This window comes from Pelodiscus sinensis, chromosome 29, assembly GCF_052426305.1.
Source record: "Pelodiscus sinensis isolate ZL-2025 chromosome 29, ASM5242630v1, whole genome shotgun sequence".
NCBI lineage: Eukaryota > Metazoa > Chordata > Testudines > Trionychidae > Pelodiscus > Pelodiscus sinensis.
This window is the reverse complement of record NC_143080.1, coordinates 1598990-1739787: the sequence shown is the minus strand read 5'-3', so window position 1 is coordinate 1739787 and position 140798 is coordinate 1598990. Positions and strand designations below refer to the sequence as shown.

General features: G+C 46.9%; 6 protein-coding genes across 11 annotated transcripts; 2 read left to right on the top strand and 4 right to left on the bottom strand.

Annotated features, from left to right (window-relative positions):
• Positions 1 to 22037: 22037 nt before the first annotated feature.
• TTLL6 (tubulin tyrosine ligase like 6) lies at positions 22038 to 49794 on the bottom strand. Of its 4 annotated transcripts, none has more exons than XM_089773946.1 (16): positions 49723 to 49794; positions 46937 to 47164; positions 42184 to 42224; positions 41141 to 41259; positions 40889 to 41019; positions 39990 to 40146; positions 38031 to 38174; positions 37407 to 37492; positions 35488 to 35713; positions 33444 to 33625; positions 31944 to 32132; positions 31369 to 31525; positions 30494 to 30793; positions 26642 to 27008; positions 26124 to 26333; positions 22038 to 24446 (listed from the first exon to the last, which is right to left on the bottom strand). In XM_089773946.1, the coding sequence occupies exons 4-16, from the start codon at positions 41159 to 41161 to the stop codon at positions 24388 to 24390; spliced, it is 2229 nt and encodes a 742-aa protein (XP_089630072.1). In that variant the 5' UTR covers positions 41162 to 41259; positions 42184 to 42224; positions 46937 to 47164; positions 49723 to 49794; the 3' UTR covers positions 22038 to 24387. The 4 variants fall into 4 exon arrangements, with proteins under 4 accessions (XP_089630072.1, XP_089630071.1, XP_025039061.2 ...); XM_089773945.1 differs by lacking the exon at positions 49723 to 49794 and adding an exon at positions 47432 to 47669 and having other exon boundaries at positions 42184 to 42222; positions 46938 to 47164; XM_025183276.3 differs by lacking the exons at positions 46937 to 47164; positions 49723 to 49794 and having other exon boundaries at positions 26120 to 26333.
• Positions 49795 to 58200: 8406 nt separating this feature from the next.
• On the bottom strand, positions 58201 to 78412 carry CALCOCO2 (calcium binding and coiled-coil domain 2). The gene is made up of 12 exons (XM_006120455.5): positions 78296 to 78412; positions 69437 to 69625; positions 67997 to 68099; positions 66776 to 66909; positions 66243 to 66368; positions 66002 to 66160; positions 64534 to 64661; positions 63909 to 63999; positions 62578 to 62673; positions 61406 to 61547; positions 60497 to 60525; positions 58201 to 59881 (listed from the first exon to the last, which is right to left on the bottom strand). Exons 2-12 carry the CDS (start codon positions 69614 to 69616, stop codon positions 59705 to 59707), a joined length of 1365 nt encoding a protein of 454 aa, XP_006120517.3. The 5' UTR covers positions 69617 to 69625; positions 78296 to 78412; the 3' UTR covers positions 58201 to 59704.
• A 2888-nt stretch (positions 78413 to 81300) lies between these two features.
• Positions 81301 to 84748, top strand: ATP5MC1 (ATP synthase membrane subunit c locus 1). Of its 3 annotated transcripts, none has more exons than XM_075911365.2 (5): positions 81301 to 81391; positions 82467 to 82515; positions 83088 to 83165; positions 83579 to 83754; positions 84526 to 84748. In XM_075911365.2, exons 2-5 carry the CDS (start codon positions 82477 to 82479, stop codon positions 84638 to 84640), a joined length of 408 nt encoding a protein of 135 aa, XP_075767480.2. In that variant the 5' UTR covers positions 81301 to 81391; positions 82467 to 82476; the 3' UTR covers positions 84641 to 84748. The 3 variants fall into 3 exon arrangements, with proteins under 3 accessions (XP_075767480.2, XP_089630128.1, XP_089630129.1); XM_089774002.1 differs by having other exon boundaries at positions 81362 to 81478; XM_089774003.1 differs by lacking the exon at positions 81301 to 81391 and adding an exon at positions 81573 to 81597.
• Positions 84749 to 90812: 6064 nt separating this feature from the next.
• UBE2Z (ubiquitin conjugating enzyme E2 Z) lies at positions 90813 to 111751 on the top strand. The gene is made up of 7 exons (XM_075911635.2): positions 90813 to 91237; positions 95172 to 95244; positions 98720 to 98907; positions 100805 to 100916; positions 102254 to 102366; positions 104014 to 104104; positions 109423 to 111751. The coding sequence occupies exons 1-7, from the start codon at positions 90957 to 90959 to the stop codon at positions 109591 to 109593; spliced, it is 1029 nt and encodes a 342-aa protein (XP_075767750.1). The 5' UTR covers positions 90813 to 90956; the 3' UTR covers positions 109594 to 111751.
• A 279-nt stretch (positions 111752 to 112030) lies between these two features.
• On the bottom strand, positions 112031 to 120579 carry SNF8 (SNF8 subunit of ESCRT-II). Its single transcript, XM_075911636.2, has 8 exons — positions 120445 to 120579; positions 119378 to 119428; positions 116706 to 116844; positions 116157 to 116261; positions 115355 to 115427; positions 113705 to 113846; positions 113381 to 113455; positions 112031 to 112252 (listed from the first exon to the last, which is right to left on the bottom strand). The coding sequence occupies exons 1-8, from the start codon at positions 120496 to 120498 to the stop codon at positions 112115 to 112117; spliced, it is 777 nt and encodes a 258-aa protein (XP_075767751.1). The 5' UTR covers positions 120499 to 120579; the 3' UTR covers positions 112031 to 112114.
• Positions 120580 to 125813: 5234 nt separating this feature from the next.
• On the bottom strand, positions 125814 to 138803 carry GIP (gastric inhibitory polypeptide). The gene is made up of 6 exons (XM_075911506.2): positions 138700 to 138803; positions 131250 to 131338; positions 130440 to 130586; positions 129735 to 129866; positions 128261 to 128353; positions 125814 to 125958 (listed from the first exon to the last, which is right to left on the bottom strand). The coding sequence occupies exons 2-6, from the start codon at positions 131321 to 131323 to the stop codon at positions 125949 to 125951; spliced, it is 456 nt and encodes a 151-aa protein (XP_075767621.2). The 5' UTR covers positions 131324 to 131338; positions 138700 to 138803; the 3' UTR covers positions 125814 to 125948.
• Positions 138804 to 140798: the final 1995 nt, after the last annotated feature.

The following is a 140798-nucleotide window of genomic DNA, read 5'->3' as shown; positions in this document are numbered from 1 at the left end:
AGTGTCACTAGTGATGGTCATTTCAATAGCACCGCCGTGAGATCCGTGCAAAGGAAACACGAGCGAACGCGGCCTGACATGAATACAATGAAGACAGCAATGGCACGAATATGACAAACCGTTGGTGACTATAATATACAAACACACATCCCTGCCCCATCCCTGTCTGTCAGAGGTCTCAGATGGAACGAGCCAGATTAAAACCATGTGGCTGCCCGTGGGAACCTTTGGAAGAAGTTATTGATTATGGGGCTGGAATGATTTGATCGCTCGATCGATGCGTGTCTTGTGCACCCCCTGCAAAGCAGCGAATGGGCAGACACTGCACGGATTAAAATAAAGATATTTCCTTCTCATCCACGCGGCGTTCTGAGACGCTTATCAAATCGAATGTGGTTTCAAAACGGATTCTGCTCCGGTAAGAACCCCCCCCCCCCCAGTTCACACCGGTTGTTGGTTTGTAGCGCGAGCGGAGAGAACTCGCCGGTGCTCTTTCCCTTCCCCCTTGTCGTTGTATTTTAAAACACAGAAATGAACCTGCGAAAGGGAGGGGGCTAGTCACGCGGGGGAAAGAGGCTGTGAGCGGGAATTTGGTTTTCGGCAGACACGCCGCTTCCATTGTGTCCGGGGGGCCATTGTTTAGCATACGCCTTGGTTAGACAGCAGTTCGGCGCAGTTACAGTCGGCGCTTGGGGCTAGGAGGGATCCGAAAGCGACTCGCCTCTCACAACTCATCCCAAACTGCCTCTGTGTGGACCTAGCTGCCCTGCAGCGCTAGTAAACGCCAGACACGCCAGAAAGTCCATCGCGAATCCATTCGTGCAATCGCGCGACCCACAGCAGGTGGATGGATTCTCTAGCCCTGCCTGGGGGGTGGAAGTCAGACCCCAGGGACTTGACCAGACCCACTGACGCCCATGGCGTGGGGAGGGGGAGGGGGTTCTTGCCACTGGCTAAAAGGGGACTTTGATCAGCTTCAGGGTTTGAAAACAAGCTGTTTACTTTGGCTCCTTTTAAAGGGAAACACGCCCCGTTCTGGAGCCAGCCTGTGGTGAAATAAATATTGAAGAACAGTGTGTGGAGAAACAAATCTATATCCCAGATGTATTGATTGATTCTTTCTTTCTTTCCCTCCCGATTCTGCTCTCAGTTATTCCGAGTGCAAATTCGGAGCGGCTCCCTTTACATCTGTGTAACCACCGACCCAATCTGGCCGGTCATCGATTAATTTCAGCCGACGAGCAGCTTCAGCGGCAAAAATGAAACGTGATGCAGGCGGAAGAACTGAAGGCCTCTTCCCTGCACGCGCGTTAACCTACAATTCGAGTCTTTCCTGGCGCACGATTCCATCCAGCTGGTAGCTTTCCCCGCCGCCACGTGTTACGGAGTCCTGTAGCACAGGCCGCTTGACAGACGACTCGTGGGTTCTTTTTAATGGCTTTACCTTACTGTGTTGTGCTGTACTCTGGTCATTCTGGGGGCTCTGTTACCTCGTGTTTTGGGGCGAGGGAGGACTGAGAATAGCGACTCCTGTGTCCAATTCATAAATCGGCCACAGTTCTCTTTGTGATTTTGGGCTGGTCACTTTCTGTCCCTCGTGCCTCAGTGTCTCCATTTGGATACCTTACCGAGGCAGGTAGAGGCGCATTTCATTCACATCTGTTGCGACGTATTTTCAATTAAAAAAATAAGAAAATGTTTATTGTCTGGTTCATTCTGAAGGAAAAGCTTAGCTCTTGATACCCGGCGAGCGAACCAGCACCTGCTGGGCTTCCCTTTCTCACAACTGTGACTAGATAATTTCCCTTCTCCAACGCAGGAATCTCTGATCGAACACGAAATATTAAAGCTGTTTTATTTCAAACGCGCCGATCCCCGCCCAAGTCTCCGGATATCAATGGGATTTACGTTCCTACAAGACACTTCAGCACCTAAAAAAAACCAAAACAGAATAACACCCGACTGGATTTTTAATTCACCCGAATGTATAGGAATATATTTATGGAGGGAGAAATATCCATCCCCCAACGTGTTTGGATGCATTTATGTACGTGACTGTGTCCAGCCAATGCTCAACGAATTGTATTTATTTATTTCTATGCTACAAAGGAGTAGCCGGGTGAAATGCGTGTCTACACTAAAGAGTTATTTCACAAGGAGCAAGCTTATTATTTTAAAATAAGAACTCTTGCTCGGAATAGAGCTATTTCGAAATTGTTATTTCGGGAGATGTTATTTCAAAATAAGTTATTTTGAAATAATTTCTTAGTGTAGACATGCCCTAGCAAAAAAAAAATAGTATCGTGAGCTTTCCTGGGAAAACACCTTTGCCACTCAAATCTCACCTCAGCCCCCCTCAGCAGAGCCGGGCAACACTTGCAATAGATTAGAAAGAGGGGAGCAAAAGAAACGTTGCAATTGGTTACACCTACAAGCCGCCTGTTCTTTTGAAATATTTGTCGAAATAATGGGCATGCTATTTCGCTTTCCCAGTAAACCCCGTTGCACAAGGGATAAGGGATGGCTTGAAATGGTGCATTATTTCAAAATTTGGTGCTGTGTAGATGTGCCAACTTTCAAAATAAGCTATATTGAATCTAAATAGATTCAAAATAAGACCCTCAATTTGCATACTGCAAATTGCATACCTTATTTCGAGTTTAGGGTGCTGTGTAGACACCCCCTAAGGCACATGAAAGTTAACACTATGGAGAAAGACCAGCCCAAACCACAGAGAAAGAATGGATCTGTTGTGATGCAGTATCTATTCTTGGATCAATTTACCAGTGGGCATGCTGGGAGATTTGTAGTTGCCCCGCCCCTGTCTAGGATTCAAAATAGCTCTGGGTAGCCATGAACTAGCACCATCCCCCTTTAACTCCCTTGCCCTGCAAGAGACCTGAAGAATGTTGTTCTGGAAATGCTTCCCATTGGGAAATAGACTGGAAGCACATCCGGGCTCAAAGGATTTACAGGCTCTTTCCAAAGGGGGACCTGGCCTGTGCAAACAACGGGGGGGGGGGGGGGGGGGGGGGTGCTGCGACCCGGAAAGAATTTTTAAAGGGGCAAAGGTAGACTCTGCTTAGCATGCTTGAACTTAACCTCCCTGTTCCCCATGCCTGGGCCTGTTGGGGAAGGGGTGTCATGTGGCGACCAATCACTCTGTCTAAGGAATCAGCGGGGAGGGGCCTTCATTCCCTAGCAGCGCCCCATTTCTTGGCTGCAGAATACAGGTGGCAGCTTACATCTGAAATCCAGGGAATGGCCCAGGAATGGAGTTGAAAATGGGAAGGGTTAACCTTGGAAATAAGCTATTTTGAAATGAGATCGAAATAGGATATGCAATTTGCATAACTCAAATTGTATATCTTATTTCGACCTACGGTGCAATATAGAGGTACCTTAGCGCTTATGCAGGGGAGCTGATTTATCCTGTTTTAACATGTCGCAAGTGTCCTGGGGTGATTAGTTTTCTTTTCTCCTCTCCTGAACAGACCAACTATTCATTCCATCCTTTTTCTTAAAGGCCAGTTTTTTGGGGGGGGTTATGATGTTTCTAAAATCCCATTTTCCTGCATTTTCAAAAGCTGCAATAAATAGTCCCTCCCCCAATATAGGTGCATCTACACAGCACCCTTACCTCAAAATAATCTACACAAATTGTGCTATGCAAATTGCATAGATTATTTCAAAATAGCTTATTTCAGAATTTGGCACCGTCTACCTAGTGCCAAATTTTGAAATAAAGCGCTATTTTGACAAATCCCTTAACCCTCGTGGAACAAGGGGACAGGAATGCCAGAATAGCGCACCTGTTATATTTTGAAATAACGGGAGTGTTTATAGATGCAGAATAGTTATTTTGGGATATCGGAGGTATCCTGAAATAGCTCCGCTGTGTAGACATGGCCTACATCTACACAGCAGGGCTAAACTCCAGTAAGCTACGCAACTTTAGCTATGCTAATTGGCAGCAAAGGGCACGTCTACACAGCACTTATTTCAAAATAGAGCACTCTTCCTCCGACTTCCCTTACTCCTCATACAATGAGGTTTACAGACGTTGGAGTAAGAAGCACGTTATTTTGAATGCATTTTGAAAGAACAGGCTTGCTGCGTAGACGCTCAATACATTATTACAGAATAACATCCATTATTCCAAAACAACACTGCTGTGTAGATGTACAAGGTAAAATTCTCCAGTCATCCTTCAAGGAACAGGCCTGCTTACACTGGATTTTATTTCGGAGTTTGCTGACATTGTGGCTTTGACTTCAGGGGCAAGTTTCAGGAGAGTTTCCATATTCCGCCAGCCTATTTCTCCATTTAGTGTCGATCGCAGCGGCAATTAACAAGGCCACTTCCAACCTCTGGGCCATTTTAAATCGCTGACAAGAATCTCCTTTTATAGGAGGAAATAGACCAGGAAATTATTCTGACGCCCTCATAAAGAAACAAGAGCCGTAAGGAGAGATGAGGCTGCATTTAATTGTTATCTGGGAAACGCTGCTTGGAAATATTGTTTTTAATTAAGAAGTCAAAACACTTACAATCTATATGCAAAACCAAAGGCTCTAATTATGTTATGAAGGCTCATTAACTCCTCATAGAGCCCTGCAATACCCTCTTACATTAATTACTTTAATTCTACAGCCTGTGCAGCTCCCGAGGCAACTAATTTAGGAATGTTGTGGTTTGTAGAGAAAGACTCCGCATCAGTGCAGGGTGGAAACGTGCCCAGTATATTACAGCATAGCTTTATGAAGATTGGGATTCATTGCAAAGTTGTGTCCTACTGTAGAATGGGCAACATGCAGGCTAAATAAGGACACGCTGCTTGTCTGGATTTCGGTGGGAGTTTTATTCCCCACGTCCCCATTTTGCATTTGCTTAGCTAGTGCTCGCTTCCATGGCATCCTTAACGGGTGCACCATCTGCAAAAAGATTCACAAGCATAACAAGGGTCTGGCCTAACTGGCACATTGCAACAGTCACACTTTCCCAGTTCATACGTTGTTAATAAATGCTACAACTTCCAGTCTGCCCCAGACAGTCGGAGGGTTGCGTGAAAGAAATCAGGGATGACATCCTGGATGAATGGATTTTAATGGGAAGAATCTCATTGATTTAAATAGGGGTTTTATTCCATAGTCCTGGTTCCATTAAAGTCAAGGGGAGCTTTGCCATTCATTTCACTGGAAGCAGCAGGCCTGAGCTGCCCTCTAAAGGGAACTCCACTGCTGGAGAGGGGATTTGTTTACCAACTTTCAGAAACTGGAAGGGAGGGGGAAAGAGGCAATTGTGAGCAATGGAATACCTGCATCTGATTAGATGCTATGTCTTCACTACAGATAAGATCCAAGCAGCCACAGTCGATCTTCCAGAGTTCGAATTAGGTTATGTCTAGACTGCTAGAGGTATCCCAATACTAGCAGTATCCCAAAATAGCTATTCCATGTCTTTTGAGCATGCCCATTATTTCGAAATATAACAGGCTCACTATTCCAATGTTCCTGTAAACCTCATTTCACGAGAAGGAAGGGATGTTGTGGAATAGCAATTAATTTCAAAATAAGTGTTGTGTTGACAAAATAAGCTATTTTGAAATTATCTCAAAATATGCTACACAATTTTGCTAGTCTATACTGCAAGGTTTTCGCGCAAAAACCTGTGGAGCGTCCACCCCTCCAATGCACTTTTGCACTAGGAAATCAAGAGTAAAATGGCAGAAGAGAGGGCTTTTTCCACCATAGGTAAATCTCCTTTTATGAGGCATAACTCCCTTTTGTACAAGAGTTCTTGCACAAAAAGGCAAGTGTGGATGCTCCAGAGGAAAAAGCACAGAGCACAGAGAATGGCCATCAGAGCTTTCTTGTGCAAGAGTGTCCAGCAGTGTGGATGTGCTCTTTGAGGTGTGGATGTGCTCTTGTGCAAGAAGTTTTTGCACAAAAACTCTTGTGCAAAAGGCTTCTTGTGCAAGAAGCATGTAGGATAGACATAGTCTTTGATTAGTTCAAATTGCGCAGCTTATTTTGAGCTATGGGTGCACTGTAGACACACCCTTAGGCTATGTCTACACTGCAACGCTATTTCAGGACATCGGAGTATCCCAAAATAGATATCCTCTGTCTTAACAGCAAGCCCGTTATTTCGGGCTCACTATTCCAACATCTCTGTAAACCTCATTCCACAAGGAGTAAGAGACATTTCGGAATAGCAGATTATTTCAAAATTTGGTACTGTGTAGGTAGCACCAAATGATGAAATAAGCTATTTTGAAATGAGCTTGGAACAGGATACGCAATTTGCATAGCTCAAATTGCATATCTTATTTCAAACTACAGTGCAATGTAGATGTAGCTTTAGGGTCTAGTGAAGACACACTAATTTGAACTGAGAGGGACGCTCGGGTCAATGCCAGTAGTCCTGCTTCTATGAGGAGTAAGGGAAGTCAAAGGGAGAATACTCTCCCTTCCACTTTCTGCAGTGTGTATCGTGCCAAAGTTCGAGTTAAGATACTTCCATTTAAGCTATGCAATTAACATAGCTGAAGTTGCATTTCTTAATTTGAATTTATCTCCTAGTGTAGACCAGGGCATGGAACAGGCCAAATAGGGTTTCCAACCCAATATAATTAGTGTCAAAAATATAAATGATCCGATCCTGCTTTTCTCCTGCACAAATAACCAATTAATTAAATAAATCAATTTAATTTACTCTAAATCCACACACATCCAGTTAATTAAGTTAATCAATCCCTTCTTGGTATTATTTGATCCAGTCTTTTATTGGACTCGTTTCTTGTGGTGAGAAAGACAAGCCATGCGGAAGCATTTAATGCCGTTTCCAGATCAATCCTTCTTCTTACAAAGACAAAAACCAGATACTATTACATTTGATTTTTTAAAAAATCAAACCACTTGTCATGATTAAAAAAGATCCTGTCAAATTACTTCCCCGCCAATTCATTTGGGGGGAAAAGACTCGGGGATAGATTTCTGTCTTCTGTTTGTAACACAGCTAGCATTTCCTGAACCCTGCCGGCAGAATGAATCCGCACTGAATCCCGATTAAAGGAATCTCGGCGAAATCCGATTAATAAACGGATCCCTACCTCTTCATGTGCTAAGAGACGCTTCTTCTAGGTTCTCTCTCCGGGAACTTTAGATTTATCCTAAAGACTGGTCCTTTCATTTTGGTCTATTGAAGTTCTGGAGGTTAATGGATTCTTTGTCCGGGCCTGATCCCCAAAACTTTTCAAGTCGATGGGATACTTTTGAGGAGGTTTTGGATCAGTACATGATCGTCGGAAAACATGTGCTTCCTTTTACTAAACAGAATAGCTTCCCGAGATTGAAAGCTGATACTTTCCGATCTGAGAATCTACAGAAAACTTTGCAATTCGAAACGAGAGCAAAACAGAAGGAAATTCTAGTCGGGAGCATCTGTTCTTCCGCACCGGACTAGTTTGGTCATTTACAGGTATTTTATTTCTAACGTCATTTTTTTCCTCTATAAATGTGGGAGGAGGAGCGGACATTACTGACTCCAGTTTTTTACCCGTCTATGGAGACACAATTATTCCAACCATGGTCTTTAAGGGGGGCGCTGTATTTCCTGACCGAGAACTGGCTGTAAGTTTTCTGTCCTCGGACCCACGCGGAGAATGGATCCTGCCACCCCCCGCCCCCATTCGCTTTATTTCCATTGTGCAATCCGGCCCATTCACGGGTTGATTTTCAAGAAACAGGGGGAAAGCCCGGAAGCTTTCCGACTGCCCAGACAACTGTCCTTTGGCTGCTTTTAGTTCATTGTCACCGCCCCGTGTCAATTAACAACGGACCCTGCCTGGCCCAGGGCCAGCTAATACCGGAAAGGGTTAACCGCCCGGGCAGCTGGAGGGGAAACCCAGCGCGTTAAACTCCAGGTACAGAACCGGGCAGCTCTCCAAACGCGAAGGCGAAAACCGCTCCAGTGATCGGGCCGGGTATCTTCCGTCCACCTCTAGCGCTAGAGCTACCCCAGGCAAAATCCCCTGCTCGTTTGAAAGGGAAATTGTCGCTATGAATTGATAGAACAATAGGGTCTACTTCATTAGATGGATGGATGGATAGATTTTGGGGGGGTGTACCGGGATAGAGGAGTGTGCATGAGGATAGATATTGGCGAGTGTATGGAGATGGATAGATATTGGCGAGTGTATAGATGAGTAGATGGATGAACTGGGGGGATAGGTAGATATTCGGGTGCATGCGATGAAGACCATTCAAATTTTGAGTGCCAATTATATTGGGCTACTCTACACTGCAACGCTATTTTGGTATCCCGAAATAGCTATCCTGCCTCTTCACAGCAAGCCCCTTATTCTGACGACCCTGTAAACCTCATTCCACGGGGAGTAAGGGACAAATTATGAAATAAGATATTTTGAAATAAGATCGAAGTAAGCTACAAAATTTGAGCTACGCACTATTGTGTATATCTTATTTCTAGCTTCGTGGGTACACAAATGTAAGTACACATATGAATGAGTGTCTGAGGGTCTGCAGGGAACCAAACCACACTAAGGTGTGTCTACACAGCACCCCAATCTCGAAATAAGATACTCAATTTGTGTAGCACAAATTGCATATCTTATTTCAAATCAATTTTGAAATAGCATGTTATTTCAAAATCTGGAGCTGTGTAGACATGCCAAATTTCAAAATAAGCTATTTCAGGTGATCCCTTATCCTTTGTGCAACGAGGTTTACCCGGCTGGTGAAATATCATGCCCATTATTTCAAAAAATATTTCAAAATAACAGGTGGCTTGTGTAGACATGGGGTAGCTATTTGGGGATACCTCTGGTATCCCCAAATAGTTGTACAATGTAGACATACCCCAAGGGTGCATCTCCACTACACTGTAACTCTAAATAAGATATGCAATTTGAGCTACACAAATTGTGTATCTTATTTTAATCTAATTTCAAATTATCTTATTTCTTAATTTGTCCCTTACTCCTTGTGGAATGAGGATTATGGGGACATCGGAATACCGAGCCTGAAATGACGAGCTTGCCGTGGAGATGCGGGATAGCTATTTTGGGATATTCCAGTATCCCAAAATAGCATTGCATTGTAGATGCACGCTAAATATGCACTTGCTTGTGTGTCTAGGTCGGGAGGTCTGTGCCAGGGAGGCTGAGGGTACCTTAGGGTAACCAAGTACTGAATTCACCATGTTACAATCACATCCGTGCTGAGCTCTGTTTGCTGGCTCTTGGCAAGCGGCTCTTTTCTTCCCTTCCAAGTTTTGCTTGGGAGGGTTTCCAAGCTTTACAGGAAATGCCTGGGCACGTGTCACATCAGGCTGCAAAGCCGTTTGGAACCCGCCTCATGGCTGCTTGCAGGGGTGAGCACATGGCATTATTTCTCCCGGAAAGCTCTGTAGAGTCGCTACTTCTAATAAAAAAAGCTCATTAAAATTAAGGCGCACTGGAAGAAGCCCCCGGCTTTGGCTCTGCCTGGATCCAGTCATGCTTCCCTTGCTCACGGGAGTAAGTCAGAGAGACAATTAATGGACTTTTGATTTCAAGGGCCTTTGAATGACTGACTCTCACTCAACCCTGGCATCCCAAACACTCCCTGTAGGACCTCTCTCCCTTTCCCCGGCTGCTGCTTCCTTGCAAATCCTGGAACATTTCCCCTTCTTAGTGAGGGAGGGGAGAGAGCATGGATGCACCTTTCTGCCCAACGGGAGAAACCTGCTAGCAGTGAGAGGGGGTAGAAACAGCACTTTAGAGCCCTGAGCACTGTCCCTAAAATAACACTCGATTAAGCAAGGCCCACTGAGCGATCGGCAGGGGGAAAGGGACAGCCCGAGGTATCCCAAGCGAATGCAGAGCTGGGGAGCACAAGCAGGCACGGTCTCACCAGGGGCGTATTTCTGATCCCGTGCCGGTTCCAAACCGGTTGCAGGGTGTACAAGTCATGAGGGGCGCAGCTCGGGGGTAGCACCGGCTGTCATAGTCCAAAGACACTAGCTGGGCAGAGCAAGTTGGAAATAAATACATTTTTAAAAAGAGCCAAGAAGACACCAGTGCCCGGATTCAGGCATGGGAGTCAAGACAAACTGCCAAGCCGTTGTCACCTGGCATTGGAAATCCAGCAGTGGGCGTTTTCACGGCTATTTATCATTCGGTTCCTTGGGCTCCCGTCTCCCAAGGGGAGCATGAAAGCACATGACACTCCATTTGTGATGGTCCCTTTGCAGCGTCTGCTGATCACAAATGCTTCCCTGTCCCCACCCCTGCTATGTGACTGCTGGCCCTTTCCTCCTCCTGAGCTGGAAGGATCAAAATGCTCAGCTGTATTCCCACGAACCGGGGCTCATTTACAGAGTTGCTCAACACCCAAAACCCAGCACTTTGCAAAAGCTGGCCCTGGCAGTAGAAGATTTTGGTCTTTTGAAAATGCCCGATCCAATGTCCATTAGAATCCATGGAATGATTCCCGCTGACTTAGAAGGGGCTTGAGACCAGACCTTTTAGACTGAGCCTTGGCTTGGCTAAAGCTACTAGCTACAGGCACCTACGAAACCCAAAATGTGTGGCGGGTTGTGGGCCCTCAGACCCTCCTCTGGTGCCCAGGTCTCTACTGCACTGTTCTGTGCATGCACAGGATGGCACTATACTCAAAACCATAAGAAGACCAAGGAATTTGAGTCCCCGCCCGCTAAACAAAGTGCACAAATGCAGGGGAATAAGTGGGTTGCTAAAGAGGATCAGTAGCAGAAACCATGTAAAACATGTTACAAGTGTACAGGGAGCTAATTTTTGAAAATCAAAGATCAAACCACTGACTTTCTGGGGTAGGCAGGGTCTCAGGAGGCCAGAGGACCAATCACGAGTTTAACTTTGACACACACACCCCTCCCCAGCCTTTGGTGAGCAGCAGGTATGTAAAATCCCTTTTAATTGGCTAACCCCACATTTCTCAAACTGTGGGTCCCGACCCCCCAGGGGGTTGCAAGCAATTGGGGGGGGGGTCACAGTATCACAAAGTTTGAGAACCCCTGGGCTAACCGGTTAACCAATTAAAGAGGGTTGGGGGGAGAGAGCTGGAACCTTAATCATTTAACTGGTAGGCCTCACCCATTAACCAGTTAAATGTCCACATCCTTAGTGAGCGGCATACCCTGGAATGTGCAGAAACATGCTGCATGCTCCAGTCACACCGAGGTCTTGGAGGGGGCATGTGTCCAGATCCTGATGAAGGGGCCAGCTACTCACCTCGCATGCAGAGACTCCCATGTTCTCAGTCAGGTGCTGCTGGCATAGTCACATCAGGGACACGGTTACACTAAATGAGACAACTCAAGCCAGGCATTGGCTGCTCTGCACTTATGCACCCAGGACAGTCACAAATACCTGTGGTCTTTCTTTGGTGTTGTGATAGAAGCCAGGTGCTATGACAGAACCTTACTTTTACCGATCACTTCTCCTCCCCAGAGCACCAAGCACTAACCTGTAAGTTCAATATCCTCATCCCCATTTTACAGATGGGACAACTGAGGCACGAAGACTTGCCAACGTCACTCAACAAGGTCAGAGGCAGAGCTGAGACCATGAGACTCGATGTCCTGAGTCCCTGACCCAGCCATCTCTCTAGGAGGGCACACTGCCTTGCTATGCTTGGTCTCTGGTTAACAAAGCTGTCCTTCATTGGCATAATGGGTGGAGGAGGGGGTGTCTTCATGTGAGCTGATTTGCATGTAACCAGTTTGAGTGCCTTGTTCCTCTGGAGTCCCTTCCCTCGCTGGCCTCTGCTGTCCACCACAAACGCAGAGAACAGATTTCTAAATGCTGCAAACTTGGCTGACAATGGCGCTAATTGCGTTTTTTTTTCTGAATGAGCAATAGAACTGCATCCTCAGTATGGACCCTCTACTCCTGGTTGGTCGGTCTGTCCACCCCAAGCTGTAATGCATTGGTGGGTGGTAATGCCTGACCCGGGGAAATGACCTGGCTGATTGCCATGGACCATCATCTCAACTCCCAATTTTCTCTCTGAAGGATTCAGTCCTTCCTGCGATGCTTCTGGGATGGCGAGGTGGCTAATCTGTTTTCCGATAACCTCTAGATCACCTGCTCCTGCTGATGCCAGGACCGTGGGCTGGAACCATCCTTTTAAAAAACTCCCGGGCGGCTGGGGCTGGTGTCGAATTGCACATGGTGCACCGTTGATTTAAGACCAGTGGTTCTCAACCTGTGGTCCACAGGCAGCTAGTGGCCTAATCAGCAAAACGCTGAGGCCCATGGGACCTCCCCGGGGCCATATAAAAGCATAAATGTTGCATGGACGTGACCCACAAGCTGCATATGCGGCTCACCATGGTAAATAAGGTGAGGACCACTGGTTTAGATTTAAAGCCAGAAGGGATCTTCGTGACCCTCTAATCCAGCAGGTCTCAAACCTTGTTGGTATCCAGGGCTAAAATCTGAGCCCCACTGCCCTGTGTCAAAGCCCAAGCTCTTCAGGTGTGGGTAGAGGAGCTCAACCTGCAGACCCCTTATCTAGGGCTGAAAACCATTTACACTAGTTTTTACCTGCAAGTGACCCATTTCCCGTGCTGCAGAGAAAGGCAAATCACCGCACCCAACCACATGCAGAGGGTCTCTGCCAATCTGATCCTGAGGGAAAGTTCTTTCCCAATCCCAAATAGGAGGGTGGGGTTGGGTGCTGAGCAGTGTTCCCCGTAAGCTCAGCACCTGGGCGGCCACCCAAGAGCGATTCTAATGTCACCCAGTGGATTAGCAGAGCACCCACATCTGACAGCAGGTGTTTCTACTGGTGGTGCACATCTGCGCATGCCTTGGTGCACATAACAAAATTTATTCTGCACACGGATGTAAAAAAAAATGAGAGGGAACATTGATGCTGAGTAGAGTTCTCTGCAGGGGTTGTCCCTGGATGCTGTTGTTCCTGTGTCTGTGTCTCCACAACAAGGGGAGAGTGTACTGGATCCCTGCCCCAAACACCAGGAACTGTAGTCACTCCCTATCCCTTAGGCTCATGGGCAGACCCATAGTTACTTGCCACAATGTGAGTGTGACGTTGAATGCACCAGGAGGCTGCCAGCTCTCTATGTGCCTTAAGGTAGTCATGGATCAAAATGTATCCGTTTGGGCTGAAAGCCCCGTAGCTGATGCATATTCCTTTTCTGCAGTGTTTCTCTAGCAGCTCCGCTGAGCAGGAACAACGTGACTGATGTGCTGAAATGCTCATACTTGTCCAAGCGTTGCCTGCATTTCTGATAGCTTGCATTTTTCCCAGGGCTGGGTATGTGCTTTGTGTGACCCAGCAGTCACCCAAGAGTGGCAGGCTCCAAGAGCAATGCACAAAAACTTTTATATTTTGAAACAGGCAGATGCAGCAGTAGCTGGGTACTGTAACCTAATGTGATGGCTCCCTTTGGAAAAATTGAACAAACACTCAGGCTGTGTCTACATCAGGAAGGTTTGGCGACAAAAGTGCCATCAACATGCAAAAATCACCAACAGTGAAAACAGGTCAAACCAGTTTTTCTGCCCCCCATTGTCAACATTACATGACCACAGGGCTAGCACCCTGTCAGCAGACAGAGCAAAGCATTGTGGGGAAGCATCCCACAGTGCTGTGTTGTGGGAAGACAGAGCTGATCCCCACACTTCTTGGGATTCCCTGGTAGCTCTGTGAGCTCTCTGTGCTGAGGAATGGCAAAGCAACACAGCCGTCTCTCCAGCCCTCCCCCTGCAGCAGCAGCCAGCCAGCCGCTGTGTTCCTGGCAGGGCAGAACAGGAACACTCCAATGATTTGTTCTTTGTTCCCCAAATGGAACAGCTCACTCAGCTGTCAGATACTTCCCAGAGCTTTGAAAGAGAGGAAGTGCATGCCTGCATGGCAGCAGAGATCAAAGAACACTGAGCACAGCCACCAGGGCAGGCACTGTGGTGTACTGGGAAAGTCAGTTCTGTTGACAAAACAAGCAGCAGAGACCACACTGACTCTTTGACAACAATAAAAGACAAACATCTTTCAAAGGGACAGACGGTTTTTGTCATCACAACTGGTTGTTTTTCTCCAACAAAAGTTGCATTGTAGTGTAAGCGCCCTCAAAACATGCCAGTGTAGACAAGGCCTCAGTTTCAGAGTGTGGAAGTAACTGAGATGAACAAAGAGTGGGACAAAAATATCCAGAACCTCTGAATATCCACTTCCAAAATTTCCCCAGTTTTGAGAGCATCCAAAACAGTGTGCCTCTGTAATCTCTTTTGAAACTAGCCCCTGCACATGTTTTTGTAGCTAGCCAGTTGCATCCCTGCAGTCTTGGGAGACTAATTAATGTCTGTAAAATGCTTTGACATTCTTAGGTGAACGTTGCCATGAATATGAACCTTGCTTCCAGAAAAAATAAAACCACCATCAAGATCTCTGCATTCAGAGACAAATCCAAACCTCACTATTTCACTTAGGCTTTCCCACAACAGTATGTTCCCACAGCTCCATTCAGAAACAAAGCCATAACCCTGCTTTTTTGTAGGTGGGGGAGGGGTGGGAGCACTGACTTTTTTTAAGTAGTCTCAGAGGGGTAGCCATCTTAGTCATCTGAAGAAGTGGGGTTGTACCCACAAAAGCTCATGATATTATTTATATATTTTTATTAGTCTCTAAGGGTATGTCTACACTACCACCCTACTTCGAACTAGGGTGGTTAATGTAGTCAATCGAAGTTGCAAATGAAGCCCAGGATTTAAATATCCCGGGCTTCATTTGCATCTTGCCGGGTGCCGCCATTTTTAAATCCCCGGTAGTTCGGACTCCGTGCTCGCGGCTACACGCGGCACGGAGTAGGTAGTTCGAATTAGGCTTTCTAATTCTCCTCATGGAACGAGGTGTAACGGTAGTTCGAATTAAAAAGCCTAATTCGAACTACCTACTCCGTGCCGCGTGTAGCCGTGGGCACGGAGTCCAAACTACCGGGGATTTAAAAATGGTGGTGCCCGGCAAGATGCAAATGAAGCCCGGGATATTTAAATCCTGGGCTTCATTTGCAACTTCGGGTGACTACATTAACCACCCTAGTTCGAACTAGGGTGGCAGTGTAGACATACCCCAAGGTACTGAAGGACCATTGTTGTTTAAGGTTCTTCTAAGTAATGAGAGGAGCTCAGATATAAGATGTGATGGGAGTCATTAGGTGGACAGGTATTGGGGAGTGTAAGCTAAATAGCTAGATTAGGATGTTTGTACACTATGCCAATAAATAGCAATAGGAATAAATACTTCACAATTCACAAGATTGAGAGGGGACAGCTGAATGGAAACTATGTAAAACGTGAGCAAGATGCAAGCTGCAGTTTCACTGCTATCTATTTGTGTAATATCTGTAATGCGCCAGTCAGCAAATGGGCTAAGCACAATGGATAGGCAGATGGTTCGGGATAAACAAAGCCCTTCCCAGGTTGCCACACGGCACATTTCATGTTGACCAGTTACCTCCCACAAAAAGGCCAACTAATGGCTGTTGTCATTTATGAAACCCATAACCCAGTGCCAAGACATACTGATCGATGGACTGTAAGTCGTTGCTGAGTAAGGCTGCCCCCCAGATGACTTCAACTGGTCATGTATTTCTGAATCCAGCGTTAAAAGCTTAGGTGCTCTATCAAATCCATCAATGGCTTGGATCTTCCATTTATAACTTAGCCATGGTTTTATCACCCCAGAAGCACTGGTGAGATCGTTGCCCTCTTGTGCAAGAGCCCTGTGCAAGAGGGCTTACACCTGTTAAAAAAGAGTGTAGCTCTTGTGCAAGAAGCCCTCTCTTGCCACGACGTACTGTAAATTTACTTGCGCAAGAGCGGGGGGGCAGTGTGGACGCTCTGCAGATTCCTGCACAAGAACGGCCGTACTTGCGCAAGAAGCCACGAGTGTAGACAGAGCCTCAGTGTCTATGTAATGACACCAATGCCTAGTTGAGACAAGTCCTCAGAGTTCCCAGCTGAAAGCATTGCTCAGGATCACTTCTATGTCGCCCAGCTCACTTACTGGTAAAATTCATCAGCTAGAAGTTGTTGTAAGAACATGTCAGCCAAGACATGTCACTAACACTCCCACACACACACAGAAAACAAAAGCCACAGAACTGCACCATGAATGGCCAGAACAAGGCAACAGCCATACGGGGCAAGACTTAAAAGCCTGAAAGGCGGAGAAGTTTATAGGAACTTGCTTCCAAAACACACACATCAAAGGAAGCAACACAATGGAGGTTTGGTTTATCGGCGTGAGGAACCGCTTTATACCAGAGAAATCTAGGAGGAGGTGATGTCTAATTTTCAATACCATGCTGGGAGAACTGGGCCATTGCAGCAGACACAGTTTGCACCTCTTTAGCCCAGAGCCCAAGAAGCGTTGAAGGAGGGATGGGGATAGGGAAATTGCTCTCTGGGCCTTAAAAGAGCTGGAGCTGCCTCAGCAGCACCCCTACCCTCTGTTGTAAATCCTTTTTCCTGGGAAACGCACTCTGCAGCACCAGCTTCTGCAGCTCTTCCATGACCCCAACTTTACTTACTCAAACCTGGCAGGAGATTCACACTGGAAGTAGCACCCGCATTAAGGGGAATCACTGGGAAGAGAAGACTCGTTTTTACTCCATTCTGGATTCCACCACTGGGAAACTGACCAGGACAGACTCTGACACGCGAGAGTACAATGATTCTAAACCCCCTTTTCTGTCGCCAGTTGCAGCTGATCTGTTCGCCCTTAGCTGAAGGGCAGCTTCAAAACTTCATTTCCTTTCTGATTGCCCCCACTCTATCAAGTAATTTAAAGGGCAAGGATTCTGCCCGGTGACACTAATTTCACTCTGATTCTTTTCCCAGCGTTGCAAAACACAATTATGTCTCTCCGCCCCTCCAGGACATTAAACATTGTTCACTAACCATCAGATCTAGTGAGATGAAACTGATGCAGCTTGTTAGAGCAGAAACTGATAGAAAATGTGCTCTGAAGCCTGTCGAGTGGACGCTGTTTCTCCCCATCCCCTCGCACACACTTTTCTTTTCAATATGAGTTTGGCTGATTCTCCTCAAGTTAAATAAAAGGGGCAGTTAACAGTCTCTTCTTGTCATGCTTCGAAAGAGACCAGTTCTCATTCAGGCCCCTAAGTACTCAGAACCCACCATGGGGGTCTGTTTTAGTGATTCTCATGGAAAAAGTGCTCAGGGCAGAGTTTGAAGCATCCACCTCTGGAGGCAGGTTTTCAAAAATGCTCCATTTAGAAGCCTCAGTAAAAGCCAAGGTGCTTAGCTCCCACCATCTCCCCTGCCCCAAATGTGGTCTGATTTTTTTAAATGACACAGCGGGCTGAATTCTCCTGAAAATCTGGCCCACCAGCAACAGCAGGAGCTGCTGTTTGGCAGACATTTTACAACATCTGATCATTTTATTCAGGTGCCTAACTGGGAGATGAGTTGAGCTCTTTTAAAAGACAAGCGGTTAGAGGACAGAGCGTTAATTAAAGTCATTCTAATTTCTCAACAGCGAGCCAAGACAACAAATACCTAGCCACTGACTGATGCTGAACCAACAGAGAAAGGTTTGGCTTGGAAGCTGTCTCCCAGTTGGGAAGCTGACGAGGACACAGGACTGCTTTTAGTCTGGGAAAACTGGTGATTCTGGAGCAGGAATATGCCAAAAACAGCTCTTTCCAGGGCCAGGATGTACAAATTGGCTGGTGCTTTGAATCTACCTGAATGCACCACCAAGGTAAACTGTTGTCTCTGGTTTGTTCTGAGACAAGAATAGTCTGGTAAGACCCTGGCAAGGAGATAACATGTCTTGAGTCAGTTCTAAGCAGAGGCAAAAGTAACAAATTTCTCACAGGTACTGTTCAAGGGGGGTTGTGATAAGACAGCACCTGTAAGAAATTTAAGTATGGGATGGACGTTGTGGGGGATAGCTATGAGGGCACTGAGGACAGGGAGCTGGAGGCATGGGGGAGCTGAGGGCAATGGGTGGGAGAACAGGAGTCAGAGTTGGGGGTGGGTTGTGTGGGAGAGCTTGGAGCTGGGAGTGCAGCCACCATGCTGTGCAACTGCCAGATCCCTGGGGTGGCGGGGACCACCCTGCCTGGCTACCCAAGCACTGGGGGCTGGCCAGGGCGGCGGGGGCTGTGGCCTCTAGTCTCTTACTGGTGCACCACATCAGGGCACACCAGCTTATTTTCACCGGATCGTTAACTAAATCCCATGACATGGGCATTTCAGAACAGGGCCCAAATCAAAATGCAAGCTGATGCAAGGGGATTAGATTGATACTGGAAGAATCCAGAGGTCCACATTCTATTTCTCACTCCATTCATGACTGGTGTGAGACCATGCAAGTCACTTAGGCCCATATCCTCAAAGGCATATGGGTACCTAACTTGTACGGTTTTAGTGGTAGTTAGGTGCCTAAATACCTTTGAGGATCTGGTCCCCTGCTCCATCTGTCATAAGGTTCATTTTATTGAAGTTCCCTTCCTCTTTGACAGCTATTTTCTGCTGCATGCTTCAGAAATCCCCCACTTGTAAAACTGATAGCAATTCTTGGTTACTTCCTTAGTGGCTGAGTTATAAATGTTTATAAAGTGCTTTGCATGGAAAGTGCTTCAGAAGCGCAAAACATGATCATTTCCTTCACGCAGGTTTGGTTCCAGCACTGAAGGATGAGGGATAAAAGGAAGAGAGTCTGTCTGCCTCTTTGGCCTCTGTTCTTGGGCTCAGTTTTATACAGCAACATGAATCAGAGCTCCCCTATCCCATACTCTCTACTGTCTCCAATTCCTCTTCCTTTGTACTCAAGTATCTTCCCAACATTTTTAAAGCTCTTGGATAACCTCAGATTTTTTCCTCCACCATTTCAGAGGCCTGATGTCCTCTCCAATCTCAGATATCCCCCTCTTTTGCAGACTACCCTACCATCTATTACTGCACTGAGAGTCAAGATATTGGAATGGAGCAAGAAAACAAAACAGTGGCCTCCTCAAAGACTGCAGTGATCTTTCTGTTCTTGCAATAGGACGGTAAACTCCATGGCTCTGTTTAGACTGGCAAGTTTTTCCGCAAAAGCAGGTGCTTTTGCGGAAAAACTTGCCAGCTGTCTACACTGGCCGCTTGAATTTCTACAAGAACACTGACTTCCTACTGTCTGAAATCAGTGCTTCTTGCGGAAATACTATGCTGCTCCTGTTCGGGCAAAAGTCCTTTTGCGCAAAGCTTTTGCACAAAAGGGCCAGTGTAGACAGCTCAGATTTGTTTTGCGCAAAAAAGCCCCCATCGCGAAAATGGCGATCGAGGTTTTTTTTGTGGAAAAGTGCGTCTAGATTGGCACGGACGCTTTTCCGCAAAAAGTGATTTTGTGGAAAAGCGTCCGTGCCAATCTAGACGCTCTTTTCCGCAAATGCTTTTAACGGAAAACTTTTCTGTTAAAAGCATTTGCAGAAAATCATGCCAGTCTAGACATAGCCCATGTGTAGGGCAGGAGGAGAAGGGGTCAAAAGGCAGTTCCAGGCACAAGTATTATACTAGAAATTTTTTCATATAGGAACTAGGAAAGGCTCAGGACAGCAAAATTACACTGAATCAGTCAGTATTAAAACTTGGGTTTGTGTTTTAAGTGGGGTCTCTATTGGAGTTTTTTCTTTGCAATTCAGACCCTGTTATCCGTCTCCCAGCCAGGCTGAACAGCTGTAACTCCACTTGCTCAAACAATTGATCGATGGTTTAGACCAGATTCATTCTTGGTGCAATGCTGCTGAGGTCTGTGGAATTACAGCAGCAGGGATAAATGTGTCTGTCTGACAGAACCAGAGTAGACAATTACTTTTAAAAATACACCAGAAAAATGGTGTGTGGGGTGTCTGATTTTTTCAGTCCTTAAAAGTCACCCTTCCTCATTGCACAGGAAAACATATTGGTTCAGAAGGGATTCCAGACTGAAACAGAAATTAGATCTAAGTCAGAAAACTAGGAATGTCAGAGGAGGCTTTCAAAGGCATAAAAGTGAAGTCTGAACGTAAATCCAGATTCTCAACTGTATTTACATGCCTAAACTCCCAATCTGATTTAATCCCCATTGATGTTCAGTGTAGGTTTTGATCTTTTGTAAAGCAGTGGTTTGAGAGATGTATGTTTTATATTGCAAAATCATAGGGCATAGTTGGTGCAATAAGAGAATAGTGAACTTGGTATGGATATTATATAGCGTGGCAGGGTGACCCCACTCCTGGGTCCCAGTACCTTGCTCAGTCCTTCACTGGGAAGTCTCAGTACTGTGCTATTAGCCCTTGGAAGGGTATTAGCTCTGGTCCCTCAGCCACAAAGGGCATTGGAGCCAGTGCCCCAGAGCCAGCCAAGCCTGCCAAAACAGTGCTTTCCAGCTCTCAGCTGGGCTCTCAGGCTACCAGGTAAAGGAGAGGGGGCCTAAACCCCCTGCTTTTTTTCTGTCTCAGGCCAGGGGCAGGTGGGCTCACCCGCCTGCACTTTCTCTCCACCCTCCCCAAAAGGAGGACTTCCTTTTAAAACAAAATACTGGACTATGTAGCACTTATTTTGTTTCAGCTACCCTAGACTAACATGGCTACATTGCTATCACTTTCCTTTTTAAAGGCTCCATGGCAGCCTCAGGTGAGATCAGCTGACTCTGATTGATTTACAGCAGCCCTATCTCCTTTGCTCCTGATTGACCAAAGCTGTTGATGCTTTAGAGCTGCCTTTCTCTCTATCTATTGTAGTCCCCCAGCTTGACCCTGTTACAGTAGACAATAGGTTCAGAAGGATAGCTGAGTTAGTCTGTAACAAGAAAAACTTAAAAAACAACCTATAGTCTAGTAGCACCTTAAAGACTAACAAAACATGTAGACGATAGACAATAGACAATGTAATTACAGTAGACAATGTAATTCTCCTGGTTTGCTGGTAGTAAATAAGTGATACACAAATTTGAAATGCATGGGAATTCATTCATTCGTGAACGAATTTGACATCAGTGAGTTTCTCTCCTGCACGTAATTTGCTGATTTGGAGAGTATAAGAGGAATTAATGCTAAAGGTGGAGAACACCCTCCTTTTGTAAAGACAGCTTCCTTATTTGGGCAGCTGAAGATCATTCACTGTTGAAACCCCCCCCCCCCCTCCGCTCAGCTGCTGATGAGCCTGCCTGTTTCAAGAGCAAAGTTTTAAGGACAAGGCAGACTTAAAATACAAATGCTGTATTTTATGTACATTTTTGTTGTGTAATCCTTTGTCACCAAATGCATCTCCCTGTACTCATTTTTTCAACTGCAAATATTCTCTTCTTGGTCTCCATTGACTAGTTAACTGAAGAAATGCTGTATTTTTGTAACCCTCATTTCCCACATTAATTTTAGTTAGGTGATGGAGTAAATGCTTTTGAGATGATGCTTTAAGAGCACCTTAGTATCCAATAATTACAAAAAGGCATTTGTAAAATTCATTTATTTCCTAGATCCAGCACTACATTTTTCCACTGTTTCCAAAAGCTAATCAAATCTAATTAGTTGCAAGGTAGTTAAAAATGTGGCAGCCCTAAATCTATGCCTCTAATATGACCCTATTAATAGTTTTTAGATCTTAACATCTATCTGTTGCTAATGATCAGAGTTGTTAAATCACTGAGAAAAAAATTCACAGGTTGATTGATTGGGTAAAATCACTAATTACCTGAGAAATATTATACAACAGCTCCATTTAAAATGGTTGAACATCTTGGATCATATATTCTTGGGATATTACGCTCATAATTTACTGGTGAATTCTACACTGTTCTAAAAACTATTTAATATCCCAAATACAGGAGGCAAATCCCTGCTAAAATTGTGACAATTGTCACAAAAACTCATGTGTTTGCTGAATGGGGACACTAAGTGCGCTGCAGAAATCCTCAGCTGGCATAAAACTGATGGGGTTGGGGATTGCCTTAGGGTGAAGCACCCCTTAGCTATTCTAAAGCTAGAATAGCTGCTTCTATGCCAGGGCCTGCATGTCTCCCATGCATGGGGCAAGATCTGAATGCCTGTGCTTCAGGGAACCTTACAAGTGCATAGGCCCCTTGGAGACTATTACAGGCTGGAGCAACTTAGAGCAGCACATAGATTCTTTTTAACTTGTGCTGGGGGTCACTGCAAGCCCCTGTAGCTCCCAGGGTTGAATGGGATGAAAGGTGCATCACAGACCCCATATGGTCCCTAGGAGGGACAGCTCTTCTTGGGGGTTCGCGCTCTCTCAGGAGTTAAGCCCCTCTGCTTCTTGAAACCACACCTCTCTGAATCTTCAGCACACCTGTCGCTTGCCATGGGCCCCCGCAAGGAGTCCACTCGCTCTGGACACATGGGTCCTCCACGCCTAGAGGGAATAACGCAACCCTGTTCTCTAGATCTGAGCAACTCTCAGCTAGCACAAAACAGGAGGATTTATTGAGCATCTGAACACAGCATAGGAACTCTCAGGGCTCATACGCCTGGCCTCCCACAGCACAGCATGTCTAAGCCTTTCCTACATCCAGGTGGCTCTGCCTGTTCTCCCTTCCCAATACAGAACCCTTCCCCCCCCCCCGCCTTTTCAGCTGAGCCTTTGATATCCCTCCCCAGCAGATACTCTCCTGTCCTTTGCCTTCTGGCCAGGTAAACAGTGTTGCCTGGCCCTTTTCTTCTTCACCTCCCCTCTCATCTATCCTTTGTTCCCCCTGGCTGGAACCAGCTGGTCATGTCACCAGGGTCCTTTCTCTGCAGCCCATTGTCCTTCCACTGACCAGAACCAGCTATGCTATGGGAGCTGGGTCTCCTGGTCACCAACCATGGGGTCTCCTTTGGCCAGGGTCCCCAGTTCTGTGCTGGTTCCTGCAACAAGCTTCCCCCACCCTCTTAAACCAGTAGCTCCCAGAGACAATGAGTCCACCCCCTGCATGCAAATCCCCTGGAAAACTAACTAATCCCTCACTTCATCACTTCGGGCCTAAATCTGCATTCCTTACTTGGATAAACTTCTCAGTGAAATCACTGCTTGAATTGTAAGCCCACTGGGAAAGACCAGTGCCTTCTTGTAGAGAGATACTGGCACTATATAATTAATAATGAACTAGTGGGATTTCCTTGTTCACAAATGCAAACATTATGACAAGGTCCATCAAGCCATGATTCTCCCACCACTATTGTATGGGTCTGAAACTTGGACAACCTACAGACGTCACTTGAAAGACCTTGAGAGGTGGCAATGAGTGATCACCCATCATGACAAGGTGATGGATCTTACCACCTCTCCAACTGACCAGTGCATTTTCTAACTAGCAGTACTTGCATTACCTAGCCTTCTGCCCCTAGCTACATCCATGTATCCCGTCAGTCATCCAGCTACCCTGTATTGTGGCTTTCAGCATGAGCTAAGTAGCCATTGCTATTACTAATTTTAGAATCAAACACGCAGGTTCAGAAATTCAGCTTGAAAAAGATGCAGCTCCGTTCAATGAATTAACTTCTCACAGTGATTTTAGATCTTGTCTCCACTAATCAGATTGAGACCGGAACAACAAAAGGCATTTTTGAGTGATGAGTACTCTGAGAATGTTAAATGCAAAATACTGACTCCCAATGGAAGAGTCTAAACTACAAACACTGCTGAATCTAAAAACCTGCAGCATCATGTTTGGGGAAGCCTACGCTTGCTTAAATGTTTAGATTGACCTAATTATATCACTCAGGGTTATGAAAGGTTTAGTGCCTTATGCAATGTAGTTAGGTCAGCTTAACCTCCAATAAAAGATGCAGATAAGTCAATGAAAGAATACTTCTATAGACCCACATACTGCCTCTCAGAGAGGTGAATTAAATACTCTGTCAATGTAGAAAGCATCTACAATATTCCCCCACAGAATGTATCCGTTGCACTTTTTGTTTTAGCCTTCTGCCTTTGCTTTCTGTGATGTTGAGAAGTAGTAACCTCTTCAATACTACACTGCCCATTTTTATTTCCTTTTAACTCTTGTTAGAAGTCAGGACTGTAGTTTCACCCTATATTAGCTGAAATAAATTTGTCATGCAAATGTTAAGGCAATTTTTCAAATGATGTTGCAAGGATACAGCTGTGCATTTCCAGCTGATGTTATTTGGAGTTGTGCAGGGTATAGAACAGACATCACACTGTAATTCTTCTTATAAAAGCATTTTTCACTAAACAAAACAAGAGTTGGCAGCAAGCAGACACTGCTAAAAGGAGGAGATCTACATCAAGTTCCAGTACAGCAGTTTCCCATCAAGACACCCACAAACTCCTGACAGTTTTTAAAAGCAAATTTCATTGGTCATTCAGTGATGTTTCATGCTATGGAAGCTGCATAACTGGAGGCAGTCACCAGTGAGTATATCTGAAAAGAAACAACAAAACGGTTCTGTCAGTTCCTGATGAACACACTGTCTATATGCGTGAGCATCTCTCAGGCTTCAGGAGGCAAAACAATGCCACTGTTCTGCTCAGGCCCTGTCAGGAAGGAAATATAACAACAAACAAACTGAATAGGTGGGTCAAAGATACATTTTCTAGCACTTTTCATAGAAGTTCTAACATTATATATGATAGGAGAAATGAAGAAGGCAGCAGCTTCATTCTCTTTTTAGACTACCTACAGTTCAGACCAAGAAAACAGATCATTTCTGAGTCAGATGCCACACTGAATAATGCCAAATAGGGACAAATAAGCACTCCAGCCACTATACACCTTTCCAGCAATGTGTAGCATCCAGAAAGAAGCCACGAGTGTTGGGAAAATTCCTTAGTTATAGGAGATATAACAGTCCAGTATCTGAGATGTTATATACCCTTCTCACAGCCCTCAAGAGAAAGGTGGAGTAGTATAGCACTCAGGGCTACTATGAAAGATTTTGTAGTACAACCCTTGGGAGTTTACTGTAAATTATGCCATGAATTGCTCTCACTGCTATAACAGCCTGGAATCTGCTCTTTTTCTTCCTGGAATGCACCTTCTCTGCTGTGCCTCCTTGTCCCAGATCACGGCATGAGTTCATTGCTATTCCCATGTGTAGATTTATACCAGAAACTGACAATAACAATATTAGTAGATTACATCTGTTTTATCCTGAAAGATCCACAGGTGCTAAAATATAGAGATTAGTCACCCAACAATGAAATGCAGTGAGCTTTCTAAAGCAGCAACACCATCCAATAATCTATAGGTAGGGATGTGAAGAAGAATGCATCCAGTTGAAACTATAGCAGGAATCTAGGAAGGCAGTGACCCAACTTGAAAAGGAGACTGGGTTTAGCACCCCCTGGTGTTACAAAAAGTGTAATGAAACCCCTGTGTTCCAGGCTTTGAGGTTATGTATTATCAAAAGATGCTGGGTAAAATTTTCAGAAGTGCCTAAAAGCTAGATTTTTAGAGGCATATAGCTATGTAAAGATGCCTATAGATGCCTAGTGGGATTTTATAAAGAGCCTAGGTGCTTTTAAAATCCCACTAGGTGTCTGTGAATATTTCGGCAACTACGGTAAATTCCTTTAAAAATCTGTCTCTCGGTGACTTAGGAGACTAATTCCTATTTTCAAAAGTGACTTTGGCACTTAAAGCCCAGATCCTCAAAGGTATTTAAACACCTACCTACCACTGATTTTTAGATTGATTACAGTGGGAGTTACATACCTACATATCTTTGAGGATCTGGGCCTTAGAAGTCTAAGTCTTTCAATGACATTTTAGCTCTTGAGTACCTAAGTCACCTTTGAAAATGGCACTTAAGCTCTTCTGAAAATTTTCCCCAATACCATTAAGCACAGAACACCTGAGCATCAAACTGAGGGACTGATACAGTGATTACTCAGAAAAAAGAATGTCACTGACTGTGTTACGTTATTAACAAGATTTTCTGCGATAGCCTGACCTTACAACTAAAAATTAAACAGTATAACTTCACACTGCAATTTACCCCTCACCAATGTCTATTAACAGCAAAGTATTCCCTGAAGGAGCCCAGATTGCTACTGACCTGTACAACATTACAGCAGAGTGATTCTATCTATTACCTGCCTGTTGGATTATCCCCTGAAGTCAGAGTATTGCTTTTCTTAAGACGTGGGTTCACTCGAGCTGGAGTGGAGATCACCAAAAGATCCTGAAGGCTGAACTGGTGGCAGTTTGTTTTTTGGAATACCACTTGAGCACTCTGAAGTTTCGTTTGTCTCTTGTCTATGGAGTTTCTGCTACTCAGATAGATTCTACTGGAGTGGAAAGCACTTTCTGTGTAAACAAAAGTCAGATTTATAGTCCGCAATCAATATGTACCCCAGACCTCTTTTCGTAGAGTTCATGTCTGTGTATCTGTATCTGAGATAAAAGGTAGAATAGATAGTGAGACAGAGTGTAAGAATACTATAGGGGCATATCTATTGTATTCTTACACTAAGATTGTGGGTATGTTAGAATTTCCTCTTGTGCTGTAATAATCATGTGTGTCTGAAGCATACTGGGACTATCACCCTGTATTTCCACAGAAATGTATCATGTAAGTGCCAAATACAAATGTGCTCCATGAAGATGGCACTCACGTGTTTTATTGATGAGATGAGGGTAGTGACGGAAAGGGAATATTATGGCCTTCTCTCCTGGTGATAAATTGAGCTTGCTGAAGAATTCCGACATCAAGATGGGGTTTTTTTCTATATCAGGTTCTAACAGGTTTCCATGTGGTCTATGGATTTTTGAGTATGAAACCAAGTTCTCTCTGGCACGAGACTGGTAATATTCTCTCTGACATCCAAATGGCACCACATTCTGAATGACTGTGCTTCCACAGTAAACCACATCAGTTGCTGTTGTGATCGCAGCCTGAGGCTGAGCCAATGTTGGGAAAGGTTTTGAAGAAGAATGAATTGGATTATCTGATACTCTGGCACAATCCCCTGGTGTTTGGAGCTGCAAGGAAAAAATCAGAAAGATCACGGTAGTGAGGGGCAAAAGTCAGATTGACCAAAACTTTTCTAGTGACCCTAGCAGTTTCTACAGGATTTGAAATTTGATTATTATTTAAAAAAACTAAAAGCTTGATTCTCCCTCATGCAAATGCCCCTTTACATTAACCCAGTGGAGTTTAGGGGCAGTAAAGGAGCCAGAAACAAGCTCTGAGAGAGAGCCCAGTTAATGGGGCTCCCAGGCCAGTGCTGAGCTGTCTCTATAGAAGAGAGGCAGTACAGTAGGCATGCTGAAGCAGGGAAGGGGCAGTCTTAGCATACTGCGTTCCAGGTAGTGTCACCTGTCAAAGAGCTCATCTGGGGCTGCTGCAGCCAAAGCATAGGTTGGAGAATCCTGGAAGCTGATATATTTATGCTGGAGGCCCAGGCAGGCCAACAGCTGCTACAAGATTAGGGGGACTGTATTGAAGTCATATTTGCCTCCTTCCATTCCTTTGCAAAGCATATGGAGGCACAGAGATTTGCGGTCTAACATTTTAGCACTTATGATGGAGGAGATGGCTTCCATCTTATGTAACAGAGGGTACGTCTACACTGCATCCCTAGTTCGGAGTAGGGATGCAAATGGAGACGACCGAAGTAGTTAATGAAGCGGGGATTTAAATATCCCGCGCTTCTTTAACATGATCTCGACGGCGCATTAGTTGGAATCACAGCTGATTCAAACCAGGAAGTGTGCGACGGAACGCGTTAGTTCGGACTAAAGCCCTTAGTCAGAACTAACATTACTCCTCATTTTTTGAGGAGTAACGTTAGTTAGGACTAAGGGCTTTAGTTCGAACTAACACGTCCCGGTGCACACTTCCTGGTTCAAATCAGCTGTGATTTGAACTAGCACACCGGCGAGATCATGTTAATGAAGCGTGTGATATTTAAATCCCCGCTTCATTAACTACTTCGGTCGTCTCCATCTGCATCCCTAGTCCGAACTAGGGATGCAGTGTAGACATACCCATACTGTTGTCTGAATGAGTCTTCCGAAAAACAATCCATAAATTATTCCATTAATCTCATGGGCGTGCTCCTTTGCTCATGAAGCTATATGCTGACCACTGTGACAGCACCAACTCCCTCAGCAGCTGCAGAATGACAGTGGAATGTATTTTTGGAAGAAAAATTAGTGAGCTGTAAACTATCCCATTCACTTCAACGAGGTGTTGACTTTACAGTCTAATGATGATCATTTGTATTTCAACATGAATCATTTCACTGCTGCTGATAATTTTAGAAGAAATACCTATCTATCCCAGGATTGCAGGTAGATCTTGGAATTGTGGGTGGATCTAGCTTGGACATACCACCTGCTCTGACCTCTGACTTATCTGTATATTGAGCTTGTCATTTAATATAAATAGACTAATTTCCATTAGAATTATATCCTTTGTAGAATAACAGAATTATAGAAATGCAAGGCTTGAAGGGATCTCAAGATGTCATCAAGTGCAGACCTCTGCTCTGTGACAAGAAAAGGAAAATTAAACCACTTCAGATGAACATTTACCCAACCTGTTCTTTAAAATCCCTATGATAGGGATTTCATAATCTCTCTTGGAGGCAGCCTGTTCAAGGTCTTAAATCTCTTTAGTTAGAAAGTTTTTCCTAATATCTAATTTAAATCCAACTCGCTGTAGATTAAGCCCATTAGTACTTGGTCTGTCTTTAGTACATTTAGAGAACAAATTATTATCACCCTCTTTATAAAAGCCCTTAACATATTTGAAGACTGTTGTCAGGTCCCCTCAGTCTTCTTTTCTCAAAACTAAACAAGCCCAGGTTTTTAAACTTTTCCTCATATGTCAGGTTTTCTAAAACATTGATCATTCTTGTTGCTTTTCTTAAGACTCTCCAATTTTATCCACATCTTTCTCAAGTGTGGAGCCCAAAACTGGACATAGTATTTCTGTTGAAGGTTCACCAGTGTAAACTAGACTAGACTGTCTTACATATGACACTCCAGTTAATACATCCCATGCTGATATCATTTTTTTTCTCAAATGCATCATATTGTTGGCTCATTCAATTTGTGATCTACTATAACTCCTACATCTTTTTCTGCAGTATTACCTCCTAGCCAGTTATTCCCCATTTTGTAGTTGTGCATTTGATCTTTCCTTTCTAAGTGCAATACTTTGCACTTCATTGAATTTCATCTTGTTGATTTCAGACCATTTATCTGATTTATCAAGATAAATTTAAATTCTAATCCTAGCCCCTAAAGTGTTTGCAACCCTCCCAGCTTGTTGTCTCCAGATTTTATAAGCATGTTCTTTACTCCATTATCCAAGTCATTAATTAAGCTATTGAATAGTGCTGGACACAAAACTGATCCCTGCAAGGTCACACTAGTTAACATCCAGTTTGACAGCAAACTATTGATAGCTACTCTTTGAGAACAGTCTTTCAACCAGCTATACACCTACCTTTTAATAGTTTAATCTAGAACATATTTCCCTAGTTTGCTTATGAGAATGTTGCATGTGACCATGTCAAAAGCCTTACTAAAATTAAGATGCATAATGTCTCTTGCGTCTCCCTTATCCACTATGCCAGTAATGCTGTCAACATGGAAAATTAGGTTCATTTGGCAAGATTTGTTCTTATACCCTGATTATCCTCTAGGGGTATGTCTACACAGCAGCGTTATTTCAGAATAACTGATGTTATTCCAAAATAACAAACAGTGTGTCTTACTCCGACTCCATTAACTGCAAAGTATTCCATGTAACCCTAATTTCATGAGAAGTAAGGGAAGTCGATGGAAGACTATTCTTCCTTCGACTTCCTGCTGTGTAGACAGCACCAAAAGCTGAATTAAGCTATTCCCACTTAAGCTACACAATTGATGTAGCTCAAGTTGTGTAGCTTAATTCGACTTTTGCCCTGCTGTGTAGACATGCTCTAGAGCTGTTTACAAATTGAATGTTTAATAATTAGTTCCAGTATCTTTCAGGTTTCCAAGTTAGGCTGATTGGTCTATAATTCCCCAGATCTTCTTTGTTCCCTTTTTTAAAAGTAGGTACTATGTCTGCTCTTCTCCAATCCTCTGGGACCTCATCCATCCTACATGAATTCTCAAAGATAATTGCTAACAGTTTTGATATTGCTTACACTCATCCCTTAAGTATCCTACTGATGACTTGCATAAGGATCTGCTGACTTGAATATAGCTAATTTACCTAAATATTCTTTAATTTGCTCTTTCCCTGTTTGATGGTCCTTCTTCCTTGTTTTAATGTTAATTATACTGAACAACTACTCATATTAACCCTTTTTAGTGAGCCTGAAGAAATGTAGACAATAGACAGCTTGTAGGTTAGTGCCAGGGCCCACATTAAGTGCCATATCTAGTCTGAGATGGATGTTTGAATGGACTGCAGATAGAAACATAGGCAAACTACTATATGTATATACAATTGTTCTGCTACTTACTATTAATCTGATGTCCATATCTGCTACAGAGTGATGACCATGTACTGCCTGGTCCATTGGGTCTGGGTTGGAGTTGTACTGGTTGGAGGCACCAGTTGAGTTTTGCTCTGTCAAGTTTGGCATGGACCTGTAATGCCTCCCTGATTGTTTTTCAGGTGCATTTGAATACTCATCAGATGTGGGGCGCATTTTTTGTTGAATTGATTCCCCATTAACAATTTCTTTCTTTGATTCTTTTTCCCCTGAGAAACTTTGAAGCAGGAGAGAAGTGCCCGGTCCTGACTCCGAACAAAGATAATGCTGAGAATGAAAGAAAATAAATTAAATCTCATATGAATAAAGAGCAATACTATTACCAGAATAAGAACTACGGCCACTTTCTCTGGTTTAAGTGGCACAAAAGGACCGTGTTCTAGCTGCAAATGGACAGTGGAGAAGTCCCTTTGTGGTGGGGAATTCTCCATTTGTATAAACCTAAGGGAGGCATGTCCAGTGCCAGATGACCCCTCGCCAATCTGATATGGGGTACTGCTGAGAAAGGAGGAAACATTTTTGTGGTGTGGCACAAAAAAGATGACAACCAGATCTAGGTGGTGATATTTGCTTATAAGGTGCACATATTTGCCTACATGGAAAAAAAACCCTGTAGATTATTAGCGCTGGGTCCTTCACCTGATTGGATGGAAAAAAGTGGAGTTTTCATATGTGTGTGTGTATACACACAGACACACACGAATATCCCCATTGCTGTTATATCCCATCTCATTAGTTTTCTTGTGGATGTTCTATTTCTGACCTTTAGGGCTTCTATTCCCCTACCCCAAGAAGAAGGAAAATTGGTGAAAAATCAACTGAATCATCCCCCCTAATCACACCTGCTTCAGTCTTTGTGCTGTAGCTGCCCTTCTCACCAGCTTATTTTTGAAAGTCTTCATTTTTTCACATCCTGACTCTCCCAGCAGCTCTATCTTCTTCTCTTGCAAATGGGCTGTTTTCTGCTCCTGCTTCATTCGCAGTTCCTGTAGCTGCTGCCTGTAGATAAAGAAACAGGTGGGTTCTAAAAGATCTAAAATAGTTCTGATGAGATCTGTCAGTTTGCAAGTCCCACTGGATCTTGGCAACAAATTCTGCCTGATATGGAACAAATCTGGTCAAATCTACAGGCAACATGATTTAGAGTATTGAGCTCTGCCCTGAACTCAGGAACTCTAGAATTCTAATCCTGGCTTTAACATGGATTTGTGAGCATGTCACTTGACCTATGTGTGTTCATTTTACCACCTGTCAGATTAAGATTGATAATATTAATTTACCTATCTGACAGGGCCATCTGAAAGAACCATCAGTTTACATAAAGTGCCATGTAAGTGACGGGTATTTTGATTTAATACTAATTCAGGATGCATCCTCTACCCTCTCTAATGAAAACTGAGTGGGAAATACTCCTTACCTAGCATGTTCTTCTCGTGCCCTGGAAGCTGCAGTCTCCTGAAAGAGTGAATTATTGTTCTGGAAAAACTTATCATATTTGTCCCAATCAGATGTGGGATAAATTCTACGAAAACCACCTGTGTTTTTCTCCTCATATTTCTCAGCTTGTTTCAGCCAAGTGGCCTGGCAGTTCTTATACTCCTCAGCCCTGGAAAAAAAACCCAGATAGACCCGTTAACAAATCATGTGGGATCCAGAATAGGAATTTATGTAATTGTAACTGCATTGCTTGCATCTCTGAGTGACCCCATTACGCAGATCTCACTGCCAGTTGACAGGAGGACTTCTCCCACTGGCACAGTTATCACCTCTCCAGGCAGTGGAGTAACTACACCCTCTGGAGAAGCCCCATGTCAGCATGGGTAGCACCTTTATCGAAGCACGACAGCAACAAAGCTGCAGCATTTTAAGTGAAGCCAAGCTCCTTGGAAAAATCTCCAGAACAGAAGTTTCGTTTCACACTGTAATTGCATCTCTAATCCTGTCATCTTTGTTTTGGCTTAATGCAGAACGGTTCTCATTTTTTTCCTATGTAGCAAGCCCATAACATAAATGTAAAGATTATCTGCAAAGGAAAAAAAATGAGCTTGTCTCCTTTCTGGTTTCCCTGTGGTTGTTAAAGAGGGTCTGAACTTTTATTTTATCTTTTGCTCGTTTTTTACATTAAAAATTCGGGAACTGTCTAAACCAGAAGACTCTATGATGACTAAAGAACTGCAGGTTGAACGTCTCTAGTCCAGCACCTTGGGACCTGACCGATGCCAAACCATAGGAGATCAAAACTGTCTAGCAGCACTACCAACACTTCCACTGCTTACTGGGTTCTTAGAAGACATTTAGGGATAAATTAGAGCTAAATAACAGTACAGGACACTGAGGGCCAGGACTGGTGGCTGTAAACAAACTTTATAGGACTGTGGGAAACTTGGCCACACCTATGATAAATGGACATCTGCTTAACTAAAATCATACCAGACCAGAGATATTACCGGACCAGAAAATGCCGGGCTAAAGTTCAACCTGTAATGAAATTATGATATCACAACAGTGCACAAAGCGAAAGATGAGCTATCAAGAGGGGAAGCAATCATTAGTCAGATTACTTTTGTTAATTTAAACAAATTGTTCAATAAATGTTAATTAACGTTTTGAATAAAGGAAGACTTTGTTATACATTCAGCACCCTTACTTTTTTAGTTTGATTATGAAGAACTTATAATGAACAACCTTTTGTATCCCAGCGGCGCTCCAGCAAAGCCAGGAAAGGCTAGACTTTACAATCTTGGTAGTTTGAAGGTTAAAAAAACAGGAAAGAAAAAACCTTTAAAAATAATCAGTTCAGGTCATCTGTATACATCACAAAGAAACAAAAGCCATTTAAAAAAATTATTTGCAGGTCACCTTAAAATTATGGTTCACATAATCAGAGGAAATTAGATGAAGCTATAGTAGGACACACCTGGTCTCTCGAGAACGGCATTGCTTCAGGATCCTCTCCTTTCCACGCCGCTTCGCTTCTTCTAGGATTTTTCTCTTGTCACAGGCCCCTAAGTTTATCAGAACCAAAGTGTCATACAGTAGTTGGTCCTTCACTTCTTTATCTAGCCAGGAGTCAGTGGTAAAGCTTGGAGAGTGATTCACCTGAAACGAAGAATATTATCTATTAACTGTAGTTCATAGCCAATGAAAATTATACCTCAGGGCTGTGTCTAGACTGGCCAGTTTTTCTGGAAAATCAGCCGCTTTTCCGGAAAAACTTGCCAGCTGTCTACACTGGCCGCTCAAATTTCCGCAAAAGCACTGACGATCTCATGTAAGATTGTCAGTGTTCTTGCGGAAATACTATGCTGCTCCCATTCGGGCAAAAGTCCTTTTGTGCAAAACTTTTGCGCAAAAGGGCCAGTGTAGACAGCTCAGATTTGTTTTCTGCAAAAAAGCCCCAATTGCGAAAATGGTGATTGGGGCTTTTTTGTGGAAAAGCGCGTCTAGATTGGCCACGGACGCTTTTCCGCAAAAAGTGCTTTTGCAGAAAAGTGTCCGTGCCAATCTAGACGCTCTGTTCCGAAAATGCTTTTAATGGAAAACTTTTCCGTTAAAAGCATTTCCGGAAAATCATGACAGTCTAGACGTAGCCCAGGACATTAAACTAGACTGAAAACTAGATTGACAGGGATTCCAATCAGAATCTGGTGTTGGCAAGAATCCTTGACAGACTTCAACGTATGAAACAGATGTATAGTAGGATCCATGGGCCAAATTCAAAGTGACACAATGGGTGGATTAGATTTGGCAGAAAACAGGTGCAAGTTGCAAGAGTGGTGCAGCTTGAACCAATATAGTATTCCGTGCAAGATGAGTAATATATATGAGTAAATATATATATATAAAACCATGGGATGCCCACACCTTAAATACTGCATACAGATGTGGTTGCCTTGTTTCAAAAAGGATATATTGGCATTGGAAAAGGTTAAAAAAAGGGCAACACAAATTATGAGGGGTTTGGAACAGGTCCCATATGTAGAGAGTTTAAAAAGACTGGGACTTTTCAGCTTAGAAAAAAGTAGACTAAGGGGGGATATGATAGAGGTCTATGAAATCATGACGTGTGTGGAAAAAGTGAATAAGGAAAAGTTATTTACTTGTTCCCATAACATAAGAACTAGGGGACAGCAAATGAAATTAATAGGTAGCAAGTTTAAAACAAACAAAAGGAAGTTTTTCTTCACACAGTGCACGGTCAACCTGTGGCACTCCTTGACAGAGAATGTTGTGAAAACCAGGACTTTAACAGGGTTCAGAAAAGAACTAGATCAATTCATGGAGGTTAGGGTCCATCCTGTCTATTAGCCAGGATGAATAGGAATGGTGTCGCTAGCCTCTCTTTGTCAGAGGCTGGAAATGGATGACAGGAGAGGGATCACATGATGATTACTTGTTTTGTTCACTCCCTTTGGAGCATCTGGCATGGGCCACTGTTGAAAGACAGGATATTGGGCTAGAGGAACCTTTGGTCTGACACAGTATGGCCATTCTTATGTAATTAGATTTACTGTGAGGACCAAATTCAGACTCTGATATTAGCAGGTTCAGCTCCTATTGAAGTTAATGGATAACCCTGGAAGAGTCCTTTGTGCAAAGAACTGGAGAGTAAGGCTGTCCCCACATGCAGGAACACATTTAAATGTCAAGGCTACAGATCAATGTGACTGTCTGTGGGCATGCTGTTTTTAGCTTTTCTGTAGTCTAACCCCCTCTGCTGGTCACCAATCAGTTTTCCAAGCTTCTGGAATAATGCAGGAGATGATATGCAATGGACTTTTGTTAGGAGATCTAGAGAAACAAAAAGGCAAAATTGGTGTTAAGGAAGAGGCTTGTGTATTGTGATAGCAACTCATTTGGCAGAATTTGGCCCCAGAGGTAAGGAAAGGTGAAAAAGGATACCAGTTCACAGTATGGACATGTTATAAGATCTAAGAGTGGTTCTTTGCTGTGGTTCTTACCTCAAGCAACCAAGGTTTGAGTTTGAGATCCAACAGAATATCAAATCCTAGTATTTCAAAGCAAGCACTACCCACAGTGTGGTTGGGGAAACAAGAGTGATAGTTATGTTTGATAACAGGATGTGCTGATATCAGGGTTTTAATAACAACATCTTCTATATCCAGCCACATCAGGTCGATATCATAGCCATGCTTCTGCATGTACTTATTAAAGGTGGAGAGCTTCCTATTAAGAAAAAAAAATAAGTTGGTAACCCATATTAATGTCAAATCAGTGCACAGTAAGCACTTTTCTGTTTGCTTTTATGCTGCTTTAGTGAAGCATAGTTCATTATATTCATATACCTGCAGAAACAAAATAAAGTTTAACAAAACAAATTATTATTGAAACTCTTGCATATATCAATGTAAGCTCTTCTCAGATATTGAGGATGGCCTATGCATTACTACAAGGATTCTCAACAGTTATGTTATGAATAAGTGTCAGTAAAGTATGTCCTGCCTGCCTTAACTATATTGCTAATAGAGAGAGGATCCCAGAAATACAGGAAAGGATTCCTTATATGGAAAATAATGAGAACCACTGTTCTAATTAATCTCTCCGTCTTTGGACAGTTCTACACTTTAAATTGTATTGGTATAATCAGGGCTTGACAAATGGCGGCGAAATCTACTCGCCAGCCCCGCATTGCTCATGCACAAGACCCGCATTGCGCATGCGTGCGCTGCCGGTGAACAGGGCGACCGGCTGAAATCTGCTCGCAATGGGCGAGTAGAAACAGCAATTTGTCAAGCCCTGGGTATAATTATGCCAGTGGGGATGTGTGTGGTTTTTTAAATGATATAGTTGTTTTAGTAGAAGCCTTAGCCTACGTCTACACTACTGCAAAAAGTCGACCTAACATACTCAACTCCCGCTAGATCAGCAGTTCCCAACCTTTTCTAGATGGCGACCCATTTTGACAATTCAGGAAGACTTGATGACCCAAGGCAATTCAAAAACGGGGGGAGGTAGGGGGCAGAGCCACCTGGGGAGAAACTTGGCAATACTTTTGAAATGTAATGGCCACCCATATTCGGGTCCTGACCCATAGGCTGGGAAACCCTGAGTTAGATGAATAATGTACCTTTGGCTGAGTTACTGCACCATGGGGGATCAACAAGAAAAATTCTCCCATTGGCTTACCTTTCTCTTCTCATCTAGAGTAGAATAATGGGGTTGATTGGAGAGTGATCTGCAGTCAATTTGCTGGGTCCTCACAAGACCCACTAAATTGATCTTTGGATCAATCTCAGAGCCTTCATCCTCACTGTACTGTAGATGGACACAGTTTTACTGGTATAAAGATGTCTTATGCTAGAATAGTTATTCCCCTTCCTGTCTGGTAATATCTATACCACCATGAAGCACCTTTCTACAAATATAACTGTGTCTGTACTAGGTGGGTGATACTTATTTAAATATATTTGTATAGTCAGAGCTGTACAACTTTCATGTATAGACAAGGCTTTAGGATAGGAAGCAGAAAGAAGACATTTACACTGTTGGACAGTGACCAAGGCATTGCTCCAAATGATCACATACTACTGGAGTCTTTCTGGCATCAACAGAGACCTGCAGAAGAAACATTGGCACATAACTACCAAGGACTGCTTGCTCCCATTGGCCAACAGAAGTTGCGATTCCATGTACCTGTGCAGGCACAGGTAAACAAAATGTCTCACTACCAGCTGTTGAATTGTCCTTACAAGCCACAACCCAAAGTCTGAAACCCCTTCAATGGCTTATGTAACTAATGACACAAAATATACCATGGAAAGAAATATTTCTTAAACATATATGAAGAAAGCGTAGAAATATGTATGAAGATTCAGGAGACTAGACTAGCTGGTTAAGATTAACATTTTCTCCTTCTTACCTCTTACTTCCAGAATCTTCATCTCGGACAAAATTAGTACTGTGCTTATTAATGGAATAATTAGTCAGGTGCATGCAAACATTATTCTGCAAATAAACAAGTGGGTTATAGGTTAGAAAGGCAACTGTCTTGTTCACTCTTCTTGTACATGATACCAGGTGACATTACTTAACACAGAAAAAAATCTTAATCACAAGGCATTTAATAGCAATAAATATGATCAGCTCAATATTGATTTCATCATTCTAATGAACCCAAAATAGTCTTAAGATCATTTAAATGGGATCATTTATATGGGAAGTCATTGTGACACGAAAGTGTTTGCAGGATCAGCCCCTAACTGTCCTGAAACTATTATGTAGTGATATTGTGCGCTTTTAAACTCTAGCCATGTTCTACCACAGAGGTGGCTGCATTTCAGTGGTGTTTGAGGTGTTCATCCATACCTTACCCGTATCACAGTGATGAAATGAGACTTAATTATTATTGTTTGTGAAGGACAGGGAGATTCTCAGATTAAAGGTATTGTAGCAGTCAAAAACATTATCTTTCTGTGCCACAGATAGTTCCTGTTGTTATGAATTTGAATGGTGTTAATTTATGTTAACAGAGCTCTTTACTTACCAGATTGCTGTGTGAGGGATCGGAATAGGCTGATGTAGCAAAGCGTGCAAGGCCCTCATTATAGACAAATATCCTCAAAGGATCACATGATGTTACCAGCACATAAATCCTCAGATCAAACTTAAAACTATCAATAATAAAAGGCTGGGAAAGAGAAGATGAAACCAAGTTGATTATAGTTTGTTTGAAGAACAAGAGGAACATTAGTAACTCATTAACTCAAAGCTGAGGTGATGAAAATAGCTGTACAGTCCTACCTACAGGCTGAAAAAAACAAGTCTTGCAAACGTTATAACACATTAGCACATATACATCACTTTCCTTCTTTACATTGCTAGGCAGTTATTAACCAATTAAATCTTTCAATATCCTTTGGAAGATAACACTTCCTTACCTATCTCCATTTTAGAAATTGGGTAACTGTTTGGATAAGACATTCCATCCAAAAAAGGATAATTGCAAACCTTATGAAGGGCATTATCATTTTTATAAGCTCACATGATCAGAACTAGTCCTGGAAACTTAACAGGTCTGGGTGTTCTTAAAATGATTATAAAGCATCCAGTAGAATGGGCCCTAATTCTGTTTGAGGTCCTGCGTTCTACTATACTGCAAACAATTTACATATACCCCAGTATCCGGTATATAATCAATTCTTGTCAGAGTACTTTATTCTTATAAATTAATTTTCTGAGCATTGAACAAACTCATTAATCCTCACATAGGCTTTCCCTCTTCCTCCCCCCCCTCCATTTTAAAGGTGGGGAAATTGACATGGAATGGTTATTTGCTGAATGCCAAATAGTGAGTCAGAGCAAGAGCAGATATAAAATCCAGCAGTTCTGAATCTCAGCTCCCCAGACCATGCTTTATCTCTGTTAAAAAAACCAGCAATAAATAATACTGAAACATATTCAAAATGAAAGTCCAAGCCACACAGAAGATCCTAGTGGATTGAATGTGGATGTTTTCTATGAAGAGAGGATAATGCCAAGATGTCAGCCAATATATTCATGAGTAAGATACATTATAAACAGGTTTGTAGGATAGGGCACAAGCAATCCTATTCATTCACTCTCTTCTCCAGTTGGGTCTACAGAAATACTGTGTATCTTTGAGAGCTAACTCACTGTACAGCAGGAAGAAGATGTCCCTCATTTAGTTAAGTTCACTCAAATGGTTAGTTCACCGAGGAGAGGTGAATCTACGATACATTTTAGAGAATTTGTCTGTCTGTTTGATCAAGAACTCTCCCTAAATGGGAAGATCTAAGGCCACCAAATTAAGTATAAAGTGTCCTTTTATCATAACTTAAAGCAACATAAGAGTTTGGTTGTGCCAAGGAAAACAGGATGTGCCTGGAATGGGATTGCTTTTCATAAAACCTAACAGAAAAGAGATATAATCACCAAAGTAAGAACAGGCTTCAAAATGTCATAACTGAGCAAATGTTGAAAGAGACTGAACCAAGATGAGCCAGAAAAAATAGGATGAACATGGAATAGGATTGCTTCCCAATAAACTTTACAGAAAAGAGATAAAATGCAGAAATGTGGAGTAGGGCTCTGATTTGGCACAGCTAAATCAATGTTTAAGGTTTGAAAACTAGAAGAACCTGTTATTGCAAACCACATTGACTATAGCCCTTTTTTGTTAAAACATTGTGAATGATAAGAGTTTATAGGGATGAAGAACTAAAATACACTTGATGGAATTCCCAAATTATAGACCCAGACAACAGTGGGTAAATCTGCTAGTGGAAAGCTTATTCAAAAATTACTTAGGAACCCCAATGGCACACAAGAGAGAGATTATTTTGATAGTCATGTATTCAAAGACAACGACCAATGAGTGAGTGCTGTTTGTGACTGGCTGGCTGATTATAGACAAGAAAAGCTGAGCTGAATTAAACTATGAATGACAGAACAGTAGTTTTGGCATGAGGAACAGGGGGATTACCCTTGAGATGTAGAGCTGGCAGATCATATCCTCTCCAGGTTTTATGTCTTTCACAGATCTGGTGATGAAAATTCCTCTCCCCTGACAGCCAGAGTCTGGTTTGCAGATGTATGTCTTATGTTTCCTTGATCTGCTATAGGCTTGCAGATCCCCATAGCTATAAGGAGAGATGGTATGGAGGAAAGAAAGAAAAGTCACACATTAATTAGAATTACATGATTCCAAGGTTTGATGTCTGACCACCTACCAGTGCTAACATTTTGGCAGACAAATGCAAATGTTTACAGAGCCAATGATCAGAAAGAAAAAATATCTGTCTCTCCACAGAGCCAGGAATACAACTTTTTTTCTTTCTCTCTCTCTCCTTTATTTCCAGTAAAGGCAAATTTAGAGTCACACAGTGTTATGGAAATGATCTTTTTGTTTCTTAGATAAAAGAGACTTTTAATATGATGTAGAAATCATTTCTTCTTCCAATGAATACCCATCCCATTGAGTAATATAGCAGTAGACTTAATTATAAAAAAAGAATTGTATTCCATTCAATAGCAAAGGGGCTTGCATTGGCAATGAAACAGATTACTGCATTCAGCTCAAAGCAACAACATTCAACTGTGAAAATGTTCCTTGTCTTTTCCACTACTCTGTGTAAATAAAAGAACAGAATGATAATGGGTTTGATTCTCTTCTCCCTTGCTCAAATTGTACATTGATGCATCTTCATGGAGGTGAAAGGAGTTACTATCATTTTACACTGGAATAAGAAGAGACTCAGGCCCAAACGAAGGAAGAGACCAGTAAGCTGAAATAAAGGATGAGAGGAAAAAATGGGAGTGATATGAAGGGAAGCAAGACAAGAGAAAAATCAATCAGTAGACATTTTAAGAAGGAAAACTCACTCAGCAGGAAGACACCACGTCCTAGGAAAGAAGTTAAATTCTTTTGGGAAGAGCTTTAGCATCCTGCTCATGTTCCTTGCTAGCAGGTCCTTTCTACAGATTTCACTCATCCCAGGAAAGTGGTTGATTTTCTGGAAAAAAAAGTCCAGAGAAAAGACATAATAACAACAACCATCTTGCCAGCCTCTTTGTTATTTGCACTGGGGAAAAAGTAATAATTTGATATCCTCACTACCTCACAGTGATGAGTACCTGATAACTTTTCATTTCCATTATGCGATCCAGTGAGACTGAATAGTCTGTCCAATAGAGAGTCCATTCATCATTCTCACCTGCTTCCCGTAAACCATACTTCTTAGCAGCGCGACGCACTGCATCATAAGAAAAGAAACAGTTTCAATCATATTCGAAATTTAGGCTTTAGAAAATTCTAGCTGTTTGGACTCAGAAGGAGAATTAGACTCATGGTTCACTTATGCCACTCAATTCAACCATCTACAGACCCCATGTCCACTTTGAGTGGTAGCCACTTTTCCTTTAGTCCCCATGAATTTGCTGCCCCAAAAATGTCCATTTTGTTTGACAAATTGGACAGTCACTCACTGATGATTGTTGAGCAAGCTGACCTCTCCAGTACACCAGCAGAAAATTGTGAGATGGCGTAAGCTTGCATTGGTCTTTCTAACTAATGGTGAAAAGTAGAACTTCTTGAAATAAAAAATGTTAATGATTCATTTAATTTGGAATGGAGCTATTTGAACTGGTTCCCCATGTTCCAAATCCATCAGAAAAATTCAAATCTTGCATGGGCAAAAGCTCATGGATTTCACATAGGATTTTAATTCTTGCCTAACTTCAGTCATGATGAGGGAAATGTATTTGATGATCACAAGCTCATCCTGTGACAATTCAGCATCATTAGCAGACTATGTCTTGGGAGGGCAAGTAGTAAAACAGCAGAGGATGCTTGGGTCAGTAATGAGATATGCTGAGAGAACTATGTGGGGCCAAATGGGTGGAATAACAGGAATGCCGTGGGTCAAGAATGAGTTTCACCAGGAGGAAAATCTCGCACAATCCTTGCCCAGACTGCATGATATTTCTAAATGATGCTTTTATTTGCTCATGTTCATAAGTACTAATATTCAGTTAACAATTCACATGACAAAATAAATTTCATTTTAAATTGAGCTCTTTTTCTTCAGAGCAAATGAAAATGCACCCCTCTTTACATGAATTGACTAGGTCACCATTCTTTATCTCCTGCATTTGGGAAAGATGAAAAAGGTACTCACCACTCTCATACTTGCAGCTGGTCAAACATATCACAGATCATCTGGAAAAAAACCAAAAAAAAGCAGAGACAGAGGCAGACAGACAAAGAACAGTTTATGCTTTATGGGGAAGTCCTGGGAACTATACAGGTGTACTTCCACAAATTTATGTACAGCACTATCTAAATGTTCATCCAATAGGCTATTCTCTCTCTCTCTTTTTTTTCTTTTTTTTTGGCTCAGTGGTCACTTAAAAAATTATTTGATGGAAATAATTAAGTAGATGTCTCTGAAGACAATTATACTAGAGACATAGTGTGACTGTTATTCTCTGTGTAAAGCTGACAGACCCGGGTCATCGGCATATGCCTCTACCACATGACTTAGAAGCCAGCCAGCTCTCAGCTCAGGCTTTAGAGCAGAATTTACTCTCCCTTGTCAGTGGTCTCAGTGCCTCTGAGTTACACCTGGTTACAGGGTCTCTGGCACATATCATTATACAAACTGGAGAAGGTGGTTTGCCGGGACGAGACCTGAGAATTCCCCATGCTTCCAACCAAAGAATGACCTTCAGCAGCACCCTCACTCAACAGTATGCTCCCTGGTTGCATGGACTAAACTAACCCTCTTCATAGCACCTCAGAAACCAGCATAGCCCCTATGCTTCCAACAGACTTTTTTCACTCTGGAGCTTTGCATGCAGGCCAGGATCCACAGTGAAAGCCACAGAATCCATAGCAGCAAGCTCAGCTTCCATTTCAGAGCTAGGCTCAGGATGAGGTGCCACTGAAGATGAGTTTATGCACCGATTAAATGCCAGAAGCTGGCCCAAGTCAGCTGACTTGGCTTGTGGGGTTGTAAAACTTCTGTGTAGATGTGTGTGCTCAGGCTGGAGTCCAAGCTGTGGGGCCCCATGAGGAAGGAAGATCCCAATGGCTAGGCTGCAGCCTGAGTTTGAATATCTACAACTTTTAGTTCAGCAGCCGAGCCTCACAAGCCCAAGTGAGCTGACCAAAGCCTGCTACAGCTGTGCCACAGGCCTTTTAATCCTGAGTCAAGGGCCACAGGACCACTAAAGCCATCTCTGGCGGAGGCCCTTTTGTCCACCCCTGATCTAGACGGTGCTTGGCCCTGCCGTGAGGGCACAGGACTGGACTCGATGACCTCTCGAAGTCCCTTCCAGTTCTAGTGTTCTATGATTCTGTGAGGATCCATTAGGACCTAGTCTCTGTCACAGCTCAATCTCTCCACCCTGTGCTTTACTCACAGAAATTTGCACATACGTAAGAATGGAATCACCATATCAGGGGTAACCTTCCTGTTCTTAGGGCACTGATTGACTAGATGTGTCCCACAATGAAAGCAGGCTATGTCTTCAGTGGCCAAGGCACAAACATAGTATAGTCCAATGGTCCCCAAATTGTGGGACGTGCTCCCATAGGGGGTCATGGAGGAACTGTAGGGGTATGTGTGGCAGGGCTTCAGCCAGCCCCCATACAAGGGTGGAAAGGGAGTGCCATTTAGGCCAATTCCAATCCCATCTACAGCTCCTCTCTTCCCACAGCCACAGCTCTGCTCTGGTTCCAACCCAGCTCCAGCCCCACCTATGGCTCTGTTCCACCTACTGTTTCATCACCTGCCCAGCTCTGCCTATGAAAGGACTGGAGACAGTGAACCTCTGGGGCTTTCTAGCCCAAAGAAATCCTTTTAATAAGACTAGCATTCTCACTGTAATTCAGCAGGTCTCTGGCCAGCCGCTTATTTCCTGAAAATGTAGGCACATTAGAAAGAGTGACTTAAGAAGCCGGTGTCAAGAGGGACCAATCCAGCAATAGAGTTTCCTCTAAGCTGCGCAGCAGCACAGCCCCACAACTGCTTAATGAAGACTACCCAGGGCTCAGGACTCATGCACGGAGCTGCCTGGTCAGGGGAGAGGCACTTCTCCCTCAGTGACAGCAGCAGCTACCTGCTGAGGATAAAGCAGCGAGTCTCTCCCAGCCAGTAAGGAAATGTCCCCTCCCTACCATCTGGGAGGGGCTCACCTTGGCTGAGCAGGGCTTCACAGCTTAGAGCAGAGGGAACACTAAAGACAAAAACACTCTGCAAAACAATCTTCTCTGCAACCACCTGATCAACAAGATAAATATGGCAACAAACATGACAACAGCCTTGCTCATGTGGGAGGCATACTACACCTAATCTCTCTTCCCATGGCTAGAACACACTCCTCCACAGAGATAGACTCTGGAGGCAAAGTCCACAAGCCATGTCCCCAGGTTAAGCCCTCAGAATCTGCAACGAACTGTGGTCATTGTCCCTCTGGCCTGATTGTGCCAGCCAAGAGGGCAAACAAAAGTCAATACAAAAGAAACACTGAAACTAATCCTACAATAACCAGAAAACTAAACCAGTGCCATAACAAGAGCGAGGTGAGTGAGGCACTTGTCTCAGGCGCATAGCTGAGGGGGAACAGAAAAGACAGCTACTACACTGTCTTTGCTCATGCCTCGTGCCACATCAGCACCCCCGCTTGCGCCGAGGACAGACTTGCCTCAGGTGCCAAATTAGCTAGTAACGACTCTGAACTAAACAAACAAAACAAATCTTAAACCCCATTTCCCCATAACAAAATAAGTGATCAGCAATCTCCCTCTGAATACTCCTACAATGAAGAGACAGCACACAAAATGGTGGGGTTCACTGGAATCACAATTTTCTGTAAGCATTTCATATACTTACAAAGTTTTAACTGATTGTTAATAATAAGAATGTGAAGGCCTTCTAACCAACAGGACAACAGTATGCAAATTAAATAAGAAAGAGATGATGGAGAGATGGTAAGAGGAAGAGGGAGAGGCTAATAATGCTAAGATTTTGTCTACACAGCTATACAACTTTTAGCAACATGGCCATGTCACTAAAAGTCGGGTAGTGCAAATGCTGTTTGTCAATACTTTCGGTGACAAAATACTTCCATCCTCTGTGAGTGGGGTTTGCGCTATTGACAGGAAAGTGCTCCTTCTGGCAAGAGTACACTGTTTACACTGCCATTTGTCATGGCAAAACAAAGCACCGACAAAAGTTTTGTCACTCAATTGGCAGTGTAGACAAAGCCTAATTTTACCTCTGATATTGCAGTCCCACTGGGAAAGGATAAAAAGGGGACAGAGTAATCTTAATCAAGTCTACTATGGTATGGGTAACCAGCTACAGTAGTCAGGCTACATCAGAAATCTAATGATAATTTTCAACAAGAAATTACTATAGTTTAACAACACAGTTTATTAGGAAAGAGCGAGCACATTTTACATAATATAGAAAGAGAATACAGCAATGGGCACTGCAGAAATACCCGCAATTAAAAATTCTAGAATACCAGAATACTGGAAGAATATAGTGATGAAACCAAAGTTACTATGTTATAGGAAGAGCGCTCTTTCTGGATGCTCTGGGCAATATATGGCCTGGCTACTGCTTTCAGTTCCAATCTGGTACTATACGGTGCCTATCTTTTGGTTACAGTGGGAGAAAAAGATATGGCAGTTACTCAATAAGACTGATTCCTAAATAACCAGTCTATTAATGAGCTTCCCCAGAGTCATGATCCAAAAGCCAAGTGATAAAGCATAAATGGGGATCGACAAAAATATTTATGCTCAGAGTCTGTAAAGATTCTTCTTCTACTGGGCTATACTGCAACTACTATTATGGTAGTAACAATTACATGTTAAGTTCTTTCTATACATTCAAGAAAAGCAGTACCTACTTCAGTAGCTGACAACCTATGAAACTTAAAAATCATCACTTTTTCATAACACCAGAACAATTTCATCTACCTTCCACTCTAAGGGTACGTCTAAACTACATGCTTCCGTTGATGGAGGCATGTAGATTAGTTTATTCGAAAAAGGGAAATGAAGCCACGATTTAAATAATCGCGGCTTCATTTAAATTTACATGGCTGCCGCGCTGAGCCGACAAACAGCTGATCAGCTGTTTGTCAGCTCAGCGCGCTAGTCTGGATGCTCCCCTGCCGACATAAAAGCCCTTTATCGACCTCCCCGGTAAACCTCATCCTACGAGGCATAATGGGGAGGTCGATAAAGGGCTTTCAGGTCGGCGCGGGAGCGTCCAGACTAGCGCGCTGAGCCGACAAACAGCTGGTCAGCTGTTTGTCGGCTCAGGGTGGCAGCCATGTAAATTTAAATGAATTATTTAAATCGTGGCTTCATTTCCCTTTGCCGATCTGTCTAATCTACATGCCTCTGTCGACGAAGGCATGTAGTTTAGACACACCCTAAGGGTAAATCGACATTGCAACCCTATTTTGAAATAACTTAGTCTGAGTCTACACAGCAGGCAGTTATTTCGAAATAGTGTGAAAATACTGTCAAGCCAAAGGACTTTTTACTCTGACTCCTGTAACCCTCATTGTATGAGGAGTAAGGGAAGTCAGAGGAAGAGTGCTCTATTTTGAAATAAGTGCTGTGTACATGCTCCCTATTTCAAAATAAGCTACACAATTGATGTAGCTCAATTTGCATACCTTATTTCAAGTTAAGCCCTGCAGTGTAGACACACCCTTTCACAACTTACCTATTCCTCTCTCACCAAAAAAATCCTGTGTTCATCCCCTTCTGCACAGCACCAGTCAGAACACCCGGTCCCCCAACATTTTCTCCCCCATTACCCTCCTGTGTTTTCAGAAGCTCTCCTACTAACATAATATGCCTTCTTCAGGACTTTTAAAGCCCTTTCAGTAGTTATTTCTAACCTCTTTCTCTTTCTTTTCTTTTTCATGGATATGTTTGGATCTTGAATTCTTTTTTTCTCTTCATACCCCACTCTATCCAGGTCTATGGTGTCCACGGCACTATCTTCACTTTCTAGTTCTCTTGGTAAGAAGTCTAGTTCAGTTACATCCTTCTCATCCGACTCTTCAGTCTCCTGTTCCACTCCTTCAAAGGATCCATATTTTTGCAGGATATCTGATGCCTTCATCCTGTGGAAAAAGGCACAACAGACCACAAGAAAAATGAAAAGTGTATGGGGATGAGTAACAATTCCATCCATCTTTTTGTGGATCCAGCTGTTTTCTCAAATACATTTGGTAAAATAAAATACAATATGACTCCCTGCATATTCCAGGAAGAGATATGTTCATTTCTTCCTCACAAGTACACTCTCTATGCCTCTCTCCCCATCCAGACCAGATCAGAAGGAACATAGAATGTCTAGTATGTATATCTCATCTGCTTTTAGTGATTACCATCTGAATGATATCTCCACAGAGGGAAAAAGCGTTGATGCTGAAGACGATTTCTGACCTCTTGCTATCTGTGATATTATTCTAATAGGATATCAGGAAGCTGCGTTGGTGCAAATCCTTAGTGTTATTGCAAGAAACTAAAGTGGAATTATTTATTTATAGTTTTTGTTTCATCAGAATTAGTGCTCCCTTAACACTTTGACCTCTCTCTCTTCCTAAAGGCTCAATCCGCCTCAGACTTGTGAATGGAATACTAAAGCACTGACTAGTGAGCACCTAACACGAATGCCAGCTCAGTGCTTACATGTGATCAGACGGATGACAAATCCAAGCGTAACAAATCAGGTTTTGCTGCCAACAGAGAAATTTTTGGCAAAGTACAGGGAGATTAAGGTAAAGGAAATCTTTATACAGAAGTTAATGTTTCTCAAATGGCTTCAGATTCTACCCTACCATCTTGGCAGAGACATGTTTGACTGAATTCTCTGGGACGTAAAGCTTAATTTCTCTTAAAGTATAAATAGTAGTTATGTATTAACAAAAATGTTCTCATATTTTTTATTTAAAACATCATTTCTGTTTGCACTTAAAATTTTCCTTGCAGTATTTATCACTCAAGTAGCTCATTATTAGCTTTGAGAACCTGAAAGTGAAATCAACCAAAAATAAAGAGAAATACTGACCAATCTCCATTTTTACATACAAAAAACTTGAATGACGCAGACACTGTGGAAAAAATATAGTAGTGATCATATAAAGATTGTATTATAATGCATATACACAAGGGAAGTGAATTAGGATTGCATAGCCTAAATTTGAGTGCTTTTCTTTGTAACTTTCATAGAATCATAGGGCTGGAAGAGACCTAGGAGGTCATCGAGTCCAGCCCCCTGCCCAAAGCAGGACCTTTAATGTTCTTTTAGTGTAGTTTTGTGTATGTGATTTTTGATATTTTTAAAAAAGCAAACTGGACCCCCTCCCCCAGAAATTCCAGCATATTGACAGCATCTTGCAAGCTTACATTTAAAAATTTAGTTATGAGTAATGTAATTTATAAGTTCACTTATGACTAATCAGACAGTGGAGATGTTTCACCAATGCCACAGGAAAGCTTGTTATGTACTCAGATATCACTGTCAATCACTGCACAACTTGGATAAATTATAGCACAGTATATGTCCACTTTTATCCTTTGAAATCTGTATGGACATCTCCCCAAGAGGGGAGTATAAAGAATGTGAAGGGGTAATATTGTTGGGTAAAGAAGGTGGGGGTCTAGAGACAGACAGCATGAGTGAGTGACAGTATAAACAAGGGCAAAACCTAGTCAGATATTGTATCTGCTGCCTACACAACCACCTTGTCTAGGGGAGACAACTTAAAAAAAAGTAAAATCCCCACTATGCAGTGCCACCATATTACTATCTTTGCTAGGGAGAGCAGCTCCCCTTCCTCCATCACCCCTATCCTAATAGTAATGCTCTCCACCAGTCAGAGGAATTGGCATTGGCAAGGAAAGGGACAATTTGATACTGGCAGGGCAACAGTAGGAAAAGCAACAATGCTTAGGTACTATTCCCACAAAGGGGGTGGAGAAAAGGAAATGTAAGGGACAGCTCCCAATCACTCCTTACTCCCTCACAGCCCCCCTGCTCCAGTCTGGGTGTGGGGGAGGGGGCAATGGGAGAGCTCTGCATCAGGATGGGGCTCTACACTGGGGTGGACTCTGCACAAGAGAAAATATGAAGGAATCTGCTCAGGGGATAATAGGTGGAACCTGCATTGGGGAGAATATTCAGGGACTGTGCACTGGGGAAACTGCAGGGAGCTCACTGGGGCTAGGGGATGGAGGGATGCTGAGGTGGGGGCTGCTCACTTGGAGGGCTCTGCACTAGGGCTGGGGGGCAGGGGCGCTGAGGTGGGGGCTGCTCATTTGGAGGGGCTCTGCAGTGGGGCTGGAGCACTGAGGTGGGAGCTGTTGGGGGGCTCTGTTGGGGGGCGGGGGAACTGAGGTGGGGGCTGCTCATTTGGGGGGCTCTGCACTAGGGCTGGGGGGCAGGGGCGCTGAGGTGGGGGCTGCTCATTTGGAGGGGCTCTGCAGTGGGGCTGGAGCACTGAGGTGGGGGCTGTTGGGGGGCTCTGTTGGGGGGCGGGGGAACTGAGATGGGGGCTGCTCATTTGGGGGGCTCTGCGGGGGCGCTGAGGTGCGGGTTGTTGGAGGTTCTGTTGGGGGGCAGGGGGAGTGGGGGCTCCCCGCTGACTGGAGGATCCTGGGGGCTCCCCGCTCTTACCTGACCCCGATCCCTTCCTCTCCGCCTCACTCCCCCGTTTTACCCCCCAACTTTCCGCCTCGCCCCGTAACGCTCTCAACCAACCTGCACCCCGCTGCCTACCCTGCTTGCTACCGCCCGCCTTCTTATTGGTTGACAATCCTCCCGTCAGCCCCGCCTCCCGCCTCCCGGGGACCTTGCGCTAACTTCACTCCTCAGTCCCATTGGGCCAAGCATCTGCCCGGCTTCTGATTGGGTGAGCAGAGGGTTGTCACGGCGATGTTAGGGACGCTGTGGTCTCGCGCTCCTGAGAGGGAAGGCGCGTGCCAGTGGGCACATGCGCAGTTGGGCTTCTCGGCGACTCTGCTTTCCTGCCCTCCCTCAAAAAAAAAAAAAAAAAAAAAAAAGCTCGAGCTGAACCGTTACCAACGGCCCTCGGGAGTGGAGGCAGGGGGCGGGGCTTCGATTTGAACCTCCGCAACCAATCAGAGCTGTGAGGGAGCTCGCTGATTTGCATATACGTAAGAACTGCCCTCCTCCTCAGGAGATGTGGGGGTAGCCAGCAACTGAGGGGGGAGGCCCTCTTATAAAGGGGGAGACTCCTCTCGACCCCCATTTCTTAGCCCCTGCCATAGCCTGACATGACATCACCACTCCAAACGTCATTATGACATCACCACGCCAAACTGAGACTTCACCAGGCTAAATGTATCACTGTGACATCACAGCGTCCCTGTGACATCACTCTGTACATCACCATGGCCTGCCATTACCATGACAACATAGCACTAAAAACATATCAGTGCACCAAACATGTCTCTTGTGACATAAGTGCAATACATGTATCCCCACATCACCCTGCCAAACGACTCAGCACATCACAGTGCTTCCAGTGTTGCTGTGGCGTTGCCGAGACAGCATCATGCCAAATGTGTCACAGTGACATCACAGCTCTAAATGTACCGCATGACATCACAGCACCAAACATGTCAGTGCACACAGCCTTAAAAACGTAAGAACGTCCATGGTCTGTCAGAGCAAACAGTCCATCTAGCCCCGTGTCCTGTCTTCTGACAGTGGCCAGTGACAGGTGCCCCAGAGGATATTAACCATCAAGGGATCCCTCCCCTGTCACCCATTCCCAGCTTTCATCAAACAGAGGCTAGTAGGGTTGCCAGATGGTTTCAACAAAAATATCAGACACACTTGACATTACATCAAAATCTACATTACATCTTACTTGGAAAACACTGGACATTTATATTTTCTCAATTTGTTTCCTGAACAGAAAACTCAAATACTGGACTGTCCGGTTCAAAACTGGACACCTGGCAACCCTAGAAGCTAGGACACCATCCCTGCCCATCCTGGCTAATAGCCATTGATGGACCTGGCCTTCATGAATCTATCTAGTTCTTTTTTGAACCTTGTTATAGTCTTGGTCTTCACAACATCCTCTGGCAGGGAGTTCCACAGGTTGACTGTGTGTTGTGTGAAATAATACTTTCTTTTGTTTGTTTTAAACCTACTGCCTATTAATTTAATTTGGTGACATCTAGTTCTTACATTATGGGAAGGAATAAATAGTTTTTCCTAATTTACTTTCTTCATATCAGTCATGATTTTATGATATGAAGTGACTTGATATGAAGTGACTACATTGTGGGCATTGGCTTCATCCCATTGTAGTGTTGCCAGCTGCCCTCGGTCGCTCAGGTCTCAAGTCAACCCCTTGTTTTGGAGATATAAAAGACCCTCAAAACAGCTTCACATAGGCTTGCCAAATGCTGTCACCAAAAATCTCAGAAAAAAAAAAAAACAGGAGTACAAAAAAACTGGCATGCACCTTTAAGAATCTCTGCGCTCCTCGCCTCTCCCCACGCACACCAGATGCAGCAGGGGAACAATGTCCCCACTGGCCTTACATGTCCAGTATTTTCTGTTTATTGTTCAACAAAATAAAAACTGAGATTCTCACAAAATTATGTGAATCCATGCATACTTTATGTTACTCATGAGAAAGTTACAAGAGTTGGCAACACTGCATATCATCTGATGGCTGCTTGATTTCCTGTGTGAAATGAGTTTTGGACAGACTCAGTCCAATTTCTAGCAGACAAGTATTTAAAAAATCACTATAGCTGATTCTCCCCTCCACAAACACACCCATCATTCCCCCTCCTTTTAGGGGGAAGGAGTCAGTCTCAATGGAGAGGCCAAAGACTGAATGAGTTGTGAAGATTATACTATTTTCTCATCCATAGAGTGATGGTGGCAGGGCAATTGTCTGCAATACCCTTGAAAAAGCCTTACTGAATTGTTTAAATATCTTTGGAGTCTATTTTATCAAAGGCAAAGGTTAGGTATTCTTGTGGGCTTTGTGGTTCAAAGGACTATACTGAACAATGATGATCTAGAACACTAGAATGATCTTTTATGACAATGTATGAATTGAAATTCCTGGGAAATATCTGGCAGAAGATGAATGCAAATCCTAAATTTTGGACCTAATTTGCCTTGATCCCTTTAAAAGAGGATTGTCAACTCTAATTGTTCTGCTAGGACTAGTGAAGTTTGTTATACTCACTGCTGCTGCAGCAGCTGGGTAATAAAATCCCTAGATTAAAGATCCATATGACTTTCTAAACAATATCACTGCACATGTGCAGCATCTGCTTTTAAGAACACACTCTCTGTTCTAAAACAAAAGAATTGGTCAGATTGTATTGCTTGCCAAATCCAATTTTATTTTTCGTCTGTAAAACAGGGATAATATAAGAACATAAGAATGGTCATACTGGTGTGGATCAAAGGTCCATCTCACCCAGTATCCTGCCTTCCAACAGCGGCCATTGCTAGGTGTCCTAGCGGGAATGAACAGAACAGGGATTTGTCAAGTGATCTCTCCTCCTCTGTATCCCGTTCTCAGTTTCTGGCACACAGAGGCTAAGGATACCATGCGTACCCATCCTGGTTAATTGCCATTGATGTACCTATCCTCCGTTAACTTATCTAGTTATTTTGTCAATCCCATTATAGTCTTGGCCTTCACATTCTGCATCAATGGGAGAAGGAGAAAAGGCAGAATCACGAGGCCCATTTTACCAATATTTGTCATGTATTTTGAGATCCTGAGAGGAGAAAGACTAGAGAAGGGCAAAAAATAAGTTATGTTTCACAGCAGGTCCTGCAGTTTAGGGTCTGTGTTGCTAGGGATTTCATGGCATTTTGAAGTTTCCACACCACAGTGGCAATTGTGTGAAAATAATTCCTAAAAAGCTAAATCCAGGTCAGGCTGAAGTTGAGGGGAACTCTGTCACTGGGACCAGGATACGGCCCCAAATTTCCACTGACGATAGCTGAGGTTGGCTATGGGGGCATAACATGGTAAAAGGATCCATCTTAAAAAGAAAAACCTCCTCTCTGGCTAAGAACAGGAGATAAGATGTGTAGTGCAGACACAGTAACTCTGCCAAACCAGCTCGGATCAGGAACTCCATTGCTAAAGAGACCCTGTGTTTGCCTAATTTACTGCTTCACAGACTGAGGGAGCGAAGTGTAAACTGCAGCACATCTGTCTTTATTCCAGCAGCCTCCATGGTTACGTTCTACCCAGCCTCCAATCCCCTGGATGAATTGCCCTTCCCCCACTATGGGACCAGGTGACTCTATAACTGGCCACCCAGCAGCTGCTTCTGCAATACCAACTGTTCTGAATCCCCCGCCCCTTCTCTCTCTTTTTTTCTGCTTCTTCCCCTGTGCCCTACCAATCTAGGCTGCCTGGCACATGCTGCAGGGCTGCAGTCCCACTGGAGTGATATTGTGATGGAAATGAGGGAGGGAATGCAGGCAAAACTGCACAAATTTACAGCACTCAGAGGGCTTCCATTAAAATCCTTGACAACTTGTGATTTACGACAGGGCCAACAGTGCTCCTAATGTCCCAGGCCTAGGCACCATTCTGCTTCAATTATGCTGTTTGGAACAAATGAGAAACCTGCTCTGTTAGTATAATGGAGGAGCCCAACAAATGGTTGGTGGTGAAAACAACTGCTTTTATTTGGGACTCGGTTCTGTGGCTATTGCCCAACCTTTCAAGGCCTGACTTTGCCATGCCTGCACCTCATGTTATCATTCATAGCAATGCAAAGTGAGTGTAGAATGCCACCATTCTGACCTGGTGGCATTTAGGCCCACTTTGCATTCATGTACACGACTACATAAACTGTGGGTAATGGAGAAACACAGGCTCTTGTTGACTTTAATGGGAGCAGGTTCTCAGTGTTAGCTGGGACCTCTACAGGGATCTTTTGTTAGAAAACAACATGAATAAAAATAAATAAAAAGCCCTGGATTCACAGTAAGAATCTCTGCATTTATTTAGTTTTCAAATTCTACATAGGTGCATTAAGGTTTCTGAACCTTTAACATCCAATGCCAAGTGGCTTTTGGAACAGCACCCAACATTTTGCCCAAATTGTGAGAAATGGCAAGTAAAATATCGACATGTCTACAAAGCTAGCAAAAAACGAATAGAAATGATCCCTGAAATAAGCTTTCTATTGATCACATAGCTTTAACATGAGATGTATATCATACAAAACCATGTAAAGAAATGATGACCATCCTTCTTGCTGTGTCTCAAAATGGAACTGACAAGCTGAGTGACTAACATAACCACTTGCTGGTGTGTTGCATTCCTCCCACCCCTCACCCACATTGTTCACCTGCATTTTGTCTATTTACATTTCCCATGGCAGGGGCATTTCTATGTTTGAAAAGTGACATGTGAATGTTTTTATTATATGCAGAAGGATAATAGATATCTATACAGAGGATAATATTTTCCAAAGTGAATTAGGAGATTAAGGAGCAGATTTACCAATGTATTTAGGTGCCTAAATATGTAGGTAAGAGCCTAACGAGATTTCAAAAGCAACATCTAACCTGCTTAGATGTTTTTGATAATCTCACTTGACATCTGTCTATGCTTAGGCACCTAAATACTTTTACGTATCTGTCTGTAAGTCACTTTTGAAAATGAATTTTAGGCTCCTCAACGAAGCGAGACTTTTTTCAATTAAAAAAGAAGATTCGGATCGATCAAAACACTTCACAAATTTATACCGATTTTGCCAAATGGTTTCAGTTGGGAAAAAATCTGGAAATATTTTGATTTTTTATTCAAAAATTTTTTTGTTTTGAAAGTTTCCTTAATTTAAAAATTTTTTTAAAAATGAGTTCAAAATTGAAATGACACATTTTGGTTTGAGCTTAAAAATATTTTCTTTGACTTAAAACATTTTTTTAACTTTTCAATTTGCCCAAAATTCTGGAAAAAAAATTGACCCAAAATGATTTTTTCCAGAACCCCCAATAAATCAAAAACATCAGTTATTTACAGAGCTCTCCTCTCAGGTCATGTGGGCCTTCTGAAAATTTGACAAAGAAACTTATTTCCACTCTCCTGCACCTTACATAGTACCCTACACTTGTGCAAAGAAAGTATGCTAAAATACTACTAGTCTGATTTTGTAGTATTTTACATCAAATTTGCCCGCAGTAATTAATGATTGAAAGTACAAGACAGTGGCAAAAAAGGATGTAGGTATATATTTTCCCAAAAGTGTAGGATGCCCCAATGCAACTACCTTTGACACAAACCCTCAAAAGCCAGGAAATAAACAATTAAATTGACACATGCACAAGATGCTAAACAAGTATTCCATCTCTGCCTAAGTCATTAACGTTAGTTTACCACACATAGCTTATACAAACTGCTCCATCAGCCCCGTGGGTCTTAACTGCTACCTTGATTCTTTTTAATATCATCTGCTCATATTGCTGAAATAGAAATGATGAAAAATATATTGTGCTTCTAGAGAAATGTGTGCTTTGTGACCAAGATACAATAAGCACAAAATAGGTTTCTCTTGTTTAATGCAGATATAATATATTGCTTAATAAGAATGTGGGGCCAGATTCTCAGCCCCATTTCTATCCTCTTTACATGGCTTAATCAGCACAAAGGAGATGTAATGTGCCCACAGCTGGCCATCTGAGAATTCTTCCAGCAGACGTGAATTCCCATTTTGCATAAAGCCTGCAGAGCTGGCTCCTTCATTTCTTCTTTTCCCCACTCCAACATAGGACTATGTTGTGGTGGAGCAGATGATGCAGGAGTCAATTCTTCTATAGCAATTCTCTGCTGACATATGGTAAGATCCCTTAGAGAACCTTAGTCACCGTAATAAACTACAGCTACCTTTAGGCTGCTCTAATTTATATCAGGGCTAGTGTGGGTTTAAGAATCAGGAAGCTACACCTGGTTTTCTGATGGCTCCTCCCTCTTTCCTGCACCAGAAGTATCTTGTCAAAGGAAAAATTCTGGCCCCTCTTGAAATAATTGAGATCACCGAGTGTGTGATGCTTTCCGTGATCACAGGTTAGTGTTGGTAGCATGTCACAGCAGTTTAGGATTTAATTCATGTAAAGATTTAATGTTTATTTACTGGATTTTGAGGGTTTGTGACAACAAACATTGTGCATAGGTACCCTTTACTTTTGAGCAAAGTTTTTTGCATGCAAATGGGGCAATATTCCACTGTGGAATCAGATGTCTGAAAATACAACAGATAAATTTCTTGTCTCTCAACAGGACACCAAAAGCCCAAGGGAGGAGTGGAGAGTATGGCCTAAGAAAGGGGAGAAAGTCAAAGTGTAGGACAAAACCTCCACAGAAATCAAATGATGGAGAGAACCATCAGTGACTGCAAGCAATGAAGTAGGGCTATGAAGAAATGTTTTGGCATACTCTCCTTGCCTGCATCACTCCCTTTCTCTCACAACCCACCCACATCCCTGTGTCCATCATTGCTTCCTCCAAAAAGTGTCACTGTTGCTTCTCAGCTGTGGTCAGTAATTAGGGGAATGGGAAGACAGATGAGACAGACAAAATCTCCAGGGGAGGGATACCGCTAAAAGAAGAGGAGTCGTCGATATGGAAGGGGATGTGACCAATGGGATATTAGCAGAACTCAGTCACTTATCCCTGCTTTGACCCCTGATTATTAACAATCAGCATTTATTATAATTATTTAGTAATAATTTATGGGAGCATCTACAACATGTTTGGTTCTTTCCATACAGCCAGGAAGGGATGGTCCCTGTTCCAGGGAGCTCACAGTGTAGCATATGTGTAATATATTCATCAGCATTGCATCTAGGCACACTTAATATGTGTTAAAACAGAATGTATGCGCTTATTTAGATAGGAGAAACAAACTCAGCCTGTAACGGACAACAGCAGGAACAAAGAGAGGAAAACCTGGCCAGTTTGCTAATGTCCAGGATTTCATAGCCCATTGGAAGCCTGGACAAAAGGATGTCTTGACATTTTTCTACATGTGACTGGGGTTCAGTTTTAAAATGCCAACAGGCTGGTTTGATTTTGTTTCAGGGCTGCTTTGCTGTGCATATTTTTTGGTTTCACAATGTGTAAGGCATGTGAATTGATAGAGGGATACTTTTATTTCATTCATAGGACAAAGAGGGATTGTTTTGAGGCAGGAGAGATGGTGGGGATTACTGATACTAGGCACCTGTGATGATTGCTGCATCTGCATTTCTTTGGGTGGCTTGTTTGGTTTACAGGAGTTGCTACCTTGGACAGATCTATTAAAAAGACAACTCCTCCCTAAAAGTATTACATCCTAAACATATAAGGAGAGGCAATAAATGGAGAAAAACAGAGTTATGATGTAGAAAATTGAGCAAAAGTCCTAATTATACACAAATGTTTTCAGAAGATTGCATGATGTAACCACCACAAAAACCATCAGTCATATTTAAACACAATAATAATAATAAAAAGTCAGGGAATAGATGATTAAAGTGAATTGTTCCTCCTGTACTTCAAACAAACCTCTGACCATCAGTGACTCCTTCACTCAAAGCTGAGGTGAAAAAAATAGCTCTATGGTCTCACCTCCAGGGTATAAAACTGATAAATATTCCTATTTTGAGGAAACAATGATCCAGTTCTGCACACTGTGATTATTTACGTCAACATGGAGGCAAACTGGGCAGCAAAGGATAAGTGAGAAGTACATGGAAGGTGACTGGAGAAGTCATGGAAAACATGTTTGTACAGCATCTAGCACAGTAGGCTCCGGATACAGATATCCATTCCACCCCTGCAGGATCCACAGCCTGTTCCCTGCCCCTCCCAGCACTGCCAGGCCGCCCAGCAGCCACACCTGGCTGGCCTGCGCAGCCTCCCCCCAATCCCGGTAAGTCTTCTAGTTCTATAACTGCAAACAATCTAGCTGTTTTCAGCGTGGAGAGCTTCATATGCTAAATTAGTTAGGGATGTTCATAAATGGACTTGGGAATTAAGGGCCTGTAAGACAGTTCCCTTAGGATATCTTTCACTTGGGACAGGATGGTAGAATCTCCACTTGCTTGTTATAAAATAACCAAACTTTTGTCAGACCGTAGTTACTGTTTGCTATTGTTTATTCACCTTTTCCATTTCTGCTACATGGTTTTGTATAGAGCCTGCTAACAGTTAAAAAAAATAAAATAAAAGCCTTATTACATACAACTGGGGAGAGAAATCCAAAGTTTGAATCAAAGGTTGACAGATACACATTTATTTAAGCTGTTAGCATTGAAGATATTAAAGCAACGTATTAAGATATCCATTCTTAGCCTGGTTCAAATGAAGCTACTATGAAAACCTAAATAGGATTCCCTACAGATTTAGATATTCATCACTAAACAAATGCACAGTATAACACTATTGGATAATAAACGTCCCTCGTGTTTGCATAGAGAAAAAAACGCTTACTGTCAATTGCAACAAAAAGTATTTAAAACTTGTGCAAAAGCAATGCAATCACCCCAGGCACTTGTGAGGCTCGAACCCCAGCATTTTGCACTCAGAAGAGGCTCCTTTAATCCTGGAATCAAGACGCTTCCGATAAGCAAATCTGAAAAGTGCAGGATCCCCCATCAGTTTCCTTAGCGCAGGGGTAGCGAACTTTTTTAGGGTCGGGGCTGCTGACCCACAGAAAAAAATTAGTCGGTGGCTGCAGGCAAGAGAGAAGCAAAAAGACCTAAACAAACCCTCACGGACATGGCCCCCTGACTGAGAAGGAGACAGACCCTCCCCACATTCCCTTCACACACTGGAGCCTGGGGGGGGGGCACACTAGTAGATTGTGTGTGCTTCAGCCCTGCAGGGAGGAGGGAGCTGGAGGGCCATCATGGGTTCTCCAATGCTGGGTAGAAGAGGGGAGACTCACACCTCAGGGGCCAGATCCAGGCAAGCTGTGAGCTGCATCCAGTTCCCTTAGCCTTAGGTTTCCCACCTCTGCCTTAGAAGATGTGCATAGAAGGCTAAATTCATTCCTGAGACTAAGCTTTCACTGGCTTGGAACAGAGGGTGAAGGAAGGACTCAGTTTTACGATTAAGTTATATCTGCAGTCATGCAACCTTGAATAAGACTGGGGCTTTGAGCTCAAAGGCTGCATCTGTTGGTTTTGGCTTTAGGCTAAATCGTCTCAGCGCCGCTCTAAGGAATAAAACAACAGATGCAGAGGTTTCTGCCAAGCACAGGCAATTGCTGTTCTACAGTAGATCGGAACAACGGACCACAGGGCCAGCTTTGTTCTGAAGTACAGGTACTGCATGCAGACTGAACAACTGGATACAGGGACTCAGGTGTTCGACAGTCCCCGTGTTTGATGGAAGATAAAGGACACATTTGACAAGGATGGCTCTATTTCAGTGGTACTGGCTGGTGCCTCAACCAACTTGATGGGTCAGTTCTACAGTACTGGTGCAGAGTCCAGCCTTGCTTGGATGATTTTACTAGGATCTACAGAACTTAATGATATCGGCGATGGTCAAGTCCGTGCTATCCCACCTGAAAGAGGAGCTCTACAACCTGCTGTGCAGCACAGCACAGCACAGCACAGCACAGCACAGAATGAAGTATTATTCCAGGCTGTGGCAGTACATATGATCGTTGTACACCTGCCTATTGGATTCCTCAAAGGTCTCGTCGCAGTACGGGCAATTCAGAAGGTGGCTTCGCAAATGGTCCTCATACTGATGAGGCCCCATGTCATCTGGAAACACCTCACCACACAGGTGGCACTTCTTCACAGAGGGCTGAAAACAAAACAACGAAGAACATGTAGCAACACTCGCAATAACAAGGAGAAGGAAGGGAGATTAGAAATAATCAGTTACAGGGCAGGCCGCTCTATTTTCTAATCCTCCACAGGGTTTCAGATGCCTCCAAACCTCAGTGACTGGTTTCATGAGCCTAAATTAGGGATGTGAATAAGAAACTGGTTACCCAGTAAGCATCGCCCTTAGTGGACAGCAGCGTGCCTCCCCCCCGTTTAATCAGTTAAAGGCTGACGGATTAAATGGGATTTTACATCCCTAGCCTCAACACTTCTTGGATCTGTTTTTGCTTTCTACCCTACTCACCATGTGTCCATTTCTCCATTATGAAATGCAGCATCTGGCAGCTGAATGCTGCTCATTGTGTTTGCATGCTGATGTTGCTTATGGCTGCACTGGTGTTCACTCTCTCCTCCTTACCACAAACAACCATCATTAATTCCAGCCCCGCTTATTCTGAAACATACAGGCCTCCATTCTGCCGTCCGGGACAGCAGAGCCCACTAGCTTGACCAGAGTTGTAGCTCTGGAGCTCAATCAGACTCCGACCTTCATGCCACAAAGCGAAATCCACAAGCAAGCCATGTTATTTACCATGTTCTCAGCACTCGTCTCTGGGGACTCTGCAAAAGAATAGAAAATGCATGTCTTAACCACAGCCCACAGTCAACAGTGATGTGGTGTTCACCTGTTCTTTATTCTTCTTGAAGTACCAGATCTAGCTCTGAAACAGGAAGGAACCTCTATATTTCAGACTCAGGAATGCTGGACCGAGGACATGGGACTGGCTGCCTCGTGACTTGGCCAATGGGTTCTCATTCTTGGCAGAAAGAGATCAGTGCTCAACACTTAAGGCAACTCGCGGACCTGACAGATTTCTGAAGCACCTTGGGAGACAGCACAGACAGGCTTCAGAGAGCTTCTTTTCTACAAGCCTCCAAATCAAGACGGATGACAACGTGCTGAGACCCCTACCAACACGTGCGTAGGGGGAGGTTCTTCCTGCCCCAAAAAAGAGTGAATGGACGGATTTCATCTTCTCAGGAACGATGGGGAGAAAGTAGATTTTCACCTTCTGTCTCCCACTGGCCAGGAAGAAGGAGTACTGAACACAGGATCTCTAAGGGTTGGGGACCGGAATTTTCATAGCTCTCAACCCCATTCATTCTTAATTTATCTCTGATTGCAGCCCAGTTCGTTAGGGTTCTCCGACTTGGGAGCAGTCAGAATGTGATTAGATAGGACCCATCCCCAGGGGTGGTCCGAGGCGGGCTGCGGCAGCTGGCGCCCCAGGCAGAACGCGCGGTCAGCGCCCCCATCTGCAGGGCTGTCAATGGACTGACGTCATCATCGGGCGCCCTGGGCCTCCCGTGACGTCATCATGGGGCTCCCCGTTGAAGGTGGCACCTTAGGCGGCGGCCGAGTCTGCCTATAGTCACGGGCTACCCCTGCCCATCCCATTGGCATCCTGTGCAGAGGCTGTCAGGGACCAAACTAACTCACCAAAGTACGGGTTCCCAAACACCAGGGTGGCACTTCCTGGAGCCTGAGCAGGAACTCGCGCCGGTGGGACAGCAACACGCGCAGAATAATCCGGACTCTCAGCAAGGGACATCAGCAACTCGTTGTTCTTTTGCCTCAGTCTCTGCAAAGGGACAGAAAAGCAGAGTGACGTTCCAGCCACTAAGGGGGCCAATTCAGAGAGAAGCTGTTTTTAATGGTTGCGCTCATACGGTTCCTCTCATCTGAGACTCTCAAAGCCCTTCACAAATCCTTCTCAGTAGGTCAGTCTTCCCCCCATCCATAAAGTGGGGGTAGGACAGGGAAAGTGAGGTGACAACACCTTTTTGATGGCCTGTGTAGCACAGGAGGCCAGACTTGATCATCGGACCATAGAAATGCAGAGCTGGAAGGGACCTTAAGAAATCACCAAGTGCCGCCTTCAGGGCTGTAGTAGGACCAAGTAAATCTAGACCAGTGTTTCTCAGTTTTTTATAAAGTACCCCTTTTAAAAAATATAAGTACCCCCAGTACCTAGTTTTCAGACACACACGATTTTTTTCTACCGTTGCAACACATTTGTTTAAACAACTTAATCGTAGCCGGGTGGGCGATGAAGTGTTTGGGTGTAAAAAGTATAGAAATAATAAAACACTGTAAAACTTAAAACAAAAATTCAGTTCTTTCCAAATTTCAGTTGTGTAGATGGACCCGCCCCAGACTTCTCTTAAGTACCCTTAAGGGTACTCATACCACTGGTTGAGAAACACTGATCTAGACCATCCCTAACAGATGTTTGTCTAACTAGGGATGTAAAACCCTGTTTAATGAGTTAACTGGTTAAACCCTGGGAGGACCACTGAATTCGATGGGATAGTTAGGCTGAGAGCACCCGGGGGGAGGGGGGAAAAACACCCTTGCGTCAGCTGATTGCATTTTATTAAAGCTTTCTTCCACAGTTTCCTTGTCAGGTGGCTCTCTATTGTCGCATGATTCTCTATCTCATAACAATTGTTCATCATTATGAGCACCTTTTAAGTCTCAACAAAACCTCTTGCAGCTTTTTGTTCAGCCACTCTGCCTAATTCTGCAGAGCTCTAGACTGTGTTCAGAAGCAGAGTTAATGAAGACTTCTCTGAGTTGGGAAGTTGGTAGTGTGGGTGTGAGTTTCTCACCAGATTTTCTTCATCAGTTTCATCCTTCTTCCACTGAAGTATCTGAAACAAATGGTTCTTCTCCTCGAGTTCCTTTGTTAGATCCTGGGTTTGGTGCTGTTAAGGAAAAGCAGTAGTTCATCAGCAATGGGGAATTACTAAAAGAAAAGCTCTGAGTGCATCGGGGCTCACTCAGATCATGTGTTTCTTAGGCCTGCATTCGTGTGTGTATTTTCTTCAGTGAATCATCCTTCACTTTAAACATGACCATGTCGTGTGATCCTGCGCCTTAGTCAAGTCACTCAAGCTGTTTCCCCATTTGTAAAGCAGTGCTAGTAATGTCAGAGCTGGCCAAAATGTTTTTGATTTGCCTGCTTTCCATCAAATGCCATTTCAGTGAAACTGGGCTATTTCACAGGGACCATGCTGGATTTGGTAACATTTGTTGGTTTATCGGGACCAGGATTCATTTCTGGTTGAGAGGAAAGAAAAGCAATGTAGCCTGCTGGGTAGATGCTCCATAATCCAGTGGTTCAGACTTTGGCCTGGGTTTCCCATCTCCCCAGCCTAGCTACTAGGATACAGAGAGTTGGTCTCTCTTTTTCCTTCTGATGCAGAAAACCAAATTTTTTTAAACCTCTAAGTGTTTCATGAAATGCAATTGTCTGTTTTCTGGCCAGTCCAACCACTTACCTACCTCACAGGTCTCTTGCGAGACTAAACCCTTCAACACTCAGAAATCCCTTTGAGAGCGTCAGGCAGGAGGAGCTACAGGAGTACACAAATCTTTAGGGTGATCTCATCGTGGGTGCACAGGGGATGTATTTTGGGGAAAGAGATAAAAATCTGCAGGGATTCGCTAAAACTTCCTTTCTCCCCAAATACGGCATTTGTTAGGAGCCTTCTGGAACTCCAGATTGTCTCGTTGTAGGTTCACATTTCCTTAAGAAACCCCTGGAATCACTAAGGGTGTGTCTCGACTACAGGCTTTTGTCGACAGATACTGTCGACAAAGCTTCTGTCAACAAAGCACGTCTGGAATACAGCCAGTTCTGTCGCCGCTTTGTCGACACGACAGTGTAGATGCAATAACGCCTTCTGGCGACAGAACTCTGGCGACAAAGGCGTTATTCCTCGTAGAATGAGGTTTATCGCCGTCGACAAATCTGCTGAGTTCTCTCGACATTATGTATAGTTTTGTAGTCCACTTTTGTCGACAAAACCCGTAGTCTAGACACACCCTAAGAACCCAGACACCACCCTAATTTGCCAGAGGCAGCTTTGTTCCCCACCAGACACAAGCGGGGTCTTGCACAGATTGCAGAAGCCGAGACAGACTGCACTTTGCCTACCTGCAGCAAGTCCATGTGATCCAGGGTAGTTTTCAATCTGCTTTCCAGTTGCTCCTTTTCAGAGGATACTTCCTGGTTACGTTCTTTGAGTCTGCCCAGAACAAACCAAACAGTAACATTTTCTGTTGCACTTGGCCCTGCAAAATCACCCGTTGGCACCTGCCTTTGGGAAGCCACACACACAGCTTTCCTTTCTAAACCTAATCGGAAGCTTAGCTTCTTCTCAGGCAGGTTCAAATGGAGTAACCTAAATATCAAAGCCCTGCTTTGTTCCTCAAATCTTTGCATGAAGCTACCACAGATCCCGCAACTCCTAGATCTGTTCCACGCCCTGGTGGCAACTTTCCCCTCAACTGACACAGACAGCTGAGAGCCTGTAAATCCATGGACTTAGTCCAAGAGTCAGTTTTGCTCAGTCACCCTCACACTTACGTGTGCCTGGGGGCCTGTGAATGCCAAACCTAGATCAAAACCCCAAGGGGCTGCTCAGACACTCACTCACAGGTTCGTTACGTGTAAACACAGTCACTGGCTTTCATCAGCGCGAAACAAGAGGAAACCCAACCCACTGCACCTGGGAGCTTCCAGAAACTCCCCTTTGCAGACGTATGGTAAGTAAACTCACTGCTGCAGCTCTCTCTCTCTGCAGCCATCCTGTTCCATCAGCTGCTTGTTCCCCTCTTTCAGGAAACTTGCTTCCAGCTCCAATTTCTCACAGCTGCTCCTCAGAGACTCCAGTCCTTTCTGCAGCTCCTGAGTACAGGAAGGTAAATGGGAGTCAAACCACAGAAACAGCCGTCATTTTTGCTCCCCTCTGTATCTGCACATCCCACTCAATGCCACAACCCCAGACAACCCTCCTAAAGGGAGGGGCATTTTTCCCCTCCTTTCTCTTCTCTCTCTCACGTATTCAGCTCCAATTTTGCTTACATTGGGGCCTGGGACAAAAGAGGGGGAGGAAGGAGCAGTAACAGGAAGATCAAATCCAGAGCTGGCCTTTGGGACAGACTGATGGAATCTTTGAGCACTTCTTTCCCAAAGGTAACCAACTCCAGGCCATCAGTAACACTGCTCTGTACAAGACCAGCTCAGGATCTGGCAGCGAGTTGGAGAGACACCCACAACTGATGCTTTGCACTCATGCGTCAGAGAGAGCTCTCTGCAAATCTTTGGCTCTCCCCTACCTCCTGCTACGGAAGTCAAGCCCAGCTACTGAGTCCTTTCCACCCTAGTGACTGGTTTGCATTTTCAAGGCATTTTTTCCCCCGGAAAAGGCCTTGAAACTCTTTTTGTTTTGCTTTTTAAATGGAAGTGGAGATTCTTCCTTGCACCGAGGGTTCCCCCAGAATTGGGAAGGCCCAGGTTTACTCACTTTGCATGGCCTAGGACAGGGGTCTCTAACCATTTTACACCCAAGATCACTTTTTAAATGACAGAACAAGCCAAGATCTACTGCCCCATCCTTCCCCTAAGATCCCGCCCCTTCCTTGAAGCCCCGCCCTCTCTATTCTCCTCCTCTCCATCACTTGCTATCCCCAACCCTTATACTGCTGCTTCTTTCCCCCCAATTCTTCTGTAGGAAGAGGATTTTCCAACATTTGGCCTGTCTGGACTGGACCAAATGTCAGAAAAACCCCTTCTTTTGGAAGCCCCCTTATTCCTTGTGGAAAGAGGAACAGAGGGTTACTGAAAGAGCATGTTTGCTTTTCAACAACAACAAAAAAAAGCGGAAGAACAAATGCATCCCTGGATGCAGAAGAGTTTTTCTGGAATCCTGAAAAACTGCAGTCTAGCCGTACCCTCGCTGGGTATGTGTAGGCTCTGGGGTGGGAATGAGGGAGATCAGCCCCACGGAGATCAAAGGGGATGGGGGAGGGAAAGAAGTGAGGGGAACGGTCTCTTCCCTCTACCCTTTGGGACTAACTGAGGTGCATTCACTCCCCCACCCCCACACAGGTTACAATGGACGTTGCACTTGCTCATATTTCTTTGAGGCTAAGACCTTGATTCTATCTTATCCTCCCCTCTCCACTTTCTCTGGTCTCTCCCTATTCCCTCCTCCTGCTCATCCCCAAGCTCATCTGGCCTTTTACCTGATTTTCCTTTCCTAGTTTTTCATTCTCTTCCCTCACTGCAGCCAAATTCATCTGGGCAGAGCTCATCTCTCCGGCCTGCAGCTCCTGAGCTCGCCGTAGCTCCAAGTTCCCAGTCTGCAAGAAACAGACTTCTCCCTCTAGCTCTTTCATCTTCTCCTGGAAACACATAATGGACCTGTATAAGCCTGAGCCATCAGCCACAGGGCCTCCAAATTCCTGTCTTCTCCCGTGTCTGTACCTGTGCCAGCTGGAGCTGCTCTTGCAAACCCAGGTTCTGTTTCTGGAGACAAAGGCAGTTTTCCTTCAGCTCCTTGTTTTCTTTAAGTAAATCCTTGTTTTGCTGCTCAATCTCCTCCACTTCTCCCTGGCAAAAACACAGACGTGCTCAGTAAGAATGCAGTGTCGTGGAGGGCAAAGAAACGTCAGCCCTGCAGAAAACCAGTGGATTTTTATCTCTTCTCTGACACCCAAGACTGGACTTCCCTTTCAGTCTCTGCTGGTGCTGCCAGACCTCGTCCACCCAGAGCTCGAAGTCAAGCTCCAAAATACTGCACTCAATACCCTCCATTCCCCCGAGGCCAGGGGAGTGGAGGGTCTTCTGCCTCTTACAGGCTCAGGCCCACGGACTGACTGCTCTGCACAATCATTAACGTCAGGCAGTCAGCTGAGTCCTCGATACAGACAAGCACCTGCTGGCTACCCAATCGCATCCTTGATCATTTCCTGCAGCCACAGCTGCGCTTCCCCCCCTGCCGTGATGAGACATCATACCTGGGTAGTGACCACCAGGATGTCATCTTCAGTCTCCGCCCGGAACTGGAAAGGCACACTGGCTCCCCGGACCATCCCCTCCTGGTCAACGTAACAGAACTGGTAATATTCATCATCTTTCGGCAGGTAGTAGGCTTAAAACAAAACAAAAAGCCGCACCATAAGGTGTTTGCAATTACTCAGGGTCTCTTGTCAACTGTACAGCACAGGAAGCCCAGACCCAAGGCCACAGACTACAAAGCAGCACGCAGTGTATGGCGGGGGTAGGAGGGAGCAATATATAGCCCCTCTGGGCCACTAATGTCCTGCAGCCAAGCAGAAACCTCGGGCAGGCTCCCTGCCTTCTATGCCCCCGCACACTGCTCAAAGCGCCAACTGCTGGGGCCTGTGTGTGTGTGTGTGTGTGTGTGTGTGTGTGTGTGTGTGTGTGTGTGGTGCATGCCCACTGTGGGGAAGGGAGTGCGCCACCCCCACCCCCAGCACATTCCTCGCAGCTGCTAGTGGCAGGAAACTGGCCCAGGGGAGCTGCCTGGGCCATGCTTGAAGCGCATGCAGAGTCCCTTCCTAAAGGGCGTGCCATGCAGACATACACATGTTGGCCCCAGCAGCTGGCCACTTTGAGCAGCATGTGGGGCCACAGCAGATAGGGAGCCCACCTAAGGGTCCCGATGGGCTGCTGGCAAGGAGCCACCTACAGTAATTGTCTCCTGGCCAGAGCCTGCATTTGGCATCCCACCCCCTTCTGCACCCCAACTCCCTGCCTCAGATCACAATCCAAACTTTCTGCATTCCCTATTTCACCCCTGCCCCTGGTCACAACTCCTTCCCAGACCCTGCACCCCCTCCTATGCCCCTTCCCCAGGTCAGAATCCACTCCTGCATCCAAACCCCCCTCCCAGACCTTGCACCCCCATCTCCTACCCAGAGCTCCCCCTTGCACCTAACTTCTATCCCAGACTCCGCACCCTCTCCATTAATATCATAGAAAAGAGCGGCCTTCTTGCCATGGCCCCCATTACAAATTATTGCCCACCCCTGCCATATGGGGCCAGATAATCACTGAACTGCTTCTTGTGCGACCGTATAATCACAGGGCCATGCATGAAGTTTACCCAAATATAGAACAATATTTTTGCTGGAGCATAGACCAATCAGAGACAGAGTCTGAGTGAGTGAGTGAACGAACACACAGTATGAGCTGCCAGCCCCTTCCCAACTGACCTCTAAAATTAATTTGCTGATTCACGACAGAATCACTGCTGAGGTCACTCGGCAAAGGAGCCCACATAAAGGTGTAATATTCACGGGTTGTTTTCCATCCCACCTGCAAAAGCAAGATAATTAGATGGTATCATACAGCTTATGTTGATCATAGAATGCTAGAACTGGAAGGGACCTCGAGAGATCATTAAGTCCAGTCCTCTGCCCTCATGGCAGGACTAAGCACTGTCTAGATCATCCCTGATAGATGTCCGTCTAACCTGCTCTTAAATATCTCCAGTGATGGGGATTCCACAACCCCCCTAGGCAATTTATCCCAGTGTTTAACCACCCTGACAGGCAGGAAGTTTTTCCTAATGTCCAACCTAATCCTCCCTTGCCGCAGTTTAAGCCCATTGCTTCTTGTCCTGTCCTCAGAGGTCAAGGAGAACAATTTTTCTCCCTCCTCCTTGTAACACCTGTTAAGATACTTGAAAACTGCTCTCCTGTCCCTTCTCTGTCTTCTCTTTTCTAAACTAAAGAAGTCCAATTCTTTCAGTATTCCCTCATAGCTCATGTTTTCTAGACCTTTAATTGCTTTTGTTGCTCTTCTCTGGACCTTCTCCAAATTTCTCCACATCTTTCTTGAAATGCGGTGCCCAGAACTGGACACAATACTCCAACTGAGGCCTAATCAGCGCAGAGTAGAGTGGAAGAATGACTTCTCGTGTCTTGCTCACAACACTTCTGTTAATGCAGCCCAGAATCATGTTTCTTTTTTGCAAATGTCACACTGTTGACACATAGTTAGTGTGTGGTCGACTTTGACCCCTAGATCCGTTTCTGCAGTACTCCTTCCTAGACAGTCACTTCCCATTCTGTACATGTGAAGCTGTGGACTTCACAGATGCTAAATTGTAACTGGGGCTATGTCTAGACTACATCCCTCTGTCAGCAGAGGGATGTAGATGAGGCACTTCGAAAGTGCAAATGAAGCGGGGATTTAAATATCCCATACTTCATTTGCATAATCACGTCATGGTGCTCTTTCAAACAAGCACCATTTCAAAAGTAAAACCACGGTCTAGACGTGGTTCTTTCGAAAACAGCAAGCTTTTTCGAAAGATCCTGTTCTCCTCAAAAAATGATTAGATTAGCCCTCTCGCTGCTCTAATTTCAACCAACAGCCAGACTGGCCCCATAGCAGGCCCAGATTATGGAAAGTGTAAATGTAACACAACGCCAATTTAACCTCCAAGTGGAAGAATAGAGGCTTGGTTTCAGGCCCCACATCTTTTGATGCAGGACAGACACTACAATACATAAGCTCACCACTGAAAAACAGCTGCTACTTTCTTCTCTCAAAGACTCAAACTCCCCCTTAGGGATCAAGCATGAAATAACTGGAAATGCCCGCTCCTTTCAGGGCAGGGTGGCTAATGAGTCGGAGCACACACTTACCCGGAAAATGCCCACCCAGTCCTTTCTGCGAGGAGTGATGTTCTGCGTGAGGGTATAACAGCAGGTTATGTCTCCCCCAGGGACATAAAACTTCTCCACATTATTAAAGATAACCTGGGAGAAGTGGTAGCTGTCCAAGAAGACAGCAGAAGTTGGAGGTTCATCTAAGGTCTCATCCATGATTGGGGTCTGTGAGAAGACAACAAAAGCAAACATTAAGACAAAATGTTACAGACTGTGGTGCTGGGACATGATTGAATCTTGCAATATCATCTAGACCATTGTAACCCCCCCATGATCTGTCAGCATGAGAGATGCAAGGCACTCAGGCCTGCGAGAAGCAAATCCTATTGCTTCCTTTTTTTGTTAGCAATTCTACCATAATACTTTGGCATCCAAATCCAACATATTTCCTATCATTTTCATTTTTGTGGCTCTAACGGGAGACTGATACTTCATTGTTCGGCTTGGCAAAGTTCAATTTTTATTTATCATTTTGACTGCTAATATCAATGTTAATTTTTAAGCTTTTTACTATCATCTATTTACATTTCCACAGTTGCAGGAAGTTATGGGTAGGCCAGACAATAACTGTTTAATGACCGGAGAAACCAAGATTCAAAGAGTTAAAACTTTATAACCATTAAAAAACAAATTATCAGCATTACATATCAAAATATACAAAATAAATATCTTTAAATCAAACAGCAAGAAGTTCTCAAGAAATGTTTTCCTTATTTTCTCTATCTGTAAATTTCAAAGACAGGTGATGGAAATATATTTCCTGAATTTGTATGTGGAATAAAATTGACACGTATCAACATTTACCAATAATAATCAAATCCTTACAAGTCTACTCATTCTGCTCACGTCCCATATAACATGATCCTTGTTAGGGGAATTTCGCAAAAATGAGGAGATTAGTTAAACAGAAATTAAAAGGTACAGTGAGATTAGAGTAAAATCCCTGCAAGCTGCATGGAAACTTTTTAAAGACACCATAATAGAGGCCCAACTTAAATGTATACCCCAAATTAAAAAACATAGTAAGTGACCTAAAAAGGAGCCACTGTGGCTTAACAACCATGTAAAAGAAGCAGTGAGAGATAAAAAGGAATCTTTTAAAAAGTGGAAGTCTAATCCTAGTGAGGTAAATAGAAAGGAACATAAACACTGCCAAATTAAGTGTAAAAATGTAATAAGAAAAGCCAAAAAAGATTTTGAGGAACGGGGGAGGGGTAGCTCAGTGGTTTGAGCATTGGCCTGCTAAACCCAGGGCTGTGAGTTCAATCCTTGCAGAGGCCATTTAGGGATTTGGGGCAAAAATCAGGGATGGTGCTTGGTCCTGCTGTGAAGGCAGGGGACTGGACTCAATGACCTTTCAAGGTCCCTTCCAGTTCTAGGAGATAGGCAATTTCCATTTTTTATATATATATAAAAAAAAAGCTAGTCAAAAGCTCAAAAAGTAATAGCAAAATGTTTAAATACATTAGAAGCAGGAAGCCTGCTAAAAAACTAGTGGGGCCCGTGGACAATCAAGATACAAAAGGAGCAATCAAGGACGATAAAGCGATTGCAGAGAGACTAAATGATTTCTTTGCTTCAGTCTTCACGGCTGACGATGTTGGGGAGATTCCCAAACCTGCACTGTCCTTTGTGGGTGATGAATCTGAGGAACTGTCCTGGATTGAAGTGTCATTAGAGGAGGTTTTGGAACAAACTGAAAAACTTATCAGTAACAAATCACCGGGACTGGATGGCATTCACCGTGGTTCTGAAAGAACTCAAATGGGAAATTGCAGAACTATTAACTGTGGTTTGTAACCTATCCTTTAAATCAGCTTCTGTACCCAAAGACTGGAAGACAGCTAATATAATGCTAATATTTAAAAAGGGCTCTAGAGGCGACCCTGACAATTACAGACCAGTAAGTCTACTGTCAGTACCGGGCAAATTAGTTGAAACAATATTAAAGAATAAAAATGTCAGACACGTAGAAGAACACAATTTGTTGGGCAAAAGTCAACATGGTTTCTGTAAAGGGAAATCATGTCTTACTAATCTATTAGAAGCTTCAGGGGGTAGCCAAATTAGTCTGTTACAGAAAAAACAACAACAAATGGTCTGGTAGCACTTTATAGATTAACAAAACATGTAGATGGTATCATGAGCTTTCGTGGGCACAGCCCACTTCTTCAGATGACCGGAGTTATGAGTTTAGGATGTGTACACCCAAAATAAATAGGAGAGGGGAAGGGGAGGAAAGAAAAAGGGAGGGGGGGCTTCCTTCCTCCCTCCCCTATTTATTTTGGGCGTACACATCCTAAATTCATAACTCGGGTCATCTGAAGAAGTGGGCTGTGCCCACGAAAGCTCATGATACCATCTACATGTTTTGTTAGTCTATAAAGTGCTACCAGACCACTGGTTGTTTTAAAATCTATTAGAGTTCTTTGAAGGGGTTAACAAACATGTGGACAAGAAGGATCCAGTAGATACAGTATACTTAGATTTCCAGAAAGCCTTTGACAAGGTCCTTCACCAAAGGCTCTTGTATAAATTAGGTTGTCATGGGATAAGAGGGAAGATCCTTTCATGGATTGAGAACTGGTTAAAAGACAGGAAACAAAGGGTAGGAATAAATGATAAATTTTCAGAATGGAGAGGGGTAACTAGTGGTGTACCCAAGGGTCAGTCCTAGGACCAATCCTATTCAACTTATTCATAAATGATCTAGAGAAAGGGGTAAGCAGTGAGGTGGCAAAGTGTGCAGACGATACTAAACTGTTCAAGATAGTCAAGACCAAAGCAGACTGTGAAGAACTTCAAAAAGATCTCACCAAACTGAGTGATTGGGCAACAAAATGGCAAATGAAATGTAATGTGGATAAGTGCAAAAGTAATGCACATTGGAAAAAATAACCACAACTATACATGCAATATGATGGGGGCTAATTTAGCTACAACTAATCAGGAAAGATCTTGGAGTCACTGTGGACAGTTCTCTGAAAATGTCTACGCAGTCGTGTAGCGGCAGTCAAAAAAGGATATAGGATGCTAGGAATTATTAAAAAAGGGATAGAAAATAAGACAAAGAATATCTTACTGCCCCTGTACAAAACTATAGTACGCCCACATCTTGAATACTGCATACAGATGTGGTCTCCTCACCTCAAAAAAGATATTTTGGCATTAGAAAAGGTTCAGAAAAGAGCAACTAAAATGATTGGGGGTTTGGAATGGGTCCGATATGAGGAGAGGCTAAAGAGACTGGGACTTTTCAGTTTAGAAAAGAGGGGACTGAGGGGGGAGATGATAGAGGTACATAAAAATTGAGAGTGGTGTGGAGAGGGTGAATAAAGAAAAGTTATTTACTTGTTCCCATAATATAAGAACTAGAGGACACCAAATGAAATTAATGGGTAGCAGGTTTAAAACTAATAAAAGAAAGTTATTTTTCACACAGCGCACAGTCAACCTGTGGAACTCCTTGCCAGAGGAGGCTGTGAAGGCTAGCACTATAACAGAGTTTAAAAAAGAACTAGATAAATTCATGGAGGTTAGGTCCAGAAAAGGCTATTAGCCAGGGGCTAAGGAATGGTGCCCCGGCCTCTATTTGTCAAAGGCTGGAGGAGGATGTCAGGCGACAAATTGCTTGATCATTGTCTTCGGTCCACCCCCTCTGGGGCACCTGGCACTGGCCACTGTCGGCAGACAGGATACTGGGCTAGATGGACCTTTGGTCTGACCCAGTATGGCCGCTCTTATGTTCTTGTCCGCTAGGCAGCAGTAGTTCTGTCTTAAGGGTCTGGCCCCTAAGGATATAACATTTGCTACTAGAGACCACGATGGTAACGTTGCCAGATGGTTCTCAATATTAAAACAAATGTGTTGCATAGCAGCAGCAGCAACAAATAGTATCAGAACTCACACACACTTCTTTATTTTGGAACCTTTTAAATATGCTGTTACTAGTTCAAAAAATAAATTACACAAGGTTCCTCACAGGAAATGGTACAAAACCATTCACCCTGCAGCTGGTAATAAACCAGTATCCAGAGTACCAAGAACAGAGACAACATCAGAGACAGGAAACATTCAGAAAACTAAATATATGCCTTACCATCATGCCCTAGAGGCAGCCAGACTGGAGGTCTGGCAAATTGCCAAGGGGAGGGATTCTTTGCCGAGAAAACCCTGCTGCAAGTCCAGAAAAACCCAATTCCAGGAATAGAAAGCAGTAGCCTTCCCAGCAGATCTTAACTTCAGATACAGGGTGAGAGATGACCTCAGATACAACCCCTAGAAGGTTTGGGACTCGGTTACAGCCATTATCAGCCGTTCCACATGGACATGACCTTAGAGCAGAAAGCTGTTTTTTTGTGATCACTTAGAACCTGGCCAGCTGCGTCAGCCAAAACCTCCTTCCCAATGCCCTTCTGGGACAGCTGTAGGCAGCACGCTTGGCAGATGTACTGCCGGAAGGTGGCAAAGTTGTACGCTCTTGGCCAGCCATAGAGAAAAAGAAGAACACTATTGGTCCTTACTGTTACTCTTATATTGTCAGTGCTGCCTCATGGGCAGCCTGTGGGCACAGTGATCTGCTATCAAAGCCAAAGGTCAGAGATCAATTCAGATCATCACTGCAAAGGCCACTACAAAACTGAGAGTGGGAGCCACATCTCCACTTGCAACGCTGGCGATCGATCTTCTAGCATTCGATTTAGCAGGTCTACTAAAGACCCGCTAAATCGAATGCTGAGGGTGCCCCCAGTTGGCACCGGTACTCCTCTGTGTTTACTTCCGTCTATCTCCTGCTATGAAGATGGCACCAAACTCATCTTAAGGTATGTCGACTCCAGCTACATTATTTATGTAGCTGGAGTTGTGTACCTTAAGCTGACCTTCCAGTTCTAGCGCAGAACTGGCCTGAAACGAGACTTGGAGTTGGGCCAGGCCAGGATCTTCCACTAGGGTCAAGAACAGTCTTAAGCCAGAGACAATAAACCAGGATCAGAAGCCAGTGATCACAGCAGGCAAAACCACAGCGGATATCTGCACTACTCAGACAATTTATATGGGGAGTGTCAGCCAATCAGGGAATCATGGAGGTTTGTCACTCATGCCTCTTAAGGTGGGACTTCCTGCAGGGCTTAGCTTCTCAGTTCCCTTTAGTCAGGGGTGGGCAATAGTTTCTGAAGGGGAGCCACTTCACACATTTCAGAAGTGGTCGCGGGCCGCCCCCTTGCACAACAGGGGCAGGGCAAGGAGCTGAGAGCTCTTTCAACGGCTTCTATTTAAAAGGCTCATGGGGGAGGCAAGAGCCGTGAGCCCCTCCTTGGAGCTCTTTAAACAGAAGCAGTCGAAAGGGCTCGTGTGTCCCAAGCTCCCAGGCAACATGGGGCCGGGAACTGCCATGCAAGCTGGATGGAAGAGCTAGGTGAGCTGGAACCGGCTCACTGACCGGCTCTTGCACTGCCCTGCTCTTTGTGGCCATCCTAATTAGGTCCTGAGAGGCAGTGAGGGAGTAGTACCTACCTTGAATCCTGAAACTCCTGGTTCTAGAGCCATGGGTGTCCTAGCACAGGGATGAATTCAAATCTTAGGGCAGCTGAGAATTTATTCAGCAAAAGGCAGTGCAGAAAAGTACCACCCATGCACAACAAAATATTATGCAAGCATTGCTTCCTCTTTGTTATGCCTCAGCCTTCCTGATCAAAGTACACAACAGGTGGACAACTACAGATGCCATGTTTAAATAACATTAACTTCCCCCAGCCCACAAATAAACACTCCCTTTTGCAGTGTTTTTTAGAATGGGATCTTCTTGTGTCTAGCAACTTTCATGTTCGACATGCCTCAAAGCAGATTACAAAGCAATGACTCAGATGCAAAGGGCAAGAACTGTGTGGTTAAATACAGCAACTGTTTTGCACACAGCTCTAGGTCAAAACCACCTTGGAACCTGTTTTCTTGGGCAGGGAAGAGTTAACCAGGCAGGGGGTAAGGACCCTGGCTCTTTCTGGGCTATGCCATGGATGGGATCTTTACTGAAATGCCAGTGTCTGGTTTCAGCAAAATAATGAAATCCGCAGCAAAAATGCCAGATTCAAGCAGTATCTTGGAGAAATGCCAAATTTGACAGTCATACAATAGCAGAATCCATAAGCCCTGAGTGAGATGATGGGACCAGCTCACCCCTCTCAAAGCCATTTTTTTTGATGTTTTGCAGACTCAGGCAGGCAGCGGTTTACATTTGATTCACATTTGAGAGGTTGTTTTGGCCACTGCAGATCAAAGTAAATTTTAAAAAAAGACAACTAAGGTTCTGGAGCACAATTCTGAAACAAGGGATAAATTATCTGGCAAATTCCACAATCCACACAGGACTTTGCTTGTTTTATAATTAATAATACTTTGCCTTTCTCTTGTATCTTCCAACAAAGCATCTTACAAATATTAACGGATTAAACTTCACAACCCTTCTATGAGAGGAGTATTAATATCCCCATTTTACAGATGGGGGAACCGAGGCACAGAGCACTTAAGTGACTTTCCTAAGATTAAACAGTGAGTCAATAACAGAATTTGAAAGAATCCTGAATCCCAGTCCCTGCCGTTCTAATTTTTAAGCCTACTCGCTGTCTGTATGCGTTGTGCCTATGCTTCTCTGATGCAACATTTTTTGGCAACTCATTTCAAACAATAGAACAATAACGAATTAAGGGCAGAATTAAGGGCAGCGAAGAGGGAGAGGAGGCAAACAGATACAGGGGAGGGAGGAAAGGATAAGGGCGTGAAAGGAGAAAAAGGATGAGGTGATAACGTAATGAAGTCCAAACCCTGCCACACATTTCTTGAGCTGTTCAAAAACCATCAGCAGAGGGAGCAGAAGGAGAAGAGGGAAGATAAAATGAGCCACTTGGGGCTGCTCTTTATGAAGAGCCAGTGACAGCCGCACCTTACAGAATGCTAATGAGTAATTCGCTGCTGCACAGACTGTGCAATGAACTAATGAGGTATCATTACACCTTGCACCCAGCAGGGGAGGAATAAATAACCAATTAAAGATTTCCCTTTTTTACAGTCCACCTTAGGGATTTATTTTCCTTTATGAAGAGGCCATTTTCAATTCTACCATATAAACACCAGAAATCCTAAGATACGCTTGTCTAGGAAAACTGTTTCCTAGTGCCATACGAAATCCTGAATTCCCCTTACCAGGCAGGGAGAGATCATGCAACTGATGTGATTAGAAAAGTCATTTAATTGCCATGATTAGAAAGATTAGACCTGCACTTGCACTTCACAGGTGCTAATCAACTAAAGTTATTTGAGGAGAGTTTGCATCTGAAATATTCATATCTAGGGATCTGGGGACAGCCCACAGGTACCAGTTAGGATAATAAACAATTGTATTCAAGGAGAAGAGGGAGGCAGGTTGGTCTTGTGGCTACAACGAGGGACTCAAAAGATCATGATTCAGTTCCTGTTTCTGCCATAGAATTCTGGTGTGATTTTGGTCAAGTCACATAATCCTTCTAGGGATGCTAGATAAGGATTAATTGAATAGTCCTATAACTGCACAAAATATTATTGGTTACACAACTATTCAATAATCCCTGGAGGCGGGGCTGGCAGCCAGTGTGCTCCTGGCCATAGGCGTGCGCAGGGGGTGTGCCGGGGCACACCCTAATGTCTCAAAAAAAAAGTGGCTTTGTGTTTTATTTTAATCACATGATACGCTCTTTTAGTTTTAAAGGATGGATTGTTGTATTATGCAATAAGCGCCAAATTGCATAATATAGATGTTGTAGAAATGTATAGAAAGCCCGCATTCGCTTGCAGCATGTCCTTTCTGATTGCGTATTCAATAAATGTTCTCCTTTAAAAAAAAAAAAAAAAATTCCCTGGGTGCACACCCTAATGAGATGTGCTGCGCACGCCCATCCTGGCCCTGCTTCCGGGGAGCCCCCTGACACTTCATGCTGCTGCCTCTGTATCTGCTGCTGGGATCCAGCTCGTACTGGGGACCCTTGTGGCTCCTAACCTGCAGAGCCCACATCTGGGGTGGGAGGAGGGGAAGAAGGTGGAGGAGAGAGTCAACTTCCTAAGTGGGCAGAGTTTAATGGATACCATTGAGCGATAAGCATCCGCTTATGGGTTAACCGCTTACACTCTAACATCCCTAGTCATCACCTTACTGAGATCACCGATCTGTCGTCACGCCCCCCAGCACGGACACACCACCCTTTTCCCGCCATGCACTGAGACACGACGCTCGTGCATCACGCAGCATTTCCAACGGGGTCTCCCGGGGGGGAGAAAGAATGGGGGCAGCTGATGGGGCCCCAGAAAATCTCAGTGGTAACTACCTCTCCAAAGACCTGTCTCTTTCCACTTTTGGTACTGGGCAGGGGGAGGCGGGTAGGGGACGTGCCAACCGCCTGGCCTTGCTGGCCACACAGGGAAGGGCTGCTGGGAATAAACAGGGGGCAAGGGAGTGCAGGGGGGGGAAGGGGAAAGAAGTTGGGGGGATTTGGGGAGCAATCCCCTCCATGACTGCAGCAATCTTACAAGGGGGGGGTCCATCCCCAGGAGCAGGTTTTGTGGGGCACTGACCCCCCCACTGGCCTGACTGCAGAGGGGACAGGCTGCCCCCCACTTCCTCCAGCCAGGCTGCCCCCCACGTGGGGCCAGCCCCTCTTGCCCCGAGGGCAAGGAAACGAAAGTGAAAGCGGAGCAGCGGCTAGGCAGGCAGAGACCAAGCTGCTCCCCGGTGCCCCCCAAAAACCTCTCCCCCCTTCCTGGGGGAGGCAAGGGTCACACATACCCGCCCCCCCGGGGGGACTCGCTCACCGCAGCACAGCGCCTCTCTCTGCAAGCCTCGCCGGACCCTGCTGCGACAGAGGAGGAGGAGCCTCCGAAGGGGGCGGAACCATTAGCTCCCGCCCCTCCGTCCCGCACGGAATTGTTTCAGCGGGGCACCGCCCCCCCGAAGAGCATGCTGGGACTTGTAGTTCCCCTGATGCTGGAGCGAGCGCTCTGCCAAAGTAGCGAGGAGTCCTGTGGCAGCTTATAGACTCACTGAAGGGTTGGAGCATAAGCTTTCGTGGGCAAAGACCCACTTCGTCAGATGCATGTAGTGGAAATTTCCAGAGGCAGGTATAAATATGCCTGCCTCTGGAAATATGCCTGCCTCTGCCAAAGTAGACTCCTAGCTACCCCTGCATATATGGGATGTAGTGGGGGGGGGGGGGGGGGAGGTAAGGGGGGAGGTTGTCTATACGTTTTATTCATTGGGACTTGAGAGCCCTTTAGGGAGAGTTGTTGGGGATGAGCAACTGGCCATTTAAAAAAGGTTGGGGATATTGGCACATGGAAGATGCTGTGGCCAAAGTCCAGGGTCCAAAGGATCCATGGGGAGGGAGAGACCACTGACCCCTATACAGCAAGGAGAGGGGACTGCAAGGAGGTACTTCACAAACTGTGGGCATTCAGGCAGGAGAGACAATCTTCTCTCGGTGGAAGAGGAGATATACAGATGTACAGACAACAGAAATGAGCTGCACTTAGAAGGCTGTGGTGTTCCCAACTGTTCGTGATATGTCTTGGTTTTTAGTTAAAGCCCCATTTTCCGGAGCCATGTGATTTCATGAGCATCCCTGCTTACTTTTTCTTTTTCAAATAAAAGTTTCTAGCCTGCATGATTATGGAGAAAGCTTGCAAATGTGAATATCTTAGAGGATCAAATACCAGATTACAAATTAAAAGTCCTCCAAAATGGTCATTAAATACCCCTCATAATTTGTAAGCCTGTTTTACAATTTTAGGGGAGGGCTTACTCAAGGTTTTTTTAATGCTTCAGATTGGCAATACTGAAGTTATTCCAGATAAAGGGAATGTCACGTCCAAAGTTTAGAGAGGATGAAGAAGAACAGAATATGTTAAAGGGTAAAGAATAGGACAGGGAGAAGGCTGACCGGTGCCCTGGCATAGTTATTATTAAATGAAGCCAGGAACAAATTGGTTTAACCAGTTCAGGAAAATAGTCTTAGATGCAGGTAGAGGCTGGAGCTGTTCAGACCCTTGAAAGCAGAGATCTTCACAAAGAAGAAAGAAACCAAGATGACAAGCTTTGTTGATGGTTGATGTGGTAAGAGCCATAGGATGGGACACCATTTGAAATGTGTATCTCCCAAACCCCGGGGCTCACTGTACCGACTCCCTTAATAGCACATCATGGTGCCATTCTTTGCCTTAGGATATGGCTTTGGAATTCTCAGGGCAAAGAGACTTTTTAGGTCCTTGATGTTAAGAGGAATTATTGACAAGATGGAAATCCTCTTAATCATGTCGCTGGACACTTCAAAAGGTGGTACACGTCCTATTGCTCAAGCAGATGGCTCCACCCACTGGCTAGTTTGTGGATTGACAGACAGTTAGCACAGATGACATGGACAATAAACCTGATTGAGACAAGTGGGATTTGTTTTTATTAATTATTATTATTATTATTATTCAGTGTCTAAAACCTCTAAGATTTTTGTTTCTGAGCACCTGCTTAATTCAAGACAAGATACTACTGAGCAGAGAATAAAATTCTTCAAGTGATTCAGGTTTCTAGGATGAACCCGAAGCCTTTATTCACCTTGTCTCTTTCTTTACTATGCTAGAATGGTTGAGCAACATCTCCTTCTACCTTGGTGGCTGCCCTGTTTCCCTCCTGCAGACTACATTGATGTGGGAGTAAGGTCTAGGTCCGTGGTCCCCAACACGGTGCCCGCGGGCGCCATGGCGCCCACGGGGGCATTTTCATGCGCCCGCCAGGTGCTCGGGGCTGGCCTGGCACCGGGCGCATGGCAGGGGGAGCGCCGGCCCTGGGCGCGTGGCGCATGGTCGGGGGAGCGCCGGCCCCGGGCGCGCGGCGCATGGCAGGGGGAGCGCCGGCCTCGGGCGCGCGGCGCTGGCGGGGGGGGCGCCGGCCCCGGGCATGCAGCTATGGGGGGGGCCGCCCCCGGGCATGCGGCTATGAGGGGCCACCCCCGGGGCGCAAGTGTCCCCGCCCTCTGGCGCCCGGCGGGCGAACGGCCACGCTCCCTGGCGCCCGACAACCTTGAAAGGTTGGGGACCACTGGTCTAGGTCATTGAGACATATTAGAGTAGCAGACAAGTTTTTAAAAATCAGGCCCTTGACAGCCTCATACATATTTGACTGTGAACATTGTATATGACCGCAACTTCTGCTTCTGTTTTTCACCATCTGGAACATTCTTCCTTGAAGGTCTCCTAGAAGAGTGCAAAAATGGCGTGGCAGTTTTCTCCGGACTTAATATAGGACCTGGGGATGTTGCATTTTAGTAGAGTACAGAGATTTTGTTCCAGCCATTTATTCAAGTGTTTAAGTTACAAATGCCAAGAAAACACAGGCGGAAACAAGCCCAAAGAGTTTTAAACATCCCATGGAAAGGGCACAGTTAGAGCAACCTGCACAAGGGGGGAACTGGGCTTCTGACACCTGTGCTTGTGCATGATGGGTGTGACAATGTAAACACTCCTGGAGCACAATTCGAATTATGAGCCTGCCTCTCTCCAGCCCTCCCCCCATCACGTGACCCTTAGAGTCGCTTCAGCTGCCATGTTGCAATAACCTCCAGGGGGAGGAGGAAGGAGTGACAGGGGCTCTCTACCCTGCCCTGAGACCAACTCTATTGTCTTGGGGAAAGGCCGTCACGCAGCCATCCAATCAGAAACACGAGATGCCCCAAGGGAGCCAATCAAGACGGGAGGATGGGTCTGCGTCACGCAGGCGGAATGTCCCGGATGTGGGTAGGCGGGGACTCAGCCCCGGGAGCCAATAGGGAGAGCGCGTGGCGGCCCCCAGGCGGCAAGAGGGCAGCGCACGTTGCGTCGCGGCGGCCAATGGGAGCGGAGGACGCTGAGGTACACGGCAAGGTGAGCGGCCGGGGGCGGGGCGTGTTCTCCGGGCTCACAAGCTGCTGCAGCTCCCGGCCTGAGCTCGAGCGGGGTCACGCGCCGCAGGTGACCCCCCCCCCGGGCCTGACCCGTCAGGGCGACCGCCCTCCCCCCCCCGGCCTTGGCCGCTGGGTGGAGGGGGTCGGCGGGGGGAGGGGGGGGCCTGAAGTAACTGAGTGGGGAAGGTACAAGCGCCCAATGGGGGCAGTTTAGAGGGGGACAGAAATGGGGGCCCTTGAGGGGGAGGGGCAGAAATGGGGGGAGGGGGCAGAAGTGGGGGCAGTTGGGGGGGCACTTGAGGGGGCAGTTGCAGGGGAGGCAGAAAGGGGGTTGGGGCAAGTATGGGGAGGGGGTAACATCCCTTCACTGGTTTATTGCTCTCTTCCTCCCTTATTACGATGTGCCTTGACTACGGCAATAGGGGTATTTTCGAAATGCAGCGGCTAACAAAACTGTTATAAAAATTGGTGTTGGCAGGGAAAGCTCTGTACGTTGCTCTCTCGGAGAGGTGAAACTTCCTTCTCTCCTCCTCCCCCCACAAGACTTTGCCTCTGCCTGCGAACATGTTAATACTCAACATGTCCTGTCCCTGCTGGAGCTTTTAAATGTACTCACTTTAAAACTCTTCTGAACTCGTCCAGCTGTTAGTTTATCCTTGGCTTTCCACAGCTGGAGGTCACTGTCTCATTCATGGTGCTCCATCTGTCTGGTTCTCGTTTGTGAGGGACTTACTCAACCCTTCTGTCAGTGTCCATCTAAAGCCAGCCGTTTAGTTTAGTTTTATGATTGAAACTTGGCAAAACTCTTTTGTGAGCCTGTGTCTAAAGGACCCTAAGTAAAACTGTAACAGACTTCAGGAGAGAGTGAGACTGAGTGGTAACTGAAGGGTGAATCAAGAGAAAGAAGTGGGATAAGGCACAGCAGCTAAAGGAAAATTGCATGTAGTTTTCCTGGGGAGTTCATGTTACCCTGATGTGCATTCTACTGTAAAGAGTAACATGGGTTTGGGTGTGTGCTGTTCCTTCTCAATGTGCTTTTGCTTTCTTCTTGCTAGATCGATCAAAATGCAGACCCCTGTGGCTCTCCTTGCTTCTCCAGCTCTGGTAAGTAGCTTTTTGTTTGAGGAGGAATAATGCCAAGAGTTGGGGGATGCAGCTACCATGGAGAATGAAAGCATTTCTGTTTAGAGCTGTTCAAAATTCTATCCCAGACACCTTTCTACTTGGGATACGTTACGGTCGATAACTGTCACTCCAGATTCCTTGACTGGAGGAAACAAGGTCATGTCTTAGTTTCAGTAGGGTTGCATTGTTAAGCAAGTGCAGAGCCTGAGAAGATACTCTAAGTGTACTTCCGCCTCCACTCTAGACAAGTTTCCTTTCTAGTTATAAATTCCTCAAAGTTTACAGTACTGGTCTAAAACTAAAATATAGTGTTATTAATTATACTTCAGTAGCATCTTGTCCTTAGATTCTAGATTAACTAGCTTGAGTCCCTGAGAAAATTAGAAAGTAAAAATGGCAGTGGAGTTAAGGGCAACTCTTAATTTCTTGCACAAGCTGTTCAAAGACCCCCAACGTATGACTGTGTTTCATGGCACTGTAAACTGCCTTCAACTCTAAGGAATGTGAAGCTGTCCCATTGCGGCTAAAACGAATTCTTTCTTTCACTTCAGTTCCGCTGCTGTTCTAGGGCTCTGACAAGGCCCGTTTCCATATCTGTACTGAGCAGGCCTGAGATTCAGACTGTCCAGGTAAGACTAAAGAAAATTACTCCTAGCTGTTGTAATTTGGTCTCTGTTCCTAACATATTTGGATGCAATTTCTTTGTTGTGGTCAGCTCTGGCACTCCTCTCTAGCCAGGTGCATGTGGGTTTGCAGTGAAATACTCTTTGTCTTCAGTGCCTGGGTCAGGTTACCAGCTCAAATTGCTGGTGACTCTGTACAGAGATGGAGGGGGGCAAGCAGCCTTTACTTTAATGGAATGGCTAGAGATTGTACTAGGAGTTGGAGTATTGCCCTACCAGGTTGCTAGAGTAGACTCACAGCTGGGCAAAGTTTGGATGCCCTTGCTCTACCTAGAACAGAGGATAACTGTAGATGGACATTGAATACCCATATTAAATGTTCAACTAAAACCATACCACTATTTGACTTCTCTCTGCAGCCCTCTGGTGTTTCCCATCTACAGCTGGCTCACCGAGAGTTCCAAACGAGCACTACGTCTAGGGATATTGATACTGCTGCTAAGTTCATTGGTGCGGGTGCTGCCACAGTTGGGGTGGCTGGTTCAGGAGCAGGTATCGGAACTGTGTTTGGCAGCTTGATCATTGGCTATGCCAGGTAAGCAAGACTCTGGCTTCAACTTTACTTCCCTGTTCCAGCAATCAGTGTTGTAGACTGAGTGTTTACAAAGAGAGCCTTAGATGTTACTTATTGTGTGTGTGTGTGGTGGTGGGGAATGTTGAGACTGACCATAGCAAACAGAAAAGTGGGAGGGGAGTAAGGAAGTGAATTTAGAACTATAGTGTTCCAAACCCCAAGGAACTGCTTATAACGAGGATCTTGCATTTTCATAGCGTCTTTCATCTGTATATATACTTCAAACATAAATGCAATTGCCAGTTAATACATGGTAAGGAATAATTTTATCTACTAGCAAAATGAAGGCACCTCTGCAATAAAAAGTGACCGACTTATACAGCTAAACAGCTACACCACATAATTTAAGATAGGATGTAAAAAATACCAATAACTTCCTCGCTCTTTCATGTTTACAATAACTCAGTAAAATGTCTCTGCTGCTGCCTGATAAAATCATACCATGGAGATCAGCTTTCGGAGGCTTAGTGGATTGCATACAGAGAGGCTAAGAAGCTGGAGGAATGCTTGAACTACATTGGGCTTTCACTCACTTCATTCTCTTCAACTTAATGCATGTGTGTTCTGAGCATCCCAATGCCACATCCACATCCATCCGTATCCACTGTTCTATGGTCTCCTGCCTTCAGGAGGCATAACTTTACTACTGAATCCAGTGGCTTATGAGAGTTCCTTGTGGAACAGATTTGTGTTTTCTCACTCAGGGATCTATTTTTAATGTGTCCCCTACAGGAATCCCTCTCTCAAGCAGCAGCTCTTCTCCTACGCCATCCTGGGCTTTGCTCTGTCTGAGGCCATGGGGCTCTTCTGTTTGATGGTGGCATTCCTCATCCTGTTTGCTATGTGACAGCCTCTGGGCCAGCTCCTGGCTTCCGTCACTCGGTGTCCTGTCCGGTTTGAGTCTGCCTCCTTCACCAGAGCGTTCCAGATTTACAATTAAAAGTTTTTCTCCTAATCAACTAGTTTCAGACTCCTCCTTTCTCACATTCCATATTGCTAAGTGCCAACACCTGGGATTTCCATATTGCTACGTGCCAACACCTGGGATCTTCTGTGGCATGCTGATTAAAAAAAAAAAAATCTTGTAAGATTTTTTTTTTAAGATTGGCCCAACAAGGTAAACATGGGAATCTGGAGAGATGGTAACTACTGTAAATAAAGTAGCAAAATGAATAAAGATGGCTGGTTGCCACTAAGTGACTTGATTCTACAGCTTTTACCACTGTAATCGCTTGAGGGAAGGGCCACTGGTGTTGATCACGTTCACACATACACTGGTCTTACCCTCAGAATCTTAAACAGATGATTTGTGTATGACTACACTGCACAGCTATTTTGAAATAAGCTATTCAAAATAGCTATTCCAAAATAGCTTATTTGGAAATAGCACATCTACTCGGCAGGGAAACCTCAAAATTAGTCGGAGATAGCACATCTACATTAGGGAAACCTATCTTGATTTAGAGTCCCAGGATAGGAACTAGGGAGGAATACCTTAGAACGGCCCTCATGAGGGGCTATTTCTAAATAGCTTTTTCAAAATAAGGTGTGTGTGTGTAGATGCTCCACTGCTGCTATTTCAGAATAGGCGTTATTCCTCATAGAATGAGTTTTACAGATTTTGGAATAAGCCGTCCGTTATTTTGAAATAATGGAATGGGTGTGTAGACGCTCACATTCTTGTTTTCAAGATAACTAGCATTAACACGTTGCCATATTACAGCAGATAACTGCTTAAACTGACATGAGACAACACCATTTCCTTGTATCCGGATCTTCACTGTGGTGCCTCTTCTAGGCTACATTTGAAACCCGGTACCTAGAGGGTGTCAGCAGGAGAATTTGAGCATATGTTAGTAGACTTGAATGTGGATATATAAGATATCCTCCATCATTGATACATCACTCGTGTGGCTGGAACGTCTAACTTTCTTTTAGAGAAATGGGATCTGAAGTCTGGGTTTAAAACAGAGGTCATCAACCCACCTTCCCTGGCTCTTTGCGTCTGGCAAGCTCTTCAAATGTAATGTATCAATGAAGCTTATAAGATGAAGTTTAATATTCACACATGGAGACATGAATTTTACTTCCTGAGCAACTGTGCCTGACACTTATAACAGATTGGAACATACCATGGAGAAAAGCACCAAGAGTAACATTTTCTAAATCAACTCTTAACTTCCTCTGGCATCTTAGTGGTACAAAAATTATGTGCTTAATAAAAGCAGGTTGTCACAACTCTACAGAAAGCATACCTGGTTCTCAGTTTCAGATAATTTAATTCTGCAATCCCTGTTACAAAATTAAAGCCCTGTTTAAAACTAGTTGTGACCTTTCTGACTATATGAACTTTAAAATGGATTGTACTAATAAGTAGGGTGCTTTCTCATTACTCTTGCCTATCAGAGTAGGCAAACAGTAGGAAGGAGCCAAGCAATCCTAAAACACCTGCGTAAGTACTAAGAACCATCCATGGTGGAAAATTGGTGGGCAAATCATATAAATGAAAAGACCATGCATGCTGTTTTAAGTATGGTGATTCTGTGCCTGAGTGTGTTAGCTGGTTTGGGGGCATTCCCTTGCATGGTTGGCACTGTTTTGTGACATGCTCATGCGGTACTGTAGCGAAGACTGCAGTTGTGTGTTGAACTAAGTGAGTTAAAACTCAGTATGGGGAGCCTTGTTCTGTAGTTACTAGGCTTGTGTTGGACCGGCATCTGTCTTCCTTTCTGAAGAAAGTGATAATGCTGGCAGGGAGTATTTGTGTGGTGAGAGGAGGAATCTTGGCCAAATAACCTGTGAAATCCTGATAGAGGGAAAGGATTTGGAAGGAATGTAACTTGTCCTGAGCCGGGTGGTGGTTGTGGACTGTTCTGAGGGGCTACGTCTAGACTGGCATGATTTTCCGGAAATGCTTTTAATGGAAAAGTTTTCTGTTAAAAGCATTTTCGGAAAAGAGCATCTAGATTGGCACGGACGCTTTTCCGCAAAAGCACTTTTTGCAGAAAAGCGTCCGTGCCAATCTAGACGCGTTTTTCTGCCAAAAAAAAAAAAAAGCCCCGCTCGCTATTTTCGCGATCGGGGCTTTTTTGCGGAAAACAAATCTCAGCTGTCTACACTGGCCCTTTTGCACAAAACTTTTGCGCAAAAGGGACTTTTGCCCGAACGGGAGCAGCATAGTATTTCCGCAAAAAGCACTGATTTCTTACAGTAGGAAGTCAGTGCTTTTGCGGTAATTCAAGCGGCCAGTGTAGACAGCTGGCAAGTTTTTCTGGAAAAGCGGCTGATTTTCTGGGAAAAACTGGCCAGTCTAGACACAGCCAGGATGTACATAGTCCTGCTGGAGGGGTTTACTGTAGGTTGAGTAAGGTCAACTACTTTTGAAAAGACTGAGACCCAGCTCCCTAAGGTGCCTCAGTCTGGGCCGGACAGGTTTGTTTATAGGTGTTTCTGAACAACCTTGACTTGCCTCATTCAAGGCTGGTCTTAAGCATAAATAAAAGCAGTGGCCATGTAGGACTCCTCCAGTAGCAGCTCCCTCTTCCTCTCTGGTAGCAGGAAAGGTGGGAGTGGCACAACACTTCCATGGAGTGTAGAGAGGGGACTTGTAGTTGGGGTGTCTCACATCCCCGACTGGGCTAAAGCTTGTAAGGGAGCCCCTCTTCCTGGCAATTTGTTTTGGGGTCTGCATGTGATTGGGGGGGCGAACACCATATCTTCCCCAGGTTTGTGACTCACTCCCATGCTAGGCAGCTATCTCTGTGAAAGGGGTGCGGTTCAGCACAGACCCCTCTCATCAGATCCTTTTTGTGGCTAGCTTAGCTCCAAGGTGCCTCTCTCACTCCCCATTTGTTGTATAGGGAGCCTGGATGCCTAACTCAGGCTTTGCAGATGGCAGTGCTGTTCCTGTGATTTTTTTTTTCTGGGTGTTTAAAAGTTAGGCATTGTGATGCTGAACATCATGGCTGGTATGTCCCTGTGTGGGTCCCACCTCTTCAGCATATTGCTTGAGGAGCCCAGGGCCTTAAGTCAATGGGAATGAAGATTGCTTGCTATGGAGAGCTCACTTCTTGGCTTTCTATTCTAACACTGCCCCCAAAGGACACATGGATCACTGCAGTATATGCTGTAACAGTGTGTGCATGAAATGGCAGTTTCCTCAGAATGTGGTTCTGTCAGAAGGCTGAAACTCAGAAGGGACCATCTTTGGGTGATGCTTGCATTGATCGCTGTGTAGTTGTAGCTGTGTGGGTCCCAGGATATTCAGGAGACTGGATGGGTGAGGTAATACATTTTATTGGCTCAACACCTCTTCATGAAAGAGGCAAGCTTTTGTTTGTGTTACTTACATCTTCCCAATGATGCCTGCTTTACAGGCTTTATGTAGAATCCATGTATAAGGATGGACCTTAACCCCAGAAAGTGGTTCACTGGGGCCCCTTCATGCTTATGTCTACTCTGAAGCAAATTAGCTAGTTGAATGAAAGGCCATATACATCAGGATCTTAGCACAAAACCCTGCCCAGCTTTAGTAGCCAGTTACAATGAAACAACATGGGGTCAGATACCTGTTTTATCTGCCTCTTCCAATGGGAGGGGGAGGGGAGAGAGATCCTTGTCAGTTGATTAGACTGATATTTTCCCATTTGTAATTTAAATGTCAAAACTACACTTAGAACTAGGTATGAGGAATAGCTGTAGGAAAACTGGATTCCACGAGTGGATAACCTAGAAGAGAGGTTTTCTGTGGCAAATGGTCACAAATCCTAAAGCTACAACATACATAAAAACACAGCAGAAGTACTTTCATCTTAAACTGTTGTGCATCCCCTGCTCTGGGGTGACCCCAACGATGACCCTTTGATCTATACTAGCAGAGACTCAAGGACAGGTGAGTCTGCCTAACTCTGTCTTCCAAAATATGAATCCCAGCTCCTGGTTGAGAGCCTCTTTCCTTTTTTTCCTATGCTGAGGGTGTTTCAGGGATTGGTGGAGGGTGAGGGGGAAGAGGTCTCTTTCCCCCTCTTTCACTGTTGATATTTGTACGGATCTTTCTAACCTGTGTATTTTCTATGATTTTTTTTATTATTATTTAAGGTCACCCTCCTCTCCTCCACCCTTCCCTACTGGTATAATTTGTAAATAAAAGGCTTACGGGTATGTTAAAGCAGGGATTGCTGGGTGGTGTAATCTCTGTGGGTTGCTCCTTCCTGGTAGAGAGATGAGTAAGTGCAGACTGCACCTTGCCCTTTCCTAGCTTTTGTGACAAATCAATCTGAAATGATTACATTTCACTCTTCCTGGCAGAGCTCTCCTTTGCACTTACGGGTGGCTAGCAACTTGTCTATTATTCTAGGCAGCTGGTTTTCCTTTCTGTGCCCTCAGAAAAAGTGACCTTGAAGAGGAATTTGTTAGTCAATTGTGACTTTGTAGTATTGTTATCGCCTTTTGACCTAAGTGCTTAGCCAAAATTTGGAATCCTATAAAGTTGTTTCCACAGTGAGAAATCAATACTAGTTATTTCTTTCATGTAATTATTTTTTCCCTCAAATGTACAAAGTCCTGTTTTCTTGAAGACAGGAGGACTCTATACAGGAGCGTTTCTTTGCTCACAGTCCAAGCCTCTTTCAATCAGCACTCACAGCAACAAGTTTTCTTTGTAGGCCTTTTCTTAGGGCCCTGCTTCCCCACTGTTGCTCTGGCTGTATGCTTGGCTTTCTTAGCTGGAGCCTGCCCGTGTCATCTTTATTGCTTCTGCCTCTGTCTCAGGGCTGGCCTATGTTAGAAAATTTAATCAACTCCGCTCTATTGTGAGAAAAATTCACACTCTTGAATAATGTAGTCAAGCTAACCTAGCCCACTATGTGGACAGCCCTAGTTTGATGGATTAATGTGTCTGTCAACCTACCTACCACATCTCGGGAAGGTGGATTTCCAACAGTGACAGGAAAACTCCTCCTGTCACTGAAGTGCTATGCTTCTAAGTATAGAAACAGCCTCAAATGTACCCCATTCCTTCCTGTGGTCATTACCCAGCTCCAGCATTTGCTGTATAAGTCCCTGATGCACCCCTCAGTCTGTGTGGCATAGCGTACACTTAACCTTACCATGTGGGTCTGTGGGTCTGTTCTTTTGGCTAGTGCTAAACAGGGGCATTTAATTGCTCCCTTATTCAGCTTTTTTGGAAGGGTGTCTGCTGTACTGGGAGTTTTAACACGGTTTAACCTAACCTGTAACTATTATTGTGTGGGGAAAGCTTGCCTAATATTTCCAACTTTTGACAATGGTTAAGTATATACAGTTGAGGTCATTTGTGTGGCTCAAATCCTATAGCATGATTCAAAATAACACTGTTAAATTTCAGCAGGAGGGAGAGTAGGGGAGGTGTGTCCAAAGCCCTCCCACTGTTTTGCTGCCTGTTCCTCGCTTTCACGTATGAGCATGCTTGGTATTTCAAAGGAGCTTTGGAGGCTTAACTCATGTTTGCAAGGGGCTGTACCACTCTAAGATGAAACCAGGGCCGCTGCCTTTGGAACGGGAGCTGGAGGAGCTGACTTAGCCCATGGGGCAAGAGCCTGACAAAACATTACAGCCATGCTCACAATGTCATCATGCTGTGATGAGAGGCAGAGGCTTTTGCAGAAGGCGAGAAAAATAGTCCCTGACCCTCCACTGCTCTGGGACCTACAGGGGGATGGGTGCCCTGCACGTGGGGGGCGCACAGGGCTGCCAGCTGATGCAGCTCCCCGCCATGCATGTGCACATACGCCCGCCATGCATGTGCACATACGCCCGCCATGCATGTGCACATACGCCCGCCATGCATGCACCCCCCTTCTGCCCGCCAAGCCACGCCCCGTGCCAGGCGGCGAGGAAGAGTCGAGCGGTCCTCCTGGCTGCTGGGCGTCCCCTCGAGCGGAGCGACGCTCGGCTGCCGCGTTGGCCTCTATGGTGGCGCCTCGTTGGCGGCGCCGCGGCGAAAGTCGCCCGCGCGGAGGGGGCGGCGCCGGCGCTCTGCAGGGCGGAGGGGACTCTATGGTGGCAGGAAGGAAAGGCTGGGGGCGGACGCTCTGGCCGGGATCCGGGGCCGCTCTGGCCGGCGGACTCGCTGGTGTGGAGTCCCGGAAGCTGCGCTCTGGCGGGCCGGGCGCGGGCGGCGGAGAATGGCGGAGAGTCCGGCGGCGGAGGAGGCCGCGAGCGGCGGGGCCCCGGCGGGGGGAGGGGGCGGCGCGGGCGTGTTCATCCCCGCCGAGCTGTGGGCGGCCGGCTTCGGGGCGCCCCCCCTGGGGGCCGGGCCCCCCCCCGGGAGCGGCGGGGCCCCCCTGGCCGGGCTGCCCGCCGCCGGCGCCGCGCTGCTCACGCACTCGGCCTTCTGGGACCCCACGGTGAGCGGCGACTGGGACAGCGAGCGCCCGAGCCCCGCCTGCCTGCTGCGGATCAAGCGGTGAGCGAGCCCCGGGCCCCCGCTGGGGGCACCGCCCCCCCCATTGCCCGCTCCCCCCCCCGCTGGGGGCACCGCCCCCTCCTTCCCGCTCCCCCCCCCGCTGGGGGCACCGCCCCCCCCATTGCCCGCTCACCCCCCCCTCTGCTGGGGGCACCGACCCCCCCATTGCCCGCTCACCCCCCCCTCTGCTGGGGGCACCGACCCCCCCCATTGCCCGCCCACCCCCCCCTGCTGGGGGCACCGCCCCCCCATTGCCCGCCCACCCCCCCCGCTGGGGGCACCGACCCCCCCCTTCCCGCTCCCCCCCCTCTGCTGGGGGCACCGTCCCCCCCATTGCCCGCTCCCCCCCCTCTGCTGGGGGCACCGACCCCCCCATTGCCCGCTCACCCCCCCCTCTGCTGGGGGCACCGACCCCCCATTGCCCGCTCACCCCCCCCTCTGCTGGGGGCACTGACCCCCCCCCATTGCCCGCTCACCCCCTCTGCTGGGGGCACTGACCCCCCCATTGCCCGCTCACCCCCCCCCTCTGCTGGGGGCACTGACCCCCCCATTGCCCGCTCACCCCCTCTGCTGGGGGCACTGACCCCCCCCCATTGCCCGCTCACCCCCCCCCCTCTGCTGGGGGCACCGACCCCCCCATTGCCCGCTCACCCCCTCTGCTGGGGGCACCGACCCCCCCATTGCCTGCTCACCCCCTCTGCTGGGGGCACCGACCCCCCCCCATTGCCCGCCCACCCCCCCCTCTGCTGGGGGCACCGACCCCCCCCATTGCCCGCCCACCCCCCCCTCTGCTGGGGGCACCGGCCCCCCCCCATTGCCCGCCCACCCCCCCCTCTGCTGGGGGCACCGACCCCCCCCCATTGCCCGCCCACCCCCCCCTCTGCTGGGGGCACCGACCCCCCCATTGCCCGCCCACCCCCCCCTCTGCTGGGGGCACCGCCCCCCCATTGCCCGCTCACCCCCTCTGCTGGGGGCACTGCCCCCCCATTGCCCGCTCACCCCCCCCCTCTGCTGGGGGCACCAACCGCCCCCCCCACCCCTCACGCTGCTGGGGGCACTGACTGCAGGTCCCCTCCCCCCGCTGTCCTCCCCTTTGCCAGACCCCCTTGCCGGCCTCCCCCCACTGCTGGAGGCACTGAACCCCCCTTGCCAGCCCCCCACGCTGCTGGGGGCACTGACTGCCCCCCTAGCCCGCTCACCCCCCCCCCCCCACTGCTGGGGGCTGTGACCGCGGCCCCCCACCTTGCCATCTTCCAGGGCCTGGTCCGGCTGGGTGTTCTGCTCTGTGTTTTCCTTCCTTTCTCTCAGAAAAGAACCCCGGGGGTTCTCTTCTCCCCCCCCCCCCCAGACCAAACACAAGTCCTGGCCCCTCATCTCCCAGCTTCTTTTTGAGTCCGAGGGGTTTGGCCTTGATGTGTCCTGTCCCATTTGCCTCTGCGTGTGTTTGTGGGGTGGGGGGTGTGGGGGCTCTGACTGTCTACATTTTGTAGTTTTTTTGTTAGTCTCTAAGGTGCTGCAAGCCTATTTGTTGTTGTTTTTTTCTTTTTTGAGGTCAGTTTCAGACTAAATCGGCTGCCCCCTCTGAACCAGACGATAACATTTCTGCTTGGGAGAGGATGATCTCTTCCATGTTCCAGGGATGTCAAATGTTGGTTAACTGAATGGTCGAATAACCTCATGGGTGAGCCCGTGAGTGCCCGGGGGTGAGCCAGCAGCCAGTGTGCTCCAGCCTCACTCCAGAGGAGCTGCCTGCTGCTCTGTGCTGCTGCCTCTGAATCAGAAGCAGCAGCAGCCTGGGATGCCAGGCAGGAGCTGGTCCGCGAGGGGAATCAGTTTAAAAAGCAGCTCCCCTTGCAGTCTGGCTGCCTGTTGCCCCATGCTGCTGCCTTTGATACAGAGACAGCAGCATAGGGTGGTAGCAGCCCTTGTTGGGTGGGAGGAAGAGGTCTGAGCTTCCAGACCTGGTGTGAGCTGGAACTGCCCGCCTGGCTCCTATTATGTTTTAAATGCAGAGCCACAGCAGGAGTAGGTCCCAGACCCGTTGCAAGCCAGGACTGAGCCGGGCTGCTGGCCAGCCTGCTAAAAAAAAAAGTACTGGCAAGTTAGGGGGAGGGAAATGTGTGTAGTCTACAGCATTAACCTTATGAGCTTTTGCTTATCAGTTATCTGTGGAACTCTTTGCCAGAGGGTGTGGTGAAGGCCAAGATTTTCACTGAGGCACCTGTGAACCTAGGCACTGGATGCAGTTCTTGATCCACTGGCACTTACAGCTTTCCACAGTGGCGTGTGGCGCTACCTTGCTCATCACCAGTTGGGTCTTGTCCCCAGAGATAGCTGCAGCTCGCTAGGATTCAGGAGGCTTCCCCAATGTTGGGAGAATGTTCAGTGCCTCACAGTGCTCCCGAGTCCCTCTGGCCTTGTTGCCGCACGTCAGCTCGCTGCTCTCGCGTTAGAGCCAGTGCACTAATGCCGCTTTGTAATTTCTAAAGCACCCAGAAGGCTCCCAAAGCGAGCGGTGGGCTGTACAGTCGTGTATCCAGGTCTTGGGTGAAATGTGACAGCTGTTCCGCAGCCATGCTGTACAGCATAGGAAATGAAGCACCCAATGTCTGGGTGGGACTTTCTGGGGAATATAATAGAATAAATTATCCACCACTGAAATGTGGCCATTCATATGGGTCAGCAACTTCTTGCTGTAACTGCCAAAGCCTGTTTCAGTGATCATGTTTATAATTTAAAGAGGGAATTGACAGAAACTCCTCCCTTTGTCCCCGCCTGGTTAAACCATTCTTACTGCTGCCAGTAGTTAAGAAAATGTCTGTTCTGTTGAGTGGCATGAAGTCATATTTTGCCACTTTCATGCAAGGATCTTAAAGCCCATCCGTTGAGTTCAGTCTCAACTGCATTTTCCCAGGTGCATACAAGAGAGGCAACTTGACTCACCTGAGTGAGCTTGTATCAGACACAAGAGCAGCGTTCTGATCTCCTGATCCTGTCCTCTGTCTCATTATAAGATGATACCTCACCTGACCCTTTCATCTTAAAATCTAGTCTGTCGTGCCAGCTGTTTGCCAGTCAAACCAAAATTCTTTGGGCATCTGCAACTCAAGAGTTTTGTATTGGGTCAATAGGGGAAATGGTTTCTTTTTTGTCTTCCCAGATTGAGTCATAAAAGGTGTTGATAACTGGCCCACTTCAGCCCTGTTCGTTCATTTGCCTGTGTGATGCTAGCTGAACAATCCTGCTGTCCCCCATCTAGCTGCAGTATTAAAGGATGCATGTAAAAGGATTGTTCCCATTAGCTCTGGCACGCTGATGACCTTTAAAACAATGAACAGTGTGTTACAAGTGCTGGTGTTATTTCAATAGATTCTTCCTCTTCCCGCATCTCAAACCTCCTTGCTTGCCAAATTATTGCAGAGCCTTGTTCTGTTGCCTGTTCCCAAACTGTAACTTCACCATAAGGTGGTACAAACTGTTTCCAATCCAAGCACTAACTTGTTGGATGTTGAGGTTTTCTTATCTCTTAGAAGTTCCATCTGCTTCGTCATACTACCAAAACTTTTGCTCAACTCAGTGTTCTTTACAAACAGGAAGGCTCTTTTTGCGGGGGTGTGCAACTCAGATCAACACTGGGAGGAGCTCTTTCACTGTTTAAGGTGTCATGCTTCTCATTGTCCCCAGCTTGCAAGGAGACACATCTGCTTCTGTCGGTTTTGTAACGTATCGTACGGCTCTTCTCCTGGATCAGCAGGGACAGCTTAGCCAGAAAACAATGAAACAGCAACACAATAAAACAAATGCTTTCAGTAACAAGTTCACTTCTTTTGCACTTTCTCTGACGCACCCAGGCTTTCTCCTGTTCCTACTCTGCTCCTTGGATTGGGCTTGACTCAAAGGGAGATATTAGCTGATTCCTGTTTTCTTTGTTCAGGGATATCATGTCCATTTATAAGGAACCACCGCCTGGAATGTTTGTTGTGCCTGATCCTCATGATATGACTAAGGTAAGCGAATATCCGAAACGGAACCAACTTTTCCCCTTCCATCTTGTTTTGCTGGGTGTGTTAAGATTTAATCTATGCCATTTTTGGGAGAGGAGTGGGAAAGAGTTTCACAGAGCATCCATAAAAGGTCATAAAAGAATCATGCATTTTAAATTTCTGGGGGACAATGGGAAAGAATTGGGTTTAAAACTGCAAGAGGCTTTCAAGGACACTGGCTTTAGGAAGTCGTAATCCACGGTTCTGCAGATAAATCCAGTAGCGCCTCAGTGGCCGCTGTAAATTGGTCAGGTGCCAATCCAGCTGGCTTCTCGCAGCCAGTGCTTGAAAGTGATCAGTGGAAATGTTTGAAGAAACAGCTGACTCCACTGTGAGAGCCATTAGATGATGAGAATCTTCCGGTGGAGACGGGGGATGGGAAATGTTCAAACTGGGGAGTGTGGTGGCTGCAGAAGCTCCCGATTAGTGGCTGTATTGGCCATGATTCACATCCAAGCCGATGCAGAGGTGTAATTTGCACTCCTTGTGCTCGCCTGCTTCCCTGCGCCCCAGTGGAGATGCCCTTAATGCATCTCCCAGCCTCCCTGAAACAACCACTCTTTGAGCTGCCCTGTTTTCCTGTGGGGTTTGTGGTGGAGGAGAAGTTGCTGCCACCTTCTCCTGGTCCCAGCTTTCCCCATCTCTCCAACAAACGTTCCACTGCCAGGTTCCACCAGAACTAACCCTTGGCCTAAGCAAGGCCTTTGGGTTTTAAGTTACTGCAGGCAGGAATATCTCAGCATTTTAATTATAACTTCGGCCCAGCGTGATGCTGGATGCTGAAAATCCACAGACGCTTTCCAACAATGCGTGGTATTGTCGATGGTGTCCCAAAGCGTCGTCATATTGGCATTGCACAGCAAATCACAAGGAGCTAAGAAACATTTAAAATTGATCCATTGACCACATTTGGGGGGCGCACGGAAGGAAATAACCTGGTTCCCCTCATAGCCTGAGGGGAGTAGTGCGTAATCAGGGCCTTCATAGACCATTTTACAGTGAGGCGAGATTGTGAGCCTGGCCCTAGGTCCTGGCTGAGGAAGGTCAGTGATCAGTTTCAGTACAAATCAGGAACATTATCTTCAAGCCAAGAAAACGCCTCTTGCTGGTTGATTTTCAGAAGTTGGAAAATAACGTGGGGTATGTCTACACTACAGCACTAATTCGAACTAACTTAATTTGAATTAGTTAATTCGAACTAAGCTAATTCGAACTAGTGCATCTAGACCTAAAAACTAGTTCAAATTAGCGTTTTGCTAATTCGAACTAGCATGTCCACATTGAGTGGACCCTGAACCGAGGTTAAGGATGGCCGGAAGCAGTGCCGGCAGGGCATCAGGTTAGAACTTAGAGCGTGGAGCTGCTGTCTCAGGCTAGCCGAGGGCTGTGCTTAAAGGGTCCCGACCCCCACCCCGGACAGACAGTTCTCAGGGGTTCCCCGCTTGCAAAGCAGTCCTGGCTTGGAGCGTCCTGAGTGCCCACACACGGCACATCACAGCACTCGGCCATCAGCCCGGCTGCACTTGCCGCAGGCTGCCATCCGGGGGGGGGGGGTGTCAATCGGGGGGGCTGCAGGAGAGTTTCCACCCCGAGGAGCCCGCAGAGCCACCCCAGTCCTCCCCATCGGGGGCTCGTACCCCATTCCTCCCTCACCTCCTTCCACTTACCCCTCCCTAGCTCCCCTTCCTGATGTACAAAATAAAGGACACGTGGTCAAAAATAGAAACTCTCTTTATTGAACAAAACTGGGGGAGACTGGGAAAAGGAGGTGGGAGAGAGGAAGAAAGAGGGTGGGAGGGGGAGGGCAACTAAAATGATCAGGGGTTTGGAACAGGTCCCATATGAAGAGAGGCTAAAGAGACTGGGACTTTTCAGCTTAGAAAAGAGGAGACTGAGGGGGGATATGATAGAGGTCTATAAAAACATGAGTGGTGTGGAGAGGGTGCATAAAGAAAAGTTCTTCATTAGTTCCCATAATAGGAGGACTAGAGGACACCAAAGGAAAGGAATGGGTAGCAGGCTTCAAACTAGTAACAGAAAGTTCTTCACAAAGCAAATAGTCAACCTGTGGAACTCCTTGCTGCAGGAGGCTGTGAAGGCTAGAACTAAAACAGAGTTTAAAGAGAAGTGAGAGAAAGTCATGGAGGTTGGGTCCATGGAGTGCTATTAGCCAGGGGGTAGAAATGGTGTCCCTGGCCTCTGTTTGTGGAAGGCTGGAGATGGATGGCACGAGACAAATGGCTTGGTCGTTGTCTTCGGTCCATCCCCTCCAGGGTACCTAGTGTTGGCCGCTGTTGACAGACAGGCTACTGGGCTAGATGGACCTTTGGTCTGACCCAGTACGGCCATTCTAAGCTCAGGGTCGGGGGTCTCACTGGACCACCTTGATTTTCATGCAAACCTGCTCCTGGGTGGCCAGGCTGGCAGCTATCCTGCCCTAGATGGCCACTTTCCTGTGCCTAGCGCGGAGGTCATGGATGAGGTCCACGATGTCCGCACTAGACCAGATGGGCGCCCGCCTCTTGCGGACCTGGGCAGACTCCTGGGAGCCGCCAACCTGGTCCCAGGAAGAGGCGGAGGGCTGGGTGGCAGCGAGTGGCTGGCTCGAGCCGTGCCAGGTGCAGGGTCTGCTGGCTGGGTGCTGGCAGGCTTGCACCTGGCACGGGCATCATAGCCAGCCCGTGCCCCTTTAAGGGCTCCGGGGCCAGGAGGGGGGCAGAAGAGTTTCCCTGGTGGTGCCCAGAGTGGCCACCAGGGAAAGCTGGGGAGGGCTAGCCTCCCACTAGTTCGAATGAAGTGGCTACACACCCCTTAATTAGAACTAGTTAATTCGAACTAGATGTTAGTCCTCGTGGAATGAGATTTACCTAGTTCGAATTAAGCGCTCCGCTAGTTCCAATTAAGTTGGAACTAGCTGAGCGCTAGTGTAGCGCCTAGCAAAGTTAATTCGAACTAATGTCTGTTAGTTCGAATTAACTTTGTAGTGTAGACATACCCGTGTTGAGGGAGGGGGGCAATCAGAGAAAAAGGCAGGGACTCTTTTTTCTTGTTAATCATGTGGGGTCCTTTTTAAAATCCTTGAACATTTGAAAAGCCAAGCTATTACGGCAAAGTGCTGTTTGATTTGTGTTTGGCTGCGCAGATCTGGAGTGGGTGTATGTGAAAGCACGTGAGGGGTGCAGCTGCCGCCGTCCCTTGGTAAATACGGCCATGTGGGCGCTCCCTGCGCCCAGGTGAGGCAGAGAAATGTGCAGCAGTGGCTATGGGTAGAAGCGAGTCTTGCAGGGAGGGGGAAAGAGTGGGCCGTGCATGATGTGCTGGTGGGAGAAGCCTGGTCGTGAGCTCTGTCGCGATTTCTCGCCTTTGTTCGGTTTTGTTGAGAATTTCACCGTGCTGCGCAATTGTGAAGTGGTGCGCAAGATGGGCTTTTGTTTTGCAGATTCATGCATTGATCACAGGCCCATTTGACACGCCTTATGAAGGGGGGTTCTTCTTGTTCCTGTTTCGCTGTCCTCCAGATTATCCCATCCACCCACCAAGGGTCAAACTGATGACAACGGGGAATAATACAGTGAGGTTTAACCCCAACTTCTACCGCAATGGGAAAGTCTGCCTGAGTATTCTAGGGTAAGAGGAGACTTCGGCTGTTCCAAGGGGAAGCCGGGAGGTTGCTGCAGGCAGTTCTTTACAGTGTGTGTCCCTCTTTGCCTATTTAGGTTCCAATCCTGCAGTGACCTCTGCCTGCACAGATCCTGCATGAAGTTACTAGCAGGACAGAGGCCTTAAAGCTGCCAAAATTGAGCTAAAATGCGGGTCTGACCGTCTTTAACTCCACAAAGCTGCAAATCTGTTCTGTCACCCCACTGTGCCACTTTACCATCTCCCACATCAAGCGTTTTGGCCTAAACTTTGCATTTCTTCTGCTTTTGTGGTTTGAAGCCTGACCCCTATTGTTGTTTGAGTGTAGATTTTTGTGGTTGTAATTTCCTGTGTGTGTGTGGTTCTTACAGAGAAAATAGATATTTAAAAAAAAGCCACTAAAAACTCCCTTGAAAGCTGTTTAACTGCTTCTCTGCTTCCGCCTGTGACTTGATGCAAAACCATGAGTCGTATAATAATTTCTAGTCACCACTAGACTATTCAAACAGCCGCTCTACAGACACGGGCGCCAACCCTACCTATGTTTAATTTTATGCAACAGTCCCATTAGCTCTGTGTGAAGATCGTGTCTGGATGGTCCCAACCCAGCAAATGCCTCGTCCCTGCAATGACATGTTAACAATGTAAGGGCACAATCTATGAACGCCCGTGAGCGCAGTGCAGCTTAGCGTGGAGCCCACACAGGCTGTGGGTGCTCTTCGCCTCTCGGGGTTGGATCCTAAATTAGAGCAAAGACAGAGCAACGGTTCGAGGAAGGAAGACTATTGATGTGACGGGAGGAGGTGGGCTTGCCGGGGGAAGCACTTGGTTGGGGAGACCTCCTCAAGCATTTGGGATATTCATGATAGGAAGGCATAAAACTGAAAGGGCAGGGAGCTGTAAAACGAAAGGGGTTTGAAAACCTGTCGCGTGCCAGGTGCGTCCCTCTTGAAATGCTGCTGTTCCAGAGTGGGTGGGGAAAGGCTCTGGGACGAAAGGGGTAAGGGAGGCCAACCCAGCGGCCCTCTCCGTAAAGGTATGTGCATCCCTGCAGGTGGCATAGGGACCTGTAGATCTTTGCTGCTACGGAAGGCAGTGTTTCCTAGTGCACAGAGGCCTGAATTCAGATTAGGGATGTAAAATCCTGTTTAATCAGTTAACCAATTAAATGGCATCCTGCCCTGTCTGGGCTAGTGCCAAAAACCATGCAAGCAAGATGCATCATTTGAAAGTTTCCTAGAGGAGCTTTTCCCAGCTGTGCTGTTCTTTTCTGTCTGCCAGGCACCTCGGTGCTGGCAGGAAAGGGAAATGTACAAGAATTGAGCCCTAATCCAGGTAGGGGGCACAGCTGGGGGAGAAGAAACCCACTAATGCCACCCAATGAGCCTTCTGAGCATGGCCGATGAGCGGGGACTCTTCCTGGCTCCTTGTTTCTCTTGCCCACTTCCTCTTCGGGGTCGACGCCTTTTAGCTTTTTCTGATTTCCTGCCCTGGGCCATGTCCCACAGAGCGGCAGTGGCGACAGGGCAGGTCACTGAGTCAAATCTAGATCTGTTCTTTCTGAGGTGCTGTAAAATCTCCCGTGACCCACCCATGCCACGATAGCTGCTTTCCTGCATACAAATGCCAGGGCTGGCGTTAGGGGACGGCAAAGCAGGGCCACGAGGGCCCCACAAAGCTTTGTTGCTCGGTCTTAAGCTTGCGATGGCAGGACTCAGGCCTCCAGGCTTCGGCCCCTTGTGCTGGGGCTTTGGCTTTCTGTCCTGGCCCCGAGGAAGTGTAACGCTGGCCCTGCTTTGCCGACTCGTGGCCCCAGAACCCCTGGCTGAGAACCACTCTCCTAGATCTTGTTGTTCCATATGTTCCTGTGTTTATGGTGTTGCAGCACTTGGACTGGTCCTGCTTGGAGCCCAGCACAGAGTATCTCTTCAGTCCTGATCTCCATCCAGTCTCTGATGACGGAGAATCCCTACCACAATGAGCCTGGCTTTGAGCAGGTAAGAGCTCTGATTCTGAAATGCTACGAGCCCAGCTTACTCCAGTTCTGAAATCACTTGACTCCTGTTCCCCTGTGGATTCCATTCTGCAGAGAGACAATTAGTCATCCTGGGGCTATGCAAGTCTTTGGTGTTCGTGCCCCTAGAGAGCAGCAACGGGGTGACTCCTGCTTTCTCTTCCATGCTCTTGTGTCTGAGTGACTGTGAGACGAGCAAATTGTAACTACACTAAGCCACAAGTTACCCCCATGGACAGTAGACAGGGAGCCGCCTGCTGGATTAGGGATGTTCAAATACGTATCATCAAGTAAACGTGTCACCGTTGAAAATGTCAGTGGTTACGTAGTTACATGCGGTGGACAGGCAGCTTCCTGGGAGGCAAAGCAGGGCCACTGCCTCTGGTACGGAGGCAGCAGTGCGGGAATGGGAGGGGGAGGCGGGAGCCAGTACGTGCGAGGAGCCAGCTTTTAAGCCGTCTTCCCTTGTGTAACCGGGAAGGTTAAGAGCTGAGCCCCGGCTCCTCGGTTAACTGTGTACCCGGTTGCACGTTCACATCCCTAGTAGGCATGTGAATTCCCGTTTAATCGGCGAAACACCTTGTTTAACTGGTTAACCGATTAAAGGGGGAGAAATGGGGGGGGTTGGAACGCCCCCCTGCTACAGGCAGGAGCTACTCCAGCATCCTGATCGGTGTAGCTCCTGCCTGCGGGGCTCCTGGGCCCGCTGCATTGGAGCAGCCCCTGTCCGCAGCAGGCCCCCCATGGGGCTGGAGCAGCCCTCTGCCCGTGGTAGGTGGGGAGCTCCTTCAGGCCCACCGGTTAAACCTCCATGTCCCTCCTCCCTGCCTTGCAGAAGGGTTCGAGTGCTTGTAATCCCCTTTTGCGATTTTTGCCAACGGCCGCCAGTCTTCAATCCAGAGCAGGGGTGAAAAAGGCGCGAACGCTCGAGCCCGATCACGTTTTACTTCATGTTCTCAGCAAGGGGGGGCCTTACGATAAGGGGAAGCATTAAGAAAACGGCCTGTATCTTCAGGGGCTCGGTCTAATTCTGCAAATCTCTCCTGAAAGTCAGCGGCTTCCCTGGGCCTTATTGTTGGGCTCTGTGTGAACCCAGCTGCTCAGATCTTCCTGGCCCTCGGGCCGTCTGAGGGAGCCAGACTGTTGTGCAGCCTTTCAGGCTGATCCAAATCCTCAGTGACCTGAGGCCCCTGCTCTGGAGTCCCTTCCCAGCTTTTCAGCATAAGCTAGATCACTGTGTCTGGAGAGCTTGTCGGGGAGCGTGAGAAGGGAAGGGCCCGTCGCACGTCACAGACTCAGTGCCGCTATTTCCACTGACAGGAGAGGCACCCTGGGGATAGTAAGAACTATAACGAGTGCATTCGGCACGAGACCATCCGCGTAGCCGTTTGCGACATGCTGGAAGGAAAGTATCCCTGTCCCGAACCTTTACGGTAGGTAATGGGGGGAGGAGCGAATCTACTGATGGGCCCCATCTTGCGCTGAATGGTGATAGTCTGATGTAACCGGGCACTTCTGTACACGTCACGGTCCCTGGCAGTGTCTCACGTTGGGCCGGGGACTGGGAACTCTTCATCTTGCGGTGTCTGAGTTCCACCTCCGTTGTGTCACCGTAGGCACTGCCCCGTTCCCCTACTGTCAAATGGGGACAGTGTGTCCCTGTCTTGCATGGGGGAGGACTAATGGTTCCCGGTGTGTAATGAGTCTAATACTCACACAGCATGCGTGCTAGTTCCCTGCCTGGGTTTCCTACTGCACATCCAGTTCCTTCTCTGGCAGGCCCTACCAAATTCACAGCCATGCACAGGGCGTCACAGATGGTGAAATGTGGGGTCCCCCCAGGAAATCTGGCCTTTTGTGAGCTCTTACCCTACACGATATGGATTTCCCAGGGGAGATCAGGGTTTCTCAAATTGGGGGTCCTGACCCAAAAGGGAATTGCAGGGGACCACAAGGTTATTTTTTGGGAGGGGGTCACGGATTCCCACCCTTCTTCATGGCTTTCGGAGTTGGGTGGCCAGAGAGCAGCGGCTGCTGACTAAGGCCATGTCTATACGTCTGGGAAAATCCACACTGCCACAATTGATTTTCCAGAGTTCGATTTAGCCGGTCTAGGTAGATCCGCTAAAGTTAAACTCAGAGGACGTCCCACTTGGCAGGCAGGACTCCTGCATCTGTGAGGAGTAAGGGAAGCCAATGGGAGCGTTTGCTCCTGTTGGCCTCCTGCTGTGGGGATGATACGACAACTCCAGCTACATAATTAACATGGCTGGAATTGCGTATCTCGATGCAACCTTCCCCTTCAGTGTAGACCTGGCCTAGGGCCCCCAGTGCAGAAGGAAGGGTGCTGATACGAGATGAGGGCGTCCTTACTTTTCCGTTGCTGCTAGCAATAGTTCTGCCTTCAGAGCTGGGTTTCTGGCCAGCAGCCGCTGCTCTACAGCTGCCCAACTTGGAAGGCAGTGCTGCTGCTGGCAGCTGCGTGGAAGTAAGGGCAGCAATACCCTACAAGTATCACACCCTGAATTTCAGATTAATATCTGAATTCCTGAAACTTGCCATTTTTAAAATCCTAAGACACTGAAATTGACCAAAATAGACCATGAATTTGGTGCGGCCCTACTTGAATGACTCTCTCTAGCTCCTGGGGTGGTGTGATTCAGTCAGTGTAATGATGCAAGTTAATGTAGACCCCTTGTGCGGGAAGTTCTACTGAGCAGTGAAATGGTTGTCTCGGTTGCTTGGATTGTCCTTATAAGCAGGGCTTGACAAACCGCAGTGAGATCTACTGGCCAGCCCCGCACCGCGCATGCGCCAGACCAGCAATGTGCATGCGTGCAGAGCTGGTGAACGGGGCGAACGGAGTGATGGGCTGAAATCTACTTGCCACGGGCGAGTAGAAATAGCGATTTGTTGAGCCCTGCTTATAAGTGTTGGTGGCATATGCAGTGTGTTGTGGACTAGATGAATGACAAGTTTGCTTAACTGAATGGAGCCACACTTGGCCACCAGGGGATTAGACCAGTGCATAAATGCCCGTTCATCCTGCCTTGACCATGTGCTCTCTCGTGGTGTCCCAGAGGCGTGATGGAGAAGTCCTTCATGGAGTACTTTGACTTCTACGAGGGTGTGTGCAAAGAGAGGCTTCACCTACAAGGACAGACAATGCAGGTAAGCCGCTGGCAACCTGCTTTCCGTGCTACAACTTCATGAGAAGGGTGCAGTTTAATAACCTGTTAGGCTGCAAGAAATAAGTGTTGGTTTGCCAGCTATGTGGTGTATAGTGATGTCTGCTTGATGTTGGCTCATTTTATCCTGGCTACCTTGGGTGAAGGAGATCATCAGCTTGCCTCTTGACATGACTAATTGAGGAGAGAAGAGAAAAGAAACTCCTTGAAGGTTGGAATCTCTTAATTCTCTCCAGACATGTGCTTTGATTTCACATCAGCCATGAAATAAGGCAGTGAGAAATTCCTGGGGCTGTTAATACACTGGTTTCCGCTAATGCAAAGCGTCCGCTTAATTCTTTCTCTGTTGGTGCCAATTGTACTTCATCTGAAAGTTCCCTCTAGAAGCCAGAGTTCAGGGGAGATACACGAGCTTCAGCGTCCTTGTATTTCCTCTCCATGTGTCTGGCTCAGGCCTGGGCAAAATGCAGCTCCTCAAGCCACCGGATCCAGCTTGCAGAGGCAGTGGGGAGCCTCAGGCAGGCTGTGGGGCGCTTTCTCTTTGAGTCCAGAGGGGAGAAGGGGAACATTCGGACACTGCTCCTGCCTCCAGCACAATCCCATTGGCTGGTTTGAGTAACAAGCAGCCACGAAGTACAACCCTCCTGCTCATTTACTCACTCAAGCACATGGCTGAGCAGCCAGAAACATTTTCCAAGCCTTTAGCGGGCAGGCAAGCAGGCTGGTTTGACTGCTGGATGGTAAGTCTCCAGGCCAGAACCTGCCTCTGGCATCCCAGCCCCTCCCTTCCGCAACCCTCTGTCCCCCACTACTGCCCCATTACTGCACATGCACCTATATCCCCTCCCAGATCAGGCAGCCCAATCTTCTGCTCGAGATCACAGTCCACTCCAACCATAGGTCACATCCCAAAACCCTTCACCCCAGTTCCCTACCCTATGTCACAACTGCCTTCCCTCAAACTCCCTCCCAGACTCCATTCTCCCTCCTGCACCCCAGTTCCTTCCCCCAAGTTCCCTTCTGCACCCAACCTCCATCCCAAACCCCGCACCACATCCATTAATACCATAGAAGTGTGCGGCCCTCGACCACTTTCCAAAACCTTGGAGTGGGCCCCCATCAGAAATGCTTGCCCACCCCGATCTAGCTTCTGATTCATGCTAAGAGAATAGGAAACTACCCCCACTGTGGCAGTTCCTATGTCCCTGTCAGAGGTTAGCTAGCTGGTGTGTGTTCTCCTAAAATGCCAATGGTGCTCCTAATCTCTCCTTAGGGCGTAGTCACTATGTTCCTTTGATGTGTGTTAAGATGTGTGAGATGTGGGGAAGAGGTTTCTTCCTGCTGGCCAGCTGGTAACTCTTCTAACTTTTATCTTTGCTACTGGAAGTGAAGGATCAAAGGTGCTTTGCGGCAACCCGGTTCCTTGAGATCGTCCAACCTCTTCCATCCCCAGCCAGTACAATGCCTTCAGTTTCCATGAGGGATGTAAAAACCCACTAACATAGTTAACCAGATAAACTGTTTGTTTAACTGGTTAAACGCCACGGTCACGAGGCCAGTTAACTGGTTACTGGGTAAGCAAGCCAATAAGCCTACTGCTTACTGAGTAACCAGTTATAGAATCATAGAATCATAGGACTGGAAGGGACCTCGAGAGGTCATCGAGTCCAGACCCCCACCTTCAAGGCAGGACCAAGCTCCGTCTACACCATCCCTGACAGATGTCTGTCTAACCTGTTCTTAAATATCTCCAGAGAGGGAGATTCCACCACCTTCCTTGGCAATTTATTCCAATATTTGACCACCCTGACAGTTAGGAATTTTTTCCTAATGTCCAATCTAAACCTCCCCTGCTGCACTTTAAGCCCATTACTCCTTGTCCTGTCCTCAGAAACCAAGAGGAACAAATTTTCTCCTTCCTCCCTTGTGACACCCTTTTAGATATTTGAAAACCGCTATCATGTCCCCCCCCTTAATCTTCTTTTTTCCAAACTAAACAAGCCTAGTTCATGAAGCCTGGCTTCATAGGTCATGTTCTCTAGACCTTTAATCATTCTTGTCGCTCTTCTCTGTACCCTTTCCAATTTCTCCACATCTTTCTTGAAATGTGGTGCCCAGAACTGGACACAGTACTCCAGCTGAGGCCTAACTAGTGCAGAGTAGAGCTGCAGAATGACTTCACGAGTTTTGCTTAATCATATTTGCTTTTTTTGCAACAGCATCACACTGTTGACTCATATTCAACTTGTGGTCCACTATGACCCCTAGATCCCTTTCCACCATGCTCCTTCCTAGACAGTCGCTTCCCATCTTGTATGTATGGAACTGATTGTTCCTTCCTAAGTGGAGCACTTTGCATTTCTCTTTATTAAACCTCATCCTGTTTACCTCTGACCATTTCTCTAACTTGCTAAGGTCATTTTGAATTATGTCCCTATCCTCCAAAGAAGTTGCAACCCCACCCAGTTTGGTATCATCTGCAAACTTAATAAGCGTACTCTCTATCCCAATATCTACATCATTGATGAAGATATTGAACAGTACGGGTCCCAAAACAGACCCTTGCGGAACTCCACTTGTTATCCCTTTCCAGCAGGATTTAGCACCGTTAACAACAACTCTCTGACTACGGTTATCCAGCCAATTATGCACCCACCTTATCGTGGCCCTATCTAAGTTATATTTGCCTAGTTTATCAATAAGAATATCATGCGAGACCGTATCAAATGCCTTACTAAAGTCTAGGTATATGACATCCACCGCTTCTCCCTTATCCACAAGGCTCGTTATCCTATCAAAGAAAGCTATCAGATTAGTTTGGCATGACTTGTTCTTCACAAACCCATGCTGGCTGTTCCCTATCACTTTATTACCTTCCAAGTGTTTGCATATGATTTCCTTGATTACCTGCTCCATTATCTTCCCTGGGACAGACGTTAAACTGACCGGTCTGTAGTTTCCTGGGTTGTTCTTATTCCCCTTTTTATAGATAGGCACAATATTTGCCCTTTTCCAGTCTTCTGGAATCTCCCGTCTTCCATGATTTTTCAAAGATCATAGCTAAAGGCTCAGATACCTCCTCTATCAGCTCCTTGAGTATCCTGGGATGCATTTCATCAGGACCTGGTGACTTGCTGACATCTAACTTTCCTAAGTGATTTTTAACTTGTTCTTTGTGTATCCTATCTTCTAAACTTACCCTCTCTCTCCTTGTATTCACTACGTTAGGCACACCTCCAGACTTCTTCAGTTAACCTCTTCCATCCCCAGCCAGTACAATGCTTTCAGGCTTTTCCTAGCACTGCTCCTGAGCCACTCTGTTTTCCCTACTGCCATAAGAACGGCCAGACTGGGTCAGGCCAACGGTCCATCCAGCTCAGTATCCCATCTGCTGACAGTAGCCAATACCAGATGCCCAAGAGGGAGGGAACAAAACAAGGAATCCTCACGTGATCCCTCCCCTGTCACCCATCTCCAGACAAACAGCAGCTAGGGACACCATTCCTACCCATCCTGGCTAATAGCCATTGATGGACCTAACCTCCATGAATCCATCTAGCTCTTTATTGAACCCTGTTAAAGTCCTAGCCTTCACCACATCCTCTGGCAAGGAGTTCCACAGGTTGACTGTGTGCTGAGTGAAGAAAAACTTCCTTTTGTTTGTTTTAAACCTGCTGCCTATACATTTCATTTGGTGACCCCTAGTTCTTATGTCGTGGGGACAAGTAAATAACTTTTCCTTATTCACTTTCTCCACACCAGTCATGATTTTTATAGACCTCTATCCTATCCCCCCTTAGCCTCCTCTTTTCTAAGCTGAAAAGTCCCAGTCTTTTCAATCTCTCTTCATATGGGACCTGTTCCAAACCCCTCATCATTTGTGTTGCCCTTTTCTGAACCTTTTCCAATGCCGAGAGATCTGTATTGAGAGCGGCTGATTGCTAAGCTATTTCTGTACAAATGTGAGTTTCTTCTGTTCTAATCAGCCATCTCCCAAATGACTCATTGAAAGATCTCGCCATTGACGGAAGAGGGGGGTGGTTAATTTTACACCTCATGTCGACACGTGCCCTTTATACAGCCCTGTTAGCCATAAAATCGGAGCTCCCCCGGCGTGTCATGGCAGCAGACGGCTTGTGTTTGGATTGAACAGTGCCACCAGCCCACATGGTCTGACCCGCATCAGCTGGAATCTGGAGTACAGTGAGGAGAGGCTGCATTGTAAAGCTACCTGGCTGGAGGGGTTAGTCAGGAAAGGCTCCGATCGCACCCTTCCGTCACCGTTGTGGCCGCTGCGAGGAGCAGAGGCTCCATTTATCGCTGTAGCAGCGAGGAGGTCTGGTCATGGCCCAGACCCGTGTGGTGCTAGGCGCTGTACGGACACACCAGGCTGGTCCTGCAGAGGTAGCCATTGCTGTGCCCATCCAGAACGCCTCATTAGACGAACCATAGGTGAAAGCAAAGGTGTCAGTGTGGTTGTCGGCTTTTCCCTGTGAGTGTAGTGTGTGTGGGGAGGAAAGAAGCTTCCGTCCATTATGGTCCCTTCTGGGCCTGAGAGAAGGAGCTAAGTCTCTCTTGCGTGTTTGCCACTGCCCAGCTGTATGACTAGGCACTATGTGCCTCAGTTTCCCCATTTGTAATCTCTAGCGCTGTGTGAGGTGTCAGTAACTATAGTCCTTGGCTTTCTCTGCTGAGACTCATTCCCTCCTGCCTGGGAGCAGCTCCTCAGTTCTTTGAAACGCTGGTTCAAATCCAGCCAGTGTCCACTCCGCCTTCATCTGCCTGAGGAAGGTCAACATGAGAGCATGCAGTGTGCATTGCCTGGGTGTTTCAGATGAGAGCTTTTGAACAAGCCAAGATCCCCTCTCTCTGCATTGACACCGAAGAGCCCACAATGTGCTTGGCAGAGAACAGGCGTTTAACCAGCGTCTTTGCCAAAACGTCTTCTTGCCCTGCAGCAGGGATGTAAAATCCCCTTTAATTACTAACCAGTTAAGCGTTAAGTGTAACCAGTTAAGGGAATAAAACGGGCCAGGCAGGGGTTGGAGCAGCGGCTCCTCTTGCCATGGTCGGGAGTGCTCTGGCTGGGCTGGAGCTCCTCTGCCCATGGCCTGCTGTGGTTGGGGGCTGGACTGGAAAGCCCGTGCCCATGGCAGGTGGGGCACTGCTCCAGTCCCCACCTGTTAACCCTAACCGGTAAGCCTCCTCCATGAACCGGTTAACCATGGCGGTGGGAGTACTGCAGGGATGTTGGTATGGCCTGGCGTACTTTGTGTCTAAATCTTACTTGTTTCCAACCAGGATCCTTTTGGTGAAAAACGAGGCCACTTTGACTATCAGTCCCTCTTACTCCGTTTGCAAGGCATTCGGCTGAAGGTGCAAGAGAAACACCAGCAGGAGAACGTAGACATAGACTCTGACAGCAGCTCCTCAGAGACAGAGACGGACACTCAAGGGAGCTCCAAAGCTTAGAGGTCTCCAGATACGAGCCCCACACCCCTGGGCTTTTCAGCCTTTGTGCTCTAGAATCCCCCCGACTGACTTGAGCGCCATGCCACTTCCAGCGTGGCTACAGCGAGGGGAGGTCTGTCTCCTTTCATGCTCTGTGGCTACAGAACAAGAGGACTTGATGGTAGACAAAGCCTAGCTAGTAACAAGGCTCCTCTAAAAGGTACTTCCTCTGCTAGAAAGCTGGATCATGTGGCATCAGGCTGTTTTGGAAACGCCTGCACTGGGTTGGTTTTTCTTTCTCTGATTAAAACAATGAGATGTAGAATGCACCTCCGTTTGACAGCTCTTCTGTTCTTGACTCACCAGCATGTGGCCGGCTGTGCTGACCTCTCCGGACCAGAGCTGTAGGAGCACTTTGATGTGGAGTCCCCAATACTAGAAGGCCCACTTGCTGATTGCCCAGGTTTAATGCCTGTCTGGGGGGGAAGGTGGGGCACAGGCCCCTCTGTCCGCTGATGTCTCTTCTAGACACGTTCTAGACAGACCAAAGAGAAACGGGGTAGAATCTAGGCTTTCGAAAGCTGCATCCAGACCTGGGTGGCATTTCCTGGCTGGACTTTAGGTAGGTGAGGGAAAGGGGGGAAATGGACTCAAGCTGCAAAAGCTCATAAATCAAGTGCAGATGCTTTTACCCTGGAAACATTGGAGGGGGAAATCACTGGGGTTTTTTCTTTTAAAAAGTCAAACCCACAATTGAAGGTTGTGGGGCTTTTTTTAAATATGTGGTGTTAAAATATTGTAGGAAATATTCTACTTTAGCTTTTCCAAGTGGATCTGCTCTGCTTCCTTGGCTGCTGTTTTCTTTTCCCGCTAATATTTGATCCAGGAGAAATAAGATGCTAGGATAAGGCATTTCTAAGCAGGAAGCCATTTTCTAACGGAGCTCTCCAGAGAAGGGGAGAAGCAAGTGTCTATAGCAGCAGAACGTTCCCTTGCCAAATGTGACCAGTTGTAAAACTAGTTCCCAACACTTGGATAGTTTTAACAGCAGAGTCTCATGTTGTGCAATTTGTACCTCTTGGCATTGGCAGCCAGGAGAAACCTGCCCTTTACATCAAGGATGTAGTTAAAATAAACTGTGGAGATGAAACACACCCAGATCAAGCAAGCAGATAACAGGCCTGAATTGTTTTTTGATACCACCAAAGGGGGTGATAAACTGCTTTAGGAAGGGCTTAATCTTGTTTTACAAGAGCATTGATTGAAAATTAAGCACGTAGTTGCATGGTATGGTGCACCAACCCCATCCCTCCTCCTTTGCTATAACCCTCCTGCTGATTGCTAGTGTGACATGGAAAGAAGATCCAAGTCAGGTAACTTTTTCGTTTGTTTGTTCTAAGGAGATTCTCTTTCTAGCTCAAATTGCACAGTTATGTCAATGTCCCATGTGCTGGTGAATTATTTTCAATACAGATTGTTTATGTAGAATATCAACTATTGTAAATGTCCAAAGCCTGCATCCTGCAGCGTAAGTAGCTTTGAGAGGTTGAAAGATGGAAACATTCCTGAATTAAAGGTGCCACTTAACAACTTATGAGCCTTTTTAAAAAAAAAAACCCTCATCTTGGGCCTGTCACTGGTATGGTTTAGAATGGAACCCTGTTTTCTCTAAAAGAAAACTTACCTAAGACACACCAGCTGGAAGTCCAAGCAGTGTGCTCCTTAATATAAGGTTTTATGGAGGCATATCAGTATGAAAAGTTGAGAGCTATACTACTGTAGCACCTCTGTTTAATCCATTGTAAATCTCACTTTAAAATTAGTTAGAGATGGGCCTCGAATGCCTTCATAAGGCAGAGCTGGTTCCAAAATCTCTTATGTGGTGCATGTGGCATTTCCATCCACACACAAAAATGCCTTACTGTGGACACCATTCACCTAAGCATGTGGCTGTAAAAGAAGTATTAGTTTCATAGCTGTTACCCTTCCTGCAGTTTCTGAATGTTTCCATTTCAAAGTGACAATCCTCAATGACTGCTCTAGGCAGACATGTTTTAGTGACAGAATTTTAGACCTAATGATTTGAAAATATATGCACAAGAGTCACTATAAAATATCTTGTTTATATACAATTGTACATAAGATTTTTTTTGTGCAATAAAGTTTTGTTTTGGCAGAATCCAGACTCTTGTATTTTTCATGGGCAAGTTACAGGACGTTCGAGTGAGACACTTGTATTGATAGTAACTCCCTAAACACTTGGGCAGGGAAGGATCCCTGTTAATGGAGGCTGTTCATATCCACAGCTGATAAGGGGCTGCCCTGGTAAACTATAATGCTGAATCAAAAGAGCAATTTTACCCTTTGAGTCCCATGTGTAGAAAGAGCTGGCTGGTGCAATTTAGGAGGTAAGTTCAAATCATCTCTGCTTGACTAATTCAATGGGTAAACCTAGACACCTGTTTAAACAACTTTATTTCAAGTTCAGTGTCCCTCAGTCGGGAATACAAGCAGCAGATGAACACGTATAGGCACGCACAGCTCAGGGTATGGCCTCCTTTGCTTCCTCTGGCGTGATTTCCTGGGAGTAAAGTTCAGTAAAGAGAGCAGGCAGCCAGTACTGGGCCTCCCCTGGGGCTTGCATGTCGAGCCAGGCCATGCCTTCCTTCAGCAGGTGTTCCTGTTCAAACAGACCAAGGTCTCAGAAGCTGAAGGGAGAAAACAATCTGCAGAAGTGAAACTTGGGGGCGTAAGAACCACTTCTGCATCACAGCTTTAGCCCAGTTCTACTACAGGCCGAAGAAGGAAGAGTCTCAGGACTCAGGTTAGCACTAGGAATGTGACAGTGTAACCATTTAGCTGGTTAACCCATGAGCCGGGACTCACTGGTTAACATGCAGCCCCCTTGCTCCTTCTGTATCGGAGGCAGCAGCAGTGGGGGGCAGGTGGGAGCTCATATATGACTAACTACAGATTCACTGCTGGACAGATGCCCCCACACAATGCAGTAAGTGAAGTTTGATGTTCAAAGTGTATTCCGGAGCCATGGGTGCCAGGGAGGACATTTTACAGAATGAAAAAAGATGCTGCAAATTGCAGCCCACATCATACGGTAAGAACAAGCAATGAGGGGGCAGGAGTGAAGAATGTTCTTAACCTCCCCTATGATAAGAAACAAGGGGGGCTGAGGTTGGACTCCAGTAAAAACTTCCTGTCGGGGGTTAAACACTGGGATAAATTGCCTAGGGAGGCTGTGGAATCTGTCACTGGAGATTTAAGAGCAGGTGAGAGACACACCTGTCAGGGACGGTCTAGAACAGTGTTTCCCAATTTTGTTTGGCCACAGAACCCTTTTCAGCTTAAAAGAATTTCAAGGAACCCCTAGGGTTGCCAGGGTAAAATTTGTCAAGCAAAAAAAAAGACACTGTCTCTTTAAGAGGGGGCAGGGGAATGCTGCATTCTTGCAGAACCTTCACTTTCACTTCATGGACCAGATTGGGAAACACTGGTCTAGAATAATACGTGGTTCTGCTGTCCGTGCCGGGGCCTGGACTACAGGGCCTCTCTAGTCCTGTGCTATTTCACAGCAGCACCAAAGCTATGTACCTGCAATTAAGGGGATTCTGCTTCAGATCCTGCCTCCACTCAGTCCTACAGGGCTGAAGCCCGATTTACTTTTGCCCTCGTTGGGTCTTGCAGAGTGGAGGGGATTATACTGTTTTTACTGTGATGGTGGCAAAGTTCTGACAGTGCAGATACAACCCTAAACCTGCTACAGTGGTGTTTAATCCAAGGTCTGTATACATACCAGCACCTGCTTGGCACGTTCGAGCTCCCACTTTAAACTGGACTTGATCTCACTGATGGTTACATAGCCCTTTTTCTGAAACAAGGAGAAAAGGGTGTTCCGTAGGACTGATTTCAGCACACGGTTAAAGCTCCTTACGATCTGCTAATAAGCGGGACTTCACAACATCCACGTTTTGGAAAGCCAACATGCTCATGTCTATACAAGCTGAGACTCTAGATCCTTGCTTGTATTAGCATTTACTCTTCATGCCCTCTGAGCCAGTCCAAGTGACTCAGTGGTACCCAAGGGTAGCTTGTACTAAAGAACCTCTTGCCACAGTACCTCAGCCAGCTGCAAAACCACCGTGTGATCCATGTTCAGTTCGGCTGGTACAGACTGGATCAGGTATGTCCCACCGACGGGAATGATCCCAAAGCCATTACCCAGAACTTTCAGCTTCTTGATGGCTCGGATGAGATCGTCCCTGAAAAGGCAGAGGGGAGGGAGCATAAGACGTTCAAAGAAAAGCTTCTAGTCTGCTGTTGAACCGGACACTAAGTGAGGTACAGGCTGCCTTTGCTGTGAGTCCAAGATATGTTCCAAAACACTTGGACTTACAGTAAACAACTTAAAGCGGGGAATTTTTTTCCTGGGGCTGACTTTCATTTGCACAATTTTTTGCACAACTTAAGTCCTCCCATTCCCAGCTCTTAACGCATCAGTTCCTACAAGCATCAATGACTTTAGTGGGGATGCACTGTAGCAAATAAGGGACAATAGCTGTACAAGTGGCAAAGTTAAGGGCTGGAAGGCAGAGGCCAATCATGCACATGAAGTGGTTAGTCATTTCTTCTCTTGGGAAACACCTTTGAAAAGTCAGCTGCTCTGTACTTAATTTTTCATTCATATTTACCAAGAAGCTATGGCAACTGAAAAAAGATTGATTCCCTTCCAGTTAAAGTGAGCTCCGATTCCAACAGGCACAGGAGAGAATCACTAAAACTGTTTGCACAAACTCATCCTATGCCAGTCGAGAATACTCACTATGTAAGTCATGTGAACTCAAACTCTAAGTTGCCAAAAAAACAAAACAAAAGAGACCATGTCAGGCCAATGTAGGCCCAGAATTCAGACAATTTTTTGCAAACCCTATCAGCAGAAAGGTCTCCCAACAGAAGAAAATTGAAATAATGGAAGTTCAGTAGAATCTATGATATCTGTTCAAGTAACATTCAGCAGGTTAGGGACACACTAATAAAGGAGAGGAAAGTGAGTATTTTTCACTGTTCAAGTGAATCTGTGGCAAAATATGAATTCCATTGTCATGTTACTTAACAGCTGTTCATATGCTAGCAGTCCTATTAAGTAACTAGCAATGTCAACAGTCAAAAATACGTTTTAAAGTAGTATTCTGTCAAGTACAGACAGACTACATTACGATACAGATTAAGCTAATGTTTCACTTACTAATCTTAATGTTGTAAGACTTCAGTGTATGATTTGCAACTAATATTACTCAGTAATATTAATATCAGTAAGAATACTGATTCTTACTGAGTATCGATGTATTTTGGATGCTGTAATCTAGACGGGGGGAGGAAGGGGCCAGTACCATGCTAGGCTCCCCCTCGCTGCCCAGGAGACCTTGGAAACAACAGCAAGAAGAGCAAACATAACAGACTCTCCTGCTGGCCAGTCTGATTTCAGTTTCTCCAGTGGTTCGGAATCAAGTTTCAGTCTAGACACTTTCAAGGCAATGGGAAGAGGGAAAAGACATTACCCCTTTAACTGCAGGAGGCCTCTCACTCTTAACAGGGCCCTGCTTGCAATCTTAATTGTGGACTCACTGCTGACAGCAGCACAACTGTAACTCAAACTGGAGTTGATTGGCAGCAGAACCACCTTCGGGTGCCTGCCTAGATTAGCTGTCACTTTTTATTCATGCTGTTTCCAGACCCCCCGGGTGACAATACAAGTCAGTAAGATCCTCACTGGCTGACGTCCTGGGCAAACTTCCCCCTTCCCTTCAGCACTTGCTGATGAAGTTCTTCCAGTGTTATGAGCCCTAGAGGGAACAAATGAGGGAGGTGACGTTACTACAGAGTGAAGGTGGAGGAGGAAGCTTCCTAGCAGCTCTGGTGGCCCTAGCACTTACCGTTTAGGATGAGTTCTTCCCCAAACGGACTCGCAGACAGACTAGAATATATACACAGATGACCCAGAAACACCCAACTACAAAACAGATTTTTCTTTGTCTATCTAGTTTTTTAAAAAACCCTCCCATCGATTACTAATCCCCCAGTACTTGCTATGAATGTGAGGTTCTGCTACAAGCCCACCGAGCATATTTTATGGCATTGTTAAGTGATATCTTTGCTCTAAAAGGTTTGGGGAGTTTACCTTGTAATAAACAAGCCGCTATTTCGCTATCAAATCCTAACTGTGGCTGCATGCAGGGAGTTTTACTGCATAGTAGCCAGGCAACGTGAACACGATCCCCTCCCCCCGTGCTTACGCTCACCTAGCTACAGCCAGATAAAGAAGCTAGAGAGCCTTGCCACGGACAGATTTTCTAGGAAAACGCAAACGCCGTGTGCGTGAGCTTCCTCGCTGTACACCCCCCACTTTTCCACTGGTGCAGGGAGCAAGCCGGAACCATCGTCTCGGCACTTTTTAAAAGCTGACCAAGGAGACCCTGCACTGAGCATCTCCCCAAGCAGGGCACCACCGGCAGCACCTTGAACATACAATCGCTGGAAATGGGTGTTTGCGCCTGTGCAAACAGGGCCCTCACCTCCGTTTCTGTGCTTCAGAGCCAGGCAAACTTCAATAATCTGAACGCCCAGCTCATAGTAGAAGTCTCCAACTCCCAGCATCTCTGACCAGAATCCTTTACCAGCTGCAAAGGGGGGGGGGGGGGGGGGGGAGAGAGAATCAGATTAGGCATCACCACTAAACAGCCAATTCTTCCAAGCTCTTAGCTCCAGAGCCTCAACAGCCCAGAAGAGGTGACTGGGGCTGGACCTATCATCGGGCTAGGGAGAGGAAGGGGGTAACCCCTTTTCCCCGGTGGACAGGCTGGAGACTGGCAGAGCTGTCTGCTGAGTTGCTTGATTGGGGCTTGTTCATGCCCCAGAAGAAGGGCTGGAGGCCTGCTGCTTGCCTCCCATTCCAGAAGGGTAAAACAGCCCATCTGCTTACAGGCCCTACAAGCCAAACCCCGTCCACTGTACTCAGCCCACCTATCCACTCCAATGAGAGGTTCCCGAGCAAAGACACTACAGCTGGTCTCCAAACGCAACCAGGACGCTCAGCATTAACTTCTCCGGTGTACGTTCCTTACAGGCCAATGGATCCACGCCGATTGTGGCACACATGTCCTGGAACTGGACCCGAAACTGGGGATTTTTACGAATCTCTTGCTTGTGTTTGCTGGCAAATTCTTCCAAGTTGGTCTTAAACATGTCCAGTTGCTTAGACATCTGTGAGCGGCAAGTAAAGAGGAACTGAATGCTTGCTTGGTAACATCAGAGAAAGCCACCAACTCCATTTCCCCGGCCTTGCTCGGGTCCTGAACTCAATTCATTTTTGTTTTTTTCCATTTAAATCATTGCTCTGGGTGGATATGAGGGGGTCAGGATGCAGGCTGCCCTGGAGGGGGGAGTGAGGGGGGACAGCCCCAGCTCTCTTCCCGCAGCAGCTTGGGGCCAGGTGAGAAGTGCCTCTCCATGGCCACTGCAGCATCAATATGCACAGCTGGGGGAGGGGTGCATGTCCCCCAGCTGAGGCAGGTTCAGGTTCATCTGCCCCCCTGCACTCCCCAGTAGAGTGAGGATGCAGCAAATTAGACACTTTCCCCTCGCTCCCTGACAGAGGGGAACAGCCGGCAACGTCTCCGTACAAATGGGGGGGGAAGAGGGAGAAGCTTCAGTTCCACCCCCCCCCCCATCCCTAAAGGGAACCTCAGAGTAGGAGGCTCCAGGCTGGGGTAGTCCTGGATTGGGGGGGTGGCACCCCCAGCCAGCCCCTTTTTCCCTGCCTGCTTATTCGGTCTTTTTTCTGTATGGATTTAGGAGAACCAATCCCATTCTGGGCACATCCTGTTTCCTTGGCACAAACAAACCCTGACCTTGCTTTAAGTTAGAATAAGAGGAAGCTGCTTGCCGAACTTGGTGGTCCTAGTTCTTCCCGTTCAGGAGAAGTTCTTGAACAAACAGACCCACAGACAGTCACGTTTCTAAAATGTATAGCTAGATTTAAACAATTAGGGACAATAATGGAACAGAGATGGCATGGCATTTACCAGCAGTGGATTTCACCAGGTAAAATCTGGGTTTTTACTGTCCTAGAAAGAAACGAGTTTGTCCCGTTTAAGGCATTTTCTGTTTTGAAACTGTTTCACCACATTATGCTTAGTTCTAGCTACATATTCAAATTGTGGTTAGATAAGACAATGGGTACACAGATTCATTTGAGATTGCACAAATAAAAGTAAAACCGCAGTGGGTGTAGTGATAATACAGGCAATTGACATAGTGAACATCAAATGATCTATGTTCATTTTGGTTCCCTCAAGGAAGCTATATATGCAATCACTCATTTCAATATTTTACACCCACACACGCAATTTGAGAGAGTTTGTGCGTCTGTCTGTCCATAAGACCATTTGTTCAAGAACTCCTGTAAATGGTAAGTGCTAGGACGACCAAGTTCGGCAGGAACTTCCTCTTCTCCTAATGTAAAGCCAGGTCAGGGTTTGATTGTGCCAGGACAATGGGACATGCCTGGAATTTGATTGTTTCCCATAAAATGGAAAGGGAGGGACAGTTACACTCCTCAAAGACCACTGGGGGCAGCAAGCATTGCAGCATGACCATAGGGGGCGGCTGCACAAGGAAGAGTGGCCGAGGCAGTCCACGTTGTCAGACATGGGTAAGCGTCCCCCTGACCCTTGGCCACAGCACCGGACGGGGGGAGGGGAAGCTCCACTGGCCAGAGGCCTCCCGCTGCATCCCCCAGAAGCACTGCCAGGGGTGGGCAGCTCCTCCCCAGGAGGAGCTGGGGTGGGGGCAGCTTCAGTGCCATCCTCACCGCACAGATGGCCCCAGTTAGCCCCCTCGATCTCCCAGCCCCCTGTTCTGAGCTCCTAGCCTAAACCCTGCCCCCCCAATATCATTCAGCCCCTTCCTGACTCCTGTATCCCCAAACACTCAGCCCTCTGCTAAAGCCCCCCCCCACACACCTTCCAGCCCCCTGCCCTGACTCCTACACCCCACACACCACCAGCCCCTGCCCTGAAGCAGCACTAGGCAAGTCTTCTAATATTATATGGGCAAAGACAATTGCTTAAATGAAAACACCAATAATGCAGAGTTGTATGCTTAATGTTTCAAGCCATCAGAAGCAGGTAGAGTTGCAGTCCACAAGTTCAGGTTCACCTGGTCAGGTACTATTCTGTAGTGGAACAGCTTTGATATAGTGGATCAACAGAGCTTGTAAATGGATAAACCCAAAGTTAGAAAAGGTTTGTTCTGGGCTTGCTAGACACTGATGCCACTATTTTCCCCATTTCCCAGTTTAAACTGGGTTTAATCTGGTATTTATCTGTCCCCAGTCCTAACCAATTTTTCTGCAGGAAATTGCCAGCCCTACACGGGAGACAAGGGGTGGAAATCCAGCTGCAGAGACTGCTGGGGTTGCTTATAGGGATGTGGTCACAGACCTAGAAGGGACCGACTGCCTTACTGGTGCACATAGAAGAGGAAGGCTGTTCTAGACATAGTTATTTTGAAGAATCGCCCTAAAATGTAAGTGGAAGGATTCACAGTGTCCCATGACTTCCAGATTTCCAGCCTGAAAGCAAGTACATTTAACTGGTGCAATACTTGTCTTTATCACCAGTATCACAGCACCAAACCACAGCAACAGATGGATAGTGCCAGTTTCAGAGTATACTGCAAAATGTGACCTCCCAGCAATGGCTTCTACGCCCTAAACCCAGAGCAGGTGTCTCACCTGAGCCAGCTGGTCTTCAGCCAGAACTGTCCCTCGCTCCTTGTATTTGGCCTAGAAGAGAAAAAAACCTCTAATAACCTTATTTAAAAAACAACAATAGACTAGTAGCACCAGACATCTGAAGCAGTGGGCTGTGCCCATGAAAGCCCATGATCCCATCTACATGTTTTATAGTAATAGAAATGTAGCCGTGTTAGTCTGGTGTAGCTGAAGCAAAATACAGGACTGTGTAGCACTTTACAGACTAACAAGATGGTTTATTAGATGATGAGCTTTCGTGGGCCAGACCCACTTCCTCAGATCAAATCTGAGGAAGTGGGTCTGGCCCAGGAAAGTTCATCATCTAATAAACCATCTTGTTAGTCTGTAAAGTGCTACATAGTCCTTTATCTACATGTTTTGTTTGTCTTTAAGGTGCTACCGACGTATTATTGTTTTTTAAGTTTTGCCTGTTACAGACTCACTCTGCTCCCCCTCTGAACCTTATTTAAGTTTTTCCAGACGTCTCACGGGATCTGAGACCACTTCTCTGCAGGACCTCCCCACCAGCATCACCCCCCTTGCTGCAACCAGCGGTCCCGGGGCACTTCAGAGACCAATACAAATCTATCCGATCGCGTGAGCTGTCGTGGGCACAACCCACTTCCCCAGAGGCGCCAGAGCAGGAAAACCCATCTCTGCACTAGCTCTGCGGAAGGGAACTAGAAAACCCAGCCCCCGCCCCCTCGCCCCACCAGCCCTGGCTCGGCCGCCCCCGGGGTGAGGGGGCCGCCCCACCCCCAGCTGCTTTGGGAGAAAAGAGCCCGAGGGGGGGAACGCGAAGGGGGGGTGGGGGGGTGAGATTAAGTGGTTCAAAGGGGAACTCGGGCCCAGCTGAGTTTAGGGCGGGGGGGCAGATTCTCAGCACCCCCCCCCCCCCGCGCAGGAAGAGGCGCCAGGCTGCAGTGGCCAGAGTGGGACTCGGCCCCCGGGGGGGGGGTGGGGGGGGCTGGTTCTGCAGGGAGGGGGGCAGGTCCCTGGGGGGGGGAGGACTCAGGGCCCCCCGGGCGGGATGGGGGGGGTCTCACCTCCGCCAGCTTCCGCTTGGCGATGGCGCCCGCGCCCACCCCCCGGCGGTGCATCCCGGCGGCGGCTCAGGCTCTGGGGTGGGGGGGGACCGGGGGAAGTGGGCACCGGAAACTCCCCGCGTAACGTCATCTCGCGGCGCCGGAAGTGGCTGCTTCTTCCTCCCTAAAGGGGCGGGGCGAGTGATTTCCCCCCCCCCCACCAGCTAATGCGCCTGCGCCTCCTGGGGGGGAGGGGGATTGGTTCCCCCTCCCGCGGTTCTAGCTGGGCTAAACCCCCCCGTAATCTGGGGGGAGGGGCCCATAGCTCATCGCCCCCCCAAATCCTGGGGGCTAAACCCCTTGTGCCCCCAGCTCTGGGGGGAGGGGCTCATTCCAATGTGAACCCCCCAGCTCTGGGGGGAGGGGCTCATTCCAGTGTGAACCCCCCAGCTCTGGGGGGAGGGGCTCATTCCAGTGTGAACCCCCCAGCTCTGGGGGGAGGGGCTCATTCCAATGTGACCCCCCAGCTCTGGGGGGAGGGGCTCATTCCAGTGTGAACCCCCCCAGCTCTTGGGGGGAGGGGCTCGTTCCAATGTGAACCCCCCAGCTCTGGGGGGAGGGGCTCATACCAGTGTGAACCCCCCAGCTCTGGGGGGAGGGGCTCATTCCAGTGTGAACCCCCCCAGCTCTTGGGGGGAGGGGCTCATTCCAATGTGACCCCCCAGCTCTGGGGGGAGGGGCTTATATCAGTGTGAACCCCCCCAGCTCTTGGGGGGGGAGGATTCATTCTCTTCCCCAAATCTTGAGTGTTGGCGTCTGATCTCCGCTTCTACCAGACTCCTGGGCCGAGGGGGATAATCCTGTTTGCTCCCCCCCCAAAAAAAATCTGAGGGGCTGACTCCCCGGATTCCTCAGAGTCCCATTCTTGGCCAACTTCATTAATTCAATCCATGATTTGCTGTCTTTTTGCACACCAGGCCCCTCTGAGCTATGCGTGACACTGCCTTTTCAGCAAGATCGGGGGTCCGAGATGGTTGCCTCCCCCGATACTTGTTCATGAACCTCCAGGGAAGTCATGCATTAAATAAGTCCTGCCTTATCGCCAATGCTTTTCTGTATTTAAAAGCAACACACAACTGCTCTCTGCTATGTACAGCAGTGTTTCTCAACCTTTTTTTTTTTTAATAAAGTACCCCCAGTACCTACAGTTTTCAGGCACACAATTTTTTTTTCTAACATTGCAACACATTTGTTCAAACAACTTAATTGTAGCTGGGTGGGTGATGCAATTTTTAGGTGTAAAAAGTACAAAAATAATAAAGCGTGGTAAAACTTAAAACAAAAATTCAGTGTTCTCCAAATTTCAGTTGTGTTGATGTACCCCCCAGACTTCTCTCAAGTACCCCTAAGGATAGTTGTTGTATCACTGGTTGAGAAACACTGATGTATAGAAGTTCTGCTTTTAGTTGTCCTAACAAGCACTTAAAGCTAGGTTATATGTAATATATATATATTCTAGATTTCTAAGGGTATTAATGCATTAGTCTGTGTCCTTTAGTACTAATTTGTTCTGGTGCCAAAAAGTCCTGTAGCATCTGTGATGGTAGAATTCTAGCCATAGTCATAGGATGATTTGGGGCAAAACTCCAGGACCTCATGCTTTTGGGGGCCCTGCAGTGCCAAGGGAAGTCTAGGGGATTAGTGGAGGGCCTCGTGCTGGCAGCAGGGTGTTGCATTCACCAGTGGTGACAGAAAGTGGAGTGACGCAGCTGGGAGCTGGCAGAGCAGAGCGGGCTGTGGCCAGGTCGCTCTGCTTCCCACTGCTGCTGTTGAACTGGGGGCAGGCCTGACCCCTGCTGCCAGTTCCAAGGCCCTGGCTGCATCTCTGGCTGCATCATTCCGGGAAGGGATGGGGAGAGAGAAGGCAGAAGTGGGTCATGGGGAGGGGGCTTTGTCCTGGGTCCTGCACCCCATTAGGAATGGTTCTGATCCTAGTGTGTATGTTACTGGCATATTGGGGCATCACTCAAAGAGGGCAGAGTTAAGGTTGAATTGTGGGATAGTGCATTTGTATTTCCTGTTTTTTCAGATTTAAATGTGCATTCCCGTTACTCATCAATTCCTCGCTTTCAGTATAGACACTCCTGACATTTTGGAAGGGCAAGAACTGTGACTGGGCAATCTCAATTCTTAATGAAGTTTTGGGGCATTGAATTCTAGCAGGAGTCAAGAATAAAAAAATTCCCTGTCTATAGATAAACTCCGCTGACAACCATGCTAGCCAGAGTTAACAGAATTCTTAGTCCTTTTTAGGATTCTTTTGTCCAAATATCATTTGTTTGCGGACCACGGGTAGGAGCCAAAACAAAAAAGTAGTCAATATAATTGTCTTCTGTTGATATGGTTTTTAGTAGTTAAATTCCTGGACTGTCATTGCTCATTAAAAGTGCTGTTATATGGGTAGAAACTGGGTGAATATTGCATTTAATTAATATCAGCAGAACTGACTTAAATGGGGCCTGTGTGCTGTGTAGTCTTGCTTTAATTTTTGTATTCATGCCCATCAGTGTGAAAGAAGCTATTTGCATATATTTGCATGTCTATGCAACCACACTTAAGATGTGGCCCTCGGCATGTGCTGTGAGTATCATCGTGGCCCCCAAGGCTTCCAAAGTTGAATAGCCCTGTGCTAAAGTGATTTGCCTTCTCCTTAGACCTCCAGCAGATCATAGAATCATAGAACTGGAAAGGACCTCGAGAAGACATCAAGTCCAGTTCTCTGCCCTCACTGCAGGACCAAACATCATCTACTCTTGACCATCCCTGACAGGTGTCTATCTAACCTGCTCTTAAATAACTCCAGTGATGGAGATTTCACAACCTCCGTAGGGCAATTTATCCCAGTGTTTAACCACCCTGACAGGCAGGAAGTTTTTCCTAATGTCCAACCTCAACCTCCCTTGCTGCAGTGTAAGCTCGTTGCTTCTTGTCCTGTCCTCAGAGGTTAAGGAGAATAATTTTCCCCCTCTTCCCCACAAAGTGTGTTCTTTGGTTTATTTCAGTGTTTCTCAAACTGTGCTCCACGGAGCCTCAGGGCTCCACGCGACATCTCCACGGGCTCCGCATGGTTGACAAACTGGAAACATTGATAGGTACAGCACATACAATCAGTGGACTGCTGGCGCTCTGCATAAATTTTTACGCATGTAAAGGGCTCCGGAGCCCAAAAAGTTTGAGAACCGCTGGTTTATTTCATAAGTCCCCCCTCTAGTGGTGAGCTGATCACACTAGAATCCTGAAACACTGGATTCAGCAAAGCTGGGTTTAATGACTTTGCTGTGTCAGGAGTCCCAGAACAATTGCAGGCAACAGTTTTTATTCCGCAAGGGATTCTAGCACAGGGTTGATTTTGCAATGGACTTTTGGTCTCAGCACTGACCAGCTCCATTGGGATAATGTGTATAGTTGAAAGAGTTTGTGTGTCTGTCTGTCTGGTCAAACACTCCTCCTAACCGGTAAGAGCGAGGACCACCAAATCTGGTCTGCAGCTTCCTCTTGTCATTATGCAAATTAAGCAAGGTCAGGGGTTGGTTGTGCCAGGCCAATGGGACGGGTCTGGAATGGGATCGCTTCTCATCAAACCATACAGAAAAGAGACAGACTCACCAGGCAGGTGAAAGGGGCTGGCTGGGAGTGTGCCCCGCCCCTATCCAGGACTGCCCCTGCTCGGAGCCTCCTACCCCCCAGGCACCCTTTAGGGAGAGGAGAAGGGGCTGAAGCTCCTGCCTCCCCTCCCCACCCCCTTGATTCATACAGGAACATTGTCAGCTGTTCCTCTCCAAGGGGGAGCGAGAGGAAAGTGCCCAGTTTGCTGCATGTGCCCCTCTCCCAGCTGTGCCTGCTGGAGCTGCAGTGGCCATGAAGAGGCCCCCAGCTGCTGCGGTGAGAGAGGGCTGGGGTTGTCGTCCTCTCCCCAGGGCAGCCTGCATCCTGACCCCCTCATCGCCAGCCCCGCCCCAGAGCAAGGATTTACATGAAGCCTGGACATTTTTATCTTATTTTCCAGAAAACAAACATGAATTGAGTTCAGGACCCGAGCCAGGCCCGGGAAATCCGGTAACACGTCTGCGTCCACAAGGTGTGGACAGGCCAGGTTTGTGCTGGGGTTAAACGAGAGGGTTGAACAGAGGGAAGGCCTGGTACCATTTCAGACTCTGCCCGAGGCTCCTGTTAACAGGCGATGCTCACGGTAACAGTTAACCGGTACCTGGGGAGCAGCCGAGTCCCCATGTGGGGCTGTCATTTCCAGCCCCACACAGGCTGCTAACCGGCAGCCCCGTGCAGGGCTGGAAGCAGCTGGGCTGGAGTGGCCCCAGCCGTGGCAGGGTGGCGGAGACGCTCCAACCCGGCTGCAGCTGGGGGGGGACCCCACTTTTTAACTGGTTAAACGTAACATTTCACCGGTTAAATAATTGTCAAGGATTTGACATCCCTACTTCGAATCCCTCTGTCTTACAATTTGCCCATCTGCAAAACGAGGCTACATTAATAAATACTCCTGACGTGCTTGCAGAGCCATGCTGGGCAGGACACAGCGGTGGTTTTGTTTTTAATGTCGCCCTGTAAAACGGTGGGCCTGCTCTGAGACTGCCTCTTTACTCAGCAGCTGCTTTCTTGCCTCAGTTTCCCCACAAGTGAGGGCTTCCCTATAAGAATTACATCCGGATGAGCATGCCGGTGCCCAGCCTGGGATACTTCAATTTTATTGGTATGGAGTCGCCTTCTGATTCTCGGAGACAGGAGGCTTCACCTTATTCTAACCCCCCGTCTGGAGACAATAGCTGTCTCTCCTTACAGTTCCTCAAACTCGCCGACTCAGTTCTTCCTTCTAAGCCACAGTGCTCAAAGCTCAGGCATCCCACCGCCCCCTCGCCAGCCGCTCTCTCACCAGCCTTTCCCTCTGGAGACAAACGCCGTCTGTACCCTGCCACCTTTCCCCAGATGGTGCCTTCTCAGGGTTTTCTTTCTGCTGCTTCCCTAGCACATGACTCTGGGCACCTCTGATTAGACTCACTGTCCTCCTTTTCTCCTCCCTGTTTTTTGTGTCTCCTCCTTATATAAAGCCCAGGGGCCATCCCTTAACCCCAATTGGGCAGAAGGTAACCAATCAGTGGTAAGAGAGTGGCTCACTCTCTTAAAGGGGTTGCCACTGTGGCATGGATGTATTCCTAGAGACTTCCTCCCATGACATAATCTTGAATTCAAGATTAATCTTTAATCCCTGGAGACTCCCAGGGCCATCCCAGAGGGGTGGCAACTCTCCCAGACACCCCGGGAGATTTCTGTTAAAAAAACAAAAGAAAACAATCTCCGTCTCATTTCAGCTTCAGACGACCTTCTTTATTGCTTACAGTAGCAGAGCTCCATAGGCACAGCTCTACTGAACTAAGTGGCTACAAAATCCTTCTTTGCTCAACACGACCGTTGTTAGAGCAGGCAGGCAGCTTCTCAGGCGAGTTCTGGGGCTACTGCACCCTGGGAAAACAGAGAATCGGGAGATGTTGCTACATTCAAGCATTTTGGGGGGGGGACAGGGAGGAGCAATAATTCCCTCGCTGAGCTGCAGGTTGGAATCCATGTGGAGCCCATCAATCTAAACAGCTGTTCTGTGCCATTTTCCCTCCGGGGGTCTCCTAGGTGATATCTGGAAAGAGAGGCCCATTTCCACTGAAATCAATGGAAGTTAGGAGCCTTCATAACTTTGGGGAGCGGGGCCCAGGCGTCTGCTGGCTCTGTGTGGAGGGGACCGATCGTCTCGTTCCTGACATGTCAAGTGAAACACGAGATCCAAAATCTGTCCAGTCTAGTAGCCAGCAACAGATGCTTCAGAGGAAGGTGTAAGAACCGCATAGCAGGCAAAGGTGGGATAATCTATCCCCCCCCCACACACACACACACCTGAGTCTCTAGCAGAGATTGGCTTAAACCCTGATGCAAAAGGCTTAATATCCCCTTCTGAAAATTGTCGTAATTAATTAGGACAGTGGTGCCTCTTCTGGATAGCTATTTAAGTGTCCGATCCATCTTTGGTCTTAAATTCCTGGCCTCAACAGTTTCATGTGGCAGGGAGTTCTGCAGTTTAATCTCATGTTGTGTGACGAAGTATTTCCTTCTATCCATTTTATGTCCCCTTTTTTAATGTAATCAAATGTCCCCCTTTTTCTTGTGCTATGAGACTGTGAGGACAGAAAGCCCTGAGCTCCCTTCCCTAAACCATTCCTTATTTAACATTCTTTCACCATGGCCTCCTCTTACTATTCATTCATTATGGATAGTTCTCTGAAAACATCTGCTTAATGTGTAGCAGCAGCCCAAAAAGCTAACTGAATATCAGGAATCATTATAAGACAATAAATATCATAATGACACTATATATATCCATGGTATGCCCTCACTTTCAATTCTGGTCAACCCATCTCAAAAAAGATATACTAGAATTGGAAAAGGCATGGAGAAGGACACAGAAATGATTAATAGGGAAGTGTTATTTATCCTACCACATAATATCAGAACTAGAGGGTCACCCAATGAGTTTAATGGGCAGCACCTTTAAAACAAACAAAAGGAAATACTTCTTCATGCAAGGCACAGGTTAACCTGTGGAACTCCTTGCCAGAGGATGTTGTGAAGTCCAAGACTATAACAAGGGTTCCAAAAAGAGCCAGATCATTCCACGGAGGATAGGTCCATCAATGGCTATTAGCCAAGATGTTCAGGGCTGCAAACCAATGCTCTGGGGGTCCCTACGCCTCTGATGCCACATGCTGGGAATGGGCAACAGGGGAGGGATCGCGTGATGATTCCCTGTTCTGTTCCCTGCCTCTGGGCCACCTGGCATTGGCCACTGTCAGAACACTGGCTCCTGGGGGAGATGGACCTTTGGTCTGACCCAACATGGCCGTTCTCACGTATGTTATGTTATCATTAAGGTAGGATGAGGACACCCTCCCTTGGGCCTGTCTCCAGTGCTGTGCTATTCGGGCAGCATGCGCTCTGGAGTGAATGTTATTTGAAGAAATGTTAGGTCTATCACCAGAGCAGCCCGGCACCGTTATGCAGATACTAGCAGACTCACCTGGCATTGCCCGGGTCCTCCAGGGCAGGGGGCTGGCAGGGTGAGAGGAGCAGGAGTCAGGACAGCACCTTGGGGATGGGGGGGGTCAGGACTGGAAGCTGTGGGTGGGGGGGTTGCCTGAGTGAGGGTTGGGGGGTGAGGTGGGGAGGGGTCCCATCCTGCACGGACCTTTTCTCTCCCTCCAGACCCCCCCAGCTGCCATGGGCCTTTTCTCTCCCACCCCCCAGCACTGTGGCCAAGGGCTGGGAGGAGGGGAAAAGGGTTTGGCACAGGGGGGCAGAGGGGCTCCTTACTCAGTGTGTTAGCAGGCAAGATGGCCAAGCCCCAGCCCTGCTGGCCACTACCTGGGTGGTGTGGCTGCCCACAGTGGTCTCTCGGCATATAGCTCTCCCCTGCGGGCTCGCTGCCCCCAGTGGCCACTCTCATATTGCGTCCCTCCCGTTCCATGTTATGGAACACAGTCTTTTTCTCAGGCCTTCCGGTTGTCCTGGCACAGGCAAGCCCCGACCTTGCTTTACGTTAGGAGAAGAAGAAGCTGCCGACCAGATTGGGCAGCCCTCGCGCTTACCATTTCGGAGGCGTTCTTGAACAAACAGACTCGCAGACAGACACAACCCTCCACAATCTGTCTCTAGAGTTGTATGGGGTGGGGAGGGACGAGGAGAGGCATTACAAACGGGAGGAGAGAGACCAGACACTCACGTCGGTCTGCAGAGGTCGGCAGTCATCAGCCACGCCAGCAGCTCCTGGCTCAGAAGGTCTTTCAAGTGGTCAGATTCTTTGGGCGAAGTAAGGCTGCAACAAAAGTACCTTCGTTACACTTCAATCGAGGAACAGCGCTCATCCGCTTTCCTTTACGGGCAAGCTTTGCGTACAACCCTCTCGGCACAAACAGCAGCTTTTTGTTTTCCTCCTCGTACAGAGAAAGTCGCTCGCTGCAGGGCTACCGGGAGAGGTTTGATCGCCAGCCCTGGAGACTGGAGGCCGACCCAGGACTGGGCAGGAGGGGCCGTGAGCAGAGCTTCCTTCTCACTGCCCCCGCCACTCTTCCTTTTCTGCCCAGCACAGAGTTTGAAGGTGAAGGTGAGATAATTTGCAAAGGAGCCACGTCGCCGTTTGCTTTGCCAGACTGCTGGATAGAGGGGAAAGCCAGTTTATAGAATTCCACTCTATATACAGGGCTGGGCCTAGATCGATGGTGGGCAGCCTGTGGCCGCGGGCTGCATGCGGCCCACTGGGGCTGCACCTGCAGCCCACGGCCCCCCTGCTTGCCCTCCACCCCCATGCGCCTCTCACATTTCCTACACCTCCCCATCTCTCCCAGGACTTTCGGAGCATCACAAATGGCCTGATGCACGCTCTGTCTCTGCTCCTGCCCCTCCCTCCCAAAGTGTGAACAGCCCCGAACAGCTGACTTGCAGGACAGAGGGGGAGGAGTGGGGACGGAGTGTGAATCAGGTGATTCGCTCGGGAGGGGGAGGTGTGTGGGGAGGGGGGCAGACTAGGGGGCCATGGGGCACGTCTTCCGGCTGACGACGCTGACTTCTGAGGTGAAAGAGGGCCACTCATGCCGCCCGCTCACTAGCCTAGGTTGCCCATCGCTGGCCTTGATCAGCCCCCCCCAGATATGAAGGGGGAAGTTTAGGGTTGGATTCGAATTTTCCTCTTGTCTAAATTCATCTGCTCTCTGGTTCTAGTTGCTCAAGGACTCTCCAGTCAGGGGCAAGCCTTTCCCTCCCCCTGCATCTCTCTGTGCTCCGCATTATGTCCACCCCCCGCCAGTGCATCCTGCCGGTGGCTCAGGCTCTGGGGGGGCACCAGAAACGCCCCCGCACAACGTCATCTCGCGACGACTAGAAGTGGCTGCTTCTTCCTCCCTAAAGGACTGATCCCCCCTCTCAGGCAAGGACATTCTGATATTTCCAAATGTAGCACCTCCCCCCCCCCCATCTCTATTTCAAGGAACTTTTTGACTTTTCCCTTCAATTTGTGAGGAAAGAAAATTTCAGAAGTGTTGGCTGGAACGTCTGGTGAAATGGAAATCCCAAGTTTCAGCCGTCTCTGGTTCTTAACGAAGCTCTGTAATCGGAAAGTCACCTTCAGAGCCACTGGAAATACCACCCTGCCCCGGCGAAACTACCTCCCAGTCAAACAGCTCCCAAGTCGCAGGACTCACCTCTGTTTTCTATTGTTGTTTAGAAGCCAGACAAAGAAGTCCTTAGCCCCTTGAGAGGCCAGGTCCAAGCCTTGGCTACCGACAGCCAACATTTGAGGGTCGGCTTCCCTCTTGGATGGATCGATGTCATTCCTGGGAAAGCAAAATCCAAAGAAGACATCAGCTTGGAATTCCACCAGGGTGTGCTAACATGCTTCCTCTCCATGATTTCCAAGTCCCTCTCCATCCCCCTGAATCCACCAGCAGCAGGGCAGTCCAAGAAGACAGTCTGGCATCTACATACCCTCCCCCCATAGGGATAACCTACGTGAATGGCGTAGCTGAAGTTGAAATCCTTACTGTGGTGTCTTCCACATGGTAAGGTTGGTGGGGGCTGCTCTCCCATCGACTTCGGCTACTCTTCTCGTCCCGGAGTTGATGGGAGCGCACTCGGAGGTTGATTTATCAAGTCTAACCAGACATGATAAATCAATCGTCGGTGGATGTATTGCTGCAGCATCACTCCACTGTCTAGTGTAGACAAGCGCTTCAATAGCAAAGGGGAGAGGTGCTGTGTCCCCCCACCCCCCCACGGAACAGAAGAATTTCCTGGGGGTTAAGTCCCTAGATCATTTCTGCTGTCTGGATTCTGCTCTCTCCATACGCTTCAATTTGCCTGGCGAGAGCCTGCCGTTTGGACAACATCCACGGCCACGTGTGACTCACTCGCTTTTCTTCTCTCTTCGGGCCAAGAGCCATTCCACAAAGTTCTTCTTGAGCATGTTATCCATGGTCCGGCTGTAATCACTGGCCAGGATGGCCTCGGAGTAGCGCCGCTGGAAGGCCCGGGGGCTGGGACTCTTTGGATTGGCACTGAGAATGGAAGAGAGAGACACAGTCATGGCCAGACCGAGAGAAAACGCTGCAAAAGCCTCTGCTTCCAGCTCCAGGCAAACGCCCCCTCTCAAGGCGGGGTTCTGTGATATTTCGTTACCAGCTCAATAGCGCTAGAGTCAGGATGAGACACCCAGGGCCTGCCCAGCTTAGGGAAGTACATCAGGGCTGGATCCTTGCTTCCTGGCTTTCCTTCTATCCCTCAGGACACAAGTAACGCCTGCTGGTTTCAGTGGGAGTCATTTGTGTCCTAGTACTTTTCAGGAAGAACGGCGTTGCGCAAGAGGGGTTTTCTTGCGCAAGAAGGGGCAGCGTAGACGCTCCTTCTTGCGCAAGAGCCTCTTCTGGGAAAAAAAGGTGGCTCATTAGGTATGCAAATGAGGCTCGGTGATATTCCACGCTTAGCCTCATTTGCATATTACTCGCGCAAGAAGCCGCGAGTGTAGACGTAGCCTAGGTGTGTGGGTTACACCTGGTCATCTCTAAAAGCCACTCTCTCAGTCTGCGCATCTCTGTGTTTTGCCAAGAGACACCCCGTGGGATCAGGCTCAGGATCCAAAGCAGAGCTTGGTGAAATCGCTGGGATGCTAAGGGAGGGCCGGATGAGGTCCAAAGGGGCACAGAAGATGTTTGGTTGCTTACCTGAGGCTGTTCTCCTCCGTCAGAACAAGGCTCAAAGAGGCCAGCAGCAGAGGAAGGACTTTCAAGGACTTCATTGTCTTGGCTTGTTTCTTTAATGACAAACAGAAAGCAGCACCGATGACCAACAAGGGCAGACAGCCAAGTGATCTGCTAACAGGAAATCAAGCTGTGGGCGGGGGGTGGGGGCGGTGCTATTTGTGTGGTTCCTCCCTCCCCGCCTCCGCATATAATTCTAATGCATGAATAAGATCCCTATGCAGGAACCGCCTCTTCACTCCTGAATACAAAGTGACTTTCCCCTAGTGGTCACTCTGCAGTATAACTCTCCCTCCTATCACCCCTCTCCCCCATTCCTGTCCCAATTCCTTAGTTTCAAGTGGCAGGAATTTACCCTGGAAGAGTAAATTTTTATATCATAATCCTCAGTGCCTGGCGGACTGTAAATTCTTGAGGCTAGGGCCTGCTCAGCTCTTCTAACATTAGCTCTGTCTTGCAAAGGTGTGAAATAGTCACACCTTCGAGCAGCAATCCATGCTGACCTAACCTCCTGGCATAGACACGGCTGAGTCACCAGGAGAACCCTTCAGCTGCCACTCTGGAGTTCCTACAACAACAGAAACACCCCGATGGGGCTGTTGCCTGCATCTATGCTACAGGGTTGGAATGGCATGGCTAACGCATCGGAGCTATGGCCCCATAACAAAAACAAACTGAAGGACGCCGTCTTCCATGTTTGCAGAAGGGCTGCACCAAAGCCCAGTGAAACCTGTAGGAGTCTTTCCACTGATTTCACCAGCTTCCTTACCTAATCTATGGCACTACTGTGGCATCCCAGGAGGAAGATTATTCGATGTAACATTTCTGCAGGATTTATGAGCCCAAATCCAAAGTTCTGTTTCAATCAAGGGGCCTTTTCCCGTTCAGTTGGATGGGACCTTGAACCTATCTATCTATTTTAGAGAGTCTGTGCGTTTGCCTGTCTGTTCGCGAGTCTGTCTGTGAGTCCGTCTGTTCAAGAACTCCTCCCAAACGGTAAGAGCGAGGATCACCAAATTCGGCAGGCAGCTGCCTCTTCTCCTGACTCAAAGCAAGATCTGGATTTGGTTGTGCCAGTACAATGGGTTGTGCCTGGCAGGGGATTGTTTTCTATCACATGGAAAGGGTGGGGGCTGACAGGAGGGACTGTTATACTGCAGAGTGACCACAGGGGGGCAGCCGCACCAGGAAGAGAGTGGCCAGCGGGGGTCAGGGCTGTGAGTATTGCTGGCCTCTGAGGAGCCCAGCTGGCAGTTCTGGCCCTCTGCCCTCCCGGAGGAGCTGGGTGGGGGAAATCAGCAGCTGCAGCACTGAGCCGCCCCCCCCCCCTCAGCCTTAAGCCTCCTGCCCTGAATCCTGCCCCCCCGTCCTGAGCCCTCCACACTTCCCAGCTCCTTGACCTGAGAGCCCCAACCTCTGCCCTGACTCCTGCACCCCCACCCCTGCCTGAGCCCTACATACACCACAACCTGCCCTGCATTCCCCCACCTCCCACCCCCCGCCCTGATTCTTGCACCCCTCACTACCTGCTTTGAGCCCCCCAAGCTCTGCCCTGTCTAGTAAAGACATAAGCCACAGTCAACGGAAGTTAACGGGGAGACTCTTATCGATTTGAAAGCACGTTGGATCAGACCCCAAGAAGTTACAATCTTTGAGCTGTCGCTAATCCAGATGGCTTTGTCCAGGTTTGAGTTCACCACTCACAGGGCGCTGGGCTACTCTGTATATGGTTTTGAAAAACATTGTCCCGTCTTTTCATTGTATTTCTAGCAAACCACATGGACTCCAGACATTTTGTTGTTCAATATCATGCTCTTCTACAGCCATTTTGGAAGATTTGTGGCTGTGCTGAGTTTTAATATTATTACAGGTCGTCCTCACTTTAAGTCCAAGATACGTTTCAAAAACCATGGACTTACAGCGAAACAACTTTAAGCAGGGAATTTTTTTCCCCACTGCTGACTTCCATTTGCACAATTTTTTTTTTTGCACGACTTAAGAGCGGGGAATGGGAGGACTTATAACGCATCGGTTCCTACAAGCGTCAGTGACTTTAGTGTAGAACAGATGTATACCAGGGCAACTTATAGCAGGGACGCCCTGCTGTATTAACTACAATTAAAAAAGATAATTATTTATCAGCACTTAGGTGCCCAGTCCAGCATCATGTTTATACGAGAGTAACTTTACTCACATAAATAATGCTACTTATGTTTTTACATATTTCCAAGATATGGATACTCTTTGGGTACGTCTACACAGCAACGTTATTTCGAAATAACGTAGTCTGCGTCTACACAGCAGGAAGTTATTTCGAAATAATGTCGAAATACTGTCAGGCTAGAGGACTTCTTACCCTGACTCCTGTAACCCTCATTGTATGAGGAGTAAGGGAAGTCGGAGGAAGAGCGCTCTACTTGGAAAGAAGTTCTGTGTAGACGCTCCCCATTTCGAAATACACTATTCGAAGTAAGCTATGCAATTGACGTAGCCCAATTTGTGTAGCTTATTTCAAGTTAAGCCCAGCTGTGCAGGTGCAGCCTTAATTATGATTTTGCAGAAATTGTGAACCTTTTAGATGCCATTTAATGAATGACACGGTTTTCACTTCTGGACAACCATGGCATTTACAAATATTTTTGCAGCCCTTTTCTTAAGTGAAAACTAATCAGATGGAGAGTGGTTAAATCAAAGGGACGGTGTTTAAATCAAAACGTACCAAAGTCGAATGAATCAGTAACCAAATGTTCCATGTTTAACTCAAATATATAGCTACAGAACAACCTTAAATGCTTACATCTGAGACAACAGAAGACAAGTGTTTGCAGAACATGCTAATGAATTACAAAAAGAAGGGACATGAAATGCAAAGTCGAGCAGCGTTGGAATAATTTAAAAAGGCACAAAGCTTAAATAACGGGGGGAGGGGTGTCTTTTTTTGTCATGCTTTTTGTAGCACAGATGAAAGTAGCTAATCTGTGGAAGAACGACTTTTAAAAAAACAACGAACAGTCCCGTGGCACCTTAGAGTAACACATATATAGCTATCTAGTCTCATGAGCTCTTGTGGGCAAAACCCACTTCTTCAGATGAGATAAGCTTCCATAGAGCATGTCTACACTGCGGAGTTACTTCAAAATATCAAGGCGAGTGTCTGCACTGCCAAGCCTGATATTTCGAAATAACAACTTCTGTTTGTGAAGAGGAATATGCTTATTTCGAAATAACCTGGTAGTGTAGGCGTAGCCTAAGGTGCCATAGGCCTAGTTGGGATTTGATTTAGTTGGGTTGGTCCTTCCTTGGGCAGAGGGTTTCACTGGATTACTCTTGAGGTCTCTTCCAGCTCTTTGAGTCTATGATTCTATGCCTACTTGTTGGGTTTTTTTTTTACGTTGTTTTTAAAGTTACAGAGTAACACGGCGACCCCTCTGAGACTGTGGAAGAACAGCATCTTACTTAAAAGGTAATTTTTGGTCAAGCTGAGGTAGGGGAGAATTTTACCGTGTATGAAAGAAAAGGAAAGCGTGTCGTAAACCAGCCCCAGGCGTGGTTGTGTGTGCCCGAGCAAGAAGAAACTGGTTTCAACTGTGAAAGGGACTTTATGAAAATAAGCGCGGAGTTGGCACAGTAGTGGGACGATGTTTTAAAGGACGCTGCCGGGTTGGGGAGCGGGTCTGATGCGCCGAGTTCAAATCCCTGTCTCTCCCTGCGTAAAAAAAGCTCCGCCTGCCAGCGGCGCTACCTCCTCCAGTCTCTAGTAACTGAACTGGCCTAGGAGGCGATGCTGCTGGGCTGCTCTTCCAGCGCCCACCGGAAGGGCCAGTGGTCCGCTTTTCCTCTGTCCAGCGTGGGTGGCCCTGCCAGGAGTAAAATCTCCCACCGACATGCCTCCCGGGGTCACCAGCACACACAAGCCTTCCTGTCGGGGCAAAATGCTGTCCCCAGGGAGACTTTCCCCAGCTCAGACGTTGCGCTGGGGGCCTGCTGGGAGAGGCATTGCCAGGGACAGGAAGTGGCAGGCTAGGACAGCCCGTTAGTGACTCTGGCTAGCCCCACAGGCAGCGCTGGGGAGGCTGCCAAGATCTAGAGCAGGGTTCCCAACCTGGGGTATGCGTACCCCCAGGGGGTATGAGAAGCTTATCAAGGGGATACGGGGAATATTCGGTAAATAACTAGATTATCCTAATTGAAATATTCCAAAAGTAGTCGTGGTGGTGAAAAAAGTTGTGGATTCTAGAGTCTAGAATTTATTTCCTTTCATATTGACTAGAGGATACGGGAAGGTTTACTAAAAGCCAAGGGGCACGGGGACCGAAAAAGGTTGGGAACCCCTGATCTAGAGGCTGCCTGAATTGCACCAGTCGTGGTTTTGGCCCAAACAGCAGCTCGGAATTGGGACACCAAAAGGTCTCCGCTGCCTCCCTCCTCCCTCCCCTCTTCCCAGCCCTCCCTGCAGCGCCTCCGAGAGGCACAGAAGCTGAACTCCTGACAGCTGGCCTTGGCTCTAAATCAGTGATTCCCAAACTTTTCAGCATCACGCGCCCCCCCCCCCCCCCCCCCCCCCCCCAACAAAAAAGCTTGTTGAGCAAAATAAAAGGAACTGAGCGGGGCAGCAAATCTTGATGGGGGAGGCTGGGTCGCCTCGTGCCCCCCCGGAATTTCTTCCCGCCCCCCAGTTTGGGAACCCATGCTCTAAATCTACTAGATATTTGAGAGAGTTTGAGAGTGAGTCTGTCTGTCTCGGTTCAAGAACTCTGCCTATGCAGTAAGAGCTAGGACGAGGGATGTGAAATATCGGTTAATTGAATAGTTGAGTATCCTCATGAATTCTTATGGGTTAGTCGACAATTCTATAGTCCGCAAGGGCGGGGCCGGCAGCCACTGTATCAGAGGCACCAGTGTGGGGGGCCAGGCGGGAGCTGGTCCGCAGCAGCGTGGGGTGGCAGCAGCCCCTGTCAACATGAGGGTCTGAGCTCCCAGGCCCAGAGCACGAGCTGGAACTGAGCCGGGCCGCCTGGCTCCTAATACACTTTCAAGGCAGAGCTGCAGCAGGGGTAGGTCCCGGACCCGACCTGAGCCAGGACTGAGCTCGGCTGCTCGCCAGCCTGCTAAAAAATGTCCTGGCAAGAGTGGGGGAGGGAAATGCGTGTGGTCTATAGCATTAACCTCTACGCTTTTGCTTACTGATTGATCGGTTAACCGACTCCACTATTAGATCCCTAGCTAGGACCACCACATTGGTCTTCTCCTTCTTCTTCCTCTTCTCCTAATGTAAAGCAGGGTCAGGGCTTGGTTGTGCCAGGCCAATGGGACGTGCCTGGAATGGGGTTGCTTCTCAGAAAGCCACACAGAAAAGAGACAGACTCACCAGGCAGGTGCAAGGGGCCAGCTGGGGGCGCGCCCTCCCTCTGGGACTGCCCCATCCCTGAGTCTCCCCCTCTCCTCCCCCGGTGCCTTTGGGGGGGGGCTGACACCCACACCCACCTCGAGTCGTATAAAGACATTGTCTACGGTTCCCCTTTGTCAGGGCGCGAGGGGAAAGTGCGCGGTTTGCTGCATTCCTCACTCTGGCTGGGGCGAGCAGGGGGGCAGACAAGCAGTGCACTTTACTCTCGCTCCCTGAGAGGGACAGGAAGGGGACGAGCAACTGCCCTGGTATGAATCTCAGGGCAAGGGCTTCAGTCCCCATGCCCTCCCCAACAACCCAAACTGAGTCTCCTGCCCAGAGCCCCCTCACGCCCAACCTGACTCCTGTACCCTCCCCCCCAGTTCCCTGTCCTCAGCCCCTCCTTAAGGACCTGAGCCATGCCGGGTAAATGTGCCTGTAAGTGACACTGTTCTGTGCAATGCTGCACGGGCATTGTCTGATTCTTCCAAGGTGAACCGAGAGCAAGCGTGAAAAATAGGGAAACTGTTTTTCCGGGGGCTGGGTGGGGAGATAGTTGCCTGTATAAGACAAAGCCCCTGGTCACCCCAGATTCTTCTAATTTCTGCAGAATATTCTATATCACTGCTGCCAGATTTACTAACAAGCTTGGAAGTTTGCTATCATCCCAGGAGATTTTTAACCACTTGTGTACTCTGAGTCTAAACGGAGGAGGTGGATAGGATAGAGGTCTGTAAAATCATTGTGAATAGAGATGTGTTAGTTACCCTTTCCCACAATACGAAACCCTGAGGTCATCCAATGGAACTAACAGGCAGCAGGGTTAATACCAACAAGAGGAAATACTTTTACACACACACACACACACACACACACACACCACTCCTTTCCCCGCACAATTAACCTGTTGAACTCATTGCCACAGGATGTTGGGATGGTCAAAAGTATATCTGGGTTCCAACAAGAACGAGACATGGTCATGGAGGATCAATCCATCAATGGCTATTAGCCAAGATGATCAGGGATGCAATTCTCTGCTTAAGCTCTCTCAGTGCCAGAGTTGGGTGCAGAGTCTGTCTGAGGTAGATCACTCCAAAAGTGCCCTGTTCTGTCATTGGCCATTGGTTTGACCAGTCAGGCAGCTTGTACGCTCCTGCTCTTTCACCTCCTTCTGCCTGAGAATGTCAAAGTCCTTTGCTGCCATCACACTGTTATTTAGGGTGCGTCTACACAGCACAGGTATTTCAAAATAACAATGCGAGCGTCTGCACAATTCCATTATTTCAAAATAATTTTGAAATAACAGGCGGCTCATTCTGACTTCTGTAAACCTCATTGCACGAGGAATAAGCCTCTTCCGAAGTAGCTACAGGCAGTCCCCGGGTTACGTACAAGATAGGGACTGGAGGTTTGTTCTTAAGTTGAATTTGTACGTAAGTCGGAACTGGTACATATTGTAGGGGAAACTCTAGCCAAACATTTCTCCAGAGCTCAGTTTTATTCTCCCACACCTCACTTCCCTCAGGCCTTTATTCTCAAGCTGAGGTGTCTGCTGAGAAAAGCCGCTCTGCGTCTCCCTGGTCTGCTGGGAGTGGGGGAGGGGCGCTAGCTTCGCGTCTCCCTGGTCTGCTGGGGGGAAGCAGCTAGTGCGGGGTTGCCTCACCCCGTTTGTAAGTAGGGATCCGATGTAAGTCGGATCCATGTAACCCGGGGACTGCCTGTATTTCGGAGTAGCAGTCATGGGGATGCTCCACTGCTGCTAGTTTGAAATAGCTCCTCCCTGGGGCCAATCAAAGTAATTCCTCCCCAGTGCCTCCTGGGGCTCTAAATCAAGGTGGCGTGTCCACATTAGGGAAACCTGCCTCGGACTAATTACAAGGCTTCCCTGTCATGTAGACACGCTGTTTTGAAATAAGCTATTTCAGAGTATTTCCTCTGGAATCGCTTATTCCGAAATAAGCGTGCCGTGCCGACGTACCCGTAGAGAAGAGACAGCAACAATAAAGGGATCGGTTTTGTGCCTCTTACCTTCCTGGCTGTTGGATGTAGCTCTTTGGTCTCCAGCAGGTTCTGGTCTCAACTAGGAACCTTCAGGCTTTATATACAACAGGTGCAATGGGCCAAAGCTATTACTGTGAAATAAACAGGAAACCAGCCAGCTAATTAAACCCAATCAAAGCCACTTAGATCAGCTACATTAGGTCCATTGACCTACCGAGCAGGAAAATACCCTTTTAAATGACGTTTACACTAATGGCAATTAAGCCCGGCTGCATGAGAAAATTAAGACCCAACACACGTTAGGGGTGTAATAGACATGGCATGGAACCTCCTCCGAGATCCTGCTTCGTTGGGCCCGATAACGATGTTATTGAATTCCCCTCACTTCCACTGCCCAATGCTAATGGCAGCCATCAGTCAATCTACAGGCGGATTCTGTTTTCAGTTGCATTGGTACGAAACCAGTGGCTCCGATTGGGTCTCTCCCACCGTGGCCCCGTTACGCTTCTCCGATAGAATCCCTGGGGAATCCACTTGGTTCCCCTGCCTGCTCCAGCCGAGAGGTGCTGCAGGTGCTGTGTGGGCTGTGGGGTGCAGCCAGTGGGCTAGTGCCCATAGAAAAGGGGTGTAGGGGGATCAACGTAGGTTCAGGGGGGGTCTAGAACAGTTTGTGCAGCGGGGGAGCTGGGTGCCATTGAACCACACTGCAAACCCTGCCTGTGGTGGATCCCACTTCAAGTCACAGAGCCCTGCAGACCCCTCCCTCCCACGCTGGGATGCCCCCCCAGGGTCCACAGGCCAACCCCCTGCTGTCCGTGGCAACCGCATCGATTCGCCCCATTCATAAATATAGCAGATGAGAACCAGGCCTGTTTTCACAGAACCATTGGAAGGCCAGGCTGGAGGGGACCTTGCGAATTCATCGAGTCCAGGATCCTGCGCTGAGGCAGGACCAATGAACCCAGCCCTGACAGGCCATGTAGAGCCCTACATCGAACATTGCGGGCAGCCCCCGCCGGCGCCTGGAACTCCTTGTTCTGCGAGGAGTAAGGGAAGCGGCCTCCCTCGGAGTAGACACCGCGGTGGTTGGATGGCGTACCTTAAGCCAACCTGCCTGGCCTAGTCTAGACCAGGCTGTAGGAGTGTGAAAAATCCACACCCCTGAGCGAGGGAGTTAAGCAGGTGTAACCCCAGTGTAGACAGTGCTAGTTCAACAGTGAAACTCTTCCATCCACCTAGCTAGCACCTCTCAGGGAGGCAGATTAACTGTTCCAATTGGAGAACCCCCCCCCCCGTTGCTGTAGCAGGTGTCTACACCAATGTGCTACAATGGCGCAGGGCTGCTGTCGGGTTTCAAGCGTAGACACAATCTTGTCTACACTCAACAGGTTTGCTGATAGTGCTGTAACCAATCCCTCTGCCCCACAGCACAGAGATACAGCATAGCCCAGCAAAAGGGCACTTTTGTCCGGGTAAGGTACCTCCATTCCAGGAATGAAATAACGTCTCCTAACTGAAGCAAAAGACAGGACTATGCAGCACTTTAAAGATGAACAAGCTGCTTTATTAGGGTTTGTTTGTCTTTAAAGTGCTGCATACTCCTGTCTTTTGTTTCAGCTAGACCAGACTAACACAGCTGCATCTCTGTCACTATCCTAACTGAAGGACACGGTGCCCATATAACTACAGCTACACTAGGGCTTTTACTGGTAGAAAAAAGGTCATTAAAATATGTTTTTTAAAAATCTCCCCCCCCCCCCCGAAAGTAAAATCCTGGCAAAGGCATCTAGTGAAAGCCTTTATTTTCCTTTTACACAAAACAGATTCTGAAGCGCAAGCCAGTAGCTTTTCAAAGCGCTGCTGTGCCCATTCTTAATTAGGTGGGCCCAGAAGGACAGGTTTGAAATGGAGAGATGATAACAGAGTAACAACAGAAAACATTTTGTGAGTCACCCCAGCAGGGTAAGAAACACAACCCCGTTTTGCACTGCCCTGCATCACACTACACCCTTGTCACACCATGCCTGACAATGTCATGGTGTAACATGGATCCGTGCCACTTGGGCTGGTCAAACATTGGAAGCAGGACGAAGGATACGCCTACACAGCAACATTATTTCGAAATA

What these genes read in the sequence shown, in the direction of transcription:
- TTLL6 (XM_089773945.1), bottom strand. Translation starts at nt 47,163, where the DNA reads ATGAAGGCATCAGATATCCTGCAAAAATATGGATCCTTTGAAGGAGTG. An exon ending in ATCCCTCACACAGCAATCTG is followed by an intron (nt 37,493 to 38,030) that starts GTAAGTAAAGAG and finishes GTTTATTTGCAG; the next exon opens with AATAATGTTTGCATGCACCT. An exon ending in TCATCTCATCAATAAAACAC is followed by an intron (nt 26,334 to 26,641) that starts GTGAGTGCCATC and finishes TTGTTTACACAG; the next exon opens with AAAGTGCTTTCCACTCCAGT.
- CALCOCO2 (XM_006120455.5), bottom strand. Translation starts at nt 69,616, where the DNA reads ATGGATGAGACCTTAGATGAACCTCCAACTTCTGCTGTCTTCTTGGAC. An exon ending in AGCAGCTCCAGCTGGCACAG is followed by an intron (nt 66,161 to 66,242) that starts GTACAGACACGG and finishes ATGTGTTTCCAG; the next exon opens with GAGAAGATGAAAGAGCTAGA. An exon ending in AAACTGATGAAGAAAATCTG is followed by an intron (nt 61,548 to 62,577) that starts GTGAGAAACTCA and finishes GTCCCTTTGCAG; the next exon opens with AGACTGAGGCAAAAGAACAA.
- ATP5MC1 (XM_075911365.2), top strand. Translation starts at nt 82,477, where the DNA reads ATGCAGACCCCTGTGGCTCTCCTTGCTTCTCCAGCTCTG. An exon ending in TCCTTGCTTCTCCAGCTCTG is followed by an intron (nt 82,516 to 83,087) that starts GTAAGTAGCTTT and finishes CTTTCACTTCAG; the next exon opens with TTCCGCTGCTGTTCTAGGGC. An exon ending in TTGATCATTGGCTATGCCAG is followed by an intron (nt 83,755 to 84,525) that starts GTAAGCAAGACT and finishes TGTCCCCTACAG; the next exon opens with GAATCCCTCTCTCAAGCAGC.
- UBE2Z (XM_075911635.2), top strand. Translation starts at nt 90,957, where the DNA reads ATGGCGGAGAGTCCGGCGGCGGAGGAGGCCGCGAGCGGCGGGGCCCCG. An exon ending in ATCCTCATGATATGACTAAG is followed by an intron (nt 95,245 to 98,719) that starts GTAAGCGAATAT and finishes TTTGTTTTGCAG; the next exon opens with ATTCATGCATTGATCACAGG. An exon ending in GTCTGCCTGAGTATTCTAGG is followed by an intron (nt 98,908 to 100,804) that starts GTAAGAGGAGAC and finishes ATGGTGTTGCAG; the next exon opens with CACTTGGACTGGTCCTGCTT.
- SNF8 (XM_075911636.2), bottom strand. Translation starts at nt 120,498, where the DNA reads ATGCACCGCCGGGGGGTGGGCGCGGGCGCCATCGCCAAGCGGAAGCTG. An exon ending in TTTGCCCAGGACGTCAGCCA is followed by an intron (nt 113,847 to 115,354) that starts GTGAGGATCTTA and finishes CTGCCTTTTCAG; the next exon opens with GGACGATCTCATCCGAGCCA. An exon ending in AACGTGCCAAGCAGGTGCTG is followed by an intron (nt 112,253 to 113,380) that starts GTATGTATACAG and finishes CTGTTTGAACAG; the next exon opens with GAACACCTGCTGAAGGAAGG.
- GIP (XM_075911506.2), bottom strand. Translation starts at nt 131,323, where the DNA reads ATGAAGTCCTTGAAAGTCCTTCCTCTGCTGCTGGCCTCTTTGAGCCTT. An exon ending in CGAAGAGAGAAGAAAAGCGA is followed by an intron (nt 129,867 to 130,439) that starts GTGAGTCACACG and finishes TTGCTTTCCCAG; the next exon opens with GAATGACATCGATCCATCCA. An exon ending in AACAACAATAGAAAACAGAG is followed by an intron (nt 128,354 to 129,734) that starts GTGAGTCCTGCG and finishes CTTTTGTTGCAG; the next exon opens with CCTTACTTCGCCCAAAGAAT.